Raw genomic sequence first — 144,179 nt, 5'->3', positions numbered from 1 at the left:
TTGTTTTATAGAACTGACTTTACAATCATTAGTTTTCATATTTAAAAGCCAAAATAAATTTTAAAAAACAAATCTTCAAACATGAAATCAAAAGTAAACCAAATGAAACTGTAAGACAAATTATAGAAAAAAAAACTTACTTTGTTAAATAAATATATCAGAAAATATCTGAGGAGGAAAATATAGATCCAAAGAAATTTAAAAGACATCAACAATTGAAGTGTGCAGATCATTTTTAATTACTGATTCAAAAAAAATTAAAGACAATTGGAGAAAATTAATGATATGATATCATTAATTACTGATAAGCTTTTACTTAGCTTTTAATATTTTAGGTACAATAATGACATCGTGGTTACATTTTAAAAAAGGTTCACTATCTTTTGGAGATTCACAGGTAACTGTAGATTAGTGACATGCTGGGACAGGGTACAGAGTGGATTATATTGACCATGCTAGTAACCGCTAAAGCTGGATTCAGGGCACATAGAGATGCTCTATTTTGTTTTCTCATATATATGGTTTATAATTTTCCACTATAAAAACATTGTTTAATGGCTAAGCATTCAACTCAAGAAGCTGGACAAAGAATATCAGCAAATCTGAAAAATGAGGAAGAAAACAGTAGAGGTGAAGGCAGAAGATCAGCAAAACCAAACACGGTTCTTGGAAAAGACAAATATAATAAGACAAGCATACACATAGTGAAATTAAGCAAGAGAAAAGGAGAAAATGCATGTATAAATCAAACTAAATATGAAAAAGTCAAAATAGCCAAAAATAAAGCATAAATTTTGAAAAAGAGCATTAGGAAGAACTATACACTGATAAATTTGAAAACGTAAGTGAAACACGCATTTCTAGAAATGTGTAAAATGCAAAATTGGAGCAAGAAGAAAAGAACTTCAATAGAGCAGCGTTACAGGAACTGAAATGGTAATCAGAAATGGCTCCTTCTAAAAACAAAGAAAACTCAGACTATCTTCACTTGATGGGTAAATTCATCAAATTTTCAAAAATGAATTCAATTTTTTTATTATTATTAAATCATAGCTGTGTACATTAATGCAATCATGGGGCACCATACACTGGTTTTATAGACTGTTTGACACATTTTCATCACACTGGTTAACATAGCCTTCCTGGCATTTTCTTATTGTGTTAAGACATTTATATTCTACATTTAGTAAATTTCACATGTACTGTTGTAAGATGCACCATAGGTGTGATCCACCAATCACCCTCCCTCCGCCCATCCTCCCCCCTCCCTCCCCTCCTTCTCCCTCTTCCCCATATTCTTAGGTTCATATGAAAGCCATAAATTAGTTTCATAGTAGGGCTGAGTACATTGGATACATTTTTTCCATTCTTGAGATACTTTACTAAAAAATATATTTTCCAGCTCCATCCATGTAAACATGAAAGAGGTAAAGTTTCCATCTTTCTTTAAGCCTGCATAATATTCCATGGTGTACATATACCACAATTTATTAATCCATTCATGGATCGATGGGCACTTGGGCTTTTTCCATGACTTAGCAATTATGAATTGCTGCAATAAACATTCTGGTACAAATATCTTTGTTATAATGTGATTTTTGGTCTTCTGGGTATATACCTAGTAGAGGAATTATAGGATTGAATGGCAGATCTATTTTTAGATCTCTAAGTGTTCTCCAAACATCTTTCCAAAAGGAATGTATTAATTTTCATTCCCACCAGCAGTGTAGAAGTGTTCCCTTTTGTCCACATCCACGCCAACATCTCTGGTCTTGGGATTTTGTGATATGGGCTAATCTTACTGGAGTTAGATGATATTTCAAAGTAGTTTTGATTTGCGTTTCTCTGATGATTAAGGATGATGAGCATTTTTTCATATGTGTGAAGGCCGTGTGCTTGTCTTCTTCAGAGAATTTTTCTTTAAGTCCCTTCCCCAGCCTGCAATGGGATCACTTGTTCTTTTCTTGCTAATACGTTTGCGTTCTCTGAGGATTCTAGTTATTAAACCTTTGTTTAACAGGTTAAACCTTTGTTTAACACAACCTGCAAATATCTTCTCCCATTCTGATGGCTGTTTGCTTGCTTTACTTACTGTGTTCTTGGCTGTGCAGAAGCTTTTTAGTTTGATCAGGTTCCAGCAATGTATTTTTGAAGCTGCTTCAATTGCCTGGGGGGGGGGGTCCTCCTCATAAAATACTTACCCAGACTGAATTCTTCAAGAGTTTTCCCTGTACTTTCCTCTACTATTTTTATAGTTTCATGTCTTAAGTTTAATTCTTTAATCCAGTGAGAGTCTATCTTAGTTAATGGCGAAAGGTGTGGGTCCAGTTTCAGTCTTCTACAGGTCGCCAGCCAGTTCACCCAGCACCATTTGTTAAATAGGGAATCTTTTCCCCATTGAATCTTTTTCATTGGTTTGTCAAAGATCAAACAATGGTAAGTAGTCTGTTTCCCCGAAAATAAGACAGTGTCTTATTTTAAGGTGTGCTCCCAAAGATGCACTAGGTCTTATTTTCAGGGGATGTTTTATCTTTCCTGTAAGTAGGTCTTATTTTTGGATGATGTCTTATTTTCGGGAAAACAGGGTAGCCCGGTTAATCTCTTGGTTCTCTATTCTGTTCCATACATCTACCTCTCTGTTTTTGTGCCAGTACCATGCTGTTTTGATCACTATCAATTTATAGTATAGTCTGAGATCTGGTAGCATGATTCCTAATGCTTTGTTTTTATTTATGAGTAATATCTTGGCTATTCGAGTTTTTTTCTGATTCCATATAAAACGAAGTTATTATTTTTTCAAGATCTTCAAAGTATTACAGTGGAACTTTAATAGGGATTGCATTGAAATTATATATTGCTTTGTATAGTATGCACTTTTTAACAATATTGATTCTTCCCAGCCATGAGCATGGTATGTTTTTCCATTTGTTAACATTTTCAGCTATTTCTTTTCTTAGAGTTTCATAGTTCTCTTTATAGAGATCTTTCACGTCCTTTGTTAGGTAAACTCCCAAATATTTCATCTTCTTTGGCACTACTGTGAATGGAATAGAGTCCTTGACTGTTTTTTCACCTTGACTATTGTTGGTATATATAAAGGCTACCGATTTATGAATGTTGATTTTGTAACCTGAGATGCTGCTGTATTCCTTGATCACTTCTAAGAGTTTTGTAGTAGAATCCCAAGTGTTTTCCAGATATACAATCATATCATCTGCGACGAGCGAAAGTTTGATCTCTTCTGACCCTATATGGATACCCTTGATCACCTTTTCTTTCCTAATTGCGATGGCTAAAACTTCCATTATAATGTTAAAGAGCAGTGGAGACAATGGGCAGCCTTGTCTGGTTCCTGATCTGAATGGAAATGATCTCAATTTAACTTCATTCAATACGGTATTGGCTGTGGGTTTGCTGTAGATGGCCTCTATCAGATTAAGAAATGTCCCTTCTATACCAATTTTCTTAAGTGTTCTGATCATGAAGGGATGCTGGGTATTATCAAAAGCCTTTTCTGCATCAATTGAGAAATTATATGGTCTTTGTTTTTTAATTTGTTTATGTGCTGAATTATATTTATAGATTTATGTATATTGAACCAGACATGAGACCCTGAGATAAAACCGACGTGGTCATGATGTATAATTTGTTTGATGTGTTGCTAGATTCTGTTTGTTAGGATCTTATTGAATATTTTTGCATCTATATTCATTAGTGATATTGGTCTATAATTTTCTTTTCTTGTTGGGCTTTTCCTGGCTTGGGGATCAGTGTGATGTTTGCTTCATAGAACGTGTTGGGTAGTCTACGGCCATACCACCCTGAACACACCCGATCTGTCTACTCTCGGAAGCTAAGCAGGGTCGGGCCTGGTTAGTACTTGGATGGGAGAACGTGTTGGGTAGCATTCCTTCTTTTTCTATATTTTGGAACATGTTGAGCAATATAGGTACTAGTTCCTCCTTAAAGGTTTCATAGAATTCTGATGTGAAGCCATCTGCTCCCAGGCTTTTCTTTTTAGGGAGATTTTGTATGGTTGATGCTATTTCAGAAGTTGATATAGGCCCGTTCAACATTTCCACTTGATTCTGTCTAAGTCTTGGAAGGTGACATGCTTCCAAATATTGGTCAACTTCCTTCCAATTTTTATATTCCTGAGAATAAAGTTTCTTATAATATTCATTAAGGATTTTTTAAATTTCTGAGGAGTCCGTTGTTATTTTGTCTTTGAAATAACAAAGACAAAATATGATGAAATTAAAGATTTTACTCTTTTTTTTCCTGGTTAGGTTAGCCAAAGGTTTATCTACTTTATTGACCTTTTCAAAAAACCAACTTTTTGATTTATTTATCTGTTGTATAATGCTTTTGTTTTCAATTTCATCTAATTCTGCTTTAATTTTGGTTATTTCTTTTCTTCTACTGGGTTTGGGGTTGAAATGTTTTTCCTTTTCCAGTTGCTTGAGATGTCCCATGAGGTTGTTAACTTCCTCTCTTTCAGTTCTCTTGAGGAAAGCTTGCAGTGCTATAAATTTCCCTCTTAGGACTGCCTTTGAGGTATCCCAGAGGTTCTGATAATTAGTGTCTTCATTGTCGTTTTGTTTCAAAAATTTGTTAATTTCCTTCTTAATCTCATCTCTGACCCAGCTATCATTCAGCATAAGGTTATTTATCTTCCATGTTTTTGCACGAGTATGCAGATTCCTGTTGTTACTGAGTTCAACTTTTATTTCATGTGGTCTGAGCAGATGCAAGGAATAATTTCTATTCCTTTAAATTTACTGAGGTTAGACTTGTGACCTAAGATGTGATTGATTTTGGAGTATGTTCTGTGGGCTGATGAGAAGTATGTGTATTCAGTTTTTTTGGAATGAAATGTTCTATAGATGTCTGTTGAATCTAAATGTTGGATGGTTAGGTTTAAATCTAAAATTTCTTTGCTCAGCTTCTTATTGGAGGATCTATTCAACACTGCCAAAAAGAGTATTAAAATCTCTGACTATTATGGAGATGGAGGAAATCAAGTTGCTCAGGTCTGTTAGAATTTCTCTTATAAATTGAGGCACATTCTGGTTGGGTGCATAAATATTAATAATTGAAATCTCATCACACTGAGTATTACACTTAACAAATATGAAGTGACTACTCTTATCCTTCCTTACATTTGTTGGTTTAAAGCCGATTGTATCTGCAAATAGAATTGCAATGCCTGTTTTTTTCTGATTTCCATTTGTCTGAAATATAGATGACCATCCCTTCATCCTGAGTCTATATTTATCTTTTAAGATTCTTGTATGCATCAGATATCTGGCCTGAGTTTTTGTATCCAGTCAGCCAACCTGTGCCTCTTTAGAGGACAGTTTAAGCCATTCACATTAATGGAGAATATTGATCAGTCTGGTAAAATTTGGGGTATCAAGTTTTTTGAAAGTCCAGTGGACATTTTTAATCCTTTTACCACTGTGGAAGTTGGAGTTTGATCAAAAGTTTCTGAGTGAGTTTACTTTTGTGGTAGAGTATTGTGCTGGTCATTATGGAAGATAGGTCTGAGAATATCCTGAAGAGCTGGTTTGGTTATGGCAAATTTATTCAACATGTGAATGTCATTAAAGTATTTAATTTCTCCATCATAAATGAAACTCAGTTTAGCTGGATACCGAATCCAGGGTTGAAAGTTATTTTGTTTTAGGAGATTAAAAGTTGATGACTACCCTCTTCTGGCTTGAAAGGTTTCAGCAGAAAGATCTGCAGTCATTCGAATATTCTTCCCTTGCAGGTCATGGTTTTCCTACATCTGGCTGCTTTCAGAATTTTGTCCTTCATATTAACTTTAGTGAAGTTAATTATGATGTGTTTGGGGGATATCTTATTCAGGTTGAAACGTGCAGGTCTGAAACTGTCTGCTATCTGAATTTCAGAATCTCTTGGCATATCTGGAAAATTCTCTTTCATAATTTCATGGAGAAGAGCCTCCGTGCCTTGTGAAGGCACTTCATTGCTTTCAGGGATTCCAATGAGGTGGATATTAGCCTTCTTCGAATAATCCCAGAACTCTCTGAGAGAATGATCTGTTTTGCTCTCCATTTCTCTTCCTCTTTGAGAGTTTGGGAGCATTCAAAAGCTTTGTCTTCAATGTCAGAAATCCTTTCTTCTGCTTGCTCCACTCTGTCACTGAGGGATTCTACTGTATTTTTCAGATCTTTGAGTGCTGCAAATTCTTGCTTCAATGTGTCAAAATCTTTGGTGATCTTGTCTTTAAATTCGTTGAATTCTTGAGACAACTTTTGAATTTCTCCTCAAATTTCCAATTCCCACTTTTCCTCCATCCTATTAATCTTGTTTGCAATCCAAAGTCTGAACATCTTGGCAATCTGTTTATGAATGGAATATTCAGTTACATCTGCCATATCTTTCCTTGGAGGCGGGGGGGGTGGTTTGATCTACTCTGGTTATTCAGGTTACTAGAGTTTTTCCACTGATTTCACCCCATTATTATTTTACACCATTTGATTAGATAAGTGAATAAAGAAACGTTGGGTTCGGGGCTCCAGGAGCAGTGATTAACCAGCCCTTTGCCCAAAAGCTGGTACTGGTATCTGTACCTTTTACCCTGGAGCTTTGCCAAGGATTTGTACAGTGCTACGGCCTGAGAAAGTGGGGACCTGCTTGGTGTTGTGGGACTAAGTGGCTCTGTCCTGTTTTCAGCTGGTCTCTGTCTGACCCTAGTGAATCAGTTACTCTGGGTTCAAGTCTCAGCTGTGGAGAAATACTAGCAATTCAGTCAGCCCGTTCCCCACAGGCAACAATTGGAAAAGGAAAATCAAACCTATCTACAACCACACACCCAGGGTACCACTTGGATAGTCCTCAGGCAATTGGCCCAGTTCAAGTGGTCCAAATCAATTGTCTCAGTCAGCACCTTCTCAGGTGGGAGAGTTTAAAAGTTCTCTGGCAACTAGATCAAAGGGGTCTGCTGACAACTCAACTCAAATATGACTTGCTCTGGTGCTCTGTGAGGTCAGGAGGACCCACCCAGCAAATAGATTAGTCTGGGAAGGTTGATGTCTCCTTCCCCACCTTGCACCTCTTTTACACCCAGTCACTGATAACCCCCCAGGGCTGTGACCCAGTTGCCTCCAATGAGCAGATACTCCAGGGGTTTGCACCTGCCTGAATCACAGGGAGATCTATGTCTCCTCAGCCAGGCTGCTGCTCTCTGCCACTATCCAGCAGGGGAGGTGAGGCCTGACAACCTCAGGCACTTGATGGAGGCTGGGCTGTTCACTGAGTTCCAGCCCCTCCTCTGATTGATGTTACTGACAGAACAGAACAACTTTGTGGAATTTGCTTCTGTCCCTGCTAAATTCTCCTGCAGAAGAGAAGCTGTTTTGAGTTCACAGAACCTGCAACTCAGGCCCCGTCTTTGCTGCTGCCCAGTAGTTTGTATTCGCAGCATGGTTATCTGTCAGTTCTAGCCTCCTGGCCTCTTTTGTCTAGGCTGATGATTTCCTGAGGGCCGGGTGCATCTTAGGCTCAGTAAAGTGGTCCTCTGGGACCCTTCTCAGCCCCACTCTGGGAATCTGCCAGCTCTGCATGTGCATTTTCTAGTCCCTGCACTCCACCCAGGCCAGTACCGCCTCAGGCAAACCTTTTACTCACGGGGCCTGCATTTCTGTCCCAGATCTTTTCTGCCAGTGGTTGCCACTGGAGAAGATGCTCGGCCTCCTTTGGTTGCCCTGAGAGACAGGGGGTGTGACTCCAGAATATCCAGGGGTGAGCCCTATTATTGCCAAAAACAGCTCCTGCTCTGCGCCTCAGGGCACCGCTGCTCTAGTGTAGTTCCCTCTCAGCCAACTGTCCTCTCCTCACTCCCATGCCACAGAACCAGCCCTGGCCAGGCAGCAGTCCATGCCCTGTCCACACCTCTTGAGATAATACCCAAGAATCTGGACTCCTGATGGACAGGCTTCCAGACCTCAGAGTGAGAGTGGAGGGGAGTGCTGGGAGCTCAGAATTGCAGATAGAGAATGTATACAGTTTTATACAGTTTTATGACTGGCAGGAGAGTGCCATGGCACCCTAGTAAGGGAAGTAGGTCCAGTTTTTAGAGGGTCTCTCCCATGGGATATAATGGGAAGAATTTTGAACTCTGCTCATTTGTTTATGGGGTACTCCAAGCTGCTCTCATGGGGGAGGGGACTCCCATCCACTTGGTGATGGATTTTGTACCTTTTGTTTGTATCCTTGGGGTTGCAGCTCGCCTCAGCAGGGTTGATGTGCATTCTTCAAACTTCTCTTTTGGCGCAGCTCTAATCCACCAGGTTGCTTGCTAAATTTCTGTCCTTTAACTCTCCTTCTGGACAGAAGCCTCTGTGAAAAGCTGGCTTCAGTCAGCCATCTTGTCTCTGCCCTCAATGAATTTTATCTTAATAAGTTGTTTTAGAAAAACAGAAAAAGATGCTTAAATCTTTTTATTAGGCTAGTTGGTGTTGATTTCAAAGTCAGATAAGGACACTGCAAGAAAAGATAATTATAGGTCACCTCTGTAGCTTCATTAAATCCGAAAATGCCATCAAAAAATTGCAAAACTGAGATGAAGAGGGTTTGTTTAAGGAAGGTGAGAATGATTCATCTGAAAAATATTAGGCCATTAAATCTGAAATGTCCAATTTCTTTTTTTTTTTTTTGCACAAAATTAATGTTTATTCCACCTTTGTGTCATATTCCTTGATCCTTCACCAATGTTACATGAGGAAAAAACAAAAGCAAAACAAATGAAAAACTGAACTCAGAATCACTAATGTTATCAAGTAGGGAAACAAATAAATTAAAATCTATCAGCCATCAGCAAAAGTACACAAAGACACTGCTGTAAAAAGAAACAAAGAAAATTGCTAGAAAACTATATGCATCATACTCTTTCAAACCAGCAAAATATGCTCCTGCATCCAATGGAACATAAACAGAACTTTTTTCCTGTAAAGTATAGAAATGCAAATTGTCTTTTGAATATCATGAATGGGTAAAATGTGTTTGTAATGGTAATTCTACTGAACTATTACAGAGTGGGCCAGGAACACATTTATGGGTTCTGGGGACAATGTGTACTGTAATTCTTTGATTGGGATAGTGGACACTCTAGCCAAAATTAAAAAAAATATATATATATGAACACAGAAGTACAAGACAAAGGTGAATGAGACTTCTCTTATATCTTAGCAACATTTAGATGGAAATCAAATTTAAATGCAGTCCACTCTGCTTTTGAAGAGGCTTTGGTTCAGCTCCCAAATCTCGATTGCTTGATGCAGTCTCCTATGAGAATACTCAGAAGGTGTCTTCTTAAACAACAAACCTATTTTTAGTGGTGGAGCCGCTCTTAGTAGCTGTGTCTGCATGGGACTGATAACCAATCACTATCTTTGGAGGAAGTCCTAACCTTTCCTTATATATCCTCCCTATATGTGTAACAGCTTCTCTGTTTTCACATTCAGTAGTCCATATTGCTATCTTATCACCTTTAGCTCTAACATTAACAACAGCTCCACATACATCATCACTGTAGTCATCAAAAGATTCTCCAATAAGGCACAGCAGTGTCTCTAGCCAAAAGCGATCGAGGTCACTTCGTCTCTGCTGTTTGTTCAATGTAATTAGCCATCGTCCTCCCCGTTTGTTTTTCTCATCTTCCCATATAGGTTCAATACCATCCTTAAAAAGTGAGTAGTCACAGCCAGGCATTAAATTACTAGACAATTGGATATGGTTGTACAGAGCCCAAAAGTCTTCAACAGTATCAAACTTAGAGATCAGCCGAAGGTTTGCTTGCCAAGTTTTGCTTTTATCATTTTTAAAAAACCAGAGCGCCCATCTGTTCTGTAGAGGATGTTTAATATAGTGTTCTGGGTTTGCAACCTCCTGATTAGATTCTGTTTTCTCCTCTTCTGCAGGTGGAGGATTAGGAGTAGGGGTGGTTTCCGGTTCCACAGTCGCCATCTTAGATCCATCTCGAAATGTCCAATTTCTAATCAAAAGGTTAGTTTATTACATTTCAAACAAGAAGTGGTATACAATTAATCAAAGTCTGCACCTAAACTATCGACAGTTTTGCTATCTTAACAGGAGCCTGTATGTGCCAGCAGCAGAGAAGCCTGGAGAGCCAGTGGTGATGAAGTTTCTAAAGGCATTTCCCGTAGCTTATTGAGAATGGAATGTTTTTCCTTGGAAGAAGTGGTTGTCAGTTGGTGCAGGTCTGGTGAACACAGTGGATGACTGAAAGTTTCCAAGTCCAGCTTCTGCTGTTTGAGCAGTATTGTTCGTGCAACATGTGGTCGAGTGTTATCTTGCAAGAGGACTGACCTGTCTACACTGACCAATCTCAGCTGCTAAATCATAAGAATCCTCTTCGTGTCATCTATTTGTCTATAGCAAATATCCACTGTAATTGTAATTGACCAGGTTTCATGAAGCTATAGTGGAAAATAGCTGCCCTGGACCACTGAACAGACACCAGGAGCTTTTTTGGTGAATATTCTGTTTGGACTGTTCACTTCATCTTTATCTAACCCATGTACCAAATGCTTGTGATTGCCAAAAAGAATCCATTTTTCATCACACATAATATGTTATCATACAACGTAGAAATGGTTTGCCTTTATGTCATGACCAAGTAAGGCAAGCTTCAGGATGATTTCCCTTCTGACGCATGCTGAATTCATGGGAACCCATCTGTCCAGCTTCTCTATCTGGCCCATTTGTTTCCAATAGTGCATATTGTTGGAATAGCAACATCAGCCTGTGCTGCTAATGATTCACTTCTAGTATGGCTTTCAGCTCATATTATCCACCTTGGTCTCAGGTAGCCCTTGTGGTTCATGTTCAATATTAAAATCACTCAAACCCTTGCAGACTGTGTGTTCATCAGCCATGTCTTTCCCACATACTTAATTGATACTTAGTTCCACAATGGAACTCATATTCAAGAATACATGGATTTTTTACTTACTCATGGTCTCACAAAAACTGCTTTAAAAAATAGAAAGATAATCATAAGCCAAAGCATGCATTTGAAAAAATGAGGATGTACCCTCACAATTAAAAAAAAACAAAACACTGCTTCACTGTAAAAGTGAAATGTCAGAAATGTCAACTGTCAAACTTAATTCTTAAGAAAATCAGACATCTCATACTTAATAACCTAAGATATTAGAGTAATTCCTCATGTCAATAGATCAAAAAATTATCTCAATGCCAAGAAAGTATTTGATTGTGCTTTACATGTGTTATAATTTTAAATTTAAAAAGAAAGTTACCAATAGGAGAAAATTCTCTTTTATAGGCAATAAATAAAATTATTATACAGATTAAGCTTTGCCAATTATTTACCACATCAGATGCCATGCACTGGGATTCATATATCTCATTAAACTCTTATAATAATACTATGAATACTAAGGAATACCTACCCTTAGACTAATTAACTTCCTCAAAATCATACAGCCAAAAAGTTCCAAAGCAGAGCCTCTGGTGCCATCTACTGACCCCCGCAGAACCAAGGCATTCATTTCTACAGTTGGGAGTATTAGCTCAAGAACCAGATCTGTTCAATGACAAAGCCAAATAATGTTTCCATAATCCACACTGACTTTGGCACAAAAACAGAGCCAAATTTATTGGTTTCTGTTAGGATTTTCCATCAAGATATGACTCTGTAGTGGGATTACCTTGCCCTAAGTAGGTGTCAGTGTCCATAATTATCTTAAATCTATGTGCCTATGTTTCGGCTTAGAAGAATTATGAAGATCCTCAGATGCAAATAGTCCTCATACAAAGAATAATTAAAAAGGCAACCATGGAAAGACCAAGTCTGATCGCAGAGACCCTGAATATGGCAACACAGATCCTGTGTTCTATAGATGTAAAGACCCACAACCGTGGTGTGATCAAGAGCATCTGAGACACAGCTCATGATTTCAGTGAGAGGGAGGTGGGTGGAGCTGCTCATAGACAGGCCTAACGTCCACTGCAATTTACAAGAGTGCAGCTAAGTGCTGAACTTCAGCCTCTGTCTAGTGCAGAGAAGTAGGGACTGATTTTCCTACGCTGATGTTAAGTGGGGGCAGATGGCATCCAAGGTCATCTCTTATTCTATGTAACATTCTCAGCTCCACTGGCAGAGCTGGGGGAGCTGGCTCTAGAGAGCTAGTGAGATGACATGTCGGGGGCAGGAGTACCTGGGCAGATGGTCCTGGGAGACTGACCTGCAAGGTGCCCTCTGTATAAACACTTGGGAATATGCTGAGATGTGTAGTTTTACATATCTTATTGATAAACAAGGAAGTATCTATAAATCTACAGAATACTCAAGAAAAAAAAATTGGCCTGGCACGGTGGTTCACACTTGTAATCCTAGCATTCTAGGGTTTCTTGAACACAGGAGTTTAACACCAGCCTGAGAAAGAGCAAGACTCTGTCTTCACTAAAAATAGAAGAATTGTTGAGTGGTGCCACTTGCCTTTAGTCCCATTTGCTCTGGAGGCTGAAGCAGGAGGATTGCTTGAGCCCAGGAACTGGAGGTTTCAGTGAGTTATGATGATGCTACTGCACTCTATGCAGGTGACAAAGTGAGACTCAGTCTCAAAAAAGAAAAAAGAAGAGAAAAGAAAAGAAAAGAAAAGAAAAAAAACACGAGGGAAAGGTAGAAGTTACTACTCAAGAGGTCACACAAGATTCCTGTCCCAACTGATAGTATCAGCAGCAGCAACACTTTGGCAGGGACCTGAAGGCTAGTGAGAGCTGCCCCTCTGGCTGGAGCTGTGCTGCCTCACTGGTCTGTGTAGCATCTGCAGATTCTTAATCACATTCTCAACCTAAATTAAAAGGACTCGTTTCCATTACCAATACTTACTGGCATCTTTCCCTCAATCCCATTACAATCCCATTATGACAACAGCATAGGAGGAAAGACTGAAAGATCTGAAAGTCACACAACTTTTATTAAGTTTTGACAAGCCGTGCTCACTTACATAGTACTCATTTATCCATAATGCTACCTTGTTTAGATATTAAGGATGCATTAGAAAAGACTATGATGGGGTGGTGCCTGTGGCTCAAAGGAGTAGGGCACCAGCCCCATATGCTGGAGGTGGCGGGTTCAAACCCAGCCCCGGCCAAAAACTGCAATAAATAAATAAATAAATAAAATAAGTAAAGCTGCTAAGAACCTTTAAAAAAAAAAAAGACTGAATACAAAAGAAAATATTTGGGACCATTTATTGACTATGATCTATGCCAAGGCAATTCATCTATGTTATTTCTAACCCTTACAGCAAACCACTTTATAGAGAACTAAATCTTTATCATGCATGTAAATTAAGAGTGCATTTCACAGACATTTTCTCAGTCTTAAACGTTGCCATGAAACTATGTTCTAGTCAATGACATACACACAGAAGATGTGAGGAACTTGTGGGAAGTCTTCTTAAAAGGGAGAGGTTATACCATTTGCTTCCCCTATTGTGTTAGAGCGTGTGATGGCAGGAGCTTCAGCAGCCATTTTGGATAAGGAAGACAAAGACCATGTCTTAGAGGCTCAGAACTGGTCTATGTCCATATGATTCCACATCTTTTATCTTCTCCTGTATGAGAGAGAAATACCTACTTTTAAAATATACAGCCAGCATTGATTTTGCGTTTTCATTATACAGGGTGGCCATAAAGTTTGTGAGCAATTTACTATCTTGAACTATTTAAAATTGCACATAAACTTTATGGACAGCCTGAATGCCATTGAACCTAATCCTAAATGGTACAGATCATAACTAACATTCTGAGTTCCCAGGTCCAGTAAGTGATAAAGTCAGGATCCAAACCTGCTCCAGTCAAGTCTGCATGATGCCAAAGTTCACATTCTCCAGAAAATAATCCAGTGAAGATAAATGTGTGTTTTAGAAAACAGGAAACAGACTCTGAGATGTAAGTTGGAGATTTGAATAAAAGAAAGTTACTGGGAAATTCTCTCAAGAGCCACATCCTTATGGACTAGACAGAAAGACAAGAAGTTGAACTGTGAGTCCCATGGGTAGCTTCAAAGCTGGGTGACCCCTTCAGAGATGTCTCAGATTGAAGAAAGACTCCAGTCCTTTGAACCCCTTCTCAACCATTTGTTGGATGGTGGATGTTCTCAGTAAAGAGTCATAACGTTGGGTGAGGTAGCTTCTGGGTGAGGTAGCTTCTGGGAAATGTAAAGTCTCCATTTTTTTAATAGCTGAATAGTATTCCATGGTATACATATACCACAGCTTGTTAATCCATTCCTGAGTGATCATGGTGAGCTAATACTCCCAACTGGAGAAATGAATGCCTTGGTCCTGCCGGGGTTGGTAGATGGCACCAGAGGCTCTGCTGGGACCTGTTTTCTGTTACTGAGATAATCACATGTTCACAGTCATTCCCTCTCTTCAGTGTGGCATGTGCGTGAGGACCTAACGTGTGCTATACAGTTCATCAAGGGAAACACGAAGATGATTTAGGTATTTATTCAGTTCTCAAGAGGACAAAATGGAGATGACAATGACCTCAGTATCATGCAAATGACATTTGTAATAAGAGCAATAAGCACATGTTCTGGGAATTCAGAGGAATGAGACGTTATTCTCATCAGAGAAATTAGGAACATCTTCATGGAAACGCCAGTAGTGAGCAGGGCCTTCAAAGTGAGAAAGATTTAAATAGGTCATCACAGGAATGGGTTATGAGCAGTATTTCAGAGCATAATGAAATATAGAAATAATGGCAAATTTTAATTTGAATGAAGCATAAATTTAATGGAGGGAGAGAGAAAAACTCCCCATAACAAAGAGAGTTTGAGGAACAGTTCGCTGAGATCTTCCAATTACAGAAATAATTCCACAGCATTAGAGACCTTTTGAAGTGTTTTGAGCTAGAGACCAACAAACCAGAAGCTTTATTTCAGGAATATTAGTCTGCTTTAGAAAAAAGAATACACCCTAAAAAATGTCATCATCTGCTGTTTTTTGAGGAAGAAATAGCACAACTGTCATCTCTCAGGCAGTTACTTTATATGTTGTACCAAATAAATAAGATCATAGTTTTTCATTAGCTCATTCATTTTCTTCCCATTGTGTCAATATTTCAATCCTGGGTTTTAATCTTTCCTCAAATAGACGTTGTCTTTAATCAAACTGCTTTTTCCCCTAATTAGTCTGATCATACACTTGAACCCGTAGAGAAAGCTCAAGGATTTTAGTCACTCAGACCAGCCCCAAAACTAAGAGAGCCAACGACAAAACGGAGCCTTCAAGGACACCCAGTCGGTACAACACTGGCACGCCCATACTTCTCAAGGAAAAAAGATTTACTGTTACAGATATGCTAGAAAAAGAAATTGACTGTTGGTTAATAAATATGTCACCATTTTGTCATTTACATAATAGGAAAAAATAAAAATAGGCCAAAACAGAACAAAAAAGGACACCCTCTCCTAACCCAGCAATGATGGCACTTCTCTCTGCGTAGTGGGTAGAAGTGCGCCCTCTGGAGTTGGATCCCGGCTCTGCCGTTCACGACCTAGATGAGTCATGAGTCGTCTGAACTGAGAGGCGGCTCTCTGATGTTTCATCTACACAATGGGATCGCTAATTGTATCTGTTTCAATGCAAAGATAAAATGAGTTAATATATCTATATTCCTCACTATAGAGCCTGGCACAAAGTAAGCGCACAAAGTAAGCGCAAATGTTGATCATTTTCATCATCACCTCGCTGGTTCATGTCACCTACTCAAACTAATTTTTGTCATGCACGCATTTGCACAGCTTGGCCTAACATGCTATATGCATTTCTTTTTTTTTTTTTTTTTTTGATTGTTGGGGATTCATTGAGGGTACAATAAGCCAGGTTACACTGGTTGCGTTTGTTAGGTAAAGTCCCTCTTTTTTTTTTTTTCATCCAACAAGAAGCCATAACTTTATTAATGATAGAAACAGTACAAATTTCAAACCAAGCTGCAGTTACTCTTTTGAAACACCAGAAAAGTCCTCCTTGTTTTGATGGTTACATTGTTAGTTCCATAATAGCATTTACAATATCATTAATGTTGTTCTTCAGAGCTCGGACTGCCTTTGCTCTCGACACATTTGCTTGTGACATGACTAATTCTATGTCCTTAACTTCCACACCTGTTTCATCCACCTCTTCCTCTTCACTCTCTTCTTGTACAGTTGGAGTCTGTGTGTTTTCTTGAATGTTTGAAACAGCTTCACCTTGAACTTTGAATTTCTCAGCAGCTGCTAGCTGTGCCTGCTGAGATAAATCTTCGATCTTGGCTTCACCAAAAACTATGTAGGTATCTGAAGCTGGGCTCTTGTAGACATCTGGTTTTGTGATGACAAAGAGGATATTCTTAGATTTCCGGATAGTGACTCTAGTAACCCCTGTAACTTGTCGAAGACCCAGTTTGGACATAGCCTTCCGTGCCTTCTTTTCACTCCGACTCTGTTTTGCTTTACTGACTGGTTCTTCATCAATTTCAGCTGCTGCTGCCAGCTGCGCTTGCTGTGTGGTTGCCTGTGTGGAATCTTGTTCCTCTAGCTCTGGTACTGATTCATCACTGTCAGATTCTGTTCCAGACCCTGTCTCAGCCTGAGGCTGTGGCAACTCCTGCTCTGTAGCAGGGACATGTGGCTTCACCAGGCATGTTGTGCAGGGAACGCGGAACCAACGGTAAAGTCCCTCTTGCAATCATGTCTTGCCCCCAGAAGGTGTGGCACACACCAAGGCCCCACCCCCCTCCCTCATTCCCTCTCTCTTCTTTTCCTCCCCCCCCCCATAAACTTAATTGTCATTAATTGTCCTCATATCAAAATTGAGTACATAGGATTCATGCTTCTCCTTTCTTGTGATGCTTTACTAAGAATAATGTCCTCCACTTCCATCCAGGTTAATACGAAGGATGTAAAGTCTCCATTTTTTTTAATAGCTGAATAGTGTTCCATGGTATACATATACCACAGCTTGTTAATTCATTCCTGAGTTGGTGGGCATTTAGGCTGTTTCCACATTTTGGAGATTGTAAATTGAGCTGCAATAAACAGTCTAGTACAAGTGTCCTTATGATAAAAGGATTTTTTTCCTTCTGGGTAGATGCCCAGTAATGGGATTACAGGATCAAATGGGAGTTCTAGCTTGAGTGCTTTGAGGTTTCTCCATACTTCCTTCCAGAAAGGTTGTACTAGCTTGCAGTCCCACCAGCAGTGTAAAAGTGTTCCCTTCTCTCCACATCCACGCCCACAACTGCAGTTTTGAGATTTTGTGATGTGGGCCATTCTCACTGGGGTTAGATGGTATCTCAGGGTGGTTTTGATTTGCATTTCTCTAATAGATAGGGATGATGAACATTTTTTCATGTTTGTTAGCCATTCGTCTGTCTTCTTTACAGAAGGTTCTATTCATGTCTCTTGCCCATTGATATATGGGATTGTTGGCTTTTTTCATGTGGATTAATTTGAGTTCTCTATAGATACTAGTTATCAAGCTTTTGTCTGATTGAAAATATGCAAATATTCTTTCCCATTGTGTAGATTGTCTCTTTGCTTTGGTTGTTCTCTCCTTGGCTGTACAGAAGCTTTTCAGTTTAATGAAGTCCCATTTGTTTATTTTTGTTGTTGTTGCAATTGCCATGGCAGTCTTCTTCATGAAGTCTTTCCCCAGGCCAATATCTTGCAGTGTTTTTCCTATGTTTTCTTTGAGGATTTTTATTGTTTCATGCCTTAAATTTAAGTCCTTTACCCATCTTGAATCAATTTTTGTGAGTGGGGAAAGGTGTGGGTCCAGTTTCAGTCTTTTACATGTGGATATCCAGTTCTCCAAACACCATTTATTGAATAGGGAGTCTTTCCCCCAAGGTACGTTCTTGTTTGGTTTATCAAAGATTAGGTGATTATAAGATGTTAGTTTCATTTCCTGTTTTTCTATTCGATTCCAAGTGTCTATGTCTCTATTTTTGTGCCAGTACCATACTGTCTTGACCACTATGGCTTTGTAGTACAGACTAAAATCTGGTATGCTGATGCCCCCAGATTTATTTTTATTACTAAGAACTGCCTTACCTATATGGGTTTTTTTCTGGTTCCATACAAAACGCAGAATTATTTTTTCCAAGTCTTGAAAGTACGATGTTGGTATTTTGATAGGAATGGCATTAAATACATAGATTGCTTTGGGAAGTATAGACATTTTAACAATGTTGATTCTGCCCATCCATGAGCATGGTGTGTTTTTCCATTTGTTAAAATCCTCTGCTATTTCCTTTCTGAGGATTTCATAATTTTCTTTATAGAGGTCCTTCACCTCCTTCGTTAGGTATATTCCTAGGTATTTCATTTTCTTTAAAACTATGGTGAAGGGAGTTGTGTCCTTAATTAGCTTCTCATCTTCACTGTTATTGGCGTATACAAAGGCTACTGACTTGTCGACATTGATTTTATATCCCGAAACATTGCTGTATTTTTTGATGACTTCTAGGAGTCTTGTGGTTGAATCTTTGGGATTCTCTAAGTATAAGATCATGTTATCAGCAAAGAGGGAGAGTTTGACCTCCTCTGCTCCCATTTGGATTCCCTTTCTTGCCTAATTGTATTGGCTAGCACTTCCAGCACTATGTTGAATAGTAAAGGTGACAGAGGACAACCTTGTCTGGTTCCAGTTCTAAGAAGAAAAGCTTTCAGTTTTTCTCCATTTAGTAAAATATTCCCTGTGGGTTTGTCATAGATAGTTTGTCATCAGTTTTAGAAATATGCCACCTATGCCTATACTCTTCAGTGTTCGAATTAGAAAAGGATGCTGGATTTTATCAAATGCTTTTTCTGCATCTATTGAGAGGATCATATGATCTTTATTTTTCCATCTGTTAATATGGTGGATAACGTTTATGGACTTGCATATGTTAAACCAGCCTTGCATCCCTGGGATGAAACCTACTTGATCATGATATACGCCTTTTTTGATGATAAGCTGTAATCTATTGGCTAGGATTTTGTTGAGAATTTTTGCATCTATATTCATGAGTGATATTGGTCTGAAATTCTCCTTTTTATTTGGTTCTTTTCCTGGTTTTAGTATCAGGGTGATGTTTGCTTCATAGAATGTGTTGGGGTAGATTCCTTCTTCCTCGATTTCTTGGAATAATTTCTGCAATACAGGAATAAGCTCTTCCTTGAGGATTTGATAGAATTCTGGTGTGAAGCCATCTGGACCAAGGCATTTTGGGGTTGGAGGATTTTTTATCGTTTCTTTAATCTCGGTGCTTGAAATTGGTCTGTTCAGGAGCTCTATTTCATTCTGGCTAAGTCTAGGGAGGGGGGTGTGATACCAAATATTGATCCATTTCCTTCACATTGTCAAATTTCTGGGCATAGAGTTTCTGGTAGTATTCAGAGATGATCTCTTGTATCTCTGTGGGATCAGTTGTTATTTCCCCTTTATCATTTCTGATTGAAGTTGCTAGAGATTTTACTTTTCTATTTCTCATTAGTCTGGCCAATGGTTTACTTATTTTATTAATTTTTTCAAAAAACCAACTCCTTGTTTCATTAATTTTCTGAATGATTCTTTTGTTTTCAATTTCATTGATCTCTGATTTGATTTTGGATATTTCTTTTCTTCTACTGAGTTTAGGCTTAGATTGTTCTTCTTTTTCCAGTTTCATAAGATAGCTTGTGTGATTGTTGATGCGCTCTCTTTCTGTTTTTCGAATGTAGGCATCTAAAGCAATGAATTTTCCTCTCAAAACTGCTTTTGCAGTATCCCACAGGTTTTGGTGGCTTGTGTCTTCATTGTTGTTATGCTCAAGGAAGTTAATGATTTCCTGTTTTATTTCTTCCTGCACCCATCTGTTATTCAACAGAAGATTGTTTAATTTCCATGTCTTTGTGTGGGGTTGAACATTTTTGTTAGAGTTGAGTTCCACCCTTAGTGCCTTACAAGGTAAAATTTTAATTCTTTTGATTCTGTTGATATTTGTTTTGTGTCCCAGGATATGATCAATTTTGGAGAATGTTCCATGGGGTGATGAGAAGAATGTGTATTCTTTATCTTTGGGATGGAGTGTTCTATATGCGTCTATCAAGCACAGTTGTTCTAGGGTCTCATTTAAATCTCTTATATCTTTGTTTAATTTCTGTTTAGAGGATCTGTCCAGCTCTGTAAGAGGAGTGTTAAAGTCCCCTGTTATGATGGTATTATCGGATATCATATTCCTCAGATTGAGTAAGGTCTGTTTCAAGAATCTGGGACCATTTAAATTAGGTGCATAAATATTTAGAATTGAAACACATTCTTATTGTATTTTTCCCTTGACCAATATAAAGTGACCATCTTTGTCTTTTTTGACTTTAGTTGCTTTAAATCCACATGTATCTGAAAATAAGATCGCAACTCCTTTTTTCTTCTGAATGCCATTTGCCTGAAAAGTTGTCTTCCAACCCTTGACTCGGAGCTTTAATTTGTCTTTTGAAGCCAGGTGTGTTTCTTGCAGACAGCAAATGGATGGCTTATGTTTTTTAATCCAGTCAGCCAATCTATGTCTCTTCAGTGGGGAATTCAAGCCATTAACATTTATTGAGATAATTGATAAGTGTGGTAGTGTTCTATTCATCTTATTTGGTGAGAGTCCATTGCTTAGTTTTATCTTTTGCATCAGTGTGGAGGTTTGGTTCTGTCCTTTAATTTCTGAGTTTTTACTTTGCTGCTGATCCGTTGTGATGGTCAGTGTGTAGAACAGGCTGAAGTAGTTCCTGTAGAGCTGGTCTTGTTGTGGCGAATTTCCTCAAAGTTTGTATATCCGTAAATGATTTGATTTCTCCGTCAATTTTAAAGCTTAGGTTACCAGGGTACAAAATTCTGGGCTATAAATTGTTCTGTTTAAGTAGAGTAAAGGTAGATGACCATTGTCTTCTTGCTTGGAAAGTTTCATTGGAGAAGTGTGCAGTCACTCTGATGGATTTGCCCCTGTAGGTCAACTGGCACTTACTTCTGGCAGCTTGCAGAATCTTTTCTTTTGTCTTGTCTTTGGACAGGTTCCTCACAATGTGTCTTGGAGAAGCTCCGTTAGAGTTGAGGTGACCTGAGGTCCGATATCCCTCTGAAAGCAGTGTGTCAGAATCTTTGGTGATATTTGGGAAATTTTCTTTTATAATATTCTCTAGTATGGCTTCCATTCCTCTGGGGCATTCTTCTTCCCCTTCTGGGATTCTTATAACTCGTATGTTGGAACGCTTCATAATGTCCCATAATTCTGACAGTGAATGTACTGCTTTCTCTCTCTTCTTTTCTGCCTCTTTTACTATCTGAGTTATCTCAAGGACTTTGTCTTCTACCTCTGAAATTCTTTCTTCTGCATGGTCTACCCTATTGCTGATACTTTCCATTGCATCTTTAAGTTCCCTAATTGACTAACTGAAGGAACTATATATATCCTGAATATATCCTTTCTATATTCTTCATATCATTCATCTCTTATTTGATTCTGTTTTTTGATTTCCTTTTGGTTATTTTCCACTTTATTAGCAGTTTCCTTCATTGTGTCCATCATTTCCTTCATTGTTTTCATCATGTGTATTCTAAATTCCCTTTCTGTCATTCCTAACATTTCTTTATTGGTGGAATCCTCTGCAGTAGCTACCTCATGGTCCCTTGGAGGGGTTGTTCTTCATGTTGACTGGAGTTTTCTGCTGATTCTTCCTCATGAGTGATTTCTTTTATCTGTTTCCTTGCCCTAATTTTCCTTTCACTTCCCCTTGCTCTTTAAGTTCCCATGCCTGTGGACTAAGGTTTCGATGAGTCCTTTTGGTATAGGACCAGAAGCATGAGAAGGTTGAAAAGCAAGAAGGGATGAAAGAAAGAAGGAAAGAACGAAAAGAAAATAGAGAAAGGAGAGGGGGTGGGTAAAAGGAATATTGACAAAAAGAAGAGAGGCACAGAAAGAGGGAGACAGAGCAATATAGGTGTACAGCAGAGTACTTTGACACAACCTTAAAAAATCCCAACCTCTGGGGGTGCCCAGTTGGGTGGTTCCCTTGAGGTCAGCAACTCTTTGTTAATCTGATCAGACACAGTACCCCACCTCCACCATGTAGAGAGGAAAGACAAAAATGCTATAAATCAAACCAAAACAAGCAAACAGAAAACTTTACAAGATAAAATTGGGTGAAAAACAAAATAATAGGGGTAGAAACACTAGCAAAAATGAAGTTCTAGTTATTGGAAAAGGCAGCAATAGGAAATTGTATTTATACTAGAAAACTGGAGAAATAAAAGAAAAAATCTGTACGGAAAAGCTTGAAATTAAAAAAAAAAACAGCAACATCAAAATAAACAAAAAGCAAACAAAAAAACAAACAAACAAATAAAAACAACCAAAAACAAAGCAGTCTATATATCTTGTTGAATATTGTCTGGGCAACAGGTGGTCTTCTGGGTTATGAGATGTTAATTACAATGCTGATATGATTGGAGGCCTCCGCTGATTTCTCAAACCCCACAGGGTAGACACCCTAAGTTTCTCTTCAGCCCTTATAAAATGCACTTTAAGCTTCTAAACTTGATAAGGAGAAGCTTTCCCAGGAAAGTGTTTGTCGCTGTAATCACTGATGAAGTGGCTATCCACTTACCCAGTGTGCCAAAACTGGTCTCACTCTGCACCTGAGGGTTAGGGCTGTAAGGCGGCTCAGACCCCACCTTTAGGCTGCTCAGTCACTAGGTTACTAGGTCCTGCCCAATCCTTGCTCTGCAACCCCTAGGGCAGACCTTGTTGGGGTAGTTCTCTCACAATGGCTCCCTGCAGCCCTCAGCCAAACACTATTAGCTCTGTCCATCCGGCTCAGCAGCTCAGTCTGAGGTCCCAGACAAGGCCCAAAGTTCTCCGCACTCCCGCTCAAGCTCTCCCCAAGGCAGTTCAACTGAGTGCCAAGTCCAAAAACACCAAAACAGTTCACAGGTAAGGCCTTTCCGGTTTGCAGTCTCGCTGCTACTGCACTTACAGCTGTCGGCGGGATTAGACCAATCGAACACACGCAATTACTTGCCAGTTTTCCACTGTTTTTGTCCTCCTCTTGGGGTCCAGAAGTCTCTCGCTGACTCCCTGTATCCTCAAAGGGATGATTATAGGCAGATCCCACCAGCCAGAGATGCCTGGCATCTTATCTCCCCAGACTCACGGTGCCCAGATGCAAGGAAGCTGTTACTCGGCCGCCATCTTGCTCTCCCTATGCATTTCTTATATACTCAGCTATTCATGCTAACATCCTAGTTAACCGTGATTTCTTTTGTTATAAGTCAGATTATTTTTGAACAACATCCAAGTGAGTCCCCTGCGCTTTAAGCCTGAAGAGCACTCCTTCCTTGTGATTCTCTGGCAGCATTTCTCTACCTCCTGCCTCCCCTCTGTCCTTCCACCTTCCTTCCCTATACTTTGTTAAGAATTAATGGGGCAGATTAGGCAGTAGTCATAGAAATCCCTGGATCCCTGAAAGAGCTGAGTCTTGGTGCACAGTGACTGCTCAGGACAACACAGTCCCTTCTATCTGAATGCCCTTCACTCCTGCAGGGTCTGTGTCACCACAATGGGGTGGAATTGGATAGCAGAAGGCAAGGTGAGGGTCCTCTTCTTCTGTACAGTTTGCTCCTGTCTCTTGCTTCCACTCAGGACCAGAAAGGCGTGAACTGTTAGGAAAGGCGTGAACACTCAGGTTACTGAGAAGGAGAGCAGTCCTGCTTTTCACAGCTGTGCTGCCCAGTGCCCCAGTCTGCAGATGCACTTAATGATACAGGGAGAGGCTCCCACCTTCCTCTGCAGGCAAAGTCAAGGGGATGTGAACAGCCTGAACTCACATGTTCCCCTGCCAGACCACAGTGGGGTCCCACATACCCCAAAATTACCTTCTCAAGTGGCCCTGACTGTTTCCATGCCTGTTTGTGTCTCTACTCTGGGTGCAGCATAGAGAGAGTATGGCTGTGCTGTCTACAGCATCCACTCGTGTGAGTGTAAAGACCCTTGTGGTTCATACAGAAACAAGGGCGTGGGAAGAATGGCGCAGGCTGCAGGCCCTGTCACAAAGGGTTTGGAGAAAGGCCAGCTCCCTGTGCTGCCTCGTGCCAGCCAGCAGGGGATGCCGAGACCTCTGAAGTCGATCCTGGTCCCTTCCAGCCATCGTGAAGATAGAAACAAGGTAGGACAATGAGGGGTTTAGGGGTAGAGTAGACGTGAGGGTACAAAAGAAGGAGAGGAGGCCAGTCTAGGGATGAAGGCAAGGTTTCCTCGAGAGGGAAGAGAGAGGACAGTGGAGTCTAAAAGCCAGCTGGTTTTCTCAGTTTCAAGGTTACCCTTCATCAGCGGGGTTGGAATGTGGGAGGAGGCTGCAGAGGGAGTTGTCCTCTTCTATAGAGAGGCTGATTTTTCAAATAAGGGCAAATCTCCCTTGAGAGGCCTCCAGCCAGGGCCGGAGTAGAAAGTCACTATTCTGTAGTTTCCCAGGCACAGCTGCCCTGAAGCTCCCAGGTGTGTGGGGAGGGTTTGCTGTGATCATGCTGTTGGTTTCTGGCTTGCTTTTTCTCACTAGCTGTCTCCCAAAATGACTGTAATTTTGTCAGGGTCATGAGGATTCCTTCCCCACAGATAGAACATATTTTATTTAACAATGTTTTAGTTTGGTTAATAACTCTTTTAATATGTACCTTGTGAGTTCCCATTTTTACTATTCGCCACCTCCTGGTAACATGAACATTGCCTAGAGAATCCTCGATATTCGCCATTCATCGAGAGCCGAGTGGTGGCCTGGGAGGGCAGAAGTCTGAGAGGGTTTGGGTCATGAATCAGGACTGGTTTGTCCCAACTGACAGTATAAAAACCAGCAGGCAGGTACAGGCACTTTAACATGCCTGGATTCCAGCACCTCTGTAACCCAGCACTTGGCACAGGAATGTGCCCATGTCTATCAAGTGGAAAAGGAAGGAATGAATGGACTCCAATTCTCCCAAAGGCTCAGGCAACTAGAGAAACGTGAAGGCGGCTTCCATCTGGCAGCAGCGTCCCACTGACACGTGCAGGTGTCCTTGTGCATGAGGAGCCATAAAGCTGGTGAACAACAGCAATGGCTTCCAAATTTGCACAAAATGCATACAGAAAGAACTATTTTCTGCCTTTTAACAACACATTGAGGTACTCACATGTATAAACCAGGGATGCTACACTTGGAATAAGTGCCAATTTTGTTCAGCTCCCTGATTACGCATTCAAATAAATGTACACAGTTTTATTTGAATGTGTAATCCCATGTGAATAGGAACATTCAAACAAACTCATTTGGTCCATTTATTTAGATCTCTGATGGCTCATTCTAGTAAAATGCCTGCACATTCCCCCTTTTGCTTTCCCCACCATTAACTGAAAGAAATGTAATTTAAAGCATTTTGTTAAAGTAGCATTAAGGATGGTGGATTTTTCTTTCTCTTCCTTTTTCTTTCTTTCTGGTGTTGTTACATTGAACTATAAGATATAGAAATGTGTGCATTGCCACAAAAATGAATACACATTGTATACAACCTCAACAACATTTTACTAAGCAAAATGCCCTCACGTATAACAATGAATTTCTTTATATATAAAGAAAAAAAAATGCTGGTTCCACCAGAACTAAAAGGAAAAGAGAGGTTTCCTCGCCTCTGCTGTTGCTTCAACTATTGTAGCCTGCAGGATCGGTAGGAGAAGATGGAGGGGAGACCTTTGTCCTTATATAAACGTTTAACAGGTGATGGAGGAAAACTCCCCAAGAAATTAGAAAGTGAGGTACGTGGATTTTTCTAATTCTTATAGCTGTGCCCCCAGAGCCATTGATATGGGGAGCGATATGATTGGAGCTGAGTTTCCAAAAGGTTTATCTGAGCCAAGTGTCAAAGGAGAAGGAGGGGAGACCTGGGAAGAGGACCTCTGCCAGTAACAGTCTCAGAGTGATGAGGACTCAAAGCGGGCCACAGCCACTGCACAGGAGGGGGGACACAGTCGGCAGGTGTCAACAGTGGAGTAAGGAACATAGGATTAGCATCAAGTGGGCATTACCGCCCGCCCTCTCTCCTGAATACAGACCCTCTTTTCCAAACTCTAATGAACTTAACACACAGGGTGGGTCTTTCAGAAACTCAAAATCCTCATGAGCCACCCTGAATTTATCCTCCTTTCTGCTTAGTTTCTCCACACAGTTTAGGGACCTGTCAGAGAGCCCCCACCCACCAAACATCCTTGAACGCTGCCAGTCTGGCAAACTTCAGGTCACTTTCTTTATCAACCAAGGGCTTTTGGGTCCCGTGCAGGTGTAAGCGTGGGGCTCTTTCCTTCCTGCCTCCCCAGGAGAAGTGCCCAGCAGAACAGGGGCAGACCACAGCATGTGCCTTAGGTAGGAAGGACGGCAGGGTCCTAAGGTCTCCCTCCTCCCTTTAGGCTTCTCCTTTCTCTCCAGCTCTTTTCAGACAGACAGACGGGGTGCAAGGTGATTATTGGGAAGCAGGCAGGGTGGGCTCCCTGGACCAGGGCAGCCAGCTCTAGCCCCACCCAGTTCACTGGAGTGAGAGAGAAAATAAGAATCCCAGGCAAGCCCTGCTCAAGAACAGTGTGCCTTCAGCTGGAGCAGTCCCTCTTCTTATCTTTGAGTAAACAGCCTGATAATGTCCGGGCCACTTTTCCCATCTGGCATAGCTGGAAGGAGAGGTCCCCAACAGCTGGAAAGCTTCACCTATTCTTGCCTCCACCCGTTGCAATCTAGTTTCCATTCCCATAATTTTATAGAAACCACTCTGGAAAAATGGCCTCATCAGCTGCAGCTCTGCCGGGCCCTCTGTCCTGCCCTCCGCACTGACTCTATGCTTCTCTGCTTCTGGGTTGCTCCTGGCTCTCTCCACCCTTTCCAGCTGCCCCGGCCGCCTGCACCTCCAGTTCCTCCGCCTCCTCCGTCTTGCCTGATTGATCCAGCTTTGTCTCTATTCTGGTATTTTTCTCCACTGCAAATCTCAATTCATCATATGGCTTCAACATCCTTTCACCCAGATGACTTTTAAATCTCTTGCTTTGTTTTCGAAATCTCACCTAAGCTCCAGTCTCATATTTCCAACCATCTGCTAGATATCTCCTGTTATTTTCCAGTTTCTCCAAATAAGTGCACCTAAAAATGAAACTTACCAGCCTTCTTCCCAAACCTGCTCTTTCTTATAGATTTCCCTACAGAACAACTCCCAGACATGCAGACTCAGTCTAATGGTTACATGTTCATTCACTGAAGTGAACACTAACTGAACAGTTGTCACACCCGAGGCACTGGGTCAGCCTCTGGGGACACATTCTTGCCTCAGTCTCTTTTGACTCTTTTTTGTATACCATTCTATTCATTACTAAATTGTAACAATTCTATCTTGATATTAGCTTTCAAATCCATCTTGGCCTACCATGTTATTCTAGCTTCTGCTATTCAGACCCGTATCTTTGTGATGTCTTAGATGGATTGTTGCTGCAGCTGTCTCCCGTGTGTTCCTCCCCTCTAATTCCTATGGCAATCCTTCTCCAAATTAATCTTCTGAAAACACACTTTCCACTGACCAGAAGCCAACACAGAGAAATGGAAAAACAACTCCATCTCAGCTAGCTGTGTGACTTTCAGCACATCACTTACCTTTTCTGAACCTGTTCCTCCCCTTGTAAAATGGGACTAACGGCAGCTTCCTCATCAAGGAGGCTATCAGCATTAGTACAATGTTGATGCCATTATTCTTGAACAGCATTATGAAGTATGTGCCAGTATAATAAATACCCTTTTCCAAGGTCAGGAAACAGAGGCACAATGTCGTTTCAAAAGTAACGTGCACAAGCACACACAGCTGAGAAGCACAAAGCCAGGATGGGGACCTGCGCAGTCTGAGTCCAGAGGAAAGGCTCTTGTCTGACACACAGCAGGAACTGGAATGTTACTTCTGTCATCTTCCCAGGTACATGAACTAATTTTCCCTCTGTTTACATAAACTAGACAGTCAGGTTTCTGACATTTGCAACTGAAAGAGTCTTAATGATGCATCTGCCAACCCGTGTGTTCGCCATTAGTGACCATTAGGGAGGCACAGAAAAGTCTAAGGCAGTGGTTCTCAACCTTCCTAATGCCACAATGTATTCTCATTGTTAAAAAGGGGTCATGACCCACAGGTTGAGAATCACTGGTCTAAGGTCACCAGCAAATCAAACTCCATGCAAAACATGTAACTTGTTAATAATCTTTTCAAAACACACAAAACCTTTCTTTAAAAGGATCAGTGCATAGAAAGCTTAACAAAAGCATATTTCTTGAGTATATTCTCTAAACAAACACTCAAATGTTTACCTACGAAGGTTGACAACGTCCGATGATCAGTCTTGTGGTTTCAGCGTGTAGTTTAGATTTCAAGCTTTCTATCTTGGCACTGTAGGTGTCTCATCACAAGTGTCACACATCAAGAAGCTAATGTACTTGAACTTCATAGATAATGTGCATTTGTTCTTCTATTTCAGGTCATTTATTTACTCATTTATCACTAATGAGTATTTTACCACTAGCAAAGTATGTGAGTCTAAATTTTATATTAGATGCTGTGTTAAATAGCATTGCCACCAGCCGAAAAGTAGCTAATTACGTCCGTGTCTATTTTGCATTTTCTAATAAATATTTTATTCAATAACATATTGTCCATTATACTTCTTATTACCCTAAAGTCAAAACTATACCTTTATTATACTTCCCAGATCCTTTCCTCCCCAGCCATAGAATGGACTCAAAGCTTCAGCCCTGGGGGCCTTCCTGGACTCCTCCTGGGCAGCAGGACTTGGTCTGGGAGCCATCACTTAGACTGCACAGATCTATCTTTATCTTCGTATCCTGAGCCTTTGCATTGCACACACAAAATTTCTTTTTAAAGTATGCAATTTAAGTTAAGTAGTTTTGGCTATGCGTGGCATTGTACTCAGAGACTCCAGCACAGAGTTTTGAATTGTTTCTGTAGAATTTCTGCATACAGAAATGATAGAAGCTAGTCTAGCTATACAAAAATGTTGTGTAAAAATCAACCAATTCAATGAGTACATTACAGATCAGATGAAATAACAATACACTCAGCTGTACATAATTCACCGGGTCTTAATAGTGTGTTTTGGGTTTCCAATGCTCCAGCCTACATAAATATATAAATAGCCTGAAGTTTGAGCAGTATTCACCACTACCAGTAGAGAACGTGTAAAGCAGAGCTGGATGTATTGTCTGGGTGAGAATTAATCTTTTTTCAGACAGCTGGTTTTTTATTTTCATTCAATTTATGTGAATTTTTATCATCTTTAAAGCCAGCCTCATTAAGATTTATGAGCTTTACAGATAATTCCAAAGTTCTTTTATTGAGTTTGTCCTTTGAAACATCCAATCTCATGTTTGGGGAAAATAATCAAACAGGCACTTCTGTGTGGCTCAACAATGACAGGACTGATCTACCGAAGGGTAAGCTCGTCTTTTTAAACACAAGGTATTTTTTAGTTTCCCATACCCTCTGTAGATGGTGACTAGTTAGCAAGTAAGGAGGAAGCATCTGTATTAACAGTTCCACTAAATTGTGCTTTTTGACTTATACAAAATTCAGCAAAGTTGAGGGAAGATGTTTTAGTAATAACAGCAGCTTTATTAATCATCAGAGTAATCCACTGCTTAAAATCCTCCGAGTGGCTTCCCATAATCTATAGAATAAAATTCAAATCCCTTAGCCTAAGTAATAAATTATTAATGACCATCACACTGCCTACCACCTCCATCTCACTGTAGCCTTCCATGTAGGTAACCCCTGAACCTTAGAAGTTAATTACTCTTCCACCTAATCTAGCCGTACCCAACACTGACAGCCAATGCTCCCTGTGGTTCCCACCCTGGTACATCTGTTACTCCTTGGCTCTGCCTGAATCCCTTCTCTTTCCTAATAGCCTGGCAAGTAACACTTTCAATTATCAGGTTAAGTTATCAACTGCTTCCTGCAGCCTCCCTGGGACTCTCTCTCCATCTTGACCTGCTCCTTCATTTCCAACAATACTCTTGCATATGAATTTTACTATAACACTTTATGTTCATTTATTGATATATCTATCACAGTGTTTTTAAACTATTTTTATTTCATGAAATACTTGAACCTAAAGTTATACTTTCATGGCACACTTAAATTATGTTGATAAAAAGAAAGTCAAAAAAGGGAGGCGCCTGTGGCTCAGTCGGTAGGGTGCTGGCCCCATATACCGAGGGTGGCGGGTTCAAACCCTGCCCCGGCTGAACTGCAACAAAAAAACAGCCGGGTGTTGTGGCGGGCGCCTATAGTCCCAGCTACTTGGGAGGCTGAGGCAAGAGAATCACTAAGGCCCAAGAGTTGGAGGTTGCTGTGAGCTATGTTGATGCCATGGCACTCTACCTAGGACCATAAAGTGAAACTCTGTCTCTACAAAAAAAAAAGAAAGTTAAAAAAAATACTACACTTATTGTGCTTTAAACATCTTTCAAAAATAATTTAATTAGGCTGGGTGCAGTAGCTCCGACCTGTTATCCTAGCATTCTGGGAGGCTAAGGCAGGTGGATTGCCTGAGCTCAGGAGTTTGAGACCAGCCTGAACAAGAGCAAGACCCTGTCTCTAAAAAAAAAAAAAAAAAAAAAAATAGCCCGATATTGTGGCCGGCACCTGTAGTCCTAGCTACTTGGAAGGCTGAGGCAAGAGAATTACTTGAGCCCAAGAGTTTGAGGTTGCTGTGAACTGTGACGCCCTGGCATTTGACTAAGGGCAACAGAGTGAGCCACTGTCTCAAAAGAAATAATAATTTAATTAATGATCTTTAAAAATGTTCACGGCACACAACATATTCTCTAACAGCACCCCAGTTGAAAATTACTGATCTGTCACCCAGTATGCGATTATAAGCTCTTTGAAAACAGGAACATTTTATTTTTCTTTATACTCTTGGTGAGTAAAACATAGCTAGGCATACATTAGATAATAAACAGTGAATGAATAAACTAACACTTGACTAAATAAACTTGGAAGTTCTCAACTAAAGTTACACACTAGAAGGAAAGTTGAGCTGGTGGTTTAGCTCAACTTCTCAATTATCCTCTAAAAGTTTTACTTGTGGAGACAAGGCTTTTTTTTTTTTAAGACAGAGTATTCATTCTGTCACCCTGGGTAGAGTGCTGTGGCATCATCATAGCTCACAGCAACCTCAAACTCTTGGACTCAAGCAGCCCCTTGCCTCAGCCTCCCAGGTAGCAGGGAATACAGACATCCCCCAAGATGACCAGCTAGTTTTTTCTAGTTTTGGTAGAGACCAGATCTCACTGTTTTACTCAGGCTGATCTGGAGCTCCTGAGCTCAGGTGATCCTCTCACCACAGCTTCTCAGAAGGCTAGAATTATAGGCGTGAGCCACCATACAGGGCCAAGACATGAGTTTTAAAAGCCAAGCATTAGGGGTGGTGCCTGTGGCTCAAAGGAGTAGGGTGCCAGCCCCATATACCAGAGGTGGCGGGTTCAAACCTGGTCCTGGCCAAAAACTGCAAAAAAATAAATAAATACATAAAAATAAAATAAAAGCCAAGCGTTCTTTCTGTTGAGAATAAGAGGTCAAAGCATATATCATCAGATCACTATCTCTACAAACCTACCCTTTGTAGAGGAGCACAAGAAAGATCTGTTGCTTCTCTTGAGAAAACCAGTTCTTCACAAAAACAGCTGATTTATTTTACATGAGAATAAGTATTATATTTTTAAGAAATTTGCAATTTAATGGTGTGCTTGTTAAAATATAGATCATTGACCCCATCCCAGTCTCACTGAATGAATTTGAATCTCTGAGGTGAGGACTGCCACGTAAGATTGCATTTTTCTCAAGCTTTCCAATGTTCTCCCTGAAGTCTGATAGTCACTTATCTACAGCTGGTGAACACTGGTAGGCACAGGTTATGCCAGAAGTCCTAGGCACTGCTACCGATGGCTGTGATTGCTTCTCTCCCTTTCCTGATGGTTCTTAGAACTAGAGCTTTCCTTTTTCTCCTCTGATGCAAAGCTAGCAGCCCAATTACCCATGACTTTCTGCCCCCTAAATCTTATTATTGCAAAGCACATTTTTTGAGGTTTGCTTTGAAAAGCACTTCAAAGTGACAGATAATCCAAACATTCCTAGGTTTACCGGATTAAAACTCTGAGCCCTGCTGAGCACATCACACCTGTGCTCTGCTTTATGCTCAAGCAACTTCCAAGTTACTGGCGGGCACAGGTCCATAGGCTTGGTTCTCATTCTTCAGCAGTTTCAGAATATGTTAGTGTATGTCTGCAATTAATACCAGCAGGTGATTCAACATAAAGTTTTGTGGTGGTGAATTATTACTTATTGGAAATATGTTATAAATTTTTCTTATCAATCAAAGTGACACAGTGACAAATTTACATAAATGTAGAAGGGTTTAGTTGTCTTCATAAAATACTATTTTATTCTTTCAGTTTTGGAGCCCTAAATCTCCCCAGATAATGCAAGTTATATATATTATTATTTAATGGTTGGTCCACAGAACTCTTCAAATAATTCATGATGTTTTTTGAAGGTGTTAGAATTAGATCTGTTTGAATAGCATAAAGTATTTGGATTTTAATATATATTAATAATAAATCAAATGTTCAAACTATAGCCTTTTTCTGAGGTTAGTGTCACATTGCAAAATAAACCATTTGCAGTGAAGAGGGATGGAGATCATTTTTCAAATTTTTCTCTTGTTAGAGAAATAGTTTTGAGATGGTTGGGTATTTTTGTTTCCCTTTTCACTGATTTCATTGGAGTGTGTGCGTATTTTGCTTATAAATCCAGAAAACTGTAGAACAGAAGAGCCAGAAGGGACTCTGGAGATTAACTTTCTTGTTCAAGGTAGGTCGGTGTCAAAATGGGGCTATGGTGAGCTCTGCTCTTTCTTTTTTTTTATTTTATTTTATTTTATTTTTTTATTGTTGGGGATTCATTCAGGGTACAATAAGCCAGGTTACACTGATTGCAATTGTTAGGTAAAGTCCCTCTTGCAATCATGTCTTGCCCCCATAAAGTGTGACACACACCAAGGCCCCACCCCCCTCCCTCCGTCCCTCTTTCTGCTTCCCCCCCCATAACCATAATTGTCATTAATTGTCCTCATATCAAAATTGAGTACATAGGATTCATGCTTCTCCATTCTTGTGATGCTTTACTAAGAATAATGTCTTCCACTTCCATCCAGGTTAATACGAAGGATGTAAAGTCTCCATTTTTTTTAATAACTAAATAGTATTCCATGGTATACATATACCACAGCTTGTTAATCCATTCTTGAGTTGGTGGGCATTTAGGCTGTTTCCACATTTTGGCGATTGTAAATTGAGCTGCAATAAACAGTCTAGTACAAGTGTCCTGTCCTTATGATAAAAGGATTTTTTTCCTTCTGGGTAGATGCCCAGTAATGGGATTGCAGGATCAAATGGGAGGTCTAGCTTGAGTGCTTTGAGGTTTCTCCATACTTCCTTCCAGAAAGGTTGTACTAGTTTGCAGTCCCACCAGCAGTGTAAAAGTGTTCCCTTCTCTCCACATCCATGCCAGCATCTGCAGTTTTGAGATTTTGTGATGTGGGCCAGTCTCACTGGGGTTAGATAATATCTCAGGGTTGTTTTGATTTGCATTTCTCTAATATATAGAGATGATGAACATTTTTTCATGTGTTTGTTAGCCATTCGTCTGCCATCTTTAGAGAAAGTTCTATTCATGTCTCTTGCCCATTGATATATGGGATTGTTGGCTTTTTTCATGTGGATTAATTTGAGTTCTCTATAAATCCTAGTTATCAAGCTTTTGTCTGATTGAAAATATGCAAATATCCTTTCCCATTGTGTAGGTTGTCTCTTTGCTTTGGTTATTGTCTCCTTAGCTGTACAGAAGCTTTTCAGTTTAATGAAGTCCCATTTGTTTATTTTTGTTGTTGTTGCAATTGCCATGGCAGTCTTCTTCATGAAGTCTTTCCCCAGGCCAATATCTTGCAGTGTTTTTCCTATGTTTTCTTTGAGGATTTTTATTGTTTCATGCCTTAAATTTAAGTCCTTTATCCATTTTGAATCAATTTTTGTGAGTGGGGAAAGGTGTGGGCCCAGTTTCAGTCTTTTACATGTAGACATCCAGTTCTCCCAACACCATTTATTGAATAGGGAGTCTTTCCCCCAAGGTATGTTCTTGTTTGGTTTGTTGAAGATTAGGTGGTTGTAAGATGTTAGTTTCATTTTTTGGTTTTCAATTCGATTCCAAGTATCTGTGTCTCTGTTTTTGTGCCAGTACCCTGCTGTCTTGACCACTATGAGCTCTGCTCTTTCTACCAGTGATGCTTTCTATGTTCCATCAATTCAACTTGATTTACTATATACACACTAGATACCCACTTTGCATTAGGAAATATCTTTTTAAACATATAAAGTGTTTCTTAAAAAATGACTATCTCAAAATGTCTGCCACAAATCTTTCTTTTGATATAAGACACCATTTCTTTTTTTTTCCAGATTAACATGAGGTTCAAACAACTAGTTTATAAATTTTGCATTTATTAGGTAGAATTCTTCTTACAGCACCATTTCTTGATAAAGTTGTTAAAGCAAAATACATAACCAGCAGCAAAGGAAAGCATTGCTAATAAACTAACAGAGAAAAACAAACTAATAGGAAAAAAGAAAGATCAGAGGACACAACTGGCCCCTTGATTAACCACCTGGGATTGAACTCTGGCTCTAAGATTAACCTCTTGTGGATTCTTTAAGAATTTGTTTATACAGCCCTTGAAGAATTCCCAAGCAGATAAAAGGGGTGTGATCTCCCTCCCACATGTGTCAGACCAGATTCCAAGGAGAATGGTAAGCCAGCCTCACAGAAAAGAGAGAGAAAAAAAGAAAACACAGATACAGCCACTTCACAGCAGGCTCTTGCTATCAGCTGGCAGAAATCACTTTTTTCTTTCTCTTTATTCCCATAAAACCCAAACTGCCAACTTCAATGCTGGCGTTTCCTCTTTCTCCCATGTGCCCCCACTCCCCAAAATAAAACAAACTGAATTACTTCTTTCTATTCCAATCTTTGTGTCGAGAATTCTTTCTCAGGCTGCATATTCCCACCCTAATGATACAGGATTCCACCACTCAGGGCTAGACAGGGAGCCCCCCATTCTCTAGGCCCAGGTGAGCTCAGAGGTCAGACCCACATTTCCAGGCACAAGCAGATTGCCTTTTTCGGGACACACCCTCTAGGCTCTGACAAGATCATGAACATAGCAGCCTGTGATGGTTTTCTGGGTGGTTCCACACACCGTAATCCCTTCTCAGGACATGATAACCTTACCTTAGTAGAGGAGGAATTACATTCATTCTTTTGTTAATGCACTCACTTTGAAAAGAGGTTTTTCCATCTACCAACTGCCAGCCACATGTAATTCTCTAGACCTAATACCCCTAGATAAAAAAGCCCAGTGGAGACTCCTGAGTGAGTTATTCAATTCTTTCCCCCTTCCAGAAGCTTGGTGCTTTTTACTTCTTCTGTATTCCTTTCTAATTTCTAATAAAAGTCCCATCTTACCACTGATCTATGGTCTGTGGGTACATTCTTCAAATCCCGGAGACGAAGGATCTACTGAAGAGCGAAATTCCAGTATCACTAACACGTAGCAAAAATACAGCAATCTGTAAAAGAGGAATTCTTCCTTGTCACCCATGTACTTACTTATCCATCTGTTCAACCACTGAGCATCTGCTGAGGGTTCCATCATGTCAGGCCCAGCCACTAAGGATGCAGACATAACTCGAAAGGGTTTCTGCCCTTGAAGAACTTGGAGTTTAGCAGAGAGTGAGAGAGGTCACTCAATAAATAAGACAAACAAATTTTGATCAAGTCAAGAAAACACTGAAACAATGCTATAAAATTTACCCCAAGAAGTCAGGAAGATAACATCGGTCTGGGTTTCAGTCATCTGTCTTTGAAAGCTGAGCGTAGGGAACGGGTCCCTGTCGGTGCCCTGCTCAGAGCTCCCATCCACCAGATGTAAGTCCACATCCACCCGGCAGCTCTCATTCTGTCAGGAAAATTCTGGGACAGGATAGAAAAACCATCCTCCAAACTGAGATGAAGTCCACAGACCAGATACTGATCCTGTTAAGTCCAGCTTGGTGAGTCAAATGAGTTTATTAAAGGTTACTTGGGTGACGAAAGATTTCTCCAGAGAGTAAATGCACAGCCCCCTTGGTGTCACCCGAAGTCCCCGTCCAAGTGGGGGACGCAGGGCTCTTTTCCTGTCATCCCTGGTTCACATACAGAACAGATGAGGCGTGTGCAGGACCATCACCATGTGCCTCATACAATCATGTCATCCTAATGATACTATAATTTTCTATTAGCTGGGGATTTTAGTATTACAACTAGTTAAAGGGTACTATAACAGTGGTCCCCAAACTTTTGGGCACCAGGGACCCGTTTAAAGGAAGACAAACTTTCCATGGAGTGGAGACGGGAGAGGGGTCATGGTTTTGATAAGAATCTCCAAGCATACATGTGAAACTTAGTAAATGTAGAATATAAATGTCTTAACACAATAACTAAGAAAATGCCAGAAAGGCTATGTTAACCAGTGTGATGAAAATGTGTCAAACGGTCTATAAAACCAGTGTATGGTGCCCCATGATCGCATTAATGTACACAGCTATGATTTAATTAAAAAAAACAAAAAGAATCTCCAAGCAATCCATTTATTACGGTCTCTGTGGTCAAACCTCTCTGCTAATGATAATCTGTATTTGCGGCCACTCCCTAGAGCTGGCATCTCTGCTTCCGCTCCCCTCAGGTCACCAGGCGCTGGAGTCTCCTAGGAGCACAAGGCCCTCTGTCACACAGGTAGCGTATTGCAGGGCTCCTGCTCGGGTGAGAACCTCAGGCTGCCCCTGATGGGCAGGAGGCGGAGCTCAGCGGGGACGCGGGCGGCGGGAGAGCAGTGAACGCGCACGCAGCCTCGCAGGTTCGCCGGCCCCGCCCCCTACGCACGTGGCCCCACCCCTGATCCCCACCTTCCCACCGCACCCCTGGCTTCCCTACAGGCTGCCGCGGCCGCGTGGGACCGATCTCCTCGGGAAGTGCTGGGTCTCTCTCTTGTGACTCGTAGTTCCTTCTGAGCACCCACAGTTATCACAGTGATCCTCCCTGTGTGACAGGGAAGTCGTATTTACGCATTGGAGGAGGAGGAATGGATTTCTATTCAGCCCTGACTCAGTGTGCCGACTAATTCAGGGCAACTGGACTGTAGAAACCGGCTGTGGAGGCAGTGCTAGGAGCGCGGTGGCTGGAGCTCCACAGTCACCTAAGGGGGCGAGGCGGCACCTTATCAGGCTGGACAGGTTGAGGGTGGAAGCGCCTACTCCCCAACATTATGCCAGAAGAGGCAGGGCCGCGAGGCCGGTGCCCTGGTGTCCTCTCCCCTGTGCACATTCACAGGGCGGGAGACTTCCCCAGAGTGGGGAGCTCAGCTCAGTTTGCAGGGGGCCGGTCAACTCAGAAGCTGCTGAGTGGGCACCCGGCTGAGAGCTGAAGTTTTCTAGAAATAATGGCAAGACCTGGGTCGGGGCCTTTAGACAGCAGAGCTTCTGCAGAGGAAGCTTCCTCCGAGGCTGAGGGAAACATGATGTTAAGTGGAGATGACTTCCTGCCCTAAGGGCCCAACACTTTTGAAGCTGCTGAGTTCACTTGCCCAGTTGCTTCTGGAGAGGAAGTTGGCTGGGCCGAACTAGTTCCCGACCCCGGCTGAGAGCTGCCCCAAGGGCTCTGGAGGTCTTTGGAGATTTTGAAAAAAAGCAGCCATGGTCAGTGGGGTGAAAGCCTAACCGGAGAGGGTTCTAGAATTGGCAGAGGAGAGAATCACACATACGGAACTTATTTATCTCCAGTTTTTGCAGAAAAGGGGAAATGAAAAATGAACAGTCACCAAAAAGGAAGGAGGCAATCAAGAGAGGGTTTTCTTTTTTAAATGAGAAAATAATATGTTTCTATGATGTCATCGAGGCAGGGAAATTGATGTATCAAAGAGGTGAGATAAACCTGATACCACCACACTTGAGGAGAGGGAATGACTCCAAGGAGCAGATGGCGGAGCTGGTGGGCGAGCAGGGTGTGGACTGTACCCCTCCAGTGGCGAGAGGGGAGGCAGAATGCTGGGCTCACACCGGGCAGGTTGGGGGTGGAGAAGGCCTGGGGAAACTCTCCTCTGAACATGCTGCCTTTTCAGTAGAGTAAGGGACAAAGTAATCAGCTGACAGCAAAAATGGAGAATGTGTTAGTTTCCAAGGCGAGAAGGGAAAGTATGGAAAAGCCATTTGGATGCGTGGACCAGGAAAATGTATAATTGCAGGGCAGTACTACAACCCGTTTAGTATTAGTGGTCATGAGACCAATCATCTGGGAAGGGCAAGTACAGAAAGGCACAGAGTGGGCTGGGCACGGTAGCTCACACCAATAATCCTGGCCCTCTGGGAGGTGGAGGCAGGTGGATTGTTCAGGCAGGAGTTTGAGACCAGCCTGAGCAAGAGTGACACCCCATCGCTACTAGAAATAGAAAAAAATCTAGCCGGACATTGTGGCGGGCACCTGTACTCCAAGCTACTTGGGAGGCTGAGGCAAGAGGATTACTTGAGCCCAAGAGTGTGAGGTTGCTGTGAGCTGTGAAGTCACAGCACTCCACCTCGTCCGGCCAGAGAACGAATGGTTTTGAGTGTTTGGGGAGCAGTGAGGATCAGGTATAGCTAAAGAATGGCGTGGTGAAGTAAAGTTGGGAAGTGATGATTTGGAGTGTAACTAGAGTGTCGCAAGCTACATTAAGGATTTTATACCTTAACCCACAAGAGAAAAGGGAACCCTGCTTTCCAAGAAAAACAATGACATAATTTAATTTGGTATGCGAGAAAGAAAGTATATAAAAAGCTTATAAGTGAATACATGAACCTTGGGGTACCTATACCTCAGGTGAAATAAATCAGCTATTTCTCATGATGAAAAATATGTACAATTACTTTGGACACAATATATCACTCTTGTTTATGGCTAATACTTTGTAAATTAGGTTTACAATGATCAAATACTGCACATTTTCACACATACACTAAAAATACAATAGTATGAAACACAAGTGGGATATAGCATAAATGAACTAATAAAAGGTTCTTTTTCCCTGTAAAATGTGAAATAATTGCTTTGGGACAAGTTTTATATCTAATAACTACATAAGTAAATTTATCTTGACATAATTTATCAGCTATTTTTAAGAAGTGTCATTTTATTTATCATTAGATAGTTCAAATAGAAATGCAATTAAAGTGTGGGGACAAGTAAATACTTTTTCCCCAAGTGAATTAATCATGCCCAAAGTTAAAAGGATATCAGTTTTGTAAAAGGCAATTTTAACAAACAATATATTTAATATTTGAACCAAATGTTTTTGGAAAGCAAATGCAATAAGTCTGTGTTCTAAACCCCAAATCACATGCTATTCTTTTTTACAACCCCAGAAATCCTTGTCCGCATTAAAGATTGTCCTCAAAGAATTGTATTTGTTTACTTTATTTTTTCTTAATGAAAAGAAATGTTCATGTTACTTTTATTAAGACCCCAAGAACAGGCTTTTGTAGTACAGATTGGCTCTAAAATGACATTAATTTGTTTGCTTATTTACTTTAAAGTCATTTAGATTTATACTGAATATCCAAATGAAAGCAATAGAATACAAAATCTCAGAATAATTTTCTTTTTTTCCTCCTCCTCTCCTTCTTCTTCTTCTCCCTCAGATGGGGGGGGTCTTACTATGTTGCCTAGGCTGGTCTCTAATTCCTGGGCTCAAGTGACCCCACCTACCTCTGTCTCCCAAGTAGCGGAGACTATACTTGCACACCACTGTGCCTAGCTCAAATTTATTCTTTGATTATTAAAGAAAGTAGATCTCCAATAGCTGCACAAGTCAAATTTCACTAGACTATTGTTGTCTCCTCTAAGTTACTAAAAGATTAATGCTTTTACTCAACTTAATGGTGAACCACACTCATTTGTGTGTATATGAGGGGTGTGTAGGGAAAGAACAAGGATTTGTGCTTGAAGAGACAGGCTATTTCTTTGCTTTAATTATCATTTATTGCAAATGTTTCTTTGTTTGCAGCTCTATTTTAGGCCTATTTTAACTCTCCAAGTTAACATCATATTTCAAATGTGCTGATTACTATCAGCACATTATCAAGGCCTTAGCTTTTTCAGTGCACATTTACTTTGAAAAAAATTATTTGAATAAAATGGTTTGTTTTTTTATTTTGGAGAGCCACATATCCACAGAAATAGAAAATCAGTAAACAACTTCCTTATCCACAGTGTAAAAGTTAATGAAAACATCCTCTCTGCACTTCAACATCTCTTGACACCAATTTAAAAACACTATTAAATGGGCACTTGATCATGACCTACAAACTCAGAGGCCTGGTCTAGAAATGCCAAAGGAAAACCAGAGTTCAGCAGTTATAAGGACCTACACTGTGACCTGCAGTATTTACATTTAGGCATCAAAATGAAAAGTGTTAGCAGCTATTTTCCTGACAACTTAATGATTACACAACTGATATCCAGTGGAATTAAGTTTTTCAATACAAAATGATACAGATTTTAAAGTGAAGGTCATTCTAAAATATAAAATCTATGGAGAAAAAATTTAATTTCTCTTTTAAATAATCAGCTATACCCTAAGAGATAAGGATTTCACCTAACTATAAGTAACTGGCTCTCATAGCCGCCTACGGTTTTAATCAACAAAGCTCTGGCATTTCATCAAGAGCTTATCTTAAACTCTTGTGACAAAAGCAATGACTTTTTCCTTTACATTTTGGATTAAAATTAAGCCATTACTTTGACATTATGAGTTTATTGTATCATTCCAACACTTTAATAAGGAAACAAACTTTTAATGTCTTGGTTGATAAATTGTATGAAGTGAAGAATAAATTTAGATGATCATGAAGGACAGTAGAAACTGCAGCAGTGAAAAAATAAACATAGATATAAAGGCGAGATTCAAATGCACCCTATGGGAACAAATATTCTGATTCTAAATTGAATCCCATTTTCTGAAACCGGAGACCTGCTTCCAGGGCAGCCTTGCTCACAACATGCAAGGCGGAAGTATGGTTTTCTGCCATTCATCTTGATGACATGTGATAATGAAGAAAGAGAATGGGCTTTTGAGTTCATGGAAACTAAGTCAAGTTGACAATGACACCATGTACTAGTACTGCGACCTCAGAAAAATTACCTAATTTCTTTGGACCTCAGAGTGTACATCCTTAAAATAGGAGTAACCCTACTTAACATGTAGGACAGCTGTGATGTTCAGATTAAAGATGAAAGTCAAGTGTTAATACAATGTCTGGACCTTAAGAGTTTAGAGATAGAAGGAAGCCTTAGGCCTTATACAAGTAGATGCAGAGATCAACACAGTCATACCCTGCTAAAGAAGTGTCAGGTAGACACCACATAGGTGGCTCCATAAGATTATAATGGAGCTGAAAATTTCTATCACTTGGTCACCAACATGTCCATCGTAACACAAAATACTCATCACATGTTTGTGGGGATGCTGGTGTAAACAAACATGCTGCACAGCCAGTCACATCATCTAGCAGTACGTGCAGTACTTAACATTTGATAATAAACATGTTACTGGTTTGTGTTTACTCTATTATACTTTTATCAAATTTTATAGTCTACGCCTACTTATAAATACAAAATTTAACTGTCAGACAGCCTCAGGCAGGTCCTTTGGGAAGTATTCCACAGAAAGGCATCACTGTCTGGAGAAGATGGCTCCTGTGTGTTATGGCCCTGGAGGATCTGGTGCAAAAGACGTGGGAACAAAGACGCAAAATTGATGCTCCTGACCCTGTGCAGGTCAAGGCTAACATGTGTTTGTGTCTTCATTTTTAACAAAAAATTTAAGGAGTAAAAAAACAGAAAAATTTTAAAATGGAATAAAGTTTATAAAGACAAAAAATGAAAATGGTTTTGTATAGCTATACAATGTGCATTTTAAGCTATGTTACTACGAAAGAGTACAAATTTTATAAATGTAAAAGTATATAAAGAAAAAAATTATAGTAAGTTAAGAATAATTTATTATTGAAGAAAAAATATTGGTATACATTTAGTGTAGCCTAAATGTAGTTTACAAAGACTAAAATAAATGTGGAGTAATGGCCTCCAATTCACCCAGCAGTTACTCACTGACACACCAGAGTAACTTCCAGTCCTGCAAGCTATTTCTGATAAGCACCCTGTACAAAGAGATTAATATTTTTTATCTTTTATAACATATTCTTTTCCATACCTTTCTATATTTAGATATGTTTAAAGACACAAATATTTCCCAGGGTGTTGTAGTTGCCTACAGCGTTTGGTATAGTAACGTGCTGTGCAGAGTCACATCTTGGGAGCAATGGCCGCCTCCCCCAGCCAGGTGTGAGCAGGCCGTGCCTCCAGGTCTGTCTGTGTGCACTCTGTGATGTCTGTACAACGACGACGTTACCCAGCCATGCGCTTCTCAAACTTAGCCCCCTCACTAAGTGAGGTATGACCTTAGTTACAAACCGGGATAAGGGTGAAGAAGAAAAGATATTAGCCTTGAGTGAGCAAATGATGGAGGGAGGGGGCAGAAATGCCCCAGATGAGGATGCGCTTCAATAGGGAATATTGGAAACACAGTGTGGGATGAATTTGTGCCCCCAAATTCAGATGCTGAAGTCCTAAGCCTGGGGCTTCAGAGTGTGACTTTATTTGGAGATAAATTAATTTAGAAGTAATTAAACTTCACTGAGGCCATTAGGATGGGTCCTAGTCCAATATGAAAAGGTATTAGGACCCAGACGTCAGGAGGGTGACTGAGGGCACAGGAAGGAGATGCCATTAACAAGCCCAGGAGAGAGGCTGCAGAGCAGACCCCTGCTGACCCCCACCTCCCGCACATCTGCCTGGAGAGAGAGAGAGGCTGCAGAGCAGACCCCTGCTGACCCCAGCCTCCCGCACATCTGCCTGGAGAGAGAGAGAGGCTGCAGAGCAGACCCCTGCTGACCCCCACCTCCCGCACATCTGCCTGGAGAGAGAGAGAGGCTGCAGAGCAGACCCCTGCTGACCCCAGCCTCCCGCACATCTGCCTGGAGAGAGAGAGAGGCTGCAGAGCAGACCCCTGCTGACCCCAGCCTCCCGCACATCTGCCTGGAGAGAGAGAGGCTGCAGAGCAGACCCCTGCTGACTCCCGCCTCCTGCACATCTGCTTGGAAAGAGGCTGCAGAGCAGACCCCTGCTGACCCCGCCTCCCACACATCTGCCTTTCTGGACTCCGACAAGATACATTTCTGCTATTTAGGCCTCTAGTTGGTACTTTGCTACAGTTGTCCTAGAAAACTGATTCAAACCCCAACATTCATTCTTTCAACCCGTAGTCACATGAGCTGAGCACTGTTTGATGACCCTGGGAAACAGCCGTAAACAAAACTACTAAAATCTGTGTCCCTGACAGAGCTTGCAGCCTGGCAGGACCTGGAACCAGGGTAAACATAATAGTCAAGGAAGGAAAACATGTAGCATTTTAGATGGTACATAAGTGCCCGAAAGGAAAACCAAGCAGGGCAGGAAGATTCACGCTCCTGGGGCGGGAGAGGGCAGCACACCATCTCAGTCCAGGGGCCCGGGGAAGGCCCCTTGAGCAGACTGCAGCGGAGTAAAGTGATGGGAGTAGAAGGACGAGCTGTGGGCTTCTCAGGGAGAAGAGCATTCCAGGCAAAGGAAAAGTGAACTCAAAGACCTGAAGCAGGAGTGTGCCTGGCGGATTTGAGGACCAGGGAGGAGCCCAGCATGGCTGCAGAGTGAACAAGGGGAAAATAGTGTGAAATGAGGTCAGGGAGGTAACAGGCTCATACACAGAGGCTGAATTTATTAGGAAGGACTCTCGCATTTCCTACAAGTGAAGCAGCTGCTGTGTGGAGAACAGAATTAATGAAGGGGGAAAGGTGGAAATGTCGCAGGTAGATGAAGCCCAGTGGAGAGAATGGACATCCCAACTCCGTGTTTACAGGAGGAAGGGCTTTATTTCAGCCGGCAGAGCAGCAGCACAGAAGAGTTCAAATGGCCACGCTCCCCAACTGGTTCGATCTTCTCCTTTTTATCCCCAAAGACTCTGTCTCAAAAAAAAAAATTTCCAGCCCATGGATACCTTTCTCATTGGTCAGTTTGAATCCAGCTGGAGAAGTGGCTCCGGCTTTTACAGATGAGGAAGAAAGCAGGTGTCAGCCTCCAAGTCCCAGGAAGTTAAGTTTTTACAAATTCCTAAGAGCTGAGTCACACAGGGAGGACCTCGAAGGTGTATCCTTGGGGTCTCCTTGACAAAACCTCTGTTCTCTTAGAAATAACTTTTTTAGGGCAAAAGTGGGGGTCCAGTGAGGAGGGCACGGCAACCATCCTGGTAAGCCACTGATAGGTGGAGCAGGGCCATGGTGAAGTGTCCGACTCGGGTGTGGTGTGAAGGCAGATCCTGCAGATCTGGCCCAGGTCTGTGTGCTGAGGAGTGTGTGAGAAGGAAGTGTGTGTCACACAAGAGAAGGTAATTCCAAGACTTCAAGTCAAAGCAGGGAGAAGGATGAAGATCCCACATATAGAGACAGAGGAAGACAGAGGGACAGCAGGACAGATGACCTTAGGGGTGGAGAGGACTCAGCAGGTGAGAAGGGGGAATATCAAGGACTGAGCTCCAAGCTCATTGTGTGTGAGGCACTGGTGGACATCAGTGGGCATGTTGAAAGGCAGTTGGAAATAGGAGTCTGGAGACAGGCAGAGGGCTGGAGCAGTCTGGGCAAACATTAAGTATTTGGGAGGGAACTGTGGACAGTATTTGCACAGTATCTGAAACCTGAGGATGAATGAAATCACCACGGGAGAGGAATGAATAGAAAAGTGATGAGAGAGGAGGACCAAGATTCGGGAGGCTTTCTGTTACGTAGTTTGAGAAGACAAGGCAGATCCAGCACAGAGACTGGTGAAGTGGCCGGACCGGCGTGGGAGAAACCAAGTCACCTGCAGTGCCCTTGGAACTAGGTGAAAAGAAAGTGTTTAAAGAAAGAGAGAGAAACTGCCTGTAAAAGGCTGTCAAACTAGTCAGTTAGGATTCAGAATTGGCTGTTGGCTTTAGCAATGTGGGATGAGAACTTAAAGAGAGATCAAGAGGCTGAGTTTGGAGCATCACTTGAGACCGGGAGTTTGAAGTTAGTCTGAGCAACAGCCAGACCTTATCTCTGCAAAGACAAAAAAAGTTAACCAGGCAGCGTGGCAGGCGCCTGTAGTCCCAGCTACTTGGGAGACTGAGACAGGAGGATTGCCTCAGCCAGGAGTTTGAGGTTACAGTGAACTATGATAACACTGCTGCATTTTAGCCTGGATACAGAGAGAGGAGAGAGAGAGAGAAGAAAGGGTTTGGAGTCATTAAGTACAACACTGCAATGTCACTGGGATTGACTACTTGTTTCGTTCATTTTATGCAGGAAAGACAACTGTACTTGTAAATTTCCATTCTAAACGGAATGATACAGTTCAAAGAGAACAACTGCTGATATGGAAGAGAAAGGGAAGAACTGCTGGAGCCGTGTTTTGGAGATGTGAGCGAGAACAGGTAGCTCATGAGCACCTCACTGGGGAGCGTGGATCATTATTCACAGTAACAGGAGAGAAGCCGGCGTTGGGAGGTGGATGGGTTGATGTTGCTGAGAGTCTGTGAAAGTTCCTGTCTGATGGTTTCATTTTTTTGTTCTATAGAATAAAAAGTCATGTAACAGCTGAGTGGCTAAAATATTAGTCTAGTTACCTGTGTAATCAGGTAACCGATTAGTCTTGGCTAAATATTAGTCTAGTTAACTAATCAGGTAACTTGGATGGGGAAATGTAGTAGAAATCACCACCTCTGCAGCCTCAAGTCTCTGTCTGTGGCACAATTCTGTACACTTCCTTCTGAGAAGCAGTATTACTGAGGGTTTACTGCCTCAGCTGAAGTTGGGGATGAGCAGTTCTTGGAGGTTCCCCTTTGTCCTTCCCACTACAATAACTTTCACCTAACAGGGTGAGGAGCCAGCGTGAGGCATCTGCCGGTTAGCACAGCTGGCCCCCCACAACCACAGATTCAATCCACTGTGGATTGGAAAGATTAAAGAAATAAAATAATAACTTAGAAAAACAATACGATATTAACAATTCACAAAGCAGTTACATTGTATTAAGATAAATAATCTAAGGATGATTTAAAGGGTATGAGAAAGTATGCTGAGCTTATACACAGAGACTAACATTTTAAATAAGGGGCTTGAGTATCCACAGGTCTTGGTATCGGTGGGGAAGGGGGGGCTGGAACCAATCCCCAGAGATACTGAGGAATGATTGTATATTTATCCTATAATATAACTGGGCCTGAGGAAATAATGAAATAATAAGGAGGACTCAGGCCAAGATGTCATCCGTGGTGTTCACAGCTACCCTCTGACAGGGACATAAAGGCAATTTGCTCTCCAGTCATCATCAAATCAGAACGAGGTTCTAACAATCCCCACAAGTTTCATATTTTTCTTCCCCAGTGAGCAATTATCATGGTAAATGCATGCAAGTGTAACTGGAAAGGACTGAGGAAAGATTTATCCTATATACTGTGTGATTGCATTGAAGGGCTATCAAAGGACCCCAGCCACCCCCTCATTTAAGAGACCTTGAATCTATGAAGTGGCTTACTTTTGGAAAAAGCAGTGAATCTTTACCACAGTGACTTCAGTCAAGTGTCTGACAATCGAGTATCTGAGCACCAGCCCCAGAATTTCCCTGTTAATGTGTCAAACAGAAGCTAGCAGGCTGCCTCCTAATCCACTGCTGGGATCCTGTCATCAGTGAGCCTCCACCAGCAATCCCTGGGGCACAAGACCCTGGGACACCACGCTGTGGGCACCACCTCTGGGTCCCAGCTATTCTGGGGTCTAATTATTCCCACCAAAGATAAGTCATCCCAGGCCTCTGCAGTGTCTTGGTCATCCTACTTACAGGGACGGCACTGCAAGGCTTTTCAGGGACGTTGATACTCATTTGCTAATGTATTAAAAAAAAAAAAAAGGCCTTGGTGAAGTGACTGTCCTCTAAGCCCATTCCTCAGAGGATGAATGAGCAGATTTGCAAAAAACAGATCCATCTTCCTATCTTCTTATGACTTTGGATTCTCTTTTTTTTCACAGAATGTTAGGAAATTTCTGACATTTCAAACTAGTTGACCACGGGCAACCACTGAGTTCAGGTTTCAGTTAACTAATGTGACAGACAGCTGTCACCTTCCCAGATTCTCAGGCCAACACATGAGCTCCCATTTTCTGCCTGAGTATACCCATGTCAGTATGCCTGTCCTATCTCACATAATAATCCTTTTTGGTCTAATGCCCTCAGCATCCCTCCCACACAGTTCCCCAAACCTCTACCAACACTACGTGGAAATATCCTGCAACTCTTCTGAGTAACTGTCTCCTGGACCAGATGGGTACTTCTCTGTTTGAGGCATCCTGGCATTAATTTGTTATTGGATAGGGACGTGGACCCTGAGTGTAACTCATATCCTCTTATGAGAGAACCGTCTTAGGTGAATTCTTCAAAACTTTTTTTTACTTTGCAGTGGTAGAGGTAAGCCTGTTTCCCTCAGACAACAAGGAAGGTTCATGGAAACATGAAAGGCTCGAAGTTCTTAGTCTCATCCACATCCACCCAAATGTCCCCTTCTCACTTCTGAAGGCCCCCCTCCTTCCATACCAGGGCCCTTGCTTCAGCGTGAGACCCAGTACTAGCCTGTAATTGGCATTCCTTATAATAAAGCCTCAGGTCCGATGCTTAGCCCTATCTGCCTTGTGGCTGCAAAAGACAAAATATTCCTGCAAAGTTGCCGTTAAGCTTTCTGATGTTTCACCCGATCCATTTCCCTGTGTTATTTGCTCTATATATCCAAGACACCCAGCCCTCACAACAATCTCCATAACCCCCACTGTGGAGGCCACAGCCACTCGACCCCTCACCATAGTCCTCTACCCGTGCGCCATCACTCCACACCACCACTAGGTGGTGACATCACTGCGACATCACCACTTGCCACCAATTAGAAGCATCCATTTCCCCTGATAGGGAAGTTACTTGTATATACATCAAATATGTGAGCAATCCAATTCCACAATCCACTTTCTTGGGACTACTTGTGATCCAAATTATCATATCATTCAGGGCTGCAGCCGGAAACAGATGGCACACCCAAAATAATGGATTGAAGAAAGTGTAGGCAAGAATAAATGAAACCTCCAAGAGATGATGAAGCAGCTTAGTCCAAGCAAAAGCAAGATGCTTTCAACTCCTAAAATGAAAGGGTAAGGAAAAGTGGTTTCTGAACCTGTGAGGTCGACAGGTGGAGAAGCTGCATCAGAAGCTGTGATGCTGAGGGACACAGCTGTTTCCAAACCACCGCACGGCAGGAACAAAGGCAAGAGAGTGACCTTCCTGACCTACTTCCCGTCCCACCCATTTGCAGAATCCAACCAAGGAGAAAGAGAGCCTGGTTAATTAATACAGTGTATGCAAGTCAGCTTCCTGGTACTGAGCAAGGAAGTCAAGACAGGGTGGGCCCAGAGGGGACCAGGACCAGGTCAACAGGTTTCTCACTCATACAACACTGGAAGAAACACAGAAAGGGTTTAAAGGCTGCTAAGTGTCAACAGCAAACAAATGGGCTTCCACTTGTCCTGCAAGAGTTCTTTGTCAGCAGAAGGATGGCTTTACAGTGAGCACACAAGCGCTTTCCTGAAGGTGAACAGCAAAGGGGTGAGTTACACCAAGCACTCGGCTCTACTGCGTAAGTACGTGATAAATGTTATTTTTCTTCCTTTTTTTGAGACAGAGTCTCACTCTGTTGCCCAGGTTAGAGTGCCATGGCCTCAGCCTAGTTCACAACAACCTCAAACACCTAGGTTCAAGCAATCCTCCTGCCTCAGCCTCCCCAGTAGCTGGGCCTAGAGGTGCCAGCCACGATGCCAGCTAATTAGCTACTCTTTATTTTTAGTGGAGATGGGTTCTCACTCTTGCTCAAGTTGGTCTCAAACTCCTAAACTCAAGTGACTGTTGCACCTCGGCCTCCCAGAGGGCTGCGATTATAGGCGTGAGTCCCGTGCCTGGCCTCTTTCTTCCTTTTGATGTCAGTTCCTTTCCAGCTTTTTTTGAGAAATGGCCCAAACAAACAGTAAAGAGCAGTGACTATGTCCTCTGGGCAGGAAACTTCCTTGAAGCCCCTCCCCTTTTTACTTAAAATGCAGGAAAGTTTGTAGTGTTAATTTTTCTGTATTAATTATAAAAAGTTCTTTCCAAAAATGTAGGTTAAATGGATGGCTCCGGGCTTGCCTGCTGACCTCGCACGCCACATGTGGGCTGCCCCTGCTCCTTTGGGAAGCTTGAGCTTAAGTAAGTTCAATTACTGCAACACTGTTTCTACTTCTAGGTAATACCCAAAGACAAAACACGAGGTATTAATTATGGATGTATACCCAAATATTATAATAAAAACACAAAACTACAAATATGATAAGAGCTCATCTCTGAACAATGAGTGATGAGTGGGGGGGATTCTTTAGCTCCGTCTGCTTTTATTCCTGAGAAAAGGAGAAAAGGGTATGAAGCAAACATGGCAAAATGCTAACTTGTGTTAACCAGGTGTTGGTTATACCTGTAGCATTACTTCATGGTGTCAACTAACCTATACATAAAAGCCCCCCATTGCTGCCCCAGGATTGCAGTCTGTTAGACATTTACCAGCACACCGTTTTGTGCAGCGGCTGAGTTCAGGTTCTGCATATAGCTGTCTTAAGTTCGAATAACAAGCTCCCCTATTCACTGGCTATGTGATCTTCAGTGAGTCGCTCAATATTTCAGAACCTTATTTTCCCCATCAGTAAAGTGGGTATAATGAAAGCTACTCCATAAGGTTATGAGGATTAAGTAGACTCATAGATGTGAAACACTTAGGGTGGAAAACAATTACTCTAATATAAATACTGTAAGGTATATAAAACAATCAATCACTTTATGTTAACCGACAAAACTGGAGGTTAAGTCCAAAGACCTTTGCCAATCCCATGTTCACAGATGCTATGATCGCATATTTATTTCTTCATAAAAATGTAATCCATTAGCTCACTTCACATCCTCTACAATTTGGTTAAGAGTACTAATAGTTGGAATTGTTTTAAGGAGTATTTTTGATTAAAGATGTGTGTCTAATCTATTGGTTAAGTTCAGGTGTCAACATCTCAACTAGTGAGGGGTTAATTACTAAAGCCTAACTGGTTTCTCCGATTCAGATACTAGGTAAGAAGTCTGATAGAGAAAATTTTAACTGAAATTTCATCCAAATCTATTCAATTTCTGTATGTGAAAAGCAACGGACATGAATACAGACCCATCTCTTAAATTAATCCATGGGAGTTCCCATGTAGGAAACTTCCATTAATAGAGACTAATGAAGCCGTAGACTGGGCAGTAAAGGACAAAGCCAAGCGTGGTTTGGGACCCAGCAGACGTGAAGTGGCACTTATGATCCAACCTAGCACAGGGTCCAGCCATGGACAGCATCAAATACTTGAGAAAGGGTATATGAACAGTTAACAGGGTGGGCTTTGTGTGGAGAATGGGGTTGTTAGTTTAAGAAACAATTATTAATAGATTCCTGTATCACTCTGCACACAGGGCATGCCTCAAAAAAATGTATCTCCCATGCCTCTTTGTTCTCAGAAAGCTACTTGAGAATGTACTCCACATAAACAAAAGGTGTGACTCTTAAGAAAGATGAGCTACAAGACATGGGGAACAGAGAACCCAACACAGGAAAAGAGGCGAAGGGTGATGGCAAAGGTGGTCCAGGGTGAAAGCCACGCACAAGCCAGAGAAGGCAAAAATCCAGAATGAACCAAGGAGGTCGCTCTAGGAGGGATTTCTGCAGGAAGATGAATGGAACTAATAGAATAACTGGCATTTTTGAACATAATGTGAAAAGCAGTTACATAATCTCAATAATGGACACATGGTCTTCATGTAATCACACTCAACATGCAAACCTTAAATTGCAATGTCATTAGGGGAAGACAAAAAGGGGGAAGGTGTAATGCTGGGAAGCAGAGGAGGGAAGTTTTATATTAAAAATCAAAAACATAGTGACTAAAATTTTAAAAAATCAATTAAAAGCAGTATAATTATGCTATTCGGGGGGAAATGCCAATAAATAACAAAAAATACTAGCTAAGGTTGAAACTATGTGCCCTGGGGCCAGGAGGAGAAAGTAGGGGTATTTTTCCTTAGGGGAAAAAAATCTTATAGATTGTTTGAGTTTTTAAACTATATGTATGTGTAACTTTGATTAAAAAATAAAAACCAAAAATCTAAAACCCACAAAATTTAGCAGTCAGGCTAAATTGCATAATAAATGTTAATTTTTATTATTATAATGACAAGACAAATGTTTTTTCGTATCACTATTACATTCATGCTAGGGATAACAATACTTTATCATAAATGCTACTTGATCTTTTAAAAACACATTATTTACTATCTTAGAATAACTGGGCATGCTTAATGAAATTAAAGTTATAAAACATTCCAATTTTTTTACTAAGTATCTAATTTTAGATAATTTACACACAACTTTTAATGTTAGTAATAGAAACAATGAACTTATTTTACTTCTTGATACTTAACAATTGACTTCAACTCCCCAGACCATGCACTACAACCATGTAATAGATTCTGTCATCAATATGATGGTCTTGGCATCTTATGTATTATGTTCCCATTTGTAATTAAATCCTACTTATTAAAATAAAAACAGGTAGAGATGAAGAACAGGCACAGTTCATAAAAAAGGAATACAAACAACCAATAACAACACTGATGGGACGTAGTAACCTCATGTAAAATGAAAGAAATGCCAATTTTTAAGATGATATACCACTTTTCAGTTATACTGGTAAAGATTAAAATAAAAAAAATGAAAGACCTACAATTGACCAGGGAATGTGTAGTAACGGGGTAGTCAAGCACACAGTACTGAAAGGGTGAACTCTGTGGAAAGTCGTATGGTGACACTCATCCAGGCTCAAAGATGTGTAAGCCCTTTGAACTAGTCATTCCACATCCAGAAATTTAAGGACATAACTAATCATGTAGCTCAAAATGCACAAGGACATTCACTGAACCACAGCTTAATAAACTGTACTCAAAATGTCTAACAGAAAAAAGAGAGTAAATTGTGGCACACCTTTCTACAGCAGGCAGTGGGCTTCTCCTAAATTCCATTCTCAAAAGCCCACCGCAGCTTCTTCCTTTTCCATAGTCTACTTTTAGCAGAGGGCAAACACATCAGACATTGCCTTTCTCTGTGACCTGATCCCAGTCAATGGAAATTGAGGGAAAATTTTCTGAGGGTTTTTGGGAAAAGTCTTCCTAACTGCCAAAACAAATGAGAGACGAGAAATGGGCTTTCCTGCCCTTTAGCAATTTTACAAAGATATAAAACTGGAAGTTACAGCAGCCACTCTTGTAATGGAAGAGTGGGATGACCCTACGGCAAAACAGAGGCCAAAACACACACACACACACACACACAGTCTTTAATGACACCTCTGAGCCACTGAAACCACTATTGTTATGGAAGATAACAAATGTGCTTGGTTACTTAGGCCAATTATATTTGGACATTGTTACCTCTAGTCAAAAGTCTGGCATTAGCTATCTAATAGAGTAATTTAGAACAATTAAGTCGTGGCAAAGAGGTGTTTATTTATGAACAGCAGACTTATAGTTAAAAAAAACTTACAGGCTGGGCATGGGGCTCACACCTATAATGCCAGCATTTTGGGAGGCCAAGCTGGGAGGATCAAATGAGTCCAGGAGATCTAGACCAGCCTGGGCAACACTGTGAAACTCCACCTCTACAAAAAATTCTTAAAAACCCTAAATATTAGTCAAGCATGGTGGCTCATACCTATAGCCCCAGCTACTCAGGAGGCTGAGATGGGAAAATAACTGGGCCCAGGAGTTCAAGGTTGCAGTGAGCTAGGAGTGTGCTACTGTACTCTGGCCAGAGCCACAGAACAACATCCTATCTCTATAAAAACAAACAAAAAACTCTTTTTAAAACAGTATGTTCCTATTTAAAAGAAAATCAATATATGTTAATAAGAATGTGCCAAAATATGCTGGGCGCAGTGGGTGGCTCACACCTGTAATTCAGCACTCTGGGAGGCTGAGGCGAGCAGACTGCCTGAGCTCATGAGTTCAAGACCAGCCTGAGCCAGAGCAAGACCTTGTCTCTAAAAATAGCCACATGCTGTGGCGGGCGCCTGTAATCCCAGCTACTTGCCTCTTTGCTGAGGCAAAAGAATTGCTTGAGCCCAAGAGTCTGAGGTTGCTGTGAGCTATAATGCCATAGCACTCTACTGAAAGTGGTAAAGTAAGACTCTGTCTCAAAAAAAATAAAAAAGAGAAGGAAAGAAAAAAGTTGCCAAAATAAAGGTCTGGAAAGATTCAGGTTTCAAGAGTAGTGTCTCTGTAAGATAGAATTTAATGCTTCCTTTTTGCATATCTGTAAGTTCTACTTTTTTCCGCAGCGAGCATGTATCACTTTAAGATTAATTCTGCCATCTCTTCTACTTCTACCAAGTCAATGCAATTTTGGAGAGCAAGAGGTAAACACCTATTCTAGTGAGCTATCTTGAATTGGAAGTCTGCTTTTTTAACAGGAAAAGTTTTCATTTTTTTTAAAACTGTTTTGTGAAATAAAATTTGATACTATCAAGCATTTATTTTTCAGTAAATATGGAAGATTACAAACAGTTTCATTTCCTTTTGTTACTCAGGAAATCATGACTTTGTACCATTTCGTATTAGAATTTCTTCTGTGAAGCAAAAACAGTCCCAAAATGAAGGATCTTCAGGTGTCATGGGAACAGCAGATGCTATTAAATCATTAAAGGTGAGAATAGTAAATTTCCTCTGGGTTGTTTTAGAATCATCTTGAGATGGAACCTAAAAGGGAAAAAAATAGATTACCTCACTGTTATAGTACACGTTAATCTTCTGATCAATTTCATAATTATAAAAATAACAAAACCAAATTACATTTCCATAACATAAAATTACAACATAGTACAATTTCTAGAATACTGTCTTCACTGCTATATTAGTGTTACTAATATAACAAATTAAAAAATATGAAATAGAAAACCTGGTTCTTGAACTTTTTAAATATAACCTGTGGTTATTGTTTAAAATGTAGATTTACTCAGCCCCTCATCCAAAAAGTCTGAATCAGAAGTTATGAGGTAATAGAATCTGTAATTTTAACAAGCAGGTGGACTATTTTGCTAATGATGGGCTACAAGGCAAACTTTTGAGAAATACTGCTCTAGAGGGTAGATCAAACTGTTACAACTACATGAAGATGAACACTTCTTTAGGAAATTAAGAGCTCTATCCAAAGTACTGAACATGCAAACATTTCACAGATTATAATTCTCCATAGAAACAAAATATTTGCAGACACCATATAGCTAGAGGGATTGAGAACAAAAGGATAGTTAATGTGGGTCAGAATGTCTTTAGATTAATAGGTGTCAATTTTAACATGCCATCTTTTTTTGAGACAAGAGTCTCACTATGTCACCCTCAGTAGAATGCCGTCGCATCACAGCTCACAGCAACCTCAAACTCTTGGGCTTAAGTGATTCTCTTGCCTGAGCCTCCCGAATAAGCTGGGACTACAGGCACCCCCCATAACACCCGGCTTTTTGGTTGCGGTTGTCATTGCTTTTTAGCAGGACCCAGCCAGGCTCGATCCCGTCAGCTTCGGTGTCTGTGGCTGGCGCCCTACTCACTAAGCTATGGATGCTGTCAACATGCCATTCTTTTTAAAGGAAGATAATCTAGGAAGGATTTTCATCCTTAGACAACACTGTCAAAGGCATGGTCTGTGGCTTGAGCTATTTTTCTGGAAGTCATGATGTATACATATTAGTCATGCTACATTCTCTCACATGGATTCCCTAAATATAAGGGACAGCATACATGTAGCTCTGATTATAATATGTATCAGTGCTGTCTAAACAAATACTTCTGCAGAATCGTAACTGAGATTTTGACCGTAAGGTTCCCTCCACCACTTAGTAGACAGCACTAAGAAAGTATAAGAAGATTGTGATTGAAGAAATTGAATTGAAACTAATGTTGTGCCTCAATATGAAACAAGGTCTCTCATATAATTTAGAATATTAGTTTAAAAAGGGGAGGGGAGACTATTTCCAAGGTAATTCCATTATTCACCAACCTTCAACTTGGCACTCTAATTCACCAGGAAATAAATTACTGTTACGATGACCAGGTGATTATCTTGAATTTCTATTGGAAATATGAGTACGATGACAGCACTAACAAAATTCTTTAAGAATGTTTGAACGTGAAGCAAGTAACATGCTTTTAAAAAGGTTACTGTAGGGTGGTGCCTGTGGCTCAAGGAGTAGGGCGCCGGTCCCATATGCCGGAGGTGGCGGGTTCAAACCCAGCCCCGGCCAAAAACCAAAAAAAAAAAAAAAGGTTACTGTAAAATCCCCAAAGATCTTAAAGACGTGATAATGAAAAATACTTCTAAGTCATTAATCTCAAAAAAAAAAAAAAAAAAAAAACCAACCCTCTAACAACATGATGTAAGGCAAATCAGTATCTCCATCAATAAAGAACAAACTTAATATTGATTCATGCTTTGTAGGAAAGAGAAATCCTAAAATCTTACATCCTGATGTCTAGATCCATCTGGTTTCTTCAGAGCTACTGCAACAAAATGGTGCTCATCTATTTTGCTTTCCTAAAATATAAAAATAAATATGGTTTACTAAATACATAAATCTAGAGTTATAGTCACATTTTCTAAGCCTTATTCTCTGTCTATACACACAGACACTGCCCTCCTTCCCTAAACCACTTAAGAAGTGGCCCGTTAGTCCTAAATACTGTATTATGTATTTCTTCTTGTATGAGCACAGTGGTTAATGACTCCCCTACATTTAACACTGGAACAGCACTCTAACTGTCTGCATTCCACATTCTGTGAGTAAATTCAGTAACACCCTCTGTGGTATATCCTGTCTCCAGAGCAGAAGCTAGATAATGGGCAACTAGGAGCAAGTGTTATATTCAGCTCTCACATCTTATTAGCCTTTGACTTTTTGACTTTTAATATTTTGAATTAAAACCCAACCCCTTTTTATCAATAAAATATTGGTAATTTGGAGTTTGTTTAATGTTTTATTATTGATTAGATTTTAGGTTATACATTCTCAGCCAGAATACTACATAGGTGATATAACCTGTCTAGAGGTACATGGTAGTTATCTGTCCTTTACTGGTTTAATATTTTGTATTTTTATTGTTTAATTATTTGTATTTTTTAAGTGTAAATTAAGACAAAAATTATGCTACAACATGTGTCTGTAAGCATTTAGTCAACTACATACTACAGCCAATGTAAAATCGTGCTGTAAGTTTATAGGTAAACTTAATCAATGTATAATTTTCTAGTTTCCCTCATGTATGAAACAACGAAGGGGAAAGAGACTCCAAGACACTCTACCGAGGGTGACAAAGTGAGACTCTTGTCTCTTAAAAAAAAAAAAAATTTTAAGAATAACAAAACAGCTCTGAGTATTCTAGTTTCTAATTCTGAGGCCGAGTTACTAAATCACACTAATAGCCTCCAATACTGTCTTTTTGGCTTATGTAAGTTTGTGTTAGGTTTCCCTCACTAGCAACTTTAGAAAATTGCTAGTGACAGAAACAAATACAGAAAGAAACCAAAATCTTTAACTGGATCAATAATGCCCCACATGATGTACCAGCCTAATACAGCATCTCTTTCAAATCCCCTCATTATGGTCCAGCCAAAGTGGCTTCCTGTTGGCAGTTCCTGTACACAAAGCTCTATTTCAGGGCCTTTCTTTCCTACTCTACTTAACTCCCCACAACTCAACTGTCAAGTGTCAGCTTGAATGTTAAATGCTCGCATAGTGTCCCTGACTTTACTTTCAGAGCACCAGGACGGGACTGGATTCCAGTGTCTAACTGCAATGACTAAGCCTCTCCAAACTGATCACACGGACATGCACAAAATACAAAAATTCTCAGTACAATAATTCTAATGCATTTCTTACCTCAAATGCCCATTCTTTTTCCTCCTTGCCATCCAAAAACAATCGTGTTTCTTTATAAACTTGGCCTATATCCAAGTTTAAGGGAGATATATCAAATTCAAGCCGCTGCAATTCAAATCCTAGCCCAACACCAATGGCTTTTATGAAGCTTTCTTTCAATGCCTATGTTAAAAAGAGACATTTTCACTTAGAATTTTATAGATAAAAAAATTATCTAGAATTTTATAGATACATACGGATTTTAAACCCCATACTACATTATGGCTAGCATGGAGACAAACCATCCCTGTGATTTTAAGGCAAATCACTGACGCTTTTCTCTGCCATTACTCATTTCCTCATGTGAAACTTGCTACGATACTAACAGAGTACCTGTCTCATAAAACTGTCATATGTGAATTAAATTAACTAAGAACTTAAAAGTAATGTCTTATCACATGCAGTAAATATTACGTAAGTATTTGTTAAATAAGGCCTCGTGTATTAGTTTAAGACAATAAACATTTATAAATGGTGATAAAATATTTTGTGTTAGCTTGAAGCATCTAATTAAGCATAAAATATAGCTTAAATTTTCTTAAAATAAGTGTCATTATAATGAACTACTGTATGCATAAAAAAATTAAAAGTTCTCAAGTAATCACCCATTTACTTCAAGCACACTATGAATTACTGGGTAATCAAAGATCTTTTACTGCTATTGTAAGTGAAGATAATGAAATCATTATACACTTTTATTTTTAAAATTAGAAAGGAATTATACCCAATTCCTATAAAACATATCCAGCTGAGTCCATTCATCCTTAAAGCTTCTGATTGTTTCCCATTCTTTGTTGGTAAACTTTCTTTTCATAATATGAAAGAATTCTGGGATTGAACCACGACCTGTCAGTTAAGAAAATAATAATTAAAAACAGTCCTTCCATTAAAAAACAAAAAAGCTGCTCTATTATCACAACTGTTAAGGACAGCACAATAAGAAAGCTGTAGATCAACCTCACTTTTGAAGCTTCAGCAAACCAAAGTAAGCTGGGAATTAGAATAATACACCACCTCCAGCAGCGGTTAACCCAGAAATAGAAGAGAAGTTTAAGTGAAATTCTATGAATTATTAAATAATTAAGCAGAAAAACCATATAGTTCTATCAACAGATGTCCAAAGAAATTTTTATAAAATATAGCTGCCAAACATGTTATAAATTCTAAACTACTATAAAAGGAAATTTCTTATCTGACAATGTTTTTAACAGAATTCAACAACAAACATTCTTAAAATAGAGCCTACAACACTATTCTAGGTTTTAGAATTTTACTTTATTATAGGGTAAAGGGGGAGATAATTATTTTATTGTAATTTGGGGGAACTGTATTTTTACTCTAAGTTTTTGCTGTGGTTGGAAAATTAATATATACCTCATTTCTTCAAAATTAACTGTTTTCAAATGTGTTTTCTAATATGACTTCTCCAAATAAAAATTTTTTTATTTTTATTTCTTGTGGATGTTACTGTGAAATAACCCCATTAAAAAAATTTTTTTTGAAATAGCATGAGCTCCACTGCTCCACAAACAATAGTATATTACACAGCACTCTAAAAATAAAATATACAACTTAAAGGAGTTGAACCTTATAACTAAGGGATAAGATATAAATTAAATACATGGTAAATCTCTCATATTGTATTTTTCCAAAGTATTACAATTATATTTGTTTTTACCACCAGGCAGGAACTATCATTTATTATACAAATATGCAGAATATACACAAACATTACACAAATATGTATTCAACTAATGGTGAAAAACAAATTATCATTATTCTTGTCCTCAGATGCTTAACAGCTTATCGGGCCTATTAGAAAGTCTGGCCCAAAGTTGGTGAACCACAAACATTTACTAGATGAATAAATGAATGTTAATTATTATTTGTTAAGTTACTTCTTAAATGTTTTACTGCCCTCTGTCCTTAGTTCATAAAGGCATTATTGTCCAGAAAACCTTTTGAGGGTAGTCCCTTTGCAGATTTAGTTAACATGGCTTGTTTATTCCAAATCCCATTTTAAAATACTGCACTCCAAAATCTGACATTCTCAAACTGCTTGACTGTAACTTTTTTTTTCTACACACATTTCTATTTTATTATGGAAAAGGTGAAACCACCACCTTCTCCACAACAGCAACCAGTAAAATTTATCCCGAAAATAACTTGGTACAAAACAGGTCTGTTTCAGAATTAAAAAAAAAAGAAAGAAAAGAAAAAAACCTTTATGTGAGTTTTTAAATCTTATTTTAAAACATAAAAGAAACAAATCCAGCATTGGCCACACAGCCCCAGTCACCACCCATCCCCCAACCAGGGAAGCACGGTGAGACGTCTGAGTCCTGTTCCACGTATGGATCTGCTGGTCTGTTTAACTGGTGTCCATTCTGACAGTGTAGGCATCCAGCTCTCCTGCAGAAAGCTGCTGTTTTGAGTTTGTGCCGGTGCCTCTGCCTCTTCTCTGGGTGCCTCCACCAAAAACCTCCAGAACCACGGTTTCTAGCCATGCCGCCTGTTTACACTCTGTGTGGGTCTCCGCTGTGTATCAATCTGTGATGTAACAAGCTGGATGTTCATAGGACGGCCATCCAAAAGGACACCATTGTACTGCTTCATCACTTTCAAGGCAACTGCCTTCCGCTCAAAGTGCACATCTGCCCTTCCTAAACTGCGGCCAGAGTGATCGTAGTGCACAGGTGCCTTCTTCAGCGTTCCAAACTCGGCAAAGAGTTCCTGAATATCAAGTTCCGACGCTCCAAAATCCAGATTTGACACCAGGAGTTTCCCTCCGGTCTCCACACCGGCACCACCCCCGAAACCACTGTCGAAAAGATGGTGCTGCCACTTGTCGGAAGTTGTTTTGGCCTGCTGTAGGGCGCTGGTCGGTTTCTGCCGCCACCACCGCCCACGGAGGTCGATTCCGGATGGGCCCGCCGCCTGGATTCACTCGCGCGGCCGCCTCGCTGGCTCCAGTTCAGCTTAATGATGTCGTCCAGAGACATGTCCATTTTATCAGCCATGGTGGGCGCAGAATCGGGCCTCGGCTCCCTTGACTATAACTCTTAAAATGATAGTTGAAACCACACTCTCCGTAAGTACTTCTTATGGGTAGAAGTACGTCTGGAAAAAAGACTTACTTAATGCTTTACTGGCATTTAATCAGTAATTCACCCCAAGAGAATTCAAACAGTTAGAATTCCATTATGATCATTCACTAAAAAAACCCCAAGTGCTACATAATAGTAAGAATATCAGGGTGAGCAAACTGTATTACAGTCCTTATCTGCATTCGAAGTTTCCGGTTTCTTCAACACTAACTACATCCTTTTCCCATAGTTGTCTCAAGGGCAGAAAACGCTGAAAGTTCTCTGACAAAAACTATTTGCTATTCCCCCACTACCCAGACTTCAACAGCCAGGTATTTCTGATGACCCTGAGTGACAAATAGCACTTTGGGATCAAGACAAAGACCCTCATTAATTCCCAAGCACTGAAATACTCAACTGTGATCGCAACTGAGTTCTGGACAAGGGATTCTTACCCTTTGGGGCCACAGAGTTCTTTGACAGTCTGGTGCTTATTCCCCAACCCCTTTCTGAATCTAACTAGAAGTCCCTTAACAAAAACCATTCTGGGAGCCGGCCCTGTATGTCGAGGGTGGTGGGTTCAAACCCAGCCCCGGCCAAACTGCAACAAAAAAATAGCCGGGCGTTGTGGCTGGCGCCTGTAGTCCCAGCTGCTTGGGAGGCTGAGGCAAGAGAATCGCCTAAGCCCAAGAGTTAGAGGTTGCTGTGAGCTGTGACACCAACCACGGCACTCTACCCGAGGGCAGTACAGTGAGACTCTGTCTCTACAAAAAAAAAAAAAAAACAAAAAAACCCATTTTGTTCAGTGCCTCACCAGTACCTACCTACACACTGGCTTCCTAAAGAATACCTCAAGGAAAGTAAGAACAAAAAGCTTCCAAAAGCAACTCAAGTATATCAGATTTTGAACACGGGGAGCACTACATCTACACACATCATCAGCTCTTGCCTCTTGAATGGCTTCTAACTCAAACAGAATCGTGTAATGATAATGAAGGAATAGTTATCTTGAGTTTGGAAGACAGCACTATATACACTGTATTCTTAATGGAATCACATTCAAAAAACATAAATTTAAAAAGATATACCTAGGGTAACCCACAGTGCCACTTTTCTTAATTTTAATTTCACAGCCTCAGGAAGCCCTCAGACATTTAACTAAATATGATGGTGCAATCAAGGAAAAAAATCTTTAAATATGCATCCTCATAAACTGATTAACATAAAAGACAATCAATCTGGCACAATCCCTAGAAAGCAATCACATAACTCATTATGTATAGTTAAGAAAGTATCCAATAAGAATACATTTTCATACACTTTTGAGGGCATCTTATCCAGTCCACAAAATAAAAAATTTGACAGCAGCAGGAAAAGGTCATTTTGGAAAAAAGGCAAAGCACAACAGTGCCACATTGTGGCATTACAGTGGAAATGCACAGTGCATACAATTCTGTTAAGTACCACACATAGTTTATATAAGAAACTGAAACGAAATCAGCAGGAAGTATCAGTAGAACATGCAATCTGTCCCTCAAACTATTTAAATACGGCACAATTAACAGATGTATACATTGGAAAATCCTAATACCATCACATCTTCATGTCTGTTATACTCATTTAATTGAACATTTAAGAATAAGTGTGTGTGTATATTATATGTATAAAAAGACTAAATGACTAAAAAATACATAAAATCACCAATCAAGTTTAGAAAACCCTGATTCTCTATCATATAGCTTAATCTGTTGAGAAAGCAATGTTAGATAGTATGTTCTGCAATGATTAACTAATCAAGACTACATATTGGGGAAAAAAGGTTTAAACACAGCAGTAACCTACAATAAAATCATTTACATCTAATATCCCTACCTACTACTGCAGGCCTATGAAAAAAATCCTACTAGCACCAGAATCAATTTCTCTACAAAACCCACCTACATCAATTTCTCTACAAAACAGAGTCACCAATGTGTACACTAACATCACCTCACTCTTTAAAAAAGAGGGGGACAGTTATTTTGGGAGGAGTGAAAGGGAGTCAAGCAATGTCCACTGGTATGCTACTTCTAAGGATCAAACTTCAGCTTAGGATAATAAATCACATTAGAAGTTCTAACAGTTATACTCTGTAAGTCTTCTGTGGGAGGTGAGTCTCCTAAAACCTGAGCAACTATGTACACAGTATACTTGACATATGGCTCATTTGCAGGAATTTATTTAGAGGAAATAAACAGGAGATTTATTTATTTAGAGGAGAATTAAACAGACACATCTAAGCTACCAATGAAAGCCTCACTAACAAGATGCACTGACAAAGTATCTCTTTGAAGGCAGTCTGAAGCTTCACTTGCTCTTATGTGTATTTATTTAAATGTACAGGTACCAGGCCCCACACATTAGATGTACAGGTGTCTCATCATGTAATCATAGCATCTTGGGAGGCCAACGCGGAAGGACTACTTGAGGCCAGAAATTTGAGAGCAGACTAAGCAACAGATCAAGACCCTGACTCTACAAGAAAAACAAAAAGAAAAATCAGCTGGGCAAAGTGGCAGGTGAAAAGAGTTGTTTTTATGACTGAACAACAACAAAAACAATCCCAAAGGACAGCACACGCAGCCTTAGCGTTTGAAACCTGTGGGAATTTGCTGTGCTGGGTTTCCAACTTGTCTGGGAATTGCAGCACCCCCTTCTTACTCCCAACTTCTCCCTTTCATGACGGCACTGTCTATTCTATGCCTTCTTCCACCCCTGTATTTTAAAAGATGACATGTCTCTGGTTCAACAGGTCCACCGAAAGAGAGGAATTCTACTCCAAGATGGAACAGACAAGTCTCCTATGACCTGATTTAGATGAATCAGATGATGAGATATGCAATTTTATGAGTTGATGGGATTTAAATGAGATTTAAAGTTAATGCTGGAATGGACTAAGACTTGGGAGATGGGGTGAATTTTCTATGTTGGATGGAAATAAATTTGGGCGGGGGGAGGCAGAGGATGGACTATTCTGAGTTGAAGAGTGCATCCTAAAATTCACATTCACCAAGAACCTAGGAATATAATCTTATTCGTAACACAGTAGTCTGTAGATATAATCACGTTAAGATGAAGTCATACTTGATTAGGGTTAAGTTCAGAATCCAACGACAAGTGTCTTTACAAGGAAAGACAGACACAGGGAGGAGACAGGAAAGGCCATGTGATGGTAAGAGGCAAACTGGAGTGACATGAGGACAAGCCAAGGATGGCTACGCTACAAGTCAGGAGTAACTAGGGAGAGGCGAGGAAAGATTCCTTCCCGGAATCTTCAGGGGAAGCGAGGCCCTGCTAGTACTATGATGAACTCCCAGCCTTCCAGAACTCAAAATAAATTTCTGTTGTTTTAAGAAACCATCTCTGTGGTACTGTCAGGCAACCTAAGGACACTAATACACACACACACACACACACACACACGCACACACACACGCGTGCGCGCGCGCAATTAAATTAAAATATGCAAACATACTCACTCTTCCTCATGAGTTTTAACATTATGTCCCTGGAGTCAAATGTTCAAGTGCTGGCTTCATCACTCCTTACCTATCGGCTAGGTATCCCTAATCCAAAAACCCAAACGCTGAAATCCAAAATGCTACAAAATCTGAAACTTTTTGAGCACCAAAATGCGGAAAGAAAATGCTCACTGAAGCATTTCAGATTTCCAGTTGGGGATACTAAACCTGCATGTGATTTACTTAACTTTTATTTAACATTTCTATGGCTGCTTCTTAAACTGTAAAATAGTGTCAAAAAGTTGGGCAGACTTAAGAATAAACATGTGAAGACCTAGAACTATCAAGTACTTCGTAAATGTTAGCTCTAAGGTTGTGACGGTTATTACTGTCAAATGTCCATCTTCTCTTACGAACATCTATCAAGAAAGGCTTAAGCGGTCTTACTATCACTACTTACAGAACATTTTATACCTTAATAACATTAACCTTTGTCTACTGTACGTGTCACAAATATATTCCCTGGTTTGTGAAAAATGATTTAATATGAAATCACATCTGTTGACTTTGTGTGGTTTCTTCATACCCTTCTAGGGTTAAAAAGACATTCTTCTAGAAGAGGGACCAAATAAACAATTGTATTGTGTCCTAGTAACTGGTATTAAACTTAACTGCAACTGTATTGTATAATGAGAGGCAAGGATCTAATGGCTTTTTGATAATTTCACTCATTAAAAAAAAAAAAGGAGTACAATTTTTCTCTTTTTTGGCTCTGTTAATTAAATCCAATACAGTGTTTCCCAAACATTAATATTATTTACAATTAACTGGAAAAACTGACAGTCTCTCACAAATGTAGTCCTCTCAGAAATTCTAGCACAAGTCTGTGACAGTTGCAAGGAAATCTCCATTTTTAATAAGCATCTTGGCTAATTTTGCTATCTTTCCCACAATTTTAGAAACATGATGTTATGGTCCTACTACTGACCCAGAAATCTGAGACTAAACAGACTCTAGTGCCTTTCAAGATAAAACTATCACTTGGGTACTAGAAGGACCATCTAACCACCCATAAAAATTACTTCTAATATAATTCTAATGTGATTTCCTCTTTCTATTGTGGTTAAATACACGTAATTTTACCCATTTTTTAAATGTATAGACATTGACACTGTTGTACAGTCATCACCACTATCTCCAGAACTTTTTGTTCTTTTGTTAAGCTGAAATCAATCTGTCTACTTCCAAATCTTCTCTAGTCTAAGAAATGTTTCATTTTTGTCTTATGCATTTAATCTGTCTTCAGTAATATGTATTTTCATAAACCAAATATCTATTTCAGTCCCCTTTATCTACGTAATTTCCTCTTCTTTCTAGAAATGGTTCTCAAGTTTGTCCTCTACCACCAACTCAATGTCTATACAAAAATAAACAGTTTCCTGTACACATTCTACTTTTACTACTGACTTTTGGGGAAAAGAAAGAATTTTGTAGGATGGAGGGTTGTATTTTTTTACTTGAATTTAGTAATGAGATTAATTATCTCCCAAAATTTAAGGGGGTAAAAAAAGGTCCACGGAGAATTTTCATCTCGGAGAAAACATTCCTTCTAAGTCTTTTGGCCTTTAGCATTTCCTCTTCTAACTTTCTAAGTTTAAAAATATTGTTTTAGGGCGGCGCCTGTGGCTCAGTGAGTAGGGCGCCGGCCCCATATGCCGAGGGTGGCGGGTTCAAACCCAGTCCCGGCCAAACTGCAACCAAAAAATAGCCGGGCGTTGTGGCGGGCGCCTGTAGTCCCAGCTACTCCGGAGGCTGAGGCAAGAGAATCGCTTAAGCCCAGGAGTTGGGAGGTTGCTGTGAGCCGTGTGACGCCACGGCACTCTACCCGAGGGCGGTACAGTGAGACTCTGTCTCTACAAAAAAAAAAAAAAAAAAAAAATTGTTTTATACAGATGGCTTGCTTTTAAAGGAAATGAGGGGCATTTCTTTTAAAACACAGCATTCTGCTGTATTTATTTTCTGCAATGTGCTTTTCTTAATTAACAATACACATTTAAGTCCCTTTAGGTTCGCATAGAATTAACTCATTTATTATAGCTAACAGTCTGTAGAATGCATGAACTGCAATTTATTTAACCAATTTCTATTAACAGTATCAGACTTTGTTCTGAAACAAAAATATTATAGCTATATCCACTAGTCTATTTGTGTACAGAATAGAACAGTAGAAAAGTCTAACTTTTGTACAGAATATGGTAAACGAAATTGCTCTATCAAAGGTACACTGTATATCAATTTTAACATTATTTTCCAACAAAGCCAGCAGCTAACTTGTATTTCTTCTATGTATGATTGTTCAACATCCTCACCAGCACCAGCTATTTTCTTCAATTTTTGGCAAACCTGATGCACACCTCATTGTTAACTTTTGTGTCTGTAGTACATTTATGTCTGCAGTACTTTTGTGTCTGTAGTACTTTTGTCTGCAGTACCTTTGTGTCTGCAGTACTTTTGTGTCTGTAGTACATTTATGTCTGCAGTACACTTGTGTCTGCAGTACTTTTCTGTCTGTAGTACATTTGTGTCTGTAGCACTTTTCTGTCTGTAGTACATTTGTATCTGCAGTACATTTGTGTCTGTAGTACTTTTATGTCTGTAGTACACTTATGTCTGCCTTACTTTTGTGTCTGTAGTACATTTGTATCTGCAGTACTTTTGTATGTGCAGTACATTTGTGTCTGAAGTACATTTGTGTCTGTAGTACATTTGTGTCTATAGTACATTTGTGTCTGTAGCACTTTTCTGTCTGTAGTACATTTGTATCTGCAGTACTTTTGTATGTGCAGTACATTTGTGTCTGTGGCACTTTTCTGTCTGTAGTACATTTGTATCTGCAGTACTTTTGTATGTGCAGTACATTTGTGTCTGTGGCACTTTTCTGTCTGTAGTACATTTGTATCTGCAGTACTTTTGTATGTGCAGTACATTTGTGTCTGTGGCACTTTTCTGTCTGTAGTACATTTGTATCTGCAGTACTTTTGTATGTGCAGTACATTTGTGTCTGTGGCACTTTTCTGTCTGTAGTACATTTGTATCTGCAGTACTTTTGTCTGTAGTACATTTATGTCTGTAGTACATTTTTGTCGGTAGTAGTTTTATGTCTGTAGTACATTTGTGTTTGTAGTACATTTTATATCCAGATGGCTTACCAATTATACCAGCACAATTTAATGAGTAAGCTAATCTTTTATCCACTGAATTATTATGTACATATCCTGGGCTCTTTCTCTCAACTCTCCCAGTTGTCTATTCTTTTACTTACATCATAAACTTTTGTTTACAATTCCTAATATGGGAATTTTTATAAAATGGTTTTATAAAATGGTAAAACAAAGCCCTTCTTATATTTTTTATATTCTTAGACTACAGTACTAAGTACTACAGACACAAAAGTACTGCAGTAATTTCTTCTGTAACTTCAAACTTAATTCCGTTTCCCAGAATTTTTCATAGCTATCATGATTGTAAATTCTTAGTGCCTTAACCTTATATAAAATAATAATAGTACTTACACCCTAGGCTTAAGATGATGAAATAAGACAATAAATTTAAGGCATTTAACACAGTGCCACCTCATAGGTATCCCTCAGTAAATCCTAGTTCCACAAATAATGGAAAAGACCCACATGTAACTGGGAAGGGGGAAAACTTAAAGACAAATACTTGGTTTTCTAGTAAAGAACTAAAAGTGATGTAACTTATCTCCAGCCTTAAATTAAAAAAAATTGATTTATATTCTACAAAATGCAGATTTAGATGAATATAGATAAGCCTAAATAAAAATGATAGTGTAATAGACATGTAGTAGCAACAAGGTTGAAAACAGACTGAGGGGAATGGAAATGGCAAAGAGAAAAAAGCTAGGAAGGTAAATGGATGAGTGAGGAAGGAAAAATACACAAAGAACTATTCCACTGAAAATCCCAACTCACAGATGAGAACCAACAGTTTATATTCTACCTAGAATCTGATATGAATATAGTTTTTCACAATAATTCCCCCCCCCACCTTTTTTTTTTTTTTTTTGAGTTTTTGGCCAGGGCTGGGTTTGAACTCGCCACCTCCAGCATATGGGGCCAGCACCCTACTCCTTTGAGCCACAGGGGCCGCCTTTTCACAGTAATTTCAACAAATTGAAGAAATGAAAGGTAGCGCTCCCCTAAACTCCTTTCTACCATCTGTATACTCGATCAGTATTTATGCACTAGACCCTCTGCTAGGTACCAAGCACACCGTGACAAAAATGACACAAGCATGATTCCTAAACTCCCCTAATGAGGGGAATAACACATAATCAAATTACACCTGGAAGAAAGAAACGCAGAGCTTCCTAGGTGCATAGATTGCTCTCCCCAGACACAGCAGCAATGGAGAACTGGAGAGAGAGGGAAATGAGCTGCACTTAGAAATGGCTAATATGGGCAGCACCTGTGGCTCAAAGGAGTAGGGCACTGGCCACATATGCTGGAGGTGGCGGGTTCAAACACAGCCCCAGCCAAAAACTGCAAATAAAATAAAATAAAATAAAATATGGCTAATACAAAAAGAAGGAATAAGACTCCACAAGTTCTTACACGATGGGAGTAACACAGCTGACTTTTTCAATATGCCAGTGATGCCCCCAAAGGCCAGTTCCATCTTGGAAGCTGACAATCTAGTAACAGTGCCCAAAATACATTACAGTATACCTCCCTTGTTGCTATCATAAGTTTAGTCTACTATCATTTAGCAAGCCTCTGAGGAATACCCCTTGCTCAACTTCCTCACTTATTCTGATCAGCAAAGTAAGTCAAATGAATCTCCGATAAACAGACCATCATCTACTCACTACCCACACTAAGAAATCATGCTGTGTTCATTCATACTTCAGAAATTAGTGGCATGGTAATAATATCAGGGACAACTGGAAAATATCTCTTTCCTGTGTGTTACTGAACAGAATAGCTTTTTAGCTATGAAACAATAAAAGAAAAGGCCTAAACATTGTGATTAGTGAAAATAAGATCAAAAAAGCTGGGTGAAAAAAATTTTAGTAAGACATAAAAGGCAACTTAATATTCAATTTTTGCTTAGCTACCTTTTATTTGTTCATCTGATACTGACCATAAGCCAACCCTGCCCACCAAGTCAACTGATAATCAAATCTGTTTCCTGTAGGCATCATTTCCAAGCAGGTATCAACTCCCTGGGCCAATCATTACTGTATAGTTGTGCTGACTGCATTCTAAGAAATAATGGCCTTTCCACTACTTCTGATTTTAAAAAGTTCATGTAAACATAATAAAAAGCTATAGAAACATATAGGACAATTCCCACGCTCATTTTGAATCCTCTGTAGCACAGGTTCCTTTAGAACAAGCTTTTCATGACACTGCTGAATCCAATCCTCTACTGAGAAAAATGGGTATATGCACATCCAAAATGTAGCAAACAATTTCAAGAGGTTAAAAAAAAAAAAAAAAGGCCTTGAAGTTTATCAACAGAGTCAGGTCAAGAACTTGTTATAATGCTTCCAAAACACTGGAGTCTTGTTCTAAACAAACTTGAAAAGTTATAATCAGGTCAGAGAATGAGTAGCTGGTGGGAAGGCAAGGTGAAGACTTTTTAAAGCTAAAGAAAGATGAGTCACAGCCATACCCAGAAGCCTACACTGCAGCAGTGTTTATTCATTTGACAAATATTTACCGGCCCTGTTGATACTCCGTGAAGTGCTAACAGATATGATACTGATCAAACTCTGATGCAGCTAACATGGTTCCTGTTCTCACATCTATCAGGGGAAAGAAAATCAATTACATCCTGAGAGTAATTATGAACTGACAGACATTACTGGAATTATGAGAGCATACAACAAAAGGACCTAACTTAGTTTAGAGGTTCACAAAGCTTCCCTTTTAAAAGAATATGAGATATATCCACTAAACAAGAGTTATATGTGTAGAAATGGGGCTGGGGGCTAAAATTTAAAAGTCTTTCATTGTGAGAGCCATATATTTGAACATCCTGTGGTGAAGGCAGTGTGGAGATTAGATAGTTGTACTATGAAATTAGGAAGATGTGAGTTCTCTTATTAATAGCTTTCTTCTTAACCTACTATCTTCTGATAAAAATTAAAGTATACCTGCATTCATCATAGGATGGTTGAAAAAATTAAATCAGAGAATATACAAAAAACACTTTGCTAAATGGTGTGGCACACAGTAATTGTTCACTAAATATTAGTGATGATGATGAGTATAGTTAAGCAAACCTCTTTTTAGAATGTAATATTAAAATTGCCTAGATATACCAGCCCTATTATAAATGTTAATGGTTCCTACAGCCACCTATGTAAAATAGGTGGCTACTGCCACTAATGTACAATATACAAGTAACTTAGATATTTTAATAATACTTGCTTTTCACTTTTACCTATATAAATGTGCTATAAAGAGCTGTATTTAGACATAGCACAAATACACTCATCCCTTGCTATCCATGGAGGATTGGCTCCAAATCCGCCTCCCTTGCTATCAAGTCATGCTCAAGTCTCAAGTAGTCCCTCATCCCCACCCCCCAACCTGTAGCATCAGCAGATCTGAAAAGGTGGCCTTCCATATCCTCAGTCTTCACATCCCATAAATACTGTAATTTCCAGGCACGTTTTGGTTGTAGGTACAGAATCTGCAGATATGGAGGGCCAACTGTATTTACTGGAAAAAAACTTATATAAGTAGACTGCACAGTTAAGCACATGTTGTTCAAGGGTCAACTGCGCATGTTATTTCTACTTAAGAAACAAAATGTAGTATGTTACCACTGGAATTCTTTTATTAAACAAACCAACTTACTCATTGTGGGAAACGCTTAAGTGAAACAAGCTGAAGCATAATTTTAAAAAATCTTTATATATATTTTACCTTACCTCCACAGGAAGTATTATATGATTATATGAATCTCCAGTTATGGAGAACCTAATACTTTATACACAAGTCTTTTAATACTTTAGGAAACATAATCCTTTTTATATGTAAGTTCTCTCAGATACATTACCATTATATATTACCACTGAGCATGGAGCACATTTTCCCTAAACAAGTATCTATAAAATATCTCCTGGCCTAAAGGTGAGAACTGAAACAGCAAGACACAATTTCTATACAACAGAAGTGCAGCATTACCTGGAAAACTAGTTTTCATTATATCAATTCCAACTTGCAGCTCAGGCTCAGCTGCAAGCACCGCATAGTCACCTTGATGCGAGATGTTAAAGTTGAAATTGGGATAAGGATTCAACGAGTCCTTTGCAAGAACTGGTTTTCCTTTTGCAGTTCTTTGCAAACGGATATTATTCCAAGGGATATTCAATTTCTCTGCAACTAATTTCCTTATCATCAGACGACCAGCCTGTTAAGTACATAGAACATTTGTTATGTATTGATGTCAACTAAAGAGAGGTATTCTGCCTGTAATACACAAAGCACAAATATTTTCATCATTTCTAAAATTTTCATTTTAAAAAGTCTGTAAAGTTCCTAAGTATTAAACCTGCTACATTAAGATTAAAGCAATGATTAATTAAATAGGTTAAAGTCTGGCTTAGCAATTCCTTTTCTTTAAACAGTAGTAACAATGTTAACAGCAGGTATCTTCTCAGTCTTTTCTCTAAGTATTTAAATATATATGCATTTGCATATGTCTTTGCTAGCACTCTATATAAACACATATGAGGTCATACTTACATAGTGTTCTACTGCATACAAGGTTTTTAATTTGTATGTACTGGGAATTACTTCATGTCTGTACTTACTGGAATTGTCTGTGCCCATTTAACCATAGTATTTTATAGCATTAAGGTACAAAAGAAGTATTGACTATTTCCCAATTACTGGGCACTTTAGACTGGCTCTAGATTTGCTTTTATAAAACACCCCAGTAAATAGCCCTATTATTCCTACTTCCATTCATGTATATATTTCTAGATCCTATACCGCCACCGCTCAGCTTCAACAATTGGCAAGCCATAACTTATCTTCTTCAGTCTCTCCTACCTCCATTAATTATTAAGACAGAAACTACCAAAAACAGAAAAACCCCAAGGGTGTAAGACAACAAAGTATAGTATTTTTAAAAAATACCTTTCAAGGTTTCTCCTTCCTTCAAGTCTAACATTAAAAAAAAAAAAAAACTCCAAGTTTTAGGAATTAAGTTCATTTTACAATTTCTTACAAATTACAAAAAGTGTAAAAAATATTCACCAATATGCTTTCAAAAAATGATCAACTACCTCACATTTCAAACAGAAAAGTGCTTCAATATGATACACTTTCAAGAACTGAGCGTATCTGAGGGGACGGATACTGCAGGTTGTTTCAAATTCTACTATATAGTAGCATACGTTTTTATATTGAAATCCAATTTTCTACCTGCTGTATTAAAAATACGTAACTAAATAAATCTACTTAAAATACTGTTTCCTAAGGCACCTGGTAAGGAAAATATGCCTGGGCCTGTATCTGCTTTGGGCTTCCTTTTCACTGGTAAAAGGCAGCTGGCTCAAGTCTCCTCCAGTCCCGGGGGTGTGCAAGGCCGTAAACTAAGTCATATATCAATATTTTCTGGGGCCTATCACGTGCAGGGCACCTTTGGGCGGTGGCAGAATATTTAATAGGTATAGTAAGCATGGACGATGAAATCAAGCAAAGAAAAAAACAGAATTTAACATTTAAAAATAAAAACATTTATTACGGAAAAAAAGGACGTGATTTCATCCGCCTTCCCTATACTTATTGTTTTCTGGAGCGTCTCTATTTTCAGTTGCCCTGGGGAAAGCGCTAATTTCCACAGCCAGCAAGGCCTCCGAGGTTACAAAGACCGTGCAGACCAGGCCGTGCGCACGCCAGACACGCCGCAGCGCGGACCACCCCGGAGGCCCCCCAGGGGTCCAGGAGCGCGGCATCCACGCCCGGGCGGGAGGTCTCCACAGCCCGGCCCACCTCCCCCAGTATTCGTCTTCCTCGGCTCTAAATACCAAAAGACCTAAAGTACCATGGCTGCCTTAGCGTCCCGGGCAAAGACGAACTGGCCAATGCGTTCCTTCTCCTCGGGCTGGATCGATCGCACTGCCAGAAGCCATTCGGCTCGGCTCGGCAGCCAAGTGCCGCAGGAAAAGGCCCAGCGCACGCCCTCCATGGATGGCACCAAGCAGAACCGCTTGGCTGGGAAAACCATACACAGAGAACCGACGCCTCCGCCACCTTGGCCTGATGGCGCGGACGCTAGCGTAGCCCCGCCCCCGTCTTTCCGGCGTCCGTGCGCAGGGGGCGGGGCCTCCTGGCACAAAAACCGCGCGGACGCAGGGGCGGGGCCTTCTGACAGTTTCCAGCCAGCGCCAACGCAGAAGGCGGAGCCTCTCAGCCTCCGCCTCTCGGAGAAAACTGTCGGGGTGGCCGCAGACACGAGCCTCCGCGCTTTGCTGCATCGTGTGACGTCACGTGGGACGTGGCTTCGGAGGCAAGCGCAGTGAGGGACCAAGGCAGAGAGGCCGGCGGTTACGCCACTCACACTTGGGGAAGAGTTAACGGGACAGCGGTGCAAGCCAATCGCAACCAGTTCTCTGGAGGCAGGGAGCCTGGGTGGAGACGGCGGAGACTGCAGTTGCTGGTGGGTGAGCTCCGGGGTCTGAGAGAGGAGTGGGATGGTAGCGCATTATTCCCACGGACTGGGTTTTGCCCCGGCGACCTACATAAAACAGGATTTCCCTGGCGTCAGCTGTTTCTGTCGCTTCTCTGCGTTAGGGGGCCGGAGAGGTTTCCGTGGTTAGGAAAGGTCTGCCGTGGTGACCCCTGGAGTTGTGCAACGCGGCAACCCTGAGTTTTACCTTCCCTGCTTTCAAGTCCCATCCACCCTCACACCGGACGCTTCATACCCATAGCAGCCGCCTGCCCCGAGACCCTCCATCTGAAGGCCAGACACTACCCCCAACTGCGGGGCGCGGGCCCCGCCTGAATCCGGGGCTGTCAGCTAGCAGCTGGCCATTGCTGACCGCTTACTGCGGCGATGCAGTACCCAGGTTCTGTTTTGTGATTGCTAGTGGGCCCTAGGGAGAAACTGAGGATTCCCTTGTGAGTGGTTCCATCGTAACAGAGGTCCTTGCTCTTGGCAGCAGAACCGAGTAAATAACTTAAGCAGCCGTGCAGATAGCCTCAGAGCCTTTCCCCAGATTTTCTCAGACTTTATGAAGGGTCATATTGATGTGTGCCTCTGTTTCCATGGCTATTACATGTAGGCTGTTGTTGACTTTGAGAAAGCCCAGGCGATCAAAGTCCCCATGGGTTTCCGCCCAGGAAAAAGTAGGGCTTTGCAGATGAGTGTAAATGCCTCAGTCGGTGGTCCAGTGGGTGTCATGCTATGCGATCCGGCCAGGAAACACAGCCAAAGGCCAAAAGTACTAATTAACACAAGTACTTGCGTATTATTTATGTTCTCTTTAAAATCTGGGGGTGGCGGGTTCAAACCCGGCCCCGGCCAAAAAGTGCAAAAAAAAAAAAAATCTATATTTGGTTCCATGAACTTTTCATGATATCATAAACCTCTTCATATCCTTTGCAAGTAGATGGAATTTTGAACACTCACAGAAACACACAAATACAAGTCTTCAAAGGTCATAAAATGATATATCAACCTGATATATCAACTTAGCTAATACTTACTAAAAACCCGTGCCAGGTGCCGTATTTAAGATGTTTACTACCTGCCGGAGTGTATAATCTGGCAAGACAGTAAAGCGTATACATAGAAAGCTGCGGTAAGAGAAGTGTAACGGTTAAAAGGCGCCGTGCTGGTAATGCTGTATCAGCAATGATCGTAACTCGGTTCTCCGTTTTAACTTTTTTTTTTTTTGTAGAGACAGAGTTTCACTTTATTGCCCTTGGTAGAGTGCCATGGCCTCACACAGCTCACAGCAACCTCCAACTCCTGGGCTTAGGCGATTCTCCTGCCTCAGCCTCCCGAGTAGCTGGGACTACAGGCGCCTGCCACAATGCCCGGCTATTTTTTGGTTCCAATTTGGCCGGGGCTGGGTTTGAACCCGCGACCCTCGGCATATGGGGCCCGCGCCCTACTCACTGAGCCACAGGCGCCGCCTCTCCGTTTTAACTTTATAACTAACTTTCCTGTTTGTTTTTTTTTAACTGCTTTTTATAACTGATATCTTTTCTGTTTCTAAAACACTTCTGTGTACATTATCATACATGCCTTTCTGTGCATTAGTTATTATATTAGTTATTACTGATGGAGAAGCTGAACTCAGAAAGAAAATTTGTGGAATTTTTTGAATTCAAGTTTAACAACTTATATCCCATTCTGTTACCACTGAACAGGATTTCTGTGTATTAGATCTATGGAGCCTAATATACGGGCAAGTAATGTAGTGGTTATTTGCACTAGTTCTTTCTACCTAGAATATTCTCCTGTCCTTCATCACCACATTCCTTTTTCCTCTGTATCATTCAGGCTCAAATGTCATACCAAAGAGAGTATCTCTGCTCACCCAAAGGATAGCTAACTCTCTCTACTCCCTACTACCAGCTCCAACCCTAGTACCATGGTGAACACAATAGGTTTGTTTAATTTAATTTTCTCTATTTACCTTTTTTAAGAATACCTCAAGACATATGCCTTTTTGCTTTTTAAAAACTTACTTGTCATTCTTCGCAACTTAGCTTAAACCTCACCTTCTCTTAAGGCCTACTCCAAAGTAGTTTTCTTAAAAACAGAATAGTTTGTATAATTCATTTGGTAGTTCCTCTAGTACTACCCTATGACATTGCTCCTGTTGTAATGAATTATTTTCATGTGTGTCATCTCGAGAATTAGAATAAAACTACTTGAGAGGAAATTTCGTGTGTGCTTTAATTTTTACAAATAGTATACATGAGTAAATGTTATTAATTGATGCTTACAGTAGATTTTAATTTCAGGGCTAAGACTTATTTTTATATTCTGTCTGCTTTCCCTCACTTTCAAAAAGAAATATGCAGTTCATAACTAGTATAACTACATTCAATACCCACCCAAATTTTATTGAAGTATTTTTTATTGCATTGGTCAGGAAAGGAAGAGAACTAAAATAATGAGCAATGGTCATCGTGTGAATAATGGTCATTTTGCGTGATCCTGATCTGTGGCTTCTTAGCAGAATTCTCAGAGAATTGTATCCTATGTGTTTCCAGCTCTACCACCAATTGTCTGTGTGACTTTGGGTAAATTACATAGCCTTTTCCAGGTATTAATTCGAATGGAAAGGCATCAAATCAGATTATTTCTAAGTTTAGCTTTTTTTTAAATTAAATCATAGCTGTGTACATTAATGCAATCATGGGGCACCATACACTGGTTTTATAGACCTTTTGACACATTTTCATCACACTGGTTAACATAGCCTTCCTGGCATTTTCTTAGTTATTGTGTTAAGACATTTATATTCTAATTACTAAGTTTCACATGTACCCTTGTAAGTTGCACCGCAGGTGTGATCCCACCAATCACCCTCCCTCTGCCCATCCTCCCCCCTCCCTCCCCTCTCTCTCCCCCTTCCCCCTGTTCTTAGGTTATAACTGGGTTATAGCTTTCATATGAAAGCCATAAATTAGTTTCATAGTAGGACTGAGTACATTGGATACTTTTTCTTCCATTCTTGAGATACATTACTAAGAAGAATATGTTCCAGCTCCATCCATGTAAACATGAAAGAGGTAAAGTCTCCATCTTTCTTTAAGGCTGCATAATATTCCATGGTGTACATATACCACAATTTATTAATCCATTCATGGATCAATGGGCACTTGGGCTTTTTCCATGTCTTAGCAATTATGAATAGGGCTGCAATAAACATTCTGGTACAAATATCTTTGTTATAATGTGATTTTTGGTCTTCTGGGTATATACCTAGTAGGGAAATTATAGGATTGAATGGCAGGTCTATTTTTAGATCTCTAGGTGTTCTCCAAACATCTTTCCAAAAGGAATGTATTAATTTTCATTCCCACCAGCAATGTGAAAGTGTTCCCTTTTCTCCACATCCACACCAAAATCTCTGGTTTTGGGATTTTGTGATATGGTCTAATCTTACTGGAATTAGATGATATCGCAAAGTAGTTTTGATTTGCATGTCTCTGATGATTAAAGATGATGAGCATTTTTTTCATATGTCTGTAGGCCATGTGCCTGTCTTCTTCAGAGAAGTTTCTCTTCAAGTCCCTTGTCCAGCCTGCGATGGGATCACTTGTTCTTTTCTTGCTTATACATTTGAGTTCTCTGTGGATTCTGTTTATTAAACCTTTGTCAGAGAAATAACCTATAAATATCTTCTCCCATTCTGAGGGCTGTTTGCTTGCTTTATTTACTGTGTTCTTGGCTGTGCAGAAGCTTTTTAGCTTGATAAGGTCCCAGTAGTGTATTTTTGAAGCTGCTTCAATTGCCTGGGGGTCCTTCTCATAAAATACTCGCCCAGACTGATTTCTTCAAGGGTTTTTCCTGCACTCTCCTAGTATTTTTATAGTTTCATGTCTTAAGTTTAAATCTTTAATCCAGTGAGAGTCTATCTTACCCTTTTCCCTGAAAATAAGACATCCTCCAAAAATAAGACCTACTTACAGGAAAGATAAGATGTCCCCTGAAAATAAGACCTAGCGCATCTTTGGGAGCACACCTTAAAATAAGACATTGTCTTATTTTCGGGGAAACAGGGTAGTTAATGGTGAAAGGTGTGGGTCCAGTTTCAGTCTTCTACAGGTTGACAGCCAGTTCACCCAGCACTATTTGTTAAATAGGAAATCTTTTCCCAACTGAATGCTTTTAATTGTCTTGTCATCTCTTGGTTCTCTATTCTGTTCCAGACATCTACTTCCCTGTTTTTGTGCCAGTACCAAGCTGTTTTGATCACTATTGATTTATAGTATAGTCTGAGGTCTGGTAGCGTGATTCCTCCTGCTTTGTTTTTATTTCTGAGTAATGTCGAGGTTTTTTCTGATTCCATATAAAATGAACTATTATTTTTTCGAGATCTTTAAAGTATGACAGTGCAGCTTTAATAGGGATTACATTAAAATTGTATATTGCTTTGGGTAGTATGGACATTTTAACAATGTTAATTCTTCCCAGCCATGAGCATGGTATGTTTTTCCATGTGTTAACATTTTCAGCATTTCTTTTCTTAGAGTTTCATAGTTCTCTTTATAGAGATCTTTCACGTCCTTTGTTAGATAAACTCCCAAATATTTCATCTTCTTTGGCACTAAGGTGAATGGAATAGAGACCTTAACTGTTTTTTCAGCTTGACTGTTGTTGATATATATAACGGCTACCGATATATGAATGTTGATTTTGTAACCTGAGACACTGCTATATTCCTTGATCACTTCTAAGAGTTTTGTAGTAGAGTCCTTAGTGTTTTCCAGATATACAATCATATCATCTGCGAAGAGTGAAAGTTTGATCTCTTCTGACCCTATATGGATACCATTGATTGCCTTTTCTTCCCTAATTGTGGTGACTAAAACTTCCATTACAATGTTAAAGAGCAGTGGAGACAATGGGCAGCCTTGTCTGGTTCCTGATCTGAGTGGAAGTGATTTCAATTTAATTCCATTCAGTACGATATTGGCTATGGGTTTGCTGTAGATGGCCTCTATCAGTTTAAGAAATATCCCTTCTATACCAATTTTCTTAAGTCTTCTGATCCTGAAGGGATGCTGGATGTTATCAAAAGCTTTTTCTGCGTCAATTGAGAGAATCATATGGTCTTTGTTTTTTAATTTGTTTATGTGCTGAATTATACTTATAGATTTACGGATATTGAACCAGCTTGAGACCCTGGGATAAAACCGACTTGGTCATGATGTATAATTTGTTTGATGTGTTGCTGGATTCTGTTTGTTAGGATCTTGTTGAATATTTTTGCATCTATATTCATTAGTGATATTGGTCTATAATTTTCTTTTCTTGTTGGGTCTTTTACTGGTTTGGGGATCAGGGTGATGTTTGCTTCATAGAACGTGTTGGGTAGTCTTCCTTCTTTTTCTACCTTTTGGAACAGGTTGAGTAATATAGGTACTAGTTCCTCTTTAAAGGTTTGGTAGAATTCTGACGTGAAGCCATCTGGTCCCGGGCTTTTCTTTTTAGGGAGATTTTGTATGGTTGATGCTATTTCAGAACTTGATATTGGCCTGTTCAACATTTCCACTTGATTCTCGCTATGTCTTGGAACGTGGTGTGCCTCCAATATTGGTCAATTGCCTTCAGATTTTCATATTTCTGAGAATGAAGTTTCTTGTAATATTCATTAAGGATTTTTTGAATTTCTGAGGAGTATGTTGTTATTTCGTCTTTGTCATTTCTGATTGATGAAATTAGAGATTTTGCTCTTTTTTTCCTGGTTAGGTTAGCCAAAGGTTTATCTATTTTATTGACCTTTTCAAAAAACCAACTTTTTGATTTATTGATCTGTTATATAATTCTTTTGTTTTCAATTTCATTTAATTCTGCTGTGATTTCGGTTATTTGTTTTCTTCTGCTGGGTTTGGGGTTGGAATGTTCTTCTTTTTCCAGTTGCTTGAGATGTCCCTTTAAGTTGTAGACTTCCTCTCTTTCTGTTCTCTTGAGGAAGGCTTGCAGTGCCCTAAATTTCTCTCTTAGGACTGCTTTTGCAGTATCCATGAGGTTCTGATAATTCGTGTCTTCCTTGTTATTTTGTTCCAGAAATTTGGCACTTTCCTTCTTAATCTAATCTCTGACCCAGCTATCATTCAGCATAAGGTTATTTAACTTCTATGTTTTTGTATGAGTATGCAGATTCCTGTTGTTACTGAGTTCATCTTTTATTCCATGGTGGTCTGAGAAGATGCAAGGAATAATTTCTATTCCTTTAATTTTACTGAGGTTAGACTTGTGACCTAAGATGTGGTCGATTTTGGAGTATGTTCCGTGGGCTGATGAGAAGAATGTGTATTCAGTTTTGTTGGGATGAAATGTTCTGTAGGTGTCTGCTAAATCCAGATGTTGGATGGTTAGGTTTAAATCTAAAATTTCTTTGCTCAGCTTCTTAGTGGAGGATCTATCCGACACTGCCAAAGGAGTGTTGAAATCTCTGACTATTATGGACCTGGAGGAAATCAAGTTGCTCATGTCTGTTAGAGTTTCTTTTATAAACTGAGGTGCATTCTGGTTGGGTGCATAAATATTCATAATTGAAATCTCATCATATTGAGTATTACCCTTAACAAATATGAAGTGACCATTCTTATCCTTCCTTACTTTTGTTGGTTTAAAGCCTATTGTGTCTGCAAATAGAATTGCAACACCTGCTTTTTTCTGATTTCCATTTGCCTGAAATATGGACGACCACCCTTTCACCCTGAGTCTATATTTATCTTTGAAGTTAAGATGTGAGTCTTGTATGCAGCAAATATCTGGCCTGAGTTTTTGTATCCAGTCAGCTAACCTGTGCCTCTTTAGAGGACAGTTTAAGCCATTCACATTAATGGAGAATATTGATAAGTCTGGTAAAATGTTGGGTATCGAGTTTGTCGAAAGTCCAGTGGACATTTTTAATCCTTTTCCACTGTGGAAGTTGGAGTTTGATCAAAAGTTTCTGAGTGAGTTTACTTTTCTGGTAGAGGATTGGGCTGGTCATTATGGAGGATAGGTCTGAGAATATCCTGAAGAGCTGGTTTTGTTATGGCAAATTTCTTCAACATATGAATGTCATTAAAGTATTTAATTTCTCCATCATAAATGAATCTCAGTTTAGCTTGACACAGGATCCGGGGTTGAAAGTTATTTTGCTTTAGGATATTAAGAGTTGGGCGGCGCCTGTGGCTCAGTCAGTAAGGCGCCAGCCCCATATACCGAGGGTGGCGGGTTCGAACCCGGCCCCGGCCAAACAGCAACCAAAAAATAGCCGGGCGTTGTGGCGGGCACCTGTAGTCCCAGCTACTCGAGAGGCTGAGGCAAGAGAATTGCTTAAGCCCAGGAGTTGGAGGTTGCTGTGAGCTGTGTGAGGCCACGGCACTCTACCGAGGGCCATAAAGTGAGACTCTCTCTCTACAAAAAAAAAAAAAAAAAATGGATATTAAGAGTTGATGACCACCCTCTTCTGGCTTGAAAAGTTTCATCAGAGAGATCTGCAGTCATTCTAATATTCTTCCCTTTGTAGGTAATGGATTTCTTACATCTGGCTGCTTTCAGAATTTTCTCCTTCATATTAACTTTAGTGAAGTTAATTATGATATGCCTGGGGGATGTCTTATTCAGATTGTGTCGTGCTGGGGTTCTGAAACTGTCTGCTATCTGAATTTCAGAATCTCTTGGCATGTCTGGAAAATTCTCTTTCATAATTTCATGGAGAAGGGCCTCTGTGCCTTGCAAGGCCACTTGATCACTTTCAGGGATTCCATTGAGGCAGATATTACCCTTCTTCAAACTATCCCAGGGCTCTCTGAGAGAATGATCCATTTTTGCTCTCCATTTCCCTTCTTCTTTGAGAGATTGGGAGCATTCAAAAGCTTTATCTTCAGTGTCAGAAATCCTTTTTCTGCTTGCTCCACTCTGTTACTGAGGAATTCTATTGTATTTTTCTGTTCTTTAAGGGCTGCAAATCCTTGGTTCAGTGCATCAAAATCTTTGGTGGTTTTGTCTTCAAATTCGTTAAATTCTTGAAACAACTTTTGAATTTCTCCTCGAATTTGTAATTCTGACTTTTGACTTGCTGCTAGATTTTCTAATTCCAAATTTTTCTCCATTCTATTAATCTTGTTTGCAATCCAAATTCTGAATTCAATTTCTGACATCTCGGCCAGCTGTTTATGAATGGGATCTTCAGTTACATCTGCCATATCTTTCCTTGGGGTGGTTGATCTATTCTGGTTATTCATGTTACCAGAGTTTTTCCACTGATTGCACCTCATGATTATTTTATACCATTTGATTTTTCTCCTGGAGCTTTGTCGAGGACCCATACGGTGCTATGGCCTGAGAAACTGGGGACCTGTTTTGTGTGATGGGGCTAAGTGTCTCTGTCTGACCCTAGTGAAACAGTTACTCTGGGTTGAAGTCTCAGCTGTGGAGAAATACCAGCAATTAAGTCACCCCACCCACCACAGGCAACAATTGGAAAAGGAAAATCAAACCTTCCTACAACCACACACCCAGGGCACCACTTGGATAGTCCTCGGGTGATTAGCTTAGTTCAAAAGTTCCAAACCAATCGTCTCAGTCAGCACCTGTCTCAGGTGGGAGGGTTTAAAAGGTTTCTGGCAACTAGATCGCAGGGGTCTGCTGACAACTCAATATGACTTGCTCCGGTGCTCCGTGAAGTCAGGAGGACCCACCCAGCAAATAGATTAGTCTGGGGATGTTGATGCCTCCTTCCCCACCTTGCACCTCTGTCACACTCAGTCACTGATAACCCTGCAGGGCTGTGACCCAGTTGCCTGTAGTGAACACATACTCCAGGGGTTTGCACCTGCCTGAATCATAAGGAAATCTGTATCTGCTCAGCCAGGCCTCTGCACTCTGCCTCTATCCAACAGGGGGAGTTGAGGCCTGACAACCTAGGCACTTGATGGAGGTTGGGGGTGTTCACTCAGTTCCAGCCCTGCCCCTGATTGATGTTACTGACAGAACAGAACAGAACAATTTTGCGGGAATGTGTTTCTGTCCCTGCTAAATTCCCCTACAGAAGAGAAGCTGTTTTGAGTTCCCAGAGCCTGCGCCTCAGGGCCTGTCTTTGTTCCTGCAAGTTTGTATTCAGTTAGCTGTCAGTTCTAGCCTCCTGCCTTCCTTTGTCTATAGGTTGACGATCCCCTGAGGGCTGGGTGTGTCTTAGGCTCAGTAAAGCAGTCCTATGGGTCAGCCCCACCCTGGGAATTCCGGCTCTGTGCGTGCATTTTCTAGTCCCCGCGCTCCACCCAGACCCGTACTGCCTCAGGCAAACACTTTACTCACGGGGCCTGCATTTCCGTCCCAGATCTGTTCTGCAGTGGTTGCCACTTGAGAATATGCCAGTCCCCCTCTGGTTGCCCAGGGAGACAGGGGGTGTGGCTTTGGAATATCTGGGAGTGTGCCCTATTGTTGTCAAAAACGGCTGCTGCTCTGCGTCTAGGGGCACCGCTGCTCGTATGGCATGGTTCCCTTTCAGCTGACTATCCTCTCCTCACTCCTGTGCCACAGAATCAGCACTGACCAGCTGCAGTCTAGTCCCTGTCCACACCCCTCGAGAGATTACCCAAGAATCTGGTCTCCTGGGTGACTGCCTCCAGACCTCAGAGTGAGAGTGGAGGGGAGTGCTGGGAGCTCAGAATTGCAGGTAGAGAATATATACAGTTTTATACAGTTTTATACCTGGCAGGAGAATGCCATGGCACCCTAGTAGGGGAGGTAGGTCCAGTTTTTGGAGGGTCTCTCCCATGGAGTGTAGTGGGAGGACCTTTGAACTCTGCTCATTTGTTATTGGGGCACTCCAAGCCATTCTCATGGGGAAGGGGACTCCCGTCCACTTGCTGATGGATTTTGTACCTTGTGTTTGTATCCTTGGGGTTGCAGCTCGCCCCAGCGGGGTTGATGTGTGCTCTTCAACCTTCGTTCTTGGTGCAGCTCTCCTAAGTTTAGCTTTTTATTGAGTCACAAATGTCATTCTACTCTAACCTTTTTTTCCTAAGACTTTGTTGAATAGCTCTATAATTCTACCAGTTTCTCAAGGAACACACCATGACTCTTTTTGTCTCTCACATCCAATCCATCCTATATTCCTATTAGTTCTACTTCTAAAATGGAGCTAAATCCATGTATTTCTTTTTATCACCAGTGTTTATACTCTGGTTTAAACCATCATCATTTCTCACTTGAAATACTGATTCATTTTCCAGCCTCTTCCAATTCTGTCCTCTATGCCATAAGTACTTGTCTCGAGAGCTAGCTGTAAAAAGCCATGCCCTTAATCACTATGCTGTATCCCCTTATAATTAGACTGAGGAGGAGAAGTTAGTGACACAGGAAACCTAAAGAGTATTTCAAGAAAAGGGACTATTTAACAGAGTGAATATTCCTTAAAGGTTAAAAGAGATGAAAAGGGAGAAGTGAGCATTTGACTTCAAAATGGTAGTGTGGTGACGATGACAGGGACAGCTTTAGCATTGGTCAGTTAAAGGAGGAGAACTTGACTGCAGTGGATGGAGGTGGTAACTGGAGGTGATTCTGCCACAGAGTGTTTTAAAGAAGGCTTTCTGCATTAGGGAGCAGAAAAATGGGATGTCATTAGAGGGTAATGTAAGGTCAAAGGATGGATTTTTATTTGACATTTGTTTAAAGATGAGAGATACTAGAATTTTTATACTGATGGGAAATGTCCAGTAGAATGAGATAAATTATTAATGTGGTACATAGTGTGTGGCTGTGTGGTGTGTTGTGTTTGTGTGCGTTTTCCACTCTAAAGCATACTCCAGAGGAAAGGACCTTGTCTGTACCCCTTTTAACTGTTTCCCTATTATCTATAATAGTGCCTGCCATGGTAATGATTACTCCATAAACTTTCTAGTATTTGTTGAATAAATGAATGATTTGGTCTCTAATGATTACTCCATAAACTTTCTCGTTATTTGTTGAATAAATGAATGATTTGGTCTCTACTTCTCTTACTGTCTTTCTCTATTTTTTGAAAAATCAGATTATGTCACTGTTCAGTTTAAAGGCATCAGAAGTTACTGATATACTTTTAGAACAAAATTCCAGCTTCTGTGGCCCATAGAGTCTGCATGATGTAGCCACCTGTCTTCTGCAGTTCTATCTCCTGACATGCTTGCTTTCTTAACTAAACCCCAGCCACACTGGTCACCTTGAATTTATTAAAACTGAAGGACTTTTGGCTTGGCGCTCGTAGCACAGTCGTTACAGCGCTAGCCAAATACCAAAGCTGGTGGGTTCCAACCCAGCCCAGGCCAGCTAAACAGCAATGCAACAAAAAATAGCCAGCATTTGGTGGGCGCCTATAGTCCCAGCTACTTGGAGGCTGAGGCAAGAGAATCACTTAAGCCCCAGAGTGTGAGGTTGCTGTGAGCTATGACGTCACGGCATTCCTACTGAGGGTGACATAGTGAGACTCTGTCTCAAAACAAAAACAAAAACACCAACCCGCCCCCCCCCAAAAAAAAAAACAACTACAGGACTCTTTTTGTGCTGTTGGGCTTTATACATGATTTATCCCACCATCCTTAGATCTCCATTTAAATGACAACTTCTCAGAAAAGCTTTCTCTACCATGGTAGTGGGATGAGCTCAAAGGGTCTGGAGCCAGACTGCCTGAGTTCACATGCCAGGTCCCCACTTACTTAGTGTGGGACCTTAGGCAAATTATTTAAATTAAAAGCCTCATTTTTTTCTGTCTATAAAGTAAGGATAATAATAGTATCTGCTTTATGTAGTTGTATTGAGGATAGATAAAGCATATAGTACAGAGCCCGGTGCTTAGTAAGCACCACATATGTTCACATTAACATTGTTATCTGAAACTGAATGTCCCTCGTTGTTTCTTTTAATTTTCATTTCCCAGTTGCTTCTTCATAGTATTTATAACCATTTGTAATTATTTATTTGTGCAGCTTATCTGTTGTCTGTCTTACTAGATACTGAACACCAAGAAAAGCAGGGACCAAGTCTGTATTTTATTCTCTTTACCATCTCTAGTACCTAATTCAGTGCCTGTCTTATAGTTAGTATCTATAATAAATATCAAATAGGATAGGATAGAAATCTTGCTTTTATTGAAACATAAGTTACCAAATTTGTGTAACTGGAGGACCCAATGAAATCAAAGCCCAGATCAGTCGGAACACGACTGCCAGCCTTGGCTCTGGTTTAATATCCTACTTCTATAGAGTGAAATATGATTTTTTGTCATTACTTTATATTGAAGCATGTTTCTTAGTGTTGACTTTTGTACTTTAACTCAGTTATTTAAATCAAATTTTAATGGAAGATGTTAAAAGAAAAAGAATATTGTGAAAATTGATTCAGCATCTTGGGTAGGAAGGTGTTTCCTTGAAACTGAGACATAATCTTATAAAATACACTACTACTGAGAAAGAACAATATTCCAACTTAATTCCAACTTATGGCACAACTCTTTATCACTTGGAATTTTTATACTTATGCAAAAAGCCCCTTTTTAAAAAAAAATCACATATACTCATACATACCTGAAAAGAAAAATACTAACAAAAGCAAATTAGCTGAGGCACTCTTAAAACTTCTTAACATTTAAAGTTGACTCACTTCCAACTCAGTCTCTGAATTCATGTTTTATCCATACAGTAACATTCTCTGTGTAGCACAGGAGCGATATGCAATTTCTTAACCTAATGTCCTTTATTATTGGCATGGTATTCTTCTAAGATGCTGATATCTATTCTTCAAGTTTAATACATATATAATTACAAATATTTCACAAGTGCTAAACACCCAAAAAGATGATAAGATACCTGTCAATTTCAAGTGTGTTAGGTGTGAAAAATTTTTTTTCTTAAAATCAGTGAAATATCATAAATAAATTCGAAGAATATTTGGAGAAAATAATTGCCATGTAAATCTTTTCCCTAGAATTAAGAATTGATGGTTAATAATGTTATTGATTTTAATCTTTAATATTCATACATTACTTGACAATATTAATTTAATATTCATGATATCATTTAAGTCTCACTGCAGTCTATTACAATGGGTGTGTCCATGATGCAAATAAAGAAGCCAAAGCCTCAGAGAGCTTGAGTGGGGGTAAGTAGGAAGTGATGGACTATTGAGGACCATCACTCCAGTTCCAAAGGCCACCTTCTTTGTTATTTGCAAAATACACTTATACAAGTAGTGATTTACTCAAACCAAATTTAAGATATTGGCATTTTCAGCTCCTTGGATTCGTCATTCTGTATAGAATATACATAGCAGGCTTTAGTTTTTTTTTGCTTTTTGAGACTGAGTCTCACTATGTCACCCTGTGTCGTGGTGTCACAGCTCACAGCAACCTCAAACTCTTGGGCTTAAACGATTCTCTTGCCATAGCCTCTGGAATAGCTGGCACTACAAGAGCCCACTGCAATGCCTGGCTATTTTTTGGTTGCAGTTGTCATTGTTTAGCAGGCCTGGGACAGGCTTGAACCTGCCAGCCTTGGTGTATGTGGCCAGCGCCCTACTCACTGAGCTATGGGCACTGAGCCAGGCTTTAGTTTTTTAACAACTTTGTAAAGGTGAATAACTATGTATAATCCTAATATATTACTTTAGAATACTTGAATTTTCTAGTAAAAAATTACTTTGTGTTTACATCATTGGTTTCAATTATTACTTATGACCATGAATGTCAGTAATTGACTTAATCAAACACAAGACTAAATTACATGCATGATTTTAAAAAGTTAATTAAAAAGTGTTTGTAGTTGGGGTATTTAACATTGATAGTTTTTATCCTTCTGGAAGTTACTGGTTTGGGTATCTTTTTGTTGTTTTATTTTCTACTTATTTTAAAATTTACTTTGTACCAAAATAATGTTCTAAATTCTATTTTATATTCTATTCTAAAATTCTATTTTAGAATTTACTTTGTACGAAAATAATGTTTTCTTTGCATTTCCTAAGTGTTTTAGGAAATAAAACAATAAAAAACATGGAATATCAAGGTAGTTTCTGAATTGAATTCATGTTTTGTTTTGTTTTTTGAGACAGAGCTGTTGCCCTGGGCAGAGTGCTGTGGCATCACAGCTCACAGCAGCCACCAACTCCTGGGCTCAAGTGATTCTCCTGCCTCTGCCTCCCAAATAGCTGGGACTACCAGTGCCTGCCACAATGCCCGGCTATTTTTTGGTTGCAGCGTCATTGTCGTTTGGCAGCCTGGGCTGAATTCGAACCTGCCAGCTCAGGAGTATGTGGTTGGCGCCTCAGCCGCTTGAGCCACAGACACTGAGCCTGAATTCATGTTTTATCTTTTAATTAAAAAAATTAAATAATTATAGATACACAGAAAGTTGCCAAGATAGTATACAGTACTGCCATGTACCGTGTACCCAGTTTCCTGTAATAGTTTCATCCATAATTGTAGTAAAAATGATCAAAACCAGGAATTTGACATTGGTACAATGTGTGTGTGTAGCTGCATGTCCTTTTCTCACATATAGATTTCTAGAACATCAAGTCAGTCAAGATACAGATCACTGTAGATTACCACAAAGGTCTCCCTTATACACACCCAGGCCCATCAGCTTCAGCTCTTGCAACCATTAATGTGCATCCATGTCTGTATTACTGTTATTTCAAGAATGTTAGATAAATGAAATTGTATGTCATTTGACCTTTTGAGATTTGCTTTTTTTAACTGATCGTAATGCCTTTGAAATCCGTTTACATTGACATATATGCACATATCAATAGTTTGTCTCTTTTTAATGGTGAGTAATATTCTACAGTGAATGAGTAAACAAACTGTGACTCAACATTTTGCACAACAATTTGGTCATTTTGAGGTTTTTGAGTATACAAATGACACTGTTATGAAAGAGCACGCACAGATTTTTGTGCACACATGAATTCTCATTTCTCCAGGATAAATGCTCAGCAGTACCATTGTTGGGTAATATGGTAAATGTGTGTTTAATTTTTTTTTAAGAAATTGCAAAACTATTTCTACTAGCAATGTGTTGGTGATCTAGTGTCTTGGTACTCTCTCAAGCATTTGTGTTGTCACTATTTTTTATTTTAGCTATTCTGATAGATAAGTGATATTTCATTCTGTTCTTAATTTGCATTTCCCTAATGACTAAAGATATTAAACAACTTTTCATGTGCTTATTTGTCATCTATATATTCTCTTTGGTGAAATATCCCTATGCCTTTTAGTCATTTTTAATTGTATTATCTGTTTTTTTCTGACGAGTTTTAAGAGTTCTCTATATGTTCTACCTTTATCAGTCTTGTAGATATTTTCTCCTTGCTCGCAGCTTATCTTTTCATCCTCTTAACAGAATCTTTCACAGAGAAAAAGTATATATAACTTTGATAAAACCAGTCTGTTTTTTTTTTCTTTTACATATTGTGCTTTTGATGTCTAAGTAATCATTGACAAATGCCTGGTTATAAAGATTTTCTCCTGTCTTTTCTTCTAAAAGGTTTGTTTTTGTATTTTATGTTTAAATCTATAATTCATTTTAAGTTAATTTTTATATAAAGTGTGATGTTCAGGCTGAGGTTCATTTTTTTTGCCTTTGGATATCCATTTGCTTCAGCACTTTTTGTTGAAAAGATTATTTTTTCCTTATTGAATAGCTTTTGTACCTTTGCCAAAAGCCACTTGGTTATAGTTGTGTTGGGCTATTTCTCAATTCTGTGTTCAGGTCTACTGATCTACATGTCTATCCTTTCACTAATATCATACAACCTTTATTACTATGGTTGTAGTAAATCTCGAAACAGACTAATTTTTCCCACATTATTCTTTTTCAAAATTGTATTAGATATTCTAGTGTTTTTATCATTCCATATACATTTTACTGTAATTTCATTGATATCTACAAAAAAAAAATCTTGTTAGGATTTTGTGAAGAATTGTGTTAAACTTATATATCAGTTTGGAGTGAATCAACATCTTACTATGTTGACTTTTCCAATTTGCAGACACAGCATGCCTTTCCATTTATTGCATCTTCTTTGATTTCTTTTGTTAACATTTTATAGTTTTAAGCACACAAGTCTTATTCATATTTTATTAGATTTATACCTAAGTATTTCTTTCTCTCCTTTCTTTTGTATTTTTAACTTTTGTTTCTACGAATTCATTGCTAGTATTTAGAAATATGGCTGGGTTTTGTCTGTTGCTCTTGTGTCCTATGGCATTGCTGAACTCGCTTATTCATTCTGTGAGGTTCTTTTGGTAGATTCCTTGGAATTTTCCACATAGACTGTCTTGGCATTTGCAAATGGAGACAGTTTTGTTTCTTCCTTTCCAGCATATATACCTTTCATTGAATTTTCTTGGTTAAGTGTGCTCGCTGTACCGTCTAGTTCATAGCTGTGGTAAGAGTGGACATCCTTGCTGTTTTCCTCATCTTAAGGTGAAGACATTCCATTTTCTGCCACTAAATATAATGAAAAAAATAAATAAATAAATATTAATATAATGTTAGCTATAGACTTTTGTTTGATATTTTTCTGCCAGGTTGAAGTGGAGAAACTTTTCCACTCTATTCCTTGTTTGCTAAGAGTTTTTGTCATGAATGGGTATTGTATTTTGTCAAATGCTTTTTCTGTATCAAATGATACAATAAATCTGCCCACTGATACTCAAATATTGAGCCAGTCTTATAAGCATGAATAAACTTACTTGGCCATAAGGTATAATTCCTTATTTCTTTTTGCTAACATTTTGTTAAGAATTTTTACATGTATATTTGTGACAAATCTTGGTCTGTAGTTGTTGGGTTTTGTTTGTTTGTTTGAGATATTGTCTTTGTCCAGAGTACCACAGTAATACTGGTTTCATAAAATTAATTGGAAAGTATTCCCTCCTCTTCAATTTTTTGGAAGAAATTGTGTAGAATTGGTATAATTATTCTTAAAATTTTTGGAAAGTTTACTTTCCTTAATGGTTATAGGGCTGTTCACATAATATATTTCATGCTAGGTGAGTTGTAATCATATAAGTACTTAGTGCTATAAATTTTCCCTCAACACAGTTTTAGCTGCATCTCCCAAATTCTGATGTATTTTCATTTTTCTTCAATTCACTGTATTTTTAAAATTACTCAGGAGACTTTATCTTTGATCCATGGCTTATTTAGAAGTATGTTATTGACCTTCCAAGTGCTTGGAGATTTTTATGTTTTTGTTATTGTTTTCTAATTCATTTCATCATGGTCAGAGAATATAATCTGTGATTTCAATTTTACATTGTTTGAGGGGTTTTTTTATGGGACAGATTATGGTCAGTCTAGGTATGTGTTCCATAGGCACTGAAAAAAGGAATATATTTTGCTATTGTTAGGTGGAGTTTTCTATAAATGTTGGTTAGATTCTGTTGGTTGATGGCATTGTTCAATTTTTATTTCCTTATAGATTTCCTGTCTAGCTCTATTAATTTTAGAGAGAAGAATGGTGAAATTTCTGTCTTTTGTAGTGGATTTATCTATTTTTGTTTTTATTTTATCAGTTTTTGCTTCACATGTTTTACAGTCCTATTGTTTGAAGCATATACATTTTGATTGTTAGCCTTCTTGGTAGATTAACATTACATAATATTCCTCTTTGTCCCTGATAATTTCCCTCACTAAAGTCTACTTTATCATATAATTATATTGCCATACTTGCTTTCTTTTAATTAATGCTTGAATAGTATCTCTTTTTTCTTTATTTTTTATATCATTTGAAGTTTGTTACTTGTAAGAAGTATAAAGGTTTGGGTCACTTTTTTAGTCTACTCTGGCAGTCTCTATCTTTTATTTAGTGTATATAGACCATTTACATTTAGTACAGTTCTTGATATGTTAGTACTTAAGTATATAATTTATTTTTTGTTTTCTGTTTATTCTCCTTGTTTTTAGTTCTCAGTTTTCTTTTCTCTATCTGCTTGTGGGTTACTTGAACCTTTTTTAGAATTTCACCCTGATTTATCTGTAGTGACTTTCATTATTATCTCTCTGCATACATGTTTTCAGTGGTTGTTCAGCCTTCTCTTATACCACTCCAGTGGGAGGACAGGAGGAAAAGGGGTAAAGTACCTCATTATAACCTACCATGGCTGGAATTCAAGGCTCTCCATTGTACCAGGTGTGGGTAGGTATAGAGCCACAATTTTTTTTGTGGTGTCCAGCTGAGGGAGAGTAGTTATTGTTTTAAAACTTTTTTATCTCACTAGGTTGCTTTTTTCCCTTGTCCTATGAGTTCCCTACCCCACTTCGTCTGAGCTTGCTCCTAGAAAACACTTCCAAAGTGGTGGTGTGAGAGTTTTCCCCTCTACTCTCACACCACAGCAAAAGGTTTCTGTGACTAAATGCCGGTGTTTTTCTTCATATTCTAAGCAGCAGACACTAGCTGGATATCCTCTAATTCAAGTCTATCACTATCTGAACACAGTGAAGACAGTGTCATATCTCACAAGGTGATGGATCAGTCCCAAAACTTCCCCCCACTCACATACCAGTCACAAGTCTTGGCCTTCAGAATTTCTCACCAACTGGCTTCAAGGTGGGGCTCACACACCCCCAACTTTAGGTTTGATTAATTTGCTACAGTGGCTCACAGAACTCAGGGAAACATGTTACTGTATTATAATGGATATTACAAGGATACAGATGAAGAGATGCAGAGGATGAGGTATGGGAGAAGGATGTGGAGTTTTCATGCCTACCTGGGCGGGCCACCCTCTAAGAACCTCCTCCACATGTTCACGTATCCAGAAGCCCTGTGATCCCAGTCCTCTTGGGTTTTTGTAGTCAACCATATGGAAAGGTGATTGGCTTTCAGGGTATGGGATAGGTCCTCTCTGGAAGGAGGGTTGTAGGACCCACCGTAAGAACCAGAATGGTGGGGGAAGATTAGAATCCTGCCTTGGGGCAAGAGAAAGTCAGAGAGATTCTGTTTTCTGAGGCCTAACACACCGAACATTATAACAAAAGACTATAGCATGGGAGTTATATGCCAGGAACTGTGAACAAAAATCTCCATACATACCATATACATACATGCACATACACACGTATATTTTAACACCACAGGGTTCTTTGTGTGCTCACCTGTTGGTGTTTCAGGACTGCCAGCTTTTTCAGTATCTAGAATATATTAGGTAAAAAAGAAAATGGAAGTCAACCAACATGTTACTCCTCAGGTCCCACGTTCACTAGCCAGTCTGCTTTCTTCTCTTCACTTTTCATCATCTGCATATATGTGTGATACATATTATATTTATATATATATGTCTAGAGTTTTTGTGGTAGTTGGAGATGAGTGGGATGAGTATGTTTATTACAGATTATTGAAAGCAGAAATATCTTTGTTTTTTATAGGGGTTATAAGACTAAATTAAGTATAGTGTGAAATCCACAGGCCACTTCTTGGCACATCTGACTGGCTTAGCAGGTGTTAGCTATTATTATCATATATGCATTGTCAAGAATGACTTTTTAAAGGGGGGTTTGTTCCATCACCCAGGCTGATGTGCAGTGGTGCAATCCTAGCTTACCTGTAACCTCAACTTCTGAGCTCAAGCAAGCTTCTTTCTAAAATGTAAATCCAATGATACTATGCCTGATGCCTCTCCTACTTAAAATCCTTCTGAATGTATCTTATTACCTATATAATGAAACCTGAGATTCCTACCATGGCATTCAAAACTATGCATGATCCAGTTTCTAGTTACCACGTCAGCTTTAGCTACCCTATGCCCAGTCCCCAGCTTTATATTTCTCCCTGTGAGCCATGATAACTCCTCTATGCCTTTGCATCTATATTTAACTATTGAAAATGTCTTTCTTGGGCAACACCTGTGGCTCAAAGGAGTAGGACGCTGGCCCCATATACCAGAAGTGGTGGGTTCAAACCCGGCCCCAGCCAAAAAAACTGCAAAAAAGAAAAGAAAAGAAAATGTCTTTCTTACCTTCTTTGGTAGACATTTAAAATATTTCTTTCACGATTCAAGTGCTATATTTGAAAATACTGTAATGTTTCCCCAGTTTTCTCTGCTCTGCCTGTCTCTGCATCCACACCCCTAAAAGCAAATCTGAGTTTTGTCTTTCTGGTTTCCTTTGATGACACTGATCATAAATCTGTTGTGACACTTATTACACTATTACTTATATTTCTCCCTGCTGGTCTTTAAGCCCTGTATGAACAGGGATCCTGTGCCTTACTTATCTTTATGTTCCTAATGCATGAACTGTTTGAAACCCTGATTTTTAAAAAAGGTTTGTGGAAATAAGGAAGATCAGCATTGAGGTTACTTCATTGATTCGATGAGAGCTTAAACTTATACTATAGTGGTTATAGGGATGAAGAGACAGTGGCTTTAAAATAGGGTGGGTGAAGGATGATTTTTGGTTTTCTGGCTTGGTGAATATAGGTGGCATTCATCTAGATGGGAAATATACAAAGAGTAATATTGGGGGAAAAGAAATTCAGCATGATGTTACCTAAACTTGGGTCATTTCCAGTGGTAATTTTGGCCACATTATAGAACTAGAAAATAAAGTAACTCTGAAATGTTCAACAAATAAAAATATATAGTAAAATTAAAAATTAGGTTGGGCAAGGTGGCTCATACCTGTAATCCCAGCACTTTGAGAGGCTGAGGCAAGAGGATTACTTGAGCCCACAATTTCAAGGCCACCACAGGGAACATAGTGAGATTTCACCTCTGAAAAAAAAATTAGAAACTGAAGTTAAATTGTATGTAAGTTGTGTGTATGGATACACATACATACACATGTACCCATCACCTACAGAATGAAAGTGTGAAACAAGTATTCGATGTCTACCTACAGGCATTCTTTTCTCCTCTCTTTGTGATTGGATAGCTTGGCAGTTGAGGTAGTAATTCTAATTTACGATGTTCCCTGTGGATAAAATATCTTTGCCAGTACCTATGATTATAATTTTTTTTTTTGAGATAGGGTCTCATTATGTTCCCAGGCTGGAGTACCATGGCTATTCACAAGCTTAATCTCACTAGTGATCAGCACAGGAGTTTTGACCTGCTCTGTTTCTGATCTGTTTCAGTTCACCCTTCCTTAGGCTGGTGGACCCCAGCTCCCAGGAGGTCACTATATTTATGCCAAATTTAGTGCAGACATCCAGTTGTCATAACACACTACACTACAGTCCAGAACTCCTGGCTCAAGCAGTCTGCTTGCCTCAGCCGCCCAGGTAGCTGGGAATACAGCCATATACTGCTACACCCAGCTGAATCTAATCTTTGAGAGAACTTCTTAAAACCCAGAGAAATCTAAGGTTATAGGAGACAAATTTATCTTTTGATTCTCAGCATCTGACTTCTTCTAACACAAAGAGATTTAAATACATACATATATATATATATATATACATTTTTTTTTTTTTTTTGAGACAGAGTCTCACTATGTTGCCCTGGGTAGAGTGCTGTGGCATCATAGCTCACAGCAACTTCCAACTCTTGGGTTTCAGTGATTCTTTTGCTTCACTTCCCAAGTTGCTGGGATTACAGGTGCCCACCACAACACCCGGCTATTTTTTTCTTGTTGTTGTTGTCATTGTTCTTTGGCAGGCCCAGGCTGGGTTTAAACCTGCCAGCTCCCAGTGTATGTGGCTGGTGCCCTAACCGCTGAGCTCCAAAGCGCTAAGCCTTAAATACATATATTTTAACAGATGTAAATATAGAGCACTTACAGAGGATGTGTAGGTGATCTGGACGGAGTCTCCCAAAGAATTCTGTGGTTCTCAGAGGCAAGCCATGGAGAGTCCCTACATTGCTGTTACAGGTTATTGATACTCCAGCCCAAAGAGAACAAGACCAGGAATAGCACCCTGACCACATTGTGCCATTGAGAAAATACTTTAATCCTGTACGCAATGTTAATTCATGTCTGTATAACTAATGTGGACAATTTCAATCATCCTGTCTCTGTACCTGCTTTGTGTACCTTCTCTTTGTAGTATAATATTCTTTGGCTATTCGTTTTAGACATTTCTTTCCATCATCATGAGTCAGAGAGGCTGTCTTAAACCTCCCACCAATTGATTCTGACATTTCAAATAAAAGTTGTTTACAATAATCATTCTTGTATCTTGGCTCTTATGCCCTAGGAATTATTAGAGAGCATGTTCTCCTCTCCTTTCCTCTATCACCTTATAAATGTAAACTTCTTAATTAATGACATTTAAATGATTTGCTTGCCTTTTCTGTTAAATTTCTTATAGAAATAGGCTCTAACTTCCACTTATGTATTTACCATATAGTATATGCTAAAATACCCGTTTTTAATATTCTCAACAATATAGCTAGATAAGTATAGTTTATCCCCTATTTTGTAGATGAAGAAAATAAGAATCAAAGATTAGATGTTTTTTTCCTCAAATACATCATAAGTAAATTGCCCAGCCAGCACTGAAACTCAAGGCCATCTAATTCTAAAGCCCTGCTACTGCTTCCGTTTCACATTGTTAAAGGAAAAACTTTAGGCCAATTTAACAGTTTATTTGAGCAAAGAGCAATTCATGAATCAGGCAGCATTTAAAGCTGAAAGAAGTTTGGAGACCTGCACTCTAGCAGCACTGCCAGGAGCCTCTATAGGCTGAACTTGGAAACAAAACAGAGGAATCACCTGACTTGTTACAGCTGTGCATTTGCTTATTTGGATATGGTCTTATGAGAGGAACCTAGTTATGTAACCAATTGGCTGGTTGGCTAATCGTGATTGGCTGAGGCTTGTTCTTTGGTTTTCAAGTTAGTTACAAGAAATATTTCCAACTTAAGTTACAGTTTGCTTACTGAGACAACCTCAGGCTAATGGCTTCCTTATTTGAACAACATTGCATCAGACTCTTGGGAAGATATATGATTTTTTAAACAAGTTAATGTTTTATATCTATGTATTTTATAGGCATTTGAAAAGGAAAAAAAACGAATAATTTTTAAAACAGTCTTATGGGGTGGCGCCTGTGGCTTAGTCGGTAAGGCACCAGCCCCATATACCGAGGGTGGCGGGTTCAAACCCGGCCCCCGGCCAAACTGCAAACCAAAAAATAGCCGGGCGTTGTGGCGGGCGCCTGTAGTCCCAGCTACTCCGGAGGCTGAGGCAAGAGAATTGCTTAAGCCCAGGAGTTGGAGGTTGCTGTGAGCTGTGTGAGGCCACGGCACTCTACCGAGGGCCATAAAGTGAGACTCTGTCTCTACAAAAAAAAAAAAAACAGTCTTATGAATGACTGCCCTTATGCAGGAAAGAACTTGTCCTGGGTCATTAGCCATGTATGAGTATCTTTATGCCTCAGTTGCATTTTGGATACTCTTCTATCCTATGTTCTCAACATTATCAAGTGAAGACTTGAACTGTTGTGATAGTTAATTTTCTGTATAAGCTTGACAGGGCCATGGAGTTCCCAGACATTTGGTCAAACATGTCATGTGTTGATATTTCTGAATGAGATTGACATTTGAGTCAGTAGACTGAGTGAAGCAGATTGTTCTCCTGTAGGAAGGGCCTCATCCAATCAGCCGAGGGTCTGAATAGAATGAAAAGGCCGAGTAAGGGCGGCGCCTGTGGCTCAGCGGGTAGGGCGCTGGCCCCATATGCCGAGGGTGGCAGGTTCAAACCCAGCCCCAGCCAAACTGCAACAAAAAAATAGCCGGGCCTTGTGGCGGGTGCCTGTAGTCCCAGCTACTCAGGAGGCTGAGGCAAGAGAATTGCCTAAGCCCAAGGATTTGGAGGTTGCTGTGAGCTGTGTGATGCCACGGCACTCTACCGAGGGCGATAAGGTGAGACTCTGTCTCTACAAAAAAAAAAAAAAAGAAAAGGCCGAGTAAGAGGGACCTTCTCCTGACTGAGCTGAGACACCAGACCAGTGTCCCAGCTTGAATATGGACAGAAATACTCAGTCTTCTATTCTGCTGGGGCCTTCAACAGATTGGCTGAGGCTCACTCACATTGGGGAGGGCAGTCAGTCTTCACTCAGTCTACCAATTCAAATGTTAATCTCATCCAGAAATAAGGTTTAACTAAATATCTGGGCATTTTGTGGCCCAGTCAAGTTGCACATAAAATTAAGCATTACATCACATGTAGCTGCTACCACTTAACATGTAGTTAGAGCAACCAAGGACCTGAGTTTTCAACTGTATTTAATTATAAGTAATTTAAATTTGAATAGCTACACATGACACTCATGGTTACTGTATTGAACAGCACAGCGGTAGATAGTTTCAGTCCTAGAATGGAGCTTTGATTGATGCTGGAGGACCATTCAAAATACTTTTCCAGTATCTGGCTCTCACCTGGGCCCCTTGGAACACTTGCTCTGGGAGAACCAAGCTACCATGCTGGAAGTCCAGCTACCCTGAGACTGCTGTGCTATGATGAAAAAGAACAAACTAGCTACATGGTGAGGGTGCATAAAGGAAGAGAGAGAGCCAGCCCTGTCTCTTCTCACCATCCCAGCTGAAGCAAAAATAAGAATAAAGAAATCATATTGGACTTGTAACACACTCAGACCTCCAGATGACATCAGTCCCAGCTACCATCTGACTATAGCCATCTGAAATCTCCCAAGCCAAAGCTCCAGCTAAACCCATAGAACCATAAGAGATAATAAATTGTTGTCTTAAGCCACTAAGATTTGCAATAATTTTGCAAACAGAAGCCACTAAGTTTGGGGGTGATCTCAAAAACAATAGATAACCAGAATAGAAATGTACGAGGTAATTGAAGTTTCCTATTTGTCTGACCCCTCTAGTTCCAAGTCTTCTTTTTCCTTTCTGTTTTTTGCTTCCTTGCTTTTGATGGTACAACTTTAATACAAGGTGTCCATAAAGTTTGTGTGGAATTTAAAATAGTGTGGAAACTCAGACTCTATGGACACCCTGTATTTGGAGCTGAACTTGCACTTCGGGAAATCACAATTATCTGACCTTCAACTGTCTTGGATTCCTGTCCTCGTGTTTAAAAAGCTTTTTTAACAAAGTTATGTGTTTTTTTTCTTCTTTCCAATAAGCCAACTTGGACCAGTGCTTCATGTCTTCTTCTTTACTAAAGGCCATAACTAATTAATACAATGTAAAACTTTGCTCTTTCTCAACCACATCTCCTGTAAAAGTCTAACCTTACAGGGCCCATTGTCTATGTCTATGTCCAAGATCAGCATTTTAATAGCTGCTTTGCTCCCAGAAGAAAATGGATGCAAGAAGAAGCGGGGAGTGTGTTGGGTGTATACTCAAATAAGAACTACTGTGGAAACAACCCCGTTTGTTTGTAGCAATAAGACTAGTCTTGCAATGAGATCTTATATAAGCTATACAACTTGTAAATTTTGCTGTCTAACCCAATTACATAGCTTTGAGCATTAGCCCATAAGAATTATACTTTTTATTCTAAACAGTTCAACATTTCTGAAAATTCAAAAGGGATTTATTATAAAACATAAAAACAAATGTTTAGAGCAAAGTTTTCTATCATATGATTGTTCTTATAGGCATTTTTTGTATAATTGCCTTTGAGGAAAAATTTCCTTAGGTCTGTACTACATGAGTCTTTTTTTTTTTTTTCATTCTAGTTCTAAGAACATGGAATTGGCTATGGATAATTCATATGATTTCAATCAGCAAAACTCATGTAATGGAATTTCGTCTGAGAAGAAAAGCAACTTCCTTGTATCGGAAGATCATGGACAGAAAATCTTAAGTATACTACAGAACTTTAGAGAACAAAATGTCTTTTATGATTTCAAAATAATCATGAGTGATGAGATAATCCCATGTCACCGCTGTGTGCTGGCAGCCTGCAGTGACTTTTTCAGGTACCGCTGCCTGCTCTGTGCCTCCGACTTTGGGATATGGGTGATTAAGTCACGTATTAGAACTACACTCCGTTTCCCCCACACACAGGAACATGCAAGGGTAATTTTTTAAAAAATACATATTAGAATCATGATTAACTAGTAATTTTGAGTAGGAAAATTTAAGACTATTTTTTTCAAAGACTATCTTTTTTTAAAACACAGGTCTTCCCAAGCCTGCCTTTCCCAAAGTTCTATGAAACATTATTCCTTTAAAACGTTCTGGAGAAATTTTTTTTTTTTTTTTTTTTTTATCAGGGTCAGTTTATTTGGAGGATCCCTATGCTGTATTATTTTAGAAAAAGAGGACAGGACAAGTTGAATAAAAATGGAAGCAACTCCGAAGAAAATGACTCTGAGGAAGAAGTTCCAGTCCTACACTGTGTCCACGTGTTAGCAGAGGCGGGCGTGCGCAGGGGCTCTGACCGGAGGATTTAAACATTTCTTTTCTCTTTGGCAAAGACTTTCCTATATTTAGGAAAAGTACTTCTTAAGCAAAAAGGCATTTCTTTGGAGTACCCAACTTGTTATCACCTAAGCAACTTACTCAATATAATTTGGTTTCCTGTGTAGATCACACATAAGGGAATGTCCTGGTCACGACACTGCAATAATCTGCTATGGTAACAGCAGCTTTCTGATTCTATAAAGTGAAAGGTCCGACACATGACCCTCCAATTGTGGTAATTTTATCAAGGTAATACAGTCTTGTGAGGCCTCCCGGTCAATAGACAGGCAAGCCTTTCTTGGTGACACCCTGGTCATCAGACCTCCTTACATCCTAATTGCAGTATTTTGCATTATGTTCAATTTTGGAAGCAATTTTAATTCAAAATACACAGGATGTAAATCTCAAATAAACTTGATAAAAACAGAGTAATATATAGACATATCAAGATGCAAGTTAATTTATACTGTTTTTAATCTTCAGTTGAACTCTTATTTTTTTACCAACATCTAATTAGATCTCAACCTTATTACCGTTATAGTAAATTTTCTAAGCTAGACTTCACTCAGCATCATTTGTCGATGCCCACTAACTGCTGAACACCTACTCCTGTAGAACCCCTCTGGTAGGGGTTCTCGCTTTGCATTTGGGAGCAGTGGCTCAGGGCCACAGCACAATTTACTGGGGACAGGGAGGCAGTTCAGGGCTGCCCTGTACTATAGCAGGGACAGGGAGGCTGCAGCAGTCACAACTCTCTGCTTGCCTTTTTAAACTATATGTCTCCATCCGTTTTCATTTTTTTCTCTCAGGTAATCTAAGGTATTCTTTTTTGTTTTTGAGACGGTCTCACTTTGTCACCCTTGCTAGAGTGCCATGGCATTATAGCTCATAGCAACCTCAAACTCCTGGGTTCAAGAGATTCTCTTGCCTCAGCCTCCCAAGTAACTGAGACAACAGATGCTAATCACCACACCCAGCTATTTTTAGAGAATGGGTCTTGCTCTTGCGCAGGCTGGTCTCAAACTCCTAACCTCAAGCAATCCACCTGCCTCGGCCTCCCAGAGTGCTGGGATCACAGGCATGAGCTCCCAGCCCTGAGTTATTCTTTTTGTAACTTCACTGGAGCCCTTACTGTTTTTGTACTCTGCCACATCTCACGTTCTAACAGCATCTCCCCTCTCCTCTTCTAATCCAACTTTTCTTCCATGTAACTCTTTCCTACCCCCTTTTCCTTCATGTCACTTCTTCAGCACAAAAAAGTGAAGGATGTGTAGTCCAGTGCTCAGTACTTGGCCTCTTAACGCATAGGCCCTAAATTTAAACCTCAGCTCTACCACTTACTAGACATGTGACCTTAGGCAAGTCGCTTAACCTCTTCAGGCCTCCATTTTCTCATTTGTAAAAAAAAAAATAGGATAATAAAAATAGGAGCTAACTTATTGGCTCATTATGAAGTTATGAAATAATGCCTGAGTAATGACAGAGTACTCACTACATTCAGTTGATGTCAGCTGCTATGCTTATTATTTCCAAACCTTGGAAATAATCTGGTGTGAACACACAGCTTGATTTCCTTGTAATGTTTTCATGCTAATAAAATAAGAGGTTCATGTAGGCACTTGAATATATAGTCCTCTACTCTTGTTGAAACCATTTTTTAATTCAATTTATCTGCACATAATTTTCATTCATAGAACTTTGTTTAGCTTATTCCTAGTTTTTCATGGGTCTATTTTTAATTTTTAAAATTTTTAATTTTACTATTAGAACAATATATTTTTTAGATTTTCTGCCTGTTTTAAATAACACAAAGGACAAATTCTTTATTATATGTGCTATTATTTATAGTATTCTATAAATGAGTACACAGTTCATATGAAAGTATGCACAAATATAGATATTAAATTGATAATTTACATTCTTGTATTATAATAAGGATACTAACTCATTTGTGTAATTAAAATTACTGGAATATTGGGAATGCAATATAAAATAAAAATGCCAGAGAAGTACACAATGCATGTTAAATACCATTTACAATGTTTTCGGAAAATAAAAATTAATGACTGAAATGTAAAATTCACTGGCGATAAGAAATTAAGAAGGAACCACATGCATCTTATAGCAGCTTCATGGTACGCGGTGAAGCCGAGAGAGACTTCACTGGCCACTTTGAGACGAGTAGGATAAAGTCTATGAAGAATTTTGCATGTGTCTCAAAGAAAATGTGGAAGCTGATGATAAGTTAAAGATATATCTAATTCAATAGAAAACATTTGCTTTCTTAAAATAATAACAATAGCAGCTAATAGTTTACATTGATTAATTCATTTATTTCTCTCAACAATCCAAAGAGATAAAATACTACCAGTATCTATCTCCATTTTCAGATGAAGGATTTGAAGCACAATAAAGTCAAGTCACCTTCCCAAGATCATGCAGCTTCTAAGTGGCAGAGGCTGTGTACCTATCCAGGCAGCCAGAGCCCAGAGCCCTTACTCTTTTTTTTTTTTTTTGAGACAGAGTCTCTGTCGCCCTGGATAGAGTGCCATGGTGTCTGCTGTGGCGTCATAGCTCACAGCAACCTCAAACTTTTGGGGTCAAGCAATCCTCTTGCCTCAGCCTCCCAAGTAACTGGTACTATAGGTGCCCACCACCATGCCTCACTAGTTTCTATTTTTAGTAGAGATGGGGTCTTTCTCTTGCTGAAGCTGGTCTTGAACTCCTGAGCTCAAGCAACCTGCCTGCCTTGGCCTCCCAGAGTACTAGGATTACAGGTGTGAGCCACTGTGCCCAGCAAGCCCGTACTGTTACACTATCCTAAACTGACTACAGACATCTTCATAATCTGAGTAGCATCATAGGTTGATCTTTCTATTGACGTATATTATTGAAAAACCTGTATGTTGTGTAACTGCATATGATTCTTAAAGTATGTTTATTTGGTTTTGTACTAAGAAGTATTGAGTAGCTTAGTCAGATGTCCTCCTTCATTTTTCTAAGGAGTATATGTTATGTGCAAGTTCCCTCATATTTTTCAGCTGGATGCTGCGCTTTTTTGATAGATTTAGTTGCCATCTGGAGTGCACTCTAGTGAATTAATTGGTTTCCCTGCAGAGTATGTGGGCCTCTGCTCACAAAGGTCTCTTAAACAACCCTGGCAAAAGTACAAACCATTATTAAACCAATAGCAATATACAATTTAGTCCCTGTGTACACATTTCCAAACAATTTCTATGTTTGCCTAAACTGAACCAAAGAAATTTCCAATTCCTTAGATTCTGTCAGCTTTACCATGTGAGGCTAAAATAGAACTTCTTAAGAAGAACTTCCACACCAGTCTAATCATTCAGATGTAGGAACTTACTGCATTTTTCAGTGGCTGTTACCGCAAAGGCTTCGTGTGGTATAATATTATTGGTTTGTTTTATGAAATCACATTCCCTTTTCCCCAAGACACTGTATAAAATATCTTTTTAGAAGTGTGTCTTATCTAATGGATTTCCCCAACACAGATTCATTGGCGACGTCTGGTGTCTCTCTGTGCTCTGTCTTGCTCTCTTTCCTGTTTCATTAATGTCTGATCCAGGGGTCCTCAAACTGCGGCCTGCGGGCCACATGAGGCAGTATGATTGTATTTATTCCCATTTTGTTTTTTTACTTCAAAATAAGATATGTGCAGTATGCATAGGAATTTGTTCATAGTTTTTTTTTTTAAAGTATAGTCCAGCCCTCCAACGGTCTGAGGGACAGTGAACCAGCCCCCTGTTTAGAAAGTTTGAGAACCCCTGAAAGACCTTTAAATCCTAAACCCAAAAGCAGTATATTTTAGTTACCACCAACACAGTTTATACTAATTAACCCATAAATAAAGAAATTCTACCATTTGAAAGATTTTATCTTATATATTATCTTAATAATATATAAGAAAATAAATCAGTAAACAAAATTTGGATTTTTTAATAGTCTTTTTTGAATTAGTTGCTATAGCTCAGCTATACTGTATACATTCTGCAATATAGGAGTTACGTAATACATTTGTTGGCAATAAATAATATGCTACATAATTCTAAATATTCAAGTAATTTATTAGGATTTTTTAAATCATAGCTGTGTACAATAATGCAATCACAGGGTACAATGTGCTTGTTTATTAGGGCGTTATTAAAATGTTATTTTATAAGTATATTTCAAGTCAACCTAAGGGTAAAGAAAACCTCTTTAAGGTAATATTGAAAATAATTATGGACTATAGTATTTCTGTTTACTTGTTCTTCTTTGTTCTTTATTTTTGCAGGGCTATGTTTGAAGTAAACATGAAAGAAAGAGATGATGGAAGTGTTACCATTACAAATTTATCCTCCAAAGCAGTTAAAGCATTTCTTGATTATGCCTATACTGGAAAAACAAAAATAACAGATGATAACGTGGAAATGTTCTTCCAGTTGTCATCATTTCTTCAAGTTTCCTTCCTATCCAAAGCTTGCAGTGACTTTTTAATAAAAAGTATTAATCTTGTCAATTGTTTACAGTTATTATCTCTATCAGACAGCTATGGGTCTACCAGTTTGTTTGATCATGCATTATACTTTGTACAACATCACTTTTCTTTATTATTTAAATCTAGTGATTTCTTAGAGATGAATTTTGGAGTTCTACAAAAATGTCTAGAATCAGATGAATTAAATGTTCCCGAAGAAGAAATAGTACTGAAAGTTGTCCTTAGTTGGACTAAACATAACGCAGAATCAAGGCAAAAATATCTGCCTCACTTGATTAAAAAAGTCAGATTGCATCAGTTATCTGAGGAGACGCTCCAGGACTGTCTGTTCAATGAAGAATGTTTACTTAAGAGTACAAACTGTTTCGATCTAATCATGGAGGCACTTACGTGTGTACAAGGCTCTGGTGGACTCTTCCCTGATGCTCGACCTTCCACAACTGAAAAATATATATTCATTCACAAAACTGAGGAAAATGGAGAAAATCAATACACATTTTGCTATAATATTAAAACTGACTCGTGGAAAATACTGCCGCAATCACACCTAGTTGATCTGCCAGGATCTAGTCTTTCTAGTTATGGAGAGAAAATATTCTTGACAGGCGGTTGCAAAGGGAAGTGCTGTAGAACAGTCCGGCTCCACATTGCTGAGTCATACCATGACGCCACTGATCAGACCTGGTGCTACTGTCCAGTCAAAAATGATTTTTTCTTGGTATCAACTATGAAAACACCAAGAACCATGCATACATCAGTTATGGCTCTCAACAGATTATTTGTCATAGGTGGGAAGACCAAAGGATCTCGGGACATTAAAAGTCTCTTAGACGTTGAATCTTACGACCCTCTTTCCAAAGAATGGGCATCTGTCAGCCCGTTGCCCAGAGGCATATACTATCCAGAAGCAAGTGCATGCCAAAATGTAATTTATGTCCTTGGATCAGAGGTGGAGATTACAGATGCCTTTAACCCATCGCTTGATTGCTTTTTTAAGTATAACGCTACTAGTGATCAGTGGTCTGAACTAGTAGCAGAGTTTGGGCAGTTTTTTCATGCAACGCTAATTAAAGCTGTCCCAGTAAACTGCACACTCTATATATGTGACCTTTCTACCTATAAGGTTTATAGTTTTTGTCCAGATACTTGCGTTTGGAAAGGTGAAGGATCTTTTGAATGTGCAGGCTTCAATGCAGGTGCAGTTGGGATTGAAGATAAAATTTATATATTAGGTGGTGATTATGCACCAGATGAAATCACAGATGAAGTACAGGTCTACCACAGCAGCAGGTCTGAATGGGAAGAAGTGTCACCAATGCCAAGAGCCTTAACTGAATTTTACTGCCAGGTGATTCAATTTAATAAATACAGAGACCCATGGTTTTCTAATCCTTTGTAAAGGTAATATGTACTTCGACATTCTAAAACTATCCCAGTTATAGTAACCTACAGTATATTTGTTAACCATGATGATTAGTAAGAAGATATTTACATCTTAATAAAATGACATGTTCTTGCCATCAGACAACTGATACGTATGTACATAGATGAATAAACATTTCCCTGAAACTTAAAGTACAAAATACATTTTACCAAAAATTATATTGAATATAATTTAATGTTGGAGAATCCAAAATACTTGGTATTTTCATATGTAAATACGTCATAGATTCTGACACTTTGATTTTTAAAGTACTTTATCCATGAAAGACTAGTAAAAATATAGTTCACAGATTTGTACTATTTGGACATGAGAAATCTCTTGAGGGAGCAAAAATGAATTATTTACATACTCTATGATGTAAAAGATAAACTAGAAAGAGGTGAGAATCCTATCTTACCGTAGGAGGAAGAGTGCTTGGATTTTTGTCATTTGTGATTAGGGGTTACCTTTTTTACCCTTTTTGGGGGGGGTCAGAAACTTTTCTACAATGCAGCCTGTTTCCTCAGCCCTTTAAACAGAGCACTAAATATAGTTTAACTTTTTTTTATGATTCATCTCTTCATTGTAATATAATATACCATGTTATAATGCCACCAGTATTTACGTAAATGGCTTTAAAATTGCTGATTCTAATTAGTTTTCGGTGTCAGTTGGTTCCAATTTCTAGCAATATTAGCTCTTATTATCTATGTTAACATTCCTTTTTTAAAATTTCAGATTTAATGTGGGGGTACAAACAGATTCCTAGTTTGCATTTGTGAGGTTAAAGTCCAATGTGCAGGTGCATCCCACATCGAGGCAGTGTGATGTCTGCCCGTGTGGTGTATCCACAGGGGTAACTTACCCAACTCCTTTCCCCTCTCCCCCTCACCCCTGCTTGAATTTCATTGAGTTTTTCTCTCATGTGAGCATGTAAGTATTAATCTACTAGTTCCAACTTATTACCGGGTACATGTGATTTTGTTTTTCCATTCTTGCGAGACTTCATTTAAGAGATGTATAAATTAACATTCTTAATTTAGTTGGTAGTTCTAAGTTATCCCCAGCCTGAGCTTATCTTGATGTGTCCCCGCAGTGAGTGAAGCTCTTGGATTCCCGGATGGGAGCCCTGAAATGCTTTTCATGTATCATTACCAGGTTTAAATCAGAACCATATCAATGCTCTGTAATGATGCTGCTGACTGTAAAGCACCATGTCGGCTTACTACTTAGGGAAGTTATTCTCAGTGTATTACTTTCTAAATTCAAAAAAAATGACAAAACTTTTAATATCGACAGTAATATTTGCAATGTGCATCTGTTTAGAAGTGTAATCTTTGACCCAAATGATGAAAGAGTATCGGTTATCATTGTTCTCAGATGATTTTGCCTTGCAAGAGTGGATGTTTCTTTAATCAGTATAAAAGATAAAGGCATTTAAGGTTTTAAGAACCCTGATTTACTTCTCAGGCAATGTGCAGGCTAGATTTCTCTGGAACCAAAAGTAGTTTTTTACACTCAGTAGTAAATGTTAATCTGTTTTAAATGTACATACTCTTTACAAGTGTGCCCTTAAGTGGACAGACACTTAATGAAGGTCGTTTTCTTTTACCATAAACATTTAGGCAATCAAACATTTCAAACATATTTTTCAAATTAAACAGATTAAATTTTCATGCAGTTCCAAAATCAAGGACTATTTCTGATTAGATGACAAGTACATAAAAAATATTCTGTCAAATTGGTGGCCTTTCTATATAAGAATACGAGTAGATGGTTTTGCCCTTTTCTCTGTATAGGAAAAAAGAAAATACCATGGAGGCTTTTGTATATATATATGGCTTTGAAAACAAATTATTTAAGAAAGACCATAACACAGTGAGTGACCTATATGTTGATATGCTAAACTGTTTAAGAATATATAGAGTAAGAGGGACTTTACCTAACAATTGCAATCAGTGTAATCTGGCTTATTGTACCCTCAATGAATCCCCAACAATAACAAAAAAAAAAAAGAATATATAGAGTATGTTTAAAATAAATATTGTTTTAATCACTGATGCTAGGAATTGTTCATCTCTTCCAGAAAGGAGATCAGATATTTACATTACAATTCATAAGAGTAGCAAAATTGCAGTTATGAAGTAGCAGTGAAAATAATTTTATGGTTGGGGGTCACCACAACATGAGGAACTGTGTTAAAGGGTCACGGCATTAGTAAGGTTGAGGACCACTGAACTAAAGCAAAATTGAATCCCTTCTGGATATTGTTATTCTAGAAATGTCCTTGTTATCAAGGCCTAGTTAGCTCCCACTGCATTTGATTTAATGTGTTTTCTTAGAGTCTACCGTTGCTGTGAGTTATTTTTTAATCATTCTCACATATTGCCATCCCTTGACATCTGTGCCTTTGCGCTTTCCTCCAGTTATCACTGCAAGAAAAAATACTGTGTAATCAGGAAACCTTAAACTCTTCCTTTAGTTACTGTTCTTTTTCCTGTTCACTAGAGCAATCTGTGCTGAGCTATAACTGATCTCCTCTCTAATTTTGCATCTCTTTGTAAAGGTAACACTTTTACAAGTAAATAATTAAAAGTAGATCCCTTTGCCTTATCGAAAAATGATTCTTTGTCGTCAGATCCTCCAGGAACCCAACCACATGGGGTCAATGACAAAACTGGTATATCCTTTGCTCTTGCCAATCACTGTGGTTTCCTGTCTAAGAACTGTATATACTGTTGTATATATACTGTATATACAGCTCACCCTCCATTCTGGGTGTCTGACGTGTAAATCTCAGTGACCCTCAAGTCAATTCTCAGTACCTCCAGGAGGAGTTATTTTTCCTGTCTGTAAGTTTAGGTAAGAGAAAATAACAATTCTTTATGGCTTCTTCCTATACTGTTTGGTTTCTTGAGTCTGTTTTCCTTTCATTATATCCTTCAGCCACTGCTACAGTGAAAGAGACAAAATAATTGTACTCATTATCCAGATCGCTGTCACTGCTGCAGAATAATTCTATTAAACATTTCTGAAGCCATTCTCGTTTATCTTCTTCTACTACATTTAGATGATGCATGCAAAAATATTTTAATATTGTAATGTCTTCTAAAATTGAAAGTAGGTATATGGCATTATTAAATATAAAAACGATTAACATGAGATCTATTCAAGGTTAATGGGCATTTCTAGAGCAATCTTTAAACTTGAATTAGAATATGGAACACCTTTTGTTCATCCGTAGCCTTTGAAACTAAGTAGTAAGAGGAATATTTGCATAATCAAAATGAACTACATTCCCACAGTACTCACCTCTGGTATTACCCTGTTTCCCCGAAAATAAGACAGTGTCTTATTTTAAGGTATGCTCCCAAAGATGCGCTAGGTCTTATTTTCAGGGGACGTCTTATCTTTCCTGTAAGTAGGTCTTATTTTAGGAGGATGTCTTATTTTCGGGGAAACAGGGTAGGAGTAAAAGAGGTCTTTATCCCGGCAAAGCTCATTGCATTCTTCCCTTGAAGGGTTGATCATTATTTCAGGGCAAGCAACCACATGCTGCAAGGAGAGTTCATTCTTCCCAGACGCCAGGAAGAGGCCCTGGGTGTAGAGTCAGTGTGCACAGTTCAAGGTATCTATCCCCTCTGAAAATTAGCATCAAGCAGAGAGAGGCGCATCTGTTTACATTTTGGGATTTGAAAGCAATAAATATCGTGATAATTATGTAGTTGATATAGTTGAATATATAATGTTATTTTTAAGGTCAACATTCTCAGTTTAATTGGATCCAGTGTTAAGGAAACTCTTCTCTTCTTATATTAGAATCAAAAGTATGAGACTCAAAAATGTTATCCTGGGGGCAGCTCGAGGACAACCTAAAAACAAAAGCTTGAATTGATAAGGCAGCAGATTTCTGTTTAGTGTAAGAAACAACTTTACTTCACTTTAGTACGTCATACCTGAAAATGAGACTAGTTATTAAAGATGGTGGCATGTGGCAGATCATTCCAATAATTTCCTACGCAGACCAAAGATTTTCACTTTCTATTTACACATCTCAATCTCAGTAGTTTCTGGTGTATAGCTAAATGCTTCTCCAACTTATTTAGCATGTTGAGGCCAACTGAGGAACTTGATTTCAATGGTTCTGCATATGCAAGGTACTTCAATAGGGATTGGGTCTTACAACTACACCATTTTAAGAGCATTTTCATTGAAGGGAATTTTTTCTTTCTCTAAAATCACTCGGAAAAAGTCTATAAATGCTGATATTTACAGTGAGCTGCTAATTAGGATTTTTTCTTCTATTTACCATAGCTGCATGTTTGTTTTATAATAAATAGGCACTGAAAGACTGGTACTTAAATTTTCTCCTGAATCATTATTCTTATTTCTCTGTCAATGTACTTATATAGCCAAATATAGGGATCTTGGTTAAATATTGTATAATGTGAGTGAATATTTTTATATTTTAAGCATCTAGATTTGTTTATAAATTATATTTGATGACTATGATGCTTAATCAAATATCAGAATTTAATCACAGAATGATACTATTAGACATTTATTAAAAGATAACTCTTCTAAAGAGTAGACTCATTCAAATTTGAAAATAAACTTGGAATCTAATGCAACTTCCAACGTGGTGTAGAAGTTCCTCTAAATTCTAAAACATCCTTGACACATTTTTTTTTTTTTTTCAGTTTTACATTTAGTACATTCAGGGGTAAAGAGTCACTATTTCCATTTTTGGGTAGTCCTATTAGAAAGTTCTTCTTAACATTGAAAATAACTCTTCCTCCCTGTGGTAGCTGTCAGCCCCTGGCCCTAGGTTCTCCACGAGCCAGTCATTTGAGTTTGAAACATTACTGTATCTTCCTCTCCTCCAAAACCAAGGCCTCGTTTTCCTTCTTGTTTAAATATTCAGCATTTCAACCTCTCCCGCAGTTGGGGTTACATGCTTTCTCCCTGTACAGCCATCTCAGAGAATCTCTCCTAGCACTATTGCTGTTTTGTATTGAGCCTGACCAGCATTGCAGAAACTGTTCCTCTTGAATATCTTGCCTCACTGTCCATAGGTGGACCTGATACCTCAGACATCTCATTCCTGTACTTGACTCTGTAGCACACGTAAAGCCCATCTGGGCTAAGCCTTACTTCGTCTCCTCCTACCTACCCTGAACAGCATATTTACAAACATAATTTCTGAATTCTAATTCAGAAATTCTAATTCTAATTCTTATTAGAATTTCTGAATTCTAATAAGTTGATTATTTGTCATCGAACATGGTTTTCAAAATTTTTAAAACACTTATAAAAGGACTAGAAAGTATTCAAAAAATAGAAACCAAAGTAGTCACATTCTTTGTGGTTAATAAGAGGAAAATTTGCTCACAAATCAATACAGACCAGACTTACTATAAAAACAATCCAAATTTGGAGATGCATGTGTGTTAGATTATGGTATTTTCATAAAACAAGGCTGGCCATAATTAAATAACTATATGGGTCAGGTAGCTTTGTTCATTTCGTTAACTTCAACACCATCCCCAACCATAAAGGTCTAAGGAGCTTAACAAATCATGCTGTTGGTCTCAAGGGCAACATGGTTTCTGAAATAGCTCAAGAGTACAGTCCTCTGTTATTGAGTATGCCATCATAACATAAATATTTCTTTACACATCTGACTTCCTCATTTAACTGGAAGATCTTAGGGTTAGGAATACATTGTCATCATTTCTGGATCTAGCAACTGACTCAGTACCTGTCATATAAAAATAAACTGATATTCTATTAAGCCAATATTTGAAGCAAAATACATTTATTATAGTTACATTGTTTCTAAATGAGTTTGTTATATCTGTGCATTTTGCAATTTATTTTCATGTACAAAGGAAATTATTTATGTTAAGATTTTTCAATTTAAAATAGTACTTCATTGTACTTAGTTATTAATGTATGTGTTAATACTTTCTTTAAAATTTTACATCTTGCTTATGTTCAAAGTCTCTGAGGAAATAGAGATAGTTTATGCAACCTTGTTGGGTTTTCTTTTTTTTTAGTATAGTATGTGGAAAAGTTAATCAAAATATTTTTTATTAGAGTGAAATTACTACTTACAGGGCATTGCCCACCTTTGGACAGCATGCATAGGTGATTGTATAGTTGATTCTTGAAAGTGCAATTATCAATTCAAATCAATTTATCCATCTAATTTTTTAGTGCTTGGGGATTATTTGTTTTCAGTGAATTTTAATTATGATATCTAATTCTCTGTTTCCTTTCAAAGGAAATAATGGATAAAACAGTGACTTCACCTTTTATTAGAACATGTGCAGCCCCCATTTCTCCTATAAGAACACGGTAGCTTCAGTGACCTGTTGAGGGGACAGTGCCCAAAGCTACTTACATTGCATGAAATAAGTTATGTAACTTATTTCATTTCTGTATTAGTGGAATGTGGGCTTTTGCCATATGCTATGAGAAATCAGCAATTTCAGGTCCATATTAACCATGTTAACATGTAATAAAACATTGCAATTCTATAAAATATTTATTAAAATGTATCAGAAAAATATATACATATATGTGTGTATGTTGTCTGAATTTATTGTTATTAGCAATAAAGGAGGTGGAGGAAAGCGGAGGCCAGGGCTCTCATTTCCTCGCCTCTCCCTTCCTAGATGTCCTGAGCTCCTGGGTGTCTCAGTGGGTCTCAGAAGTACTGAGACGTGGTGGGGAAGGTATGGGGATTGACAAAAGGGGCTTCTGTAGCTGAGATGTGTCCAGCAATATAGACTCCAAGGTGGACAACCTGGTCTGAAGTGAGCAGAGTAACAGCCAGACTTCAGGTGAGTCCCAGGTGAGGAGGGACCGCCAGGCCCTGACTGAGCTGAGATGAGCAGAGCAATGTCCGTGTGCCTCTGACGACGGACAGCAGAAAGGAGCCGGAACTGGCCAGTTGGCCTCCCGGGGTGCCAGGCACACAAGGAGCAGTCAGCTGCCGGCTGCTGCCTCCAAACCTCGCACCCAAGTGCTGACGGGGGTTCCAGCGAAGGCTGGGAGACAAGTGGTACCTGGAAAGGGCTTTATAAATGTTGGCACAGGACAGACGTTCTCTTTATTCCAGTCACTGTAATTTTTTCTTATTTCTGGACAGGGCCATTTTCTATCATGGTTTTCTTATGTGATGAGCTGTAATTTACTAAATAACCTTGGCTTCCAAGTCCTTCTTCCAGACTGTGCCCAGGTTGAAACAGAGTCCCTCTGTGGAAACCCAACTCTTAAAAAATGAACTCTGTTCCCACCCCCGCATGACTGCGTAGGCCAATTGTCTAATTCGAATTTCTGAAGATCTGTGGAGTTCATTCTTTAGTCCTTGATCCAAACTATTGCTCCATTCTTCCTTACAATTTTCCACATGCCTCTAACTGCAGTTGACTTTGCCTTCAAAGGTTGACTGAACCCATTCCCTTCTTTTTGCTCTCCCAAGACAGAGGCCTTTACTAGAGGACAGGTTGCTGCCAGGTTGTTAGAGTTGTTCCCCTCAGCTTAGAGATCTCTGCTCTCAGTGGGCATTTCAACATTTCCAGGCCCTGAGTGAGGCTTTCCCTGTGGCAGTCGCTTACCGATGCCAACTCAGTACCTGAGGAACTCCAGTTGGGGTCAGGCACTGATCCCAGGATTACCAGTACTATGGGCAAAAAGCCTATATACTTCATATCATTGTACAAGTAACTGGATGACATTTTATTCACGGTTTCTGCATGTTCTTGCTGTTCTAGATTCCTCTTTCTCACCCTCACGGCATGCCTTCCTTCATGATCTCCGGCCTCTCCCCTGGGGACAGGAGCAGCGCCTGGCTACTGGTCAGCTGGTCCCTGCTTGTCTCCTGCTCTTCCTTTTGGCCCAGCATGAACCATCCTTCTGTCACCGTGCCTTGTCCTTGATTGCACTCATGCCCACGAATCTTCATTGCCACTGTATACTTTTGTGGTGACCACACGTGTTTAGCTGTGCCTTCTTACATTTCTTCACAGAGCTGTTGTGCCAATATTTCAGAAAGTATTTTCTTCCTGATTGGTTCTTTCAATGAAGTCGCCACCAGTGGCCATTTGTTTCCTGAAAAGTCACATGAATTGTATGCTGCAGTGTCAATGATGTTGAAGAAAACTGCCAGGCACTGAGTTCCTGTGTGACAGGAACACGTTCTCCCACGCTTGGCAAGTGCATCAGCACCCTCTCCAGTAGCAGCATAAAAGTGGATTCCATCAGGCCTGACACCTGTTGCCTTCACACAGTCACGCAGTGTGCCTTTCCTGTCTTTGGAACATAACTTACCAGTGTCACAGAGAGGGAGAAGGCAAACCTTACAGTACCAGGTGGAGCGTTTTTCGTCAATACAGGCCTGAATTCCAGAGGCAAATCCCTTTTATCACTGCAACGATACTGTGGTTATACACTTCTGAGGCAAGTCAAGCCAGGGCGCTAGAAGTGATCTTCCTGTCTGTGGTCTGTGGACATTTCTCCCAGACTCATCCAAGTGACAGCTCTGACCCAGCCTTTTTACAACCTCAGAGAAACTATTGTAATTTCATAGAAGGTTCTCTGATTTCTCTGCACGTAGCTCTCCTGTAAAATAGTAGTGTGAGAAGAATCTCATGAAAGATTCACTCCAAACCCGTATTCTCCAGGTTTAGTTTGTGTGTAAAATCTGAATAGACCACACCTGTGAAAAGACCCCAGTTCCTCAGTGACAGTGACAGACTTGTGAGGATTGAAGCAAATTGAGAATTTATATATGACCATATTCCAAAGCTCTCGAACTGGAGCAGACTCACGCTGCTGTCTGCGAGATTCACACGTTGCATCACCATCGAAAGACCTTTCCGTAGGAGTCACATTCTGTGTTCCAGAAAAGTAGCAAATTAAACTAGAAAATTCTCCTCACTGAAAATGTCTCAGATACTGTCTTTATTTTGCCAGTACACAGCATAATATAGAAGCATTCCAATTAGTCCTAATATTTCTTCTTTCACAAAATTGCCAGAATTTTGGATGAATATGTTCTTATATAACTCTTCTATTAGAAGTAGTTTTTGCTTTGTAAACTTGATAATTAATCCACAGTTTCATGATTACTGAATAGTTGGAAATCATCTATTAAAGTTTTAGGTTCTGTTCCCAGTTGCACCCCTGGGTGGCTCCTCATACAACATTAGCCGATCGAGGTCTCCCGTATCCTTTATCAGCTGTGAGTTTCATGTCCTTCCTGATGGAACGGCAACCTGAGGCTCAGGTTCCTGACGTTCCTGATGGCATGGCCACCTGAGCCGCAGGTTCCTGTACTTCCTGAGGTCACGGCCACTTGAGCCACGGGTTGTGTCCTTCCTGGTGGCACTGTCACCTGAGCCGTAGGTTCTTGTCATTCCTGGGAGCGCTGTCAACTGAGCCTCAGGTTCCTGTCCTTCCTGGTGGTGCTGTCACCTGGGCCGCAGGTTCCTGTCCTTCCTGGTGGCGCTGTCACCTGTGCCGCAGGTTCCTGTCCTTCCTGGTGGCACTGTCACCCGAGCCACAGGTTCCTGTCCTTCCTGCTGGTACTGTCACCTGAGCCGCAGGTTCCTGTCCTTCCTGGTGGCTCTGTCACCTGAGCCGCAGTTTCCTGTCCTTCCTGGTGGCGCTGTCACCTGAGCCGCAGGTTCCTGTCCTTCCTGTTGTTGCTGTCACGTGAGCCGCAGGTTCCTGTCCTTCCTGCTGGTACTGTCACCTGAGCCGCAGGTTCCTGTCCTTCCTGGTGGCGCTGTCACCTGTGCCGCAGGTTACTGTCCTTCCTGGTGGCTCTGTCACCTGAGCCGCAGTTTCCTGTCCTTCCTGGTGGCGCTGTCACCTGAGCCGCAGGTTCCTGTCCTTCCTGTTGTTGCTGTCACGTGAGCCGCAGGTTTCTGCTCTTCCTGGTGGCGCTGTCACCTGAGCCGCAGGTTTCTGTCCTTCCTGTTGGCACAGTCACCTGAGCCGTGAGTTCCTGTCCTTCCTGGGGGTACGGCCACCTTAGCCGCAGGTTCCTGTCCTTACTGGTGGCACTGTCACCTGAGCCGCAGGTTCTTGTACTTCCTGGTGGCGCTGTCACCTGAGCCGCAGGTTTCTGCACTTCCTGGTTGTGCTGTCACCTGAGGCGCAGGATCCCGTCCTTCCTGGTGGCACTGTCACCTGATCTTCAGGTTTCTGTCCTTCCTGTTGGTGCTGTCACCTGAGCCCCGAGGTCCTGTCCTTCCTGGGGGTACAGCCACCTTAGCCGCAGGTTCCTATCCTTCCTGGTGGTGCTGTCACCTGAGCCGCAGGTTCCTGCCTTTCCTGGTGGCACTGTCACCTGGGCCGCAGGTTCCTGTCCTTCCTGGGGGCACGGCCACCTGAGCCGCAGGTTCCTGCCCTTCCTGATGGCACTGTCACCTGAGCCGCAGGTTCCTGTCCTTCCTGCTGGTATTGTCACCTGAGCCGCAGGTTCCTGTCCTTCCTGGTGGCGCTGTCACCTGAGCTGCAGGTTCCTGCCCTTCCTGTTGTAGCTGTCACCTGAACCACAGGTTTCCGTCCTTCCTGGTGGCACTGTCACCTGAGCCGCAGGTTCCTATCCTTCCTGGTGGTGCTGTCACCTGAGCCGCAGGTTCCTGCCTTTCCTGGTGGCACTGTCACCTGGGCCGCAGGTTCCTGTCCTTCCTGGGGGCACAGCCACCTGAGCCGCAGGTTCCTGCCCTTCCTGATGGCACTGTCACCTGAGCCACAGGTTCCTGTCCTTCCTGCTGGTACTGTCACCTGAGCCGCAGGTTCCTGTCCTTCCTGCTGGTATTGTCACCTGAGCCGCAGGTTCCTGTCCTTCCTGGTGGCGCTGTCACCTGAGCTGCAGGTTCCTGCCCTTCCTGTTGTAGCTGTCACCTGAACCACAGGTTTCTGTCCTTCCTGGTGGCACTGTCACCTGAGCCGCAGGTTCCTGTCCTTCCTGCTGGTATTGTCGTCACCTGAGCTGCAGGTTCCTGCCCTTCCTGTTGGTGCTGTCACCTGAGCCACAGGTTCCTGTCCTTCCTGGTGGCACTGTCACCTGAGCCACAGGTTCCTGTCCTTCCTGCTGGTATTGTCACCTGAGCCGCAGATTCCTGTCCTTCCTGCTGGTATTGTCGTCACCTGAGCTGCAGGTTCCTGCCCTTCCTGTTGGTGCTGTCACCTGAGCCACAGGTTCCTGTCCTTCCTGGTGGCACTGTCACCTGAGCCACAGGTTCCTGTCCTTCCTGCTGGTATTGTCACCTGAGCCGCAGGTTCCTGTCCTTCCTGCTGGTATTGTCGTCACCTGAGCTGCAGGTTCCTGCCCTTCCTGTTGGTGCTGTCACCTGAGCCACAGGTTCCTGTCCTTCCTGGTGGCACTGTCACCTGAGCCACAGGTTCCTGTCCTTCCTGCTGGTATTGTCACCTGAGCCGCAGGTTCCTGTCCTTCCTGGTGGTGCTGTCACCTGAGCCGCAGGTTCTTGTCCTTCCTGTTGGTGCTGTCACCTGAGCTGCAGGTTCCCGTCCTTCCTGGTGGCACTGTCACCTGAGCCGCAGTTTCCTGTCATTCCTGGTTGTGCTGTCACCTGTGTCGTAGGTTCCCATCCTTCCTGGTTGTTCGGTCACCTGAGCCTCAGGTTCCTGCCCTTCCTGGTGGTGCTGTCACCTGAGCCACAGGTTCCTGTCCTTCCTGGTGTCACTGTCACCTGAGCCACAGGTTCCTGTCCTTCCTGCTGGTATTGTCACCTGAGCCGCAGGTTCCTGTCCTTCCTGGTGGTGCTGTCACCTGAGCCGCAGGTTCCTGTCCTTCCTGGTGGTGCTGTCACCTGAGCCGCAGGTTCTTGTCCTTCCTGTTGGTGCTGTCACCTGAGCTGCAGGTTCCCATCCTTCCTGGTGGCACTGTCACCTGAGCCGCAGTTTCCTGTCATTCCTGGTTGTGCTGTCACCTGTGCCGCAGGTTCCCGTCCTTCCTGGTTGTGCGGTCACCTGAGCCTCAGGTTCCTGCCCTTCCTGGTGGTGCTGTCACCTCTGCTGCAGGTTCCTGCCCTTCCTGTTGGTACTGTCACCTGAGCCACAGGTTCCTGTCCTTCCTGTTGGTGCTGTCACCTCTGCTGTAGGTTCCTGTCCTTCCTGTTGGTGCTGTCACCTGAGCCGCAGGTTCCTGTCCTTTCTGGTGGTGCTGTCACCTGAGCCGCAGGTTCCTGTCCTTCCTGTTGGCTTGTCACCTGAGCCGCAGGTTCCTGTCCTTCCTGGTGGTGCTGTCAGCTTAGCCGCAGGTTCCTGTCCTTCCTGGTGGTGCTGTCACCTGATCCGCAGGTTTCTGTCCTTCCTGTTGGTGCTGTCACCTGAGCCACAGTTTCCTGTCCTTCCGGGGGTACGGCCACCTAAGTCACAGATTCCTGTCTTTCCTGGTGGCACTGTCACCTGAGCCGCAGGTTTCTTTACTTCCTGGTGGCACTGTCACCTGAGCCACAGGTTTCTGTCCTTCCTGGTTGGCACTGTCACCTGAGCCGCAGGTTCCTGTCCTTTCTGTTGTTGCTGTCACGTGAGCCACAGGTTCATGTCCTTCCTGGGGGCACGGCCACCTTAGCCGCAGGTTCCTGTCCTTCCTGGTGGTGCTGTCACCTGAGCCGCAGGTTCCTGTCCTTCCTGGTGGCTCTGTCACCTGAGCCGTAGGTTCCTGTCCTTCCTGTTGGTGCTGTCACCTGAGCCGGAGGTTCCTGTCCTTCGTGGTGGCGCTGTCACCTGAGCCACATGCTGCTCTATTTTTACACACAGGTGGGGCTTCTCCCCAACTCCAGGTTCTGCATTTCTTCTTCTCCACTGTCACTTCATCGTCTACTTCCTCTCCATTCATTTTCTCAGAACAAATAATTTCATGTTCCACCTCAACGAACTCTTCTTGTTCACTAGCTGAACTAAAAAAGTGCCTTCATCATTCCCTTCAAAATCTGACACTTAATAGTTCCTCCTCTATCTTACCAACAAATTGCTCCTTCGCCATATTAGTGTCTGTATCTTGAGAAAAACCTGCATCATTGCTTGACATAAATGGATTACAGAATTATAAGATATTCTATATTTTCAATCATTCATACCTTGACCTTAACCAAATGTAAATACACTGCTTACTAACTTCACTATGAAAAACGTTTAGAAAAAAATTGAATGCTGGATTTTCCTGGAAAAGAGGTCACAACTTGTCACTGCCTACAAGAAAAGTGTCAAGAATTGCTGAGCCAAGAGTGCTGACATGAAAAATGTCAGAGACAGGTGGAGGGTGGGGTGGGGGGCATGGGGAGGTGGTGGAGGTGGTGGAGTTCATAAAAGTCTAACAACAAAAGCCATAAATGGTAAAACCACAACTTGCTGCATAAACAAATGTACAACTACAAAACCACGGCGAGGTCAATCCCTAACCCCCCCACCCCACCCCCACCCACCCCAGCATTTGACTGTGACATCCTTAAAATAATTAAAGATGGCATTTGAAGTTCTTTCCCTAAATTCTGAATCTACCTGAATTAGTTTCTTTCCTCCCACTGTAGTAGAAAAAGAGACAGAAGCCCCTCAGTGACACATTTCAATCTCCACTCTTACAGAAGATGAACTACAAAAGGTATTTAGAGCAGCACTTTGTCCCCACTCCAACCACTAAGTGTTACGTAATGTTAGGCTACAGGCCTTTAATGTATTTATAATAAAGTTGCAAAATATGTTTTGTTAAAACTCTTTGTAGCAATTTAACCAGTATACATATTTTAACTGATTTATATATATTTTTTTTCCAGAGAAAATAGCCCTTAAAATATTCTTTTGCTATGGTTCTGAAAAGTTTCAAAATGTTTATAAAGTGTTTGAGGTTTTTGAAATGAATGCAAAATATTGGATTTTGCTGCAATCTAGCATTAGACCAGTCTACATAATGAACATTAATTATTTAAAACATGAGATTTTATTATTAAATAATTTTTATAAAACTCATGTTTCCAGGATAAAGCTACTTTGTGCTTATGAAATTTTATAATTTTAAAGACTTTTATGAAGCTTAATGGGCCTAAACCCGAGATAGCCAACTTAATAATATTCATGAAAAACTTGAGAAATCTGGGCGGCACCTGTGGATCAGTGGATAGGGTGCTGCCCCATATACCAAGAGTGGCAGATTCAAACCCGGCCCCAGACAAACTGCAACAAAAAAATAGCTGGCTGTTGTGGCGGGCGCCTATAGTTCCAGCTACTCGGGAGGCTGAGGCAAGAGAATCACCTAAGCACAGGAGTTAGAGGTTGCCGTGAGCTGTGATGACACAGCACTTTACCGAGAGCAATAGAGTGAGACTCTGTCTCAAAGAAATAAAAAAAACTTAAGAAATCTGTGGAATTATCTTAAAACAATTTATGCATAGATATTAAACAGATCATCTAGTATTTATAGTGTTCAATTTCACTGCACCTGATAAATATTTTTGCATTTCTTCCAAGTTCAAGGCTTGTGTAACCTGATTTTCCTCTGGTGGTAATTAGAGAAGTCAATTAGCCTTTCCTAACCCTGACAATAATGTGTGCTGTAAAATGAGTTTAAATTTTTTAATCAAGAAAAGCCTTTCCCTGTGGGCTTTTCAGATTTAAAAACGTAATTAGCCTTAATGTTTTTTCCTTTTAGATATTAACCACCCTTTTATGTTATGAAACATTAACTGGAATTCAAACTATTTATAGCTCTTTTTTAAACAACTTTTTAACAAATCAGTAATTTTTTATGTTTCTTTCATAAATACTTTTCACCTTGTGAATTCAGTATTCTTAAAGGAGTGAAATACCACCAGAGTATTCTTTTATTTCAAATGACTCATATTTCTCTTACAAGCACAAATTAATATGCACTCTTGTTGCTAAGAATTTTTATAAGGAAAACTATTTAATAGTTAAAAATAAAGCATTTCCATTTCTTTCACTGATCAGTGACATATTGAGCCAGTATTTCTGTGACAGAACAGTGTCAGCAAGTGTCCCTTAAACCTGCTTTGAGACGTAAATCATCTGGAGGCTTCCATTAAAAACCCCACATTCAGGACGGCACTCTGGGTGATTTTGGTTTAGCAAGTTCTAGATTTGGGTCCTGGAAGCAGCGTGTGGAATGATAGACATTGAGACTTGGAAAAGCGGGGGTGTAGATGATAAGAAATTGTTTAATGGGGGGGTGGCACCTGTGGCTCAGTGAGTAGGGTGCTGGCCCCATATACCAAGGGTGGCGGGTTCAAACCCAGCCCCAGCTGAACTGCAACAAAAAAATAGCCGGGCGTCGTGGCAGGCGCCTGTAGTCCCTGCTGCTCAGGAGGCTGAGGCAGGAGAATCGCGGAAGCCCAAGAGCTGGAGGTTGCTGTGAGTCCTGGGACGTCATGGCACTCTACCCAGGGCGGTAAAGTGAGACTCTGTCTCTACAAAAATTAATAATAAGAAAGAAAGAAAGAAAGAAAGAAAGAAAGAAAGAAAGAAAGAAAGAAAGAAAGAAAGAAAGAAAGAAAGAAAGAAAGAAAGAAAGAAAGAAAGAAAGAAAGAAAGAAAGAAAGAAAGAAAGAAAGAAATTGTTTAATGGGTACAATATATATTATTCCAGTGATGGATACACTGGAGGCTCTGACTCCACCACAGTGCAATATATTGGTGTAACAAAATTACCCTTTACCTCATAAATGTATGCAATTTATACTTTTAACAAGCACTGCAAATAATTCCTATTGGTGGGCAAGTTGAGTAAAAACTGGGGTAAAGGTTAAGAATCCAGCTCTGAATCACACAGGCCTAGGTTTGAATCTCAGTTCTGCCATAGAAATTGGCTGATAAGCTGTATAGCCTTGAGCAAGTTATTTAAACATCCTGTGCCCCGGTGTTATTATCAGAAAAACTAAGATAATATGAACATTGGATTTTTCCATCACCATTTGTTTAAAACATGGTTTATTTTGCATTAAATTTTCAAGACCCCCTTGCCCAAATCATCAAGTGCTTCTTATGGATCTGTGCATCTCTTCCACGCATCAACATGAAAGTATGTTTATGCCACTACAACGTAGACTAGATTGCCGTACTCCTGTGCTAAGATTTGATATCAGTAACTGTTTTTCATCCAATTATTTTTTTTTGGAGTATGCTGCATATTCTGTTTTATTTCAATATACATATAAAATTAAGTTGAGCTTATCAATTTCTGTAATAAAGACAGTTGAGTATTTGAAGAAATTGAATTGAATTTGTAGATCCATTTACAGAGAACTGAACTGAATGAAAATACCATTTCTCATCTTTTTTTCTATCACCAGAATATTAAGGTGTGCAGAGGCCAGGGGTCAGCTTATCGGTACTGAGAAACGTGAAATGAGTCCTCAGTCATGAAAAGCCACATCCACTCACTGGTCCCTCTCACTAATAATTTGAAATTCCTTCTTGATCTTGCAAATGTAATTAGTACATATAGCACTAGGGGAGTGAGAGAAAGTAAGAGGTGAGTCATATAAATCCCATATGACCAAGAACATAGAGGGAATTGTCGCAATGCAGAGTCAGGGCTCAGTAAAGAGGGGACAGCTAACGGAGAGAAATCAGTGATTCAGTGGAGGGCGGATCAGCAGCGCAGCGGACCGTGGCCTGCCTGGCCTGCCCTGCTCAGCTGACAGTCCCCTGCCGGGCCTGCCCTGCTCAGCCGGCGTCTCTGGCAGCCAGTGTGCTGCACTGACACGGGACCAGGAATGATCACAGTCTGCGTCTGAGAAGCGCAAGAGAGGAGGAAGAAGCCATCCGTTTGGTGGCCCAGACTTCCTTGTTACGACGTCCATTCCCATCACAGTGATCGCTCTTTGAACAAAGGTGAACACCCTCCATTTGAAGGCCCTGGATGCTTAATAAGTGAAAATAGGTTTGACTTCTTTCACCTTCTACTTCAGGCGCCTTAACCTACTACACCAGGGTCCAGGCATGGTGAACATTCCTGTAGAATAACAGGGTCACAGTCTGAACAGACACGGGGCAGTCCGGCATCAGCTGGAGGCTGCCCGCTGCCCCACACAAGCCCCCGGGACGCGGCCAGCTGCCGATGGCCACCTACCAGATAGCTGCAAACTGAAGGGGTCACAGGACTCTGCCTGCTCACGGTCTCCAAGTCAGGGACTCGGGCAGGGCTCAGCAAAGACAGCTTTTCTCTTTCCTCAGGGCTGTGCTTACCAATATGGCAAGTACTAGGCACACGAGGCTATTTACATAGACAACTACATTCAAAATTAAATAAAATTTAAAATTCAGTTTCTTGGTCACCAGGCATATTTTAAGTGCTGGATACCACTTGTGGTATGGGCAGTGGACAGTGTCTCCGTAATAGCAGACATTTCTGTTGGAAAGCATTGATGACTCCAGGGCCTCTTTTCCGAGCCCGACGGCTGGCCTCCCTCAGAGAGAAAGCGGAGCTGTAGCGCCTGCGGGCCTGGCCTGGAAGTCCAGACTTGACCTCTATTGCCTTCTATTGGTCAAAGCAATTGACAAAACAGCACCGATTTCAAGAGGTGCCTCCATAGCAAATAGCAAAGGAACAGGAGGTGGGATTCACTGGGTGCCGTTCTTAACAGCCCACCACCGTATCAAGCTCAATCTTAAGTTGACTCTAGGAAGTGAGTGTCTGAGGGCGCCCCTCACCCTTCAGACTCTGGGGTCCTTTCCCCTCGTTTCTCGTCACTCTCCGCCTCGGGTTCTATGGGTTGTCAGTGCTTGGCAGCCGCATCACGGCACAACCTGGGTCTCTGCACATTCTCTCTCTTCCCGACCCTCCGAGCTTAAATCCCACTACCGAACTTCATGTTCACTCCCTGCTTACATGTTCAAATCTACTGCTCCCTCTTGCTCTGTTATATTCACCAAAATAAAAATTAAAGGGATCTGATGAAAATTTCTACAAATTCCTACCACCAACCACATCTGTCCACCTGCCAGCACCGTTAGCAATAACTCTGCCTTCCTCCTTTGCCCACAGGTAAACCACGGCTACATCCTCATCCCCTGGAAGTAGACCACGGTCCCTCTCCCTCCCGCAACCTTCCTCCTTTCTCTCTCAGCATCCATTTCCCCATGTACAGATCATTCCCATCAGCATACAACACCATGCACTCTGTGTTCCCCAGAAACAGCCCCATTCTCTGCATGTATTAATATATTTCTTCTCTCAGGTTTTTGCCAATAATTTCACCAAAAATGCTTTTGTTGAGACCCCCAGTACTTGGTACTTCTCTCACTGGCCCATCACTTCACTCTCCTCTGGTTTCCTTCCCCTCCCTCCATCTCAATCTCCTATGCTGGTTCTTTTCCTCCTTGAACACTTATTTCAGAGTGACCCTGGGATCAACAGTCACACTTTTTGTCCTTTCCATCTACACTAATTCTATGGGTGATATCAGTCAATATCAAGTATTTAAATACCATCTACTTTCTGGATGGCTCTGAAATGTATACCTCTAACACATTTCTTCTGAAGTCAATGTATCAAAATCCCCATGTTAGCTCCTACTAAATGACTGATAAACATAAAAAACTTCTAATACACACTCTTAAAACCCAGCCATTCGGTAATGGTATCTCCACCTTTCCAGTGTCTCAGGCAAGAGTTTATATACATCTCAGCTTCTGTTGCTCACATCCTACCTCCACACCGTCAGGAAAACTGTTACACAAAGTTTAGCATTTGTCTCCCAAAGCTGCATCAAAAAGAGAGATAAAATCAGTTTGAGGAAAAGGAAAGATATTTTTATTACTTTTCAGACAAAAGGGGAAAATGGCAGACAATGATCTCAAATCCAAATTTTCACTTCTGAAAAGAAGCACAGAGCTTTTAAAGGTTCTGACGCCATAATCCCATCCTGTCCTGGGCCAAGACAATCCCATGACTTCTGCCCAGATTCATTCCATCCTCAGTTAGATCTCAGGACCTCCATCATCCCATCTTCAGGTAAGACCTCAGGACCTCCACCATCCCATCTTCAGGTAAGACCTCAGGACCTCCACCATCCCATCTTCAGGTAAGATCTCAGGACCTCCACCATCCCATCCTCAGGTAGATCTCAGGACCTCCACCACCCCATCTTCAGGTAAGATCTCAGGACCTCCACCATCCCATCTTCAGGTAAGATCTCAGGACCTCCACCATCCCATCCTCAGGTAGATCTCAGGACCTCCACCATCCCATCTTCAGGTAAGCTCTCAGGACCTCCACCATCCCATCCTCAGGTAGATCTCAGGACCTCCACCACCCCATCTTCAGGTAAGACCTCAGGACCTCCACCATCCCATCTTCAGGTAAGACCTCAGGACCTTCAACCATCCCCCATCTTTAGATAAGATCTCGGGACCTCCACCATTCCATCATCAGGTAAGATCTCAGGACCTCCACCATCCCATCCTCAGTTAGATCTCAGGACTTCCACCATCCCATCTTCAAGTAAGACCTCAGGACCTCCACCATCCCATCTTCAGGTAAGACCTCAGGACCTCCACCATTCCATCTTCAGGTAAGATCTCAGGACCTCCACCATCCCATCTTCAGGTAAGATCTTGGGACTTCGGCTCACACACTCCCTGGAGCGGCTCCTGTGACATAAAGAAGAAGAGACACTTCCTGTCCCTCCCCACAGCTGGATTGAGGCAGGAATGCAGGTTTCAGTTCCCAAAATCTTAAGGAGACAGAAAATATTTTTACCATTTCCTTTCAGGCCAGAGGGAGGGAAAAAAAAGATATGTGTAGGTCCAATCATGTCACTCTTTTTTTTTTTTAATTAAATCATAGCTGTGTACATTAATGCAATCATGAGGCACCATACACTGGTTTTATATATAATTTAAAACATTTTCATTACACTGGTTAACATAGCCTTCATAGTATTTTCTTAGTTATTGTGTTAAGACATTTATATTCTACACCTAGTAAATTTCACGTGTACCCTTGTAAGATGCACCATAGGTGTGGTCCCACCAATTACCCTCCCTCCGCCCATCCTCCCTCCTTCCGTCCCCTGTCTCTTCTCTTTTCCCTTCCTCTTGGGCTATATTTGGGTTATAGCTTTCATATGAAAGCTATAAATTGGTTTCATAATAGGGCTGAGTACATTGAATACTTTTTCTTCCATTCTTGAGATACGTTGCTAAGAAGAATATGCTCTACCTCCATCCATGTAAATATGTAAGAGGTAAAGTCTCCATCTTTCTTTAAGGTTGCATAATATACCATGGTGTACATATACTACAATTTATTAATCCATTTGTGGGTGGATGGGCACTTGGGCTTCTTCCATGCCTTAGCAATTATGAATTGGGCTGCAATAAATATTCTGGTACAAATATTTTTCTTCTTATTATTATTATTTTTTTGTAGACACAGAGTCTCACTTTATTGCCCTTGGTAGACTGCTGTGGCATCACACAGCTGACAGCAACCTCCAGTTCCTGGGCTTAGGAGATTCTCTTGCCTCAGTCTCCCAAGTAGCTGGGACTACAGGCGCCCACCACAATGCCCAGCTATTTTTTTTGTTGCAGTTCGGCAGGGCCAGGTTTGAACTCACCACCCTTGATATATGGGGCCAGAGCCCTACTCACTGAGCCACAGGGACCGCCCACAAATATCTTTCTTATAATGTGATTTTTGGTCTTCTGGATATATACCTAGTAGAGGAATTGTAGGATCGAATGGCAGGTCTATTTTTAGATCACTAACTGTTCTCCAAACCTTTCCAAAAGGAATGTATTAATTTGCATTCCCACCAGCAGTGTAGAAGTGCTTTTCTCCACATCCATGCCAACATCTCTGGTTTTGGAATTTTGTGATGTGGGCTAATCTTACTGGAGTTAGATGATATCTCAAAGTAGTTTTGATTTGCATTTCTCTAATGATTAATGATGATGAGCATTTTTTCATATATCTGTAGGCCATGCACCTGTCTTCTTCAGAGAAGTTTCTCTTCAAGTCCCTTGCCCAGCCTGAGATGGGATCGCTTATTCTTTTCTTGCTAATACGTTTGAGTTCTCTGTGGATTCTGGTTATTAAACCTTTGTCAGAGACATAACCTGCAAATATGTTCTCTCATTCTGATTGCTGTCTGCTTGCTTTACTTACTGTGTTCTTGGCTGTGCAGAAGCTTTTTAGTTTGATCAGGTCCCAGTAGTGTATTTTTGATAACTCCTTCAATTGCCTGGGAGTCCTCCTCGTAAAATATTTGCCCAGGCCGATTTCTTCAAGAGTTTTCCCTGCATTTTGTTCTAGTGTTTCTATAGTTTCATGTCTTAAGTTTCAGTATTTAATTCAATGAAAGTGTATCTTAGTTAATGGTGAAAGGTACGGGTCCAGTTTCGGTCCTCTACAGGTCACCAGCCAGTTCACCCAGCACCATTTGTTTTGTTTTGTTTTGTTTTTTACTATGGCAGAACATTTTTATTTTCCCTAGAAGAAGGCTTGTACTCCGTAGTGTAATCATTCCCCCTCTTCCCTTTCCCCAGCAACTTCTGAAACTGTTGTACCATTTTATATTCCCAGTAGCTGTGTATGAAGGTTCTAATTTCTCCAACTCCTTGTTGACACTTCCTATTTTTTCTTTCTTTTTTTTTTTTTTTAATTTGCCATCCTAGTGGGTTTGAAGAGTATCTCGATGTGGTTTGGATTTCCATTTTCTCATGACTAATGATGTTGAATATCTTTTCATACGATGATTGGCCATGTGTATGTCGTCTTAGGAGAAATGTCTGTCAAGTCCTTCACCCAGTTTTTAGTTGGGTTATCATTTTGTTGAGTTGCAAGAGTGCTTTAAAATATATCTTGGATGTTAGACCTTTTTTGGATATATGGCTTGCAAATTATTTTTTTCATCTTGTGGGTTGCCTTTTCGCTTTTCTGTTTATTTATTTGTTTGTTTATTTATTTATTTATTATTGTTGGGGATTCATTGAGGGTACAATAAGCAAGGTTAAATCTTTTCCCCACTGAATGTTTTTCATTGGCTTGTCAAAAATCAAATAATGGTAAGTAGCTGAGTTCATCTCTTGGTTCTCTATTCTGTTCCATACATCTACCTCTCTGTTTTTGTGCCAGTACCATGCTGTTTTGATCACTATCGATTTATAGTATAGTCTGAGGTCTGGTAGCGTGATTCCTCCTGCTTTGTTTTTATTTCTGAGTAATGTCTTGGCTATTCGAGGTTTTTTCTGATTCCATATAAAACAAAGTATTATTTTTTCGAGATCTTTAAAGTATGACAGTGGAGCTTTAATAGGGATTGCATTAAAATTGTATATTGCTTTGGGAGTATGTACATTTTAACAATGTTGATTCTTCTCAGCCATGAGCATGGTATGTTTTTCCATTTGTTAACATTTTCAGCTATTTCTTTTCTTAGAGTTTCATAGTTCTCTTTATAGAGATCTCTCACATCCCTTGTTAGGTAAACTCCCAAATATTTCATCTTCTTTGGCACTACTGTGAATGGAATAGAGTCCAACTATTGTTGGTATATATAAAGGCCACAGATTTATGAGTGTTGATTTTGTAACCTTAGTTGATGCTGTATTCCTTGATCACTTCTAAGAGTTTTGTAGTTGAATCTCTGGTGTTCTCCAGATGTACAATCATATCATCTGCAAAGAGTGAAAGTTTGATCTCTTCTGAACCTATATGGATACCCTTGATCGCCTTTTCTTCCCTAATTGCGATGGCTAAGACTTCCATTGCAATGTTAAAGAGCAGTGGAGACAATGGGCAACCTTGTCTGGTTCCTGATCTGAGTGGAAATGATTTCAATTTAATTCCATTCAATACAGTATTGGCTTTGGTTATGCTGTAGATGGCCTCTATCAGTTTAAGAAATATCCTTTGTATACCAATTTTCAAAAGTATTCTGATCATGAAAGGATGCTGGATATTATCAAAAGCTTTTTCTGCATCAATTGAGAAAATAATATAATCTTTGTGTTTTAATTTGTTTCGTGATGAATTATATTTATAGATTTACGTATATTAAGCCAGCCTTGAGACCCTGGGATAAAACCCACTTGGATATGGTGTATAATTTGTTTGATGTGTTGCTGGATTCTGTTTGCTAGGATCTTATTGAATATTTTTGCATCAATATTCATTAGTGATATTGGTCTATAATTTTATTTTTAATTTCTTTCTTTCTTTTATTTTTTGTTTTTATTTTTGGGGATTCATTGAGGGTATAAGAAACCAGGTTACACTGATTGCATTTGTTAGGCAAAGTCCTCTTACAATTGTGTCTTGCCCCCAAAAGGTGTGGCACACACAAAGGCTCCACCCCCCCCACCTTCTTCCCTCTGTCTGCTCTCCCTTTCCCCACTCCTCCCTCCTTCTTTTTTCTCTCTGTTCTACCCTTCCCCCACCCCCAATGTGTCCTTAATTGTCATTAATTGTCCTCATATCAAAATTGAGTACATAGGATTCATGCTTCTCCATTCTTGTGATGCTTTACTAAGAATAATGTGTTCCACTTCCATACAAGTTAATACAAAGGATGTAAAGTCTCCATTTTTTTTAAATGGCTGAATAGTATTCCATGGTATACATATACCACAGCTTATTAATGCATTCCTGGGCTGGTGGGCATTTAGGCTGTTTCCACATTTTGGTGATTGTAAATTGAGCTGCAATAAACAGGCTAGTGCAAATGTCCTTATGATAAAAGGATTTTTTTCAAAAAAAAAAAAAAAAAAAGGATTTTTTTCCTTCTGATTAGATGCTCAGTAATGGGATTGCAGGATCAAATGGGAGGTCTAGCTTGAATTCTTTGAGGTTTCTCCATACTTCCTTCCAAAAAGGTTGTATTAGTTTGCAGTCCCACCAGCAGTGTAAAAGTGTTCCTTCTCTCCACATCCATGCCAGCATCTTCAGTTTTGAGATTTTGTGATGTGGGTGATTCTCACCAGAGTTAGATGGTATCTCAGGGTGGTTTTGATTTGCATTTCTCTAATAGATAGGGATGATGATCATTTTTTCATATGTTTGTTAGCCATTAATCTGTCTTCTTTAGAGAAGGTTCCATTCGTGTCTTTTGCCCATTGATATATGGGATTGTTGGCTTTTTTCATGTGGATTAATTTGAGTTCTCTATAGATCCTAGTTATCAAGCTTTTGTCTGATTCAAAATATGAAAATATCCTTTCCCATTGTGTAGGTTGTCTATTTGCTTTGGTTGTTGTCTCCTTAGCTGTACAGAAGTTTTTGAGTTTAATGAAGTCCCATTTGTTTATTTTTGTTGTTGTATATGCCATGGCAGTCTTCTTCATGAAGTCTTTCCCCAGGCCAATATCTTCCATTGTTTTTCCTATGCTTTCTTTGAGGATTTTTATTGTTTCATGCCTTAAATTTAAGTCCTTTATCCATCTTGAATCAATTTTTGTTTTTTATTTTTTTTATTTTTTAGACAAAGTCTCACTTTGTCACCCTCGGTAGAGTGCTGTGGCATCACAGCTCACAGCAACCTCCAGCTCTTGGGCTTAGGTGATTCTCTTGCCTCAGCCTTCTGAGAAGCTGGGACCACAGGCACCCACCACAATACCTGGCTATTTTTTTGTTGCAGTTTGGCTGGGGCAGGGTTTGAATCTGCCACCCTTGGTATATGAGGCCAGCGCCCTACTCACTGAGCCACAGGTGCTGTCTTTGAATCAATTTTTGTGAATGGAGAATGATGTGGGTCCAGTTTCAGTCTTTTACATGTGGATATCCAGTTCTCCCAGCATCATTTATTGAATAGGGAGTCTTTCCTACAAGGTATGTTCTTGTTTGGTTTGTCGAAGATTAGGTGGTTATAAGATGTTAGTTTCATTTCCTGATTTTCTATTTTTACAAGTGTTTACATCTCTAGTTTTGTGCTAGTACCATGCTGTCTTGACCACTATGGCTTTATAGTACAGCCTAAAATCTGGTATGGTGATGCCCAAGCTTTATTTTTATTACTAAGAACTGCCTTAGCTATACGGAGTTTTTTCTGGTTCCGTACAAAATGCAGAATCATTTTTTCCAAATCTTGAAAGTACCATGTTGGTATTTTTAATAGGAATGGCATTGAATAGGTAGATTGCTTTGGGCAGTACAGACATTTTAACAATGTTGGTTCTTCCCAGCCATGAGCATGGTATGTTCTTCCATTTGTTAATATTCTCTGCTATTTCCTTTCTGAGGATTTTATAATTTTCTTTATAGAAGTCCTTCACCTCCTTTGTTAGGTATATTCCTAGGTATTTCATTTTCTTTGAAACTGTGGTGAAGGGAGTTGTGTCCTTAATTAGCCTCTCATGTCATGTTATTGGCGTAAACAAAGGTTACTGACTTGTGGATATTGATTTTATATCCTGAGACATTACTGTATTTTTTGATGACTTACAGGAGTCTTGTGGTTGAGTCTTTGGGGTTCTGTAGGTATATGATCATGTCATCAGCAAAGAGGGAGAGTTTGATCTCCTCTGCTCCCATTTGGATTCCCTTTATTTCCTTGTCTTGCCTAATTGTATTGGCTAGAACTTCCAGCACTATGTTGAATAGTAAAGGTGACAGAGGACCACCTTGTCTGGTTCCAATTCTAAGAGGAAAAGCTTTCAGTTTTTACTCCATTCAGCAAAATATTGGCTGTGGGTTTGTCAGAGATAGCTTCAATCAGTTTCAGAAATGTGCCATCTATGACTATACTGCTTAGTGTTCTAATTAGAAAAGGATGCTGGATTTTATTAAATGCTTTTTCTACATATGTTAAGAGGGTTATATGGTCTTTATTTTTGCTTCTGTTAATATGGTGGATAACATTTATGGACTTGCACATGTTAAAACAACCTCGCATCCCTGGGATGAAACCTACTTGATCATGATGTATGACTTTTTTGATGATAAGCTGTAATCTATTGGCTAGGATTTTATTGAGAATTTTTGCATCTATATTAACTAGTGAAATTGGTCTGAAATTCTCCTTTTTAGTTGGGTCTTTTCCTGTTTTGGTATCAGGGTGATGTTTGCTTCATAGAACATGTTGGGGGAAGATTCCTGCCTCCTCAAATTTTTGGAATAATTTCTGCATTATTGGAATAAGCTCTTCCTGGAAGGTTTGATAGAATTCTGGTGTGAAGCCATCTGGACCAGGGCATTTTTTTGTTGGAAGATTTTTTATTGTTTCTTTAATCTCAGGGCTTGAAATTGGTTTCTTCAAGAGCTCTATTTCTTCCTGGATAAGTTCAGGGAGAGGGTGTGATTCCAAATATTGATCCATTTCCTTCATGTTGTCAAATTTCTGGACATAGAGTTTCTGGTAGTATTCAGAGATGATCTCTTGTATCTCTGTGGCATCAGTTGTTATTTCCCTTTTATCATTTCTGATTGAGGTTACTAGAGATTTTACTTTTCTATTTCTAGTTAGTCTGGCCAAAGGTTTATTTTATTTATTCTTTCAAAAAACCAACTCCTTGTTTCATTAATTTTCTGAATGATTCTTTTGTTTTCAATGTCATTGATGTCTGATTAATTTTGGATATTTCTTTTCTTCTACTGGGTTTAGGCTTAGATTGTTCTTCTTTTTCCAATTCCATAAGATGGCTTGTGAGTTTGTTGATGCACTCTCTTTCTGTTTTTCAAGTGTAGGCATCTAAAGCAATAAATTTTCCTCTCAAAACTGCTTTTACAGTACCCCACAGGTTTTGGTAGCTTTTGTTATCATTGTTGTTATGCTCAAGGAAGTTAATGATTTCCTGTTTTATTTCTTCCTACACCCAACTGCCATTCAACAGAAGATAGTTTAATTTCCATGCCTTTGTGTGGGGTTAAAGGTTTTTGTTGGAGTTGAGTTCCACCTTTAATGCCTGTAGTCTGAGAAGATACAAGATAAAATTTCAATTCTTTTGATTCTGTTGAGGTTTATTTTGTGGCCTAGGATATGATCAATTTTGAAGAATGTTCCATAGCATGATGAGAAAAATGTATATTCTTTATCTTTGTGATGGAGTGTTCTATATGCATCTATCAAGCACAGTTGTCCCAGGATCTCAGTTAAGTCCCTTACATCTTTGTTTAATTTCTGTTTAGAGGATCTGTCCAGCTCTGTAAGAGGAATGTTAAAGTCTCTTGTTATTGTGGTATTATAAGATATCATATTGCTCAGACTGAGTAAGGTCTGATTTTAGAATCTGAGAGCATTTAAATTGGGTGCATAAATATTTGGGCACTGGCCCCATATGCTGGAGGTGGTGGGTTCAAACCCAGCCCCAGCCAAAAACTGCAAAAAAAAAAAAAAAAAGAAAGTTTTCTTGTTGTATTTTTCCCTTGACCAATATCAAGTGACCATATTTGTCTTTTCTGACTTTATTTGCTTTAAATCCATGTGTATTTGAAAATAAGATTGCAACTCCTCTTTTCTTCTGAATTCCGTTTCCCTGAAAAATTGTCTTCCAACCTTTAACACAGAGTTTTAATTTGTCTTTTGAAGCTAGAAGAGCAAATGGATGGCTTGTGTTTTTTAATCCAGTCAGCCAAATCTATGCCTCTTCATTGGGGAATTCAAGCCATTAACATTTATTGAGATAATTGATAAGTATGATAGTGTTCTGTTCATCTTATTTTGTGGGAATCAATTGCTTAGTTTTATCTTTGTATCAGTGTGGAAGTTAAGTTCTGTCCTTTAATTACTGAGGTCTTACTTTGCTGTTGATGCATTCTGATAGTCAGTGTGTAGAACAGGTTGAAGTATTTCCTGTAGAACTGGTCTTGTTGTGGTGAATTTCCTCAATGTTTGTATGTCAGTAAATGATTTGATTTCTCTGTGAATTTTAAAGCTTAGCTTAGCAGAACATAGAATTCTGGGTGGAAATTGTTCTGTTTAAGTACAGAATTCTGGGCTGGAAATTGTGCTGTTTAAGTAGATTAAAGGTAGATGACCATTGTCTTCTTGTGTGGAAAGTTTCATTAGAGAAGTCTGCAGTCAACCTGATGGATTTGCCCCTGTAGGTCAACTGGCGCTTACTCCTGGCAGCTTGAAGAATCTTTTCTTTTACTTTGGACAGATTCATCACAATGTGTCTTGGAGAAGCTCAGTTAGAGTTCAGGCGACTTGGGGTCCGATATTCCTCTGAAAGGAGTGTGTCAGAATCTTCAGTGATATTTGGGAAATTTTCATTCATAATATTCTCTAGTATGGCTTCCATTTTCCTGGGGCATTCTTCTTCCTCTTCTGGGATACCTTTAACTAGTATGTTTGAACACTTCATAAAGTCCCATAATTCTGTCAGTGAACATTCTGCTTTCTCACTCTTATTTTCTGCCTCTTTAACTATACGAGTTATCTCAAGAGCTTTGTCCTCTACCACTGATATTCTTTCTTCTGCATGATCTAATCCAGGGGTTCTAAAACTACGGCCTGTGGGCCACATGAGGTGGTGTGATTGTATTTGTTCCCATTTTGTTTTTTTACTTCAAAATAAGATATATTCAGTGTGCATAGTTTGTTTTTTTTAAACTATAGTCTGGCCCTTCAGTGGTCTGAGGGACAGTGAACTGGCCCCTTGTTTAAAAGTTTGAGGACACCTGATCTAATCTGTTGTTGATATTTTCTATACCATCTTTAAATTCCCTAATTGACTGCTTCAGTTCCTTCAGCTCTGCTATATCCTTTCTATATTCTTCATATCATTCATCTCTTATTTGATTCTGTTTTGGATTTCCTTTTAGTTATTTTCCACTTTATCAGCAGTTTCCTTCAATGTTTCCCTCATTTCCTTCATTGTTTTCATCATGTATATTCTAAATTCCCTTTTTGTCATTTCTAACATATCTTTATAGGTGGAATCCTCTTCAGTAGCTACCTCATGGTCCCTTGGGGAGGTTGCTCTGGACTGGTTCTTCATGTTGCCTGGAGTTTTCTGCTGATTCTTTCTCATGAGTGATTTCTTTTATCTGTTTCCTTGCCTTAATTTTTTTTCACTTCCTCTTGGTCTTTAAGTTGCTGTGCCTCTGGACTAGGGTTTTGATGAATCCTTTTGGCACAGGACCAGAATGATGAGATGGTTGAAGAGAAAGAAGAGAAAAAAGAAAGAAAAGGAAAGGAAAAAGAGAAAGAAGAGTGGAGGGTAAAAGGGAATATTGACAAAAGGAAGAGGGGCACAGAAAGAGTTAGACAGAGAAATATAGGTGTACAGTAAGGTACTTTGACCCAACCTTAAAAACCCCTAACCTCTGGGAGTGCCAGCTTGGATGGTTCCCTTGAGATCAGCAGCTCTTTGCTAACCTCTTTGGATATCATGCCCCACCTCCACCAAGTAGAGAAGAAAGACAACAATGCTATAAATCAAAACAAAACAAGCAAACATAAAACTTTGCAGGATAAAATTAGGTAGAAACACTAGCAAATAATATGGGTAGAAACACTAGCAAAAATGAAGTTCTAATTGTTGAAAAAGGCAACAATGGGGAATTATATTTAAACTAGAAAAATGAAGAAAGAAAAGAAAGAAAAACAAGAAAAGACAAAATCTATAGGGAAAATGTTGAAATTAAAAAAGAACAACAAGAACAACAGCAACAACAACAACAACACAAAAAACCCAAAACAGAGAGGTATATATATCTTGTGAATATTGTGTGGGCAACAGGTGATCTTCTGGGTATGATATGTTAGTCACAATGCTGATACGCCTGTATGAAATGGAGACTGGAGGCCTCTGCTGAATTCTCAAACCCCGCAGGATGGAGAGCCTAAATCTCTCTTCAGCCCTCTTAAAAGGCACTTTAAACTGCTAAACTTGGCAAAGCAGAAGCTTTCCCAGGAAAGTGCTTGTCACTGGGATCACTCCTGAAGTTGCTATCCAGTTACCCAGTGTGACAAAACCAGTCTCACTCTATGCCCCTGAGAACTAAGGCTGTAAAGCGTCTCAGTCCCACCTTTAGACTGCTCAGTCACTAGATTACTGGCTCCTGCCTGATCCTTGCTCTGTGACCCTGAGGGCAGAGCTTGCCCCACAATGGCTCCACTAGGCCCACAGCCTAACACTATTAGCTCCATCTAACTCAGCAGCTCTGTCTGGTGCCCTAGACAATGCTTTAAGTCCTCTGCACTCTTGCCCAAGTTTTCCCAAGGCAGTTCAACTGAGTGCCAAGTCCAAGAAAACCAAAACAGCTCATGGGTAAGGCCTTTCTAGTTTGTAATCTCACTGCTGCTGTACTTACAGCTGCTGGCGGGATTAGACCAAACAAACACACGCAACCACTTGCCAGTTCTCCAGTGCTTTTGTCCTCCTCATGGATTCCAGAAGTCTCTTGCTAACTCCCTGTATCCTCAAGGGGATGTTTATGGGCAGATTCCACCAGCCAGAGATGCCTGGAGTCTTGTCTTCCCAGACTCACCATGCCCAGTTGCAAGGAAGCTGTTACTCGGCCACCATCTTGCTCCTCCTTGGTCTTTAATTTTCTTTTCTTGTTTGGTCTTTTTCTGGTTTGGGGATCAAGGTGATGTTTGCTTCATAGAATGTGTAGGGTAGCATTCCCTCTTTTTCTATATTTTGGAAAAGGTTAAGTAATACAGGTACAAGTTCCTCTTTAAAGGTTTGGTAGAATTCCAATGTGAAGCCATCTGATCCCAGGATTTTCTTTTTAGGGAGATTTTGTATGGTTGATGCTATTTCAGAACTTGATATGGGCCTGTTCAACATTTCTACTTGATTCTGGCTAAGTCTTGGATGGTGGCATGCTTCCAAGTGTTGGTCAATTTCCTTCAGATTTTCACATTTCTGAGAATAAAGTTTCTTGTAATATTCATTAAAGATTTTTTGAATTTCTGAGGCATCTCTTGTTATTTCATCTTTACCATTTCTGATTGATGAATATAGATATTTTATTATTTTTTTCCTGGGTAGAGTTAGCCAAAAGTTTATCTATTTTATTAGACTTTACAAAAAACCAACTTTTTTTTTGTTGGACTGTATATGGAACCAGCACATTGTACCTCATGATTGCATTATTATACAGAGCTGTGATTTAATAAAAAAAAAAAAACTTTTTGATTTATCAATATGTTGTATAATCCTTTTGTTTTCAATTTCATTTAATTCTGATTTGATTTTGGTTATTTCTTTCCTTCTCTGGGTTTGGGATTGGAAGTTCCTCCTTTTTCAGTTGCTTGAGATGTCCCATTAAGTTCTTAACTTCCTCACTTTACGTTCTCTTGAGGAAGGCTTGCAGTACTATAAATTTGCCTCTTAGAACTGCCTTTGCAGTGTCCCAGAGGTTCTGATAATTCATGTCTTTATTATCATTTTGTTCCGAAAATTTGGTAATTTCCTTCTTAATCTTGTCTATGACCCAGCTATCATTCAGCATAAGGTTATTCAGCTTCCATGTTTTTGTATAAATATGCAGATTCTTGTTGTTACTCAGTCCATGATGGTCCGAGAAGATGCAAGGAATAATTTCTATGTTTTTTAATTTGCTGAGGTTATACTTGTGACCTAAGATGTGATCAATTTTGGAGGATGTTCTGTGGGCTGATGAGAAGAATGTGTATTCAGTTTTGTTAGGATGAAATATTCTGTAGATGTCTGTTAAACCCAATTGTTGAATGGTTAAATTTAAGTATAAAATTTCTTTGCTTAGCTTCTTGTTGGAGGATCTATCTAACATTGCCAAAGGAGTGTTAGAATCTGAGTATTATGGAACTGGGGGAAATCAAGTTGCTCATGTCTATTAGAGTCTCTATTATAAATTGTGGCACATTCTGCTTGGGTGCATAAATGTTAAATATTTGAAATCTCATCATGTTCAGTGTTACCCTTAACAAATATGAAGTGACCATCCTTATCTTTTCTTACTTTTGTGGGTTTAAAGCCTATTGTATCTGCAAATAGAATTGCAAAACCTGCTTTTATCTGATTTCCTTTTGCCTGAAATACAGATGACCATCCCTTCACCCTGAGTCTATATTTATCTTTTAAGGTAAGATGAAATTCTTGTATGCATTAGATATCTGGCCTGAGTTTTTGTATCCAGTCAGCCAATTTGTGCCTCTTTAGAGGACGATTTAAGCCATTCACATTAATGGAGAATATTGATACACCTGGTAAAATTTTGAGTATTCAGTTTTTTGGAAGTCCAGTGGAAATTTTTAATCCTTTTGCCATTGTGGAAGTGGGAATTTGATCAAAAGTTTCTGAGTGAGTTTACTTTTGTGGTGGAGGATTGCACTGGTCATTTTGGAGGATAGGTCAAAGAATATCCTGGAAAGCTGGTTTAGTCATGGCAAATTTCTTCAACATGTGAATATCATTAAAGTATTTAATTTCTCCATCATAAATGAAACTCAGTTTAGCTGGATACAGAATCCGGGGTTAAAAGTTATTTTGTTTTAAGGAGATTAAAAGTCAATGACCATCCTCTTCTAGCTTGAAAGGTTTCAGCAGAGAGATCTGCAGTTATTCTAATATTCTTCCCCTTGTATGTTATGGTTTTCTGTCATCTGGCTGCTTTCAGAATTTTCTCCTTCATATTAAATTTAGTGAAGTTAATTATGATGTGCCTGGGGTATGTCTTATTCAGGTTGAGTTGTGCTCGGGTTCTGAAACTGTCTGCTATCTGAATTTCAGAATCTCTTGGCATGTCTGGAAAGTTCTTCATAATCTCATGAAGAAGAACCTCTGTGCCTTGCAAAGCAACTTCATCACCTTGAGGGATTCCTATAAGGATAATTAGTTTTCTTCAAATTATCCCAGAGCTCTCTGAGAGAATGATCTATTTGTGTTCTCCATTTCTCTTCCTCGTTGAGAGTTTGCCAGCATTCAAAAGCTTTGTCTTCAATGTCAGAAATCCTTTCTTCTGCTTGCTCCATTCTGTTACTGAGGGATTCTACTGTATTTCTCAGATCTTTGAGGGCTGAAAATTCTTGTCTCAATGAGTCCAAATCTTTGGTGATTTTGTCTTTGAATTCACTGAATTCTTGAGACAACTTTTGAAATGCTCCTTGAATTTCTAATCCCAACTTTAACTCCATTCTAGTAATCTCATTTGCAATCCAAATTCTGAGTATGATTTCTGACATCTCAGCCTTTTGTTTATGAATGGGATCTTCAGTTGTGTCCACACCTTTAGTGTGTTCCTTCGGGGAGTTGATCTACTCTGGTTATTCATGTTACCCGAGTTTTCCTGCTGATTCTGCCCCATGATTATTTTATACCATTTGGCTAGATAAGCAGATAAGGTGAAGTTGGGTTGGGGGGATCCTGGAGTAGTGATCAACCAGCCCTTTGCCCAAGAGCTGGGAATGGTGTCTGTACCTTTCCCCCTAGAGCTGTGCAAAGGACCCATACAGTGCTATGGCCTGAGACACTAGGGACTTAATTGGTGTGGTGGGGCTAAGTGGCTCTGTCTTGTTTTTAGCTAGTCTCTGTCCAACCCTAGTGAATCAGTTACTCTGGGTTAACATCTCAGCTATGGAGAAATACCAGCAATTAAGTCACCCTGCCCCCACAGGCAACAACTGGAAAATGAAAATCAAACCTTCCCACAACCACATACCCAGGGTACCACTTTGGATAGTCCTTGGGTGATTGGCCCAGTTCAAGAGGTCCTTGGGTGATTGGTTCAGTCTAAGAGATAGAAATCAATTGTCCCAGTCAGCACCTGGTCTCAAGTGGGAGAGTTCAAAAGGGCTCTGGTGACTAGATAGCAGGGTTCTGCTGGTAGCTCAAGTATGACTTGTTCTGGTGCTCTGTGGAGTCAGAAGGACCCTCCCAGCAAATGAATTAGTCTGGGAAGGTTGATGCCTCCTTTCCCACCTTTTACCTCTGTCACACCCAGTCACTGGTAACCCCACAAGGCTGTGACCCAGTTTCCTCCAATGAGCAGATGCTCCTCCAGGGGTTTGCACCTGCCTGAGTCACAGGGAGATCTATGTCTCCTCAGCCAACCCTCCACACTCTGCCACTATCTGGCAGGGGGAGCTGAGGCCTCACAACCTTGGGTGGTTAATGGAAGCTGGGGTGTTTCACTCAGTTCCAGCCCCATCCCTGATTGATGTTGCTGACACTTATTTTCGCAGAATTTGTGATTCTGTCTTGGCTCTATTCCCCTGAGGACCAGGTGCTGTTTGAGTTCACAGAAACTGCAACTCAGCCCCAGTCTGTGCCAGTGCCTGGAGCTGGTGTCTCTGTTGCAGTCTGTGTTCGGGCAGTTGCGTTTAGAGCTCACACTCAGCTCTGAGTTCCAACTTCTTCCCTCCTGCCTTTGTCTCAGCTATGATCCCCTGAGGACAAGGTGCTTCTTAGGCTCACTAAAGCAGTCCTGGATCTGCCCTGGGAGTATGTTGTCTCTGTGCACACATCTTCTAGTCTCCATCCCCACTGTGCCCCATCCAGGCAGGTACTGCCTCAGGCATACCCTTTACTCACAGGGCCTGTGTTACCGTCCCGGATGTTTCCCACCAGTGTCTGCCACGGGAGAAGATGCCTATCTTTCTCTGGTTGCCCAGAGAGATAGGGAGTGTCTCTCAAAAATATCCCCAGGGGTGTGAACCCTATTGTTCCTGCTGCTGCTGCTGCTCTGTGCCATGGGGCACTGCCTCTCCCTCTCCAATGTGGTTCCTTCAGTCTACCGTCTTCTCCTTACTGTCGTGTGGCAGAATCAGCACAGACCTACAACAGCCCGCACCCTGTCCACACCTCTCAAGAAAATGACCAAGAATCTGGACTCCATGGGGGACATGCTTCCAGACTTCTGGGTGAGAGTGGAGTGGAGTGCTGGGAATTCAGAATCACGGTATAGAATACGTATAGTTGTATATAGTTTTGTGTCTGGCAGGAGAGTGCCAAGGCACCCTAGGAGGTGCCTTTTTTAGAGGGTCTCTCCCGTGGGATAAAATGGAAGGATGTTTGAACTCTGCTGGCTTATTTGTAGAAAGTATACTGCAAGCCGTTCTCTTGGGGGAGGGGACTCCTGTCTGCTTGGTGATGGATTTTGTACCTACTGTTTATATCCTTGGTGTCATAGCTCACCTCAACAGGGTTGATGTGTGTTCTTCAACCTTTTCTCCTGGATCAGCTCCAAACCATCAACTTACTTGCTAAACTTCTGTCCTTTAACACTCTTCTGTGGATGGGAGCCTCTGTGGAAAGCTGGCTCTAGTCGGCCATCTTGCCTCTGCCCCCACACCCCCATCTTGTCACTCTTGTTAAAACTTTTCAATGGAGGAGTCCAGCCCAGGCCTGCCAAACAATAACACTGCAACCAAAAATAGCTGGGTTTTGTGACGGGCGCCCGTAGTCCCAGCTTCTTGGGAGGTGGAGGCAGGAGAATCGCTTGAGCCCAGGAGTTTGAGGTTGCTATGAGCTGTGATGCCATGGCACTCTACCAGGGTGACAGCTTGAGGATTTGTTTCAAAAAAAAGAAAAGTAATCTCAAGTATTTACTCTCTCCTCTCACCTCCAGCCCCAGTCACTGATTTGTCATCCACTTCTGTACCTTCGTCTCTTCTGGGAATTTCATATACAAAGAATTACATAAAATATGGATGTTGGTTCCAAGTTTCCAGTGGTTTGATGGTCATCATTGCTTCACTTGACAACTTTTTCATTCAAGTAACACAACACAGACTGATGAATCTATATATACTACACAAATATAGTTATAAGATAATCCTTTTTATATTGACTTGTAAGAATCTTTTTGGGGGGGTTATGAAATAATTTTTATTTGAATTCAGAATATATTTTCTGATTATGTTGTGCATGGTGGGTAGTTTCCTGGCCTATTCTCTAAAATTTTTTTTCCTGTTTTTTTTTTTTATTGTTAAATCATAGCTGTGTACATTAGTGCAATAGCCTGTACCCATTCTAAGATGCACCATAGATGTGGCCCCACCCATTACCCTCCCTCCACCAAAACCGCCCTCCTCCCTTCCCCTTCCTTGGCCCTTTCCTCGTAGTCTTGTGCTATAGTTGGGTTATAGTCTTCATGTGAAAGCTAAAATTTAGCTTCCTAGTAGGGCTGAGTACATTGGATACTTTTTCTTCCATTCCTGAGATACTTTGCTAAGAAGAATATGTTCCAGCTCCAGGCGGCGCCTGTGGCTCAGTGAGTAGGGCGCCGGCCCCATATGCCGAGGGTGGTGGGTTCGGACCCAGCCCTGGCCAAACTGCAACAGAAAAATAGCCAGGTGTTGTGGTGGGCACCTGTAGTCCCAGTTGCTCGGGAGGCTGAGGCAAGAGAATCACGTAAGCCCAAGAGTTAGAGGTTGCTGTGAGCCATGTGACGCCATGGCACTCTACCCGAGGGTGGTACCTTGAGACTCTGTCTCTACAAAAAAAAAAAAAAAAGAATATGTTCCAGCTCCATCCATGTAAACACCAAACAGGTAAAGTCTCCATCTTTCTTTAAAGTGGCATAGTATTCCATGGTATACATGTACCATAATTTGCTAGTCCATTCATGGGTCAATGGGCACTTGGGCTTCTTCCATGACTTAGCAATTATGAATTGGGCTGCAATAAACATTCTGGCACAGATGTCTTTGTTATATTGTGACTTTTGGTCTTCTGGGTATAAACCTAGTAAGGAAATTATTCTCCAAACATCCTTCCAGAAGGAACGTATTAGTGGGCATTCCCACCAGCAGTGTAGAAGTGTGCCCTTTCCCCAGCATCCACGCCAACATTTCTGGTTTTGGGATTTTGTTATGTGGGCTACTCTTACTGGGGTTAAGTGATATCTCAGAGTAGTTTTGATTTGCATTTCTCTGATGATTAAGGATGATGAGCTTTTCTTCGTGTGTTTGTAGTTTTTGCATTGGTCTTCTTTAGAGAAGTTTCTCTTTAAGTACCTTGCCCACCCTGAAATGGGGTCACGTGTTCTTTTCTTGCTAATAGATTTGAGTTCTCTGTGGATTCTGGTTATTAGACCTTTATTGGAGGTATAACCTGCAAATATTTTCTCCCATTCTGAGGGCTGTCTGCTTGCTTTATTCACTATATTCTTGGCTGTGCATAAGCTTTTTAGTTTGATCAGGTCCCAGTAGTGTATTTTTGATACTGCTTCAATTGCCTAGGGAGTCCTCCTCATAAAATATTCACCCAGGCCAATTCCTTCAAGAGTTTTCCCTGTACTTTCTTCCAGTATTTTTATAGTTTCATGTCTTAAGTTTAAATCTTTTATCCAGTGAGAGTCTACCTTAGTTAATGGTGAAAGGTGTGGGTCCAGTTTCAATCTTCTACAGGTTGCCAGCCAGTTTACCCAGCACCATTTGTTAAATAGGGAATCTTTTTCCCACTGAATGTTTTTAATTGGCTTGTCAAAGATCAAACAACAGTAAGTAGCTGGGTCCATCTCTTGGTTCTCTATTCTGTTCCCGACATCTACTTCTCTGCTTTTGTGCCAGTACCATGCTGTTTTGATCACTGTGGATTTATAGTACAGTATCAGGTCTGGTAGCATGATTCCTCCTGCTTTGTTTTTATTGCTCAGTAATGTTTTGGCTATTTGAGGTTTTTTCTGATTCCATATAAAATGAAGTATTATTTTTTCAAGATCTTTAAAGTATGACAATGGAGCTTTAATACGAATTGCATTAAAATTATATATTGCTTTTGGCAGGACGTTTTAACAATGTTGATTCTTCCCAGCCATGAGCATGGTATGTTTTTCCATCTGTTAACATCTTCAGCTATTTCTTTTCTTAGAGTTTTATAGTTCTCTTTGTAGAGATATTTCACGTCCTTTGTTAGGTATATTCGCAAATATTTCATCTTCTTTGGCACTACTGTGAAAGGAATAGAGTCCTTGACTGTTTGTTTGGCTTGGTTATTGTTGGTATATATAAAGGCTACAGATTTATGGGTGTTGATTTTGTAGCCTGAGACATTGCTATATTCCTTGATCACTTCTAAAAGTTTTGTAGTAGAATCCCTAGTGTTTTCCAGATATAAGATCATATCATCTGCGAAGAGTGAAAGTTTGATCTCTTCTGACCCTATGTGGATACC

The 144,179-nt window shown here is 40.1% G+C and overlaps 3 protein-coding genes and 2 pseudogenes across 6 annotated transcripts; 1 reads left to right on the top strand and 4 right to left on the bottom strand.

Moving 5' to 3' along the window:
* Positions 1–9,105: 9,105 nt before the first annotated feature.
* On the bottom strand, positions 9,106–10,003 carry LOC128587997 (eukaryotic translation initiation factor 4E-like). The gene has a single exon (XM_053594552.1). The coding sequence runs from the start codon at positions 9,994–9,996 to the stop codon at positions 9,343–9,345; it is 654 nt and encodes a 217-aa protein (XP_053450527.1). The 5' UTR covers positions 9,997–10,003; the 3' UTR covers positions 9,106–9,342.
* A 5,949-nt stretch (positions 10,004–15,952) lies between these two features.
* On the bottom strand, positions 15,953–16,716 carry LOC128588959 (nascent polypeptide-associated complex subunit alpha-like; annotated as a pseudogene). The gene has a single exon (XR_008380823.1). The product of XR_008380823.1 is annotated as a nascent polypeptide-associated complex subunit alpha-like (transcript).
* Positions 16,717–54,030: 37,314 nt separating this feature from the next.
* Positions 54,031–73,483, bottom strand: AASDHPPT (aminoadipate-semialdehyde dehydrogenase-phosphopantetheinyl transferase). Its single transcript, XM_053594079.1, has 6 exons — positions 73,203–73,483; positions 71,336–71,561; positions 58,254–58,375; positions 57,491–57,652; positions 56,077–56,148; positions 54,031–54,317 (listed from the first exon to the last, which is right to left on the bottom strand). The coding sequence occupies exons 1-6, from the start codon at positions 73,383–73,385 to the stop codon at positions 54,153–54,155; spliced, it is 930 nt and encodes a 309-aa protein (XP_053450054.1). The 5' UTR covers positions 73,386–73,483; the 3' UTR covers positions 54,031–54,152.
* On the bottom strand, positions 58,382–62,989 carry LOC128587739 (THO complex subunit 4-like; annotated as a pseudogene).
* Positions 73,484–73,571: 88 nt separating the features above from the next.
* On the top strand, positions 73,572–108,061 carry KBTBD3 (kelch repeat and BTB domain containing 3). 3 transcript variants are annotated; one of them, XM_053594076.1, is made up of 3 exons: positions 73,587–73,817; positions 99,477–99,719; positions 104,504–108,061. In XM_053594076.1, exons 2-3 carry the CDS (start codon positions 99,487–99,489, stop codon positions 106,104–106,106), a joined length of 1,836 nt encoding a protein of 611 aa, XP_053450051.1. In that variant the 5' UTR covers positions 73,587–73,817; positions 99,477–99,486; the 3' UTR covers positions 106,107–108,061. The 3 variants fall into 3 exon arrangements, with proteins under 3 accessions (XP_053450053.1, XP_053450051.1, XP_053450052.1); XM_053594077.1 differs by lacking the exon at positions 73,587–73,817 and adding an exon at positions 100,332–100,455 and having other exon boundaries at positions 99,600–99,719; XM_053594078.1 differs by lacking the exon at positions 99,477–99,719 and having other exon boundaries at positions 73,572–73,817.
* Positions 108,062–144,179: the final 36,118 nt, after the last annotated feature.

The sequence above is a fragment of the Nycticebus coucang genome, chromosome 6 (genome assembly GCF_027406575.1).
Source record: "Nycticebus coucang isolate mNycCou1 chromosome 6, mNycCou1.pri, whole genome shotgun sequence".
NCBI classification, from domain to species: Eukaryota; Metazoa; Chordata; class Mammalia; order Primates; family Lorisidae; genus Nycticebus; species Nycticebus coucang.
Note: the sequence above shows the minus strand (reverse complement) of the source record. Positions and strands in the feature narration are given on the sequence as shown.

Excerpts from the sequence above, each read along its gene's own strand:
- KBTBD3 (XM_053594076.1), top strand. The coding sequence starts at position 99,487 with ATGGAATTGGCTATGGATAATTCATATGATTTCAATCAGCAAAACTCA. Across the intron at positions 99,720-104,503 it reads GCCTGCAGTGACTTTTTCAG|GGCTATGTTTGAAGTAAACA; the intron begins GTACCGCTGCCT and ends TTATTTTTGCAG.
- AASDHPPT (XM_053594079.1), bottom strand. The coding sequence starts at position 73,385 with ATGGTTTTCCCAGCCAAGCGGTTCTGCTTGGTGCCATCCATGGAGGGC. Across the intron at positions 58,376-71,335 it reads AATGAAAACTAGTTTTCCAG|GTCGTGGTTCAATCCCAGAA; the intron begins GTAATGCTGCAC and ends CTTAACTGACAG. Across the intron at positions 56,149-57,490 it reads AAAAAGAATGGGCATTTGAG|GAAAGCAAAATAGATGAGCA; the intron begins GTAAGAAATGCA and ends TTTATATTTTAG.
- LOC128587997 (XM_053594552.1), bottom strand. The coding sequence starts at position 9,996 with ATGGCGACTGTGGAACCGGAAACCACCCCTACTCCTAATCCTCCACCT.